The 144,179-nt window shown below is 41.7% G+C and overlaps 5 protein-coding genes across 9 annotated transcripts in view; 1 reads left to right on the top strand and 4 right to left on the bottom strand.

Annotated features, from left to right (window-relative positions):
• The window catches only part of lrrc41 (leucine rich repeat containing 41), an 11,888-nt gene extending 10,204 nt beyond the window's left edge, over window positions 1-1,684 (bottom strand). Inside the window, exons 1-4 of the mRNA XM_085773501.1 lie at window positions 1,421-1,684; window positions 732-818; window positions 565-623; window positions 1-476 (exon numbers count right to left, since the gene is read on the bottom strand). The exon at window positions 1-476 is cut by the window's left edge and continues 314 nt beyond it. Of these exons, the coding sequence (XP_085629627.1) occupies window positions 1-476; window positions 565-623; window positions 732-818; window positions 1,421-1,517 (719 nt within the window). The 5' untranslated portion in view covers window positions 1,518-1,684. The remainder of the gene's footprint in view (window positions 477-564; window positions 624-731; window positions 819-1,420) is intronic.
• A 1,448-nt stretch (window positions 1,685-3,132) lies between these two features.
• On the bottom strand, window positions 3,133-12,578 carry rad54l (RAD54 like). Its single transcript, XM_085773502.1, has 18 exons — window positions 12,296-12,578; window positions 12,115-12,201; window positions 11,527-11,637; window positions 11,380-11,440; window positions 11,147-11,282; window positions 10,641-10,710; window positions 10,161-10,449; window positions 9,088-9,212; window positions 8,859-9,009; window positions 8,642-8,768; window positions 8,460-8,534; window positions 7,607-7,737; window positions 7,279-7,389; window positions 6,088-6,211; window positions 5,913-5,991; window positions 5,654-5,833; window positions 5,371-5,534; window positions 3,133-3,459 (listed from the first exon to the last, which is right to left on the bottom strand). Exons 1-18 carry the CDS (start codon window positions 12,296-12,298, stop codon window positions 3,258-3,260), a joined length of 2,226 nt encoding a protein of 741 aa, XP_085629628.1. The 5' UTR covers window positions 12,299-12,578; the 3' UTR covers window positions 3,133-3,257.
• A 7,764-nt stretch (window positions 12,579-20,342) lies between these two features.
• artn (artemin) lies at window positions 20,343-48,025 on the bottom strand. The gene is made up of 4 exons (XM_085775383.1): window positions 47,871-48,025; window positions 36,164-36,225; window positions 31,405-31,561; window positions 20,343-21,330 (listed from the first exon to the last, which is right to left on the bottom strand). The coding sequence occupies exons 1-4, from the start codon at window positions 47,947-47,949 to the stop codon at window positions 20,921-20,923; spliced, it is 708 nt and encodes a 235-aa protein (XP_085631509.1). The 5' UTR covers window positions 47,950-48,025; the 3' UTR covers window positions 20,343-20,920.
• A 21,384-nt stretch (window positions 48,026-69,409) lies between these two features.
• Window positions 69,410-105,426, bottom strand: st3gal3a (ST3 beta-galactoside alpha-2,3-sialyltransferase 3a). 3 transcript variants are annotated; one of them, XM_085773500.1, is made up of 11 exons: window positions 104,999-105,017; window positions 104,006-104,156; window positions 100,091-100,133; window positions 99,882-99,974; window positions 91,914-92,008; window positions 89,993-90,056; window positions 87,037-87,132; window positions 86,340-86,526; window positions 77,965-78,111; window positions 76,562-76,708; window positions 69,410-69,726 (listed from the first exon to the last, which is right to left on the bottom strand). In XM_085773500.1, the coding sequence occupies exons 2-11, from the start codon at window positions 104,118-104,120 to the stop codon at window positions 69,622-69,624; spliced, it is 1,092 nt and encodes a 363-aa protein (XP_085629626.1). In that variant the 5' UTR covers window positions 104,121-104,156; window positions 104,999-105,017; the 3' UTR covers window positions 69,410-69,621. The 3 variants fall into 3 exon arrangements, with proteins under 3 accessions (XP_085629626.1, XP_085629625.1, XP_085629624.1); XM_085773499.1 differs by lacking the exon at window positions 104,999-105,017 and adding an exon at window positions 105,201-105,426 and having other exon boundaries at window positions 69,411-69,726; XM_085773498.1 differs by lacking the exon at window positions 104,999-105,017 and adding an exon at window positions 105,234-105,424 and having other exon boundaries at window positions 69,411-69,726.
• Window positions 105,427-107,481: 2,055 nt separating this feature from the next.
• Window positions 107,482-132,640, top strand: kdm4aa (lysine (K)-specific demethylase 4A, genome duplicate a). 3 transcript variants are annotated; one of them, XM_085773506.1, is made up of 22 exons: window positions 107,482-107,613; window positions 109,620-109,781; window positions 110,636-110,811; window positions 110,991-111,105; window positions 112,680-112,873; window positions 113,823-113,872; window positions 114,988-115,091; window positions 115,241-115,378; window positions 116,016-116,236; window positions 116,938-117,095; window positions 117,991-118,391; window positions 119,446-119,542; window positions 119,632-119,816; window positions 122,304-122,508; window positions 124,114-124,190; window positions 124,345-124,400; window positions 125,746-125,854; window positions 126,323-126,511; window positions 126,669-126,839; window positions 128,403-128,522; window positions 130,196-130,288; window positions 132,017-132,640. In XM_085773506.1, the coding sequence occupies exons 2-22, from the start codon at window positions 109,644-109,646 to the stop codon at window positions 132,155-132,157; spliced, it is 3,138 nt and encodes a 1,045-aa protein (XP_085629632.1). In that variant the 5' UTR covers window positions 107,482-107,613; window positions 109,620-109,643; the 3' UTR covers window positions 132,158-132,640. The 3 variants fall into 3 exon arrangements, with proteins under 3 accessions (XP_085629632.1, XP_085629630.1, XP_085629631.1); XM_085773504.1 differs by having other exon boundaries at window positions 119,443-119,542; XM_085773505.1 differs by having other exon boundaries at window positions 107,495-107,609; window positions 119,443-119,542; window positions 132,017-132,514.
• The last annotated feature ends 11,539 nt before the right edge of the window (window positions 132,641-144,179 follow it).

The raw sequence follows: 144,179 nt of genomic DNA, 5'->3' as shown, positions 1-144,179 counted from the left end.
GCTGAAGCAGCATGTGGAATGGAGGTTTCATTTTGGACTTGCATGAGGCTCTTCAACTCTGGATGAATATACTGAGAACCCCTTCCATGTAGGAACCAGGCCAGGTTGATAGGACAGTGCGCAGGTAGAATGATTTCTTTGGCCACCCCATGGTCTACCAGGCGATGGAAAACATAGAGTGCAAGTTGTGAACTGCTCTCTGATAGGTCAAAGGTCCGCGATACAATAATATTTCTGATTCGCGTCTCTAGGTGGTTAAGAACAGGCCGCTGCTCAGCAGTTAAACTTTGAAGTCGCAGACTTGGACTAAGTACAAGCTGTTTGATGCATCTCGCAGCAGCCCAGATGAAGGATGGTGTGTTTAAATTTTTGGCATTTCGACACACAAAGTGATTTCTGAAGCCGTAAAATACAAGTGTAAACAGATTTCTCATAACTTCATGTTTGGCCTCTTCTTCTGTGGGGAAGTCTGCTGCCTGAAATGAAACGGAGGAGATGTATCATATACAGGTTCTGCATGTTACTGTGTATGGGATTCTCCATTAAATCAGGGACTCCACCTACAACGTGTCGTCCACGCAGGTCCTGTAGGACTGCAGCCCATCCATAATGAGTTGATAGCCCTGAGACATGCCAAAGAAAAAACACATTCATTTGAAACACAGTTAAATTTGTCTGCTGCAATCTCTATGACACAACAACCATGTTTGCATCTTCACTACAGTTCTTACCTCTCTGATTCAGCTCAGGTTGGATTTCATCCAATTGACAGACCGTTAGATGAGGAAGAAGCTCCTTAATGAGAGGCACTGGAATCTCTAAGTTGTGACAGAGAGGTTTGGACATTTCATCAAGAGTAAACTTCCTCCACATCTGTGTCACTGTCTTTGGTTCGGCTCAACAAAACAGTTACTGGGTTTTTTTTTACTTAAACGCATACAGTCACATTGGAAGCATTCTCTTTTCTTTGATTGGACAGATCAAATCATGGCATAATTCGTTAAACATGTCCTGTAGTCTCTCTTTTGAGTGGAGCAGGATGCAACAATGGGCCAGTAACGACTGGCAAAACATGAATGGGTGCTACAACACTGAAATCAAATCTTTTAAAAGTACAGCATTGGAATTGACTGTGACCTAATCCATGTTAGAGATCAGGCTCTTATAGTAAACAGACCACAACTGGACGATCAGCTTTGACTGTCTATACGTTACATTTACAATAAGAGATAATGACGCTCCTGATAGTAACATAAACAAACACTTGCTAGGTTCATTTTAGGCAGGTCTCCGCTTGACGTTAGCTCCATGTTAGCCCCTGTTATAGGTTGAAACTTAACTTAAGCTAAGTAACTCCTGTGTTAGCTCTCCAACTGAAGTTACCAGTAACAAAAGCGTTGAATATGAAATAGTCTCATACCTAGAATAGCTTTAATGCCCAAAGCAGCAAAATGTTCCCTGACAGCGTGGAAACACAGCTCCTTCAGACACGTCTCCTTGTTGGCTGCTTCTCGCATGGTTCACCATCAGTGTGTTTATCGTTCAGTAACGATGCTGGGACAGACAGACCACCTGACCCGCCTCAGGTAGACTCCTCTGCTGCTCTAGTCCTCTAGTCTCTCCCGTTTCCTCACGTTGGACGCCGGTTGTCAAGCTGAGATATGGCTCGTTACTGCCGCCAACCGGTACGTCGTTGTTGTTGACGACCGTTGACGTGCTGCTGCCATGGCTGCTGCATGGATGTATTATATGTGCTGCTGCTGCTGCTTCTTCTCCTCTGGGTTAATGGCGGCCTACACACCAACGTAAAAGTTGCAGACTGCCCCCTACAGGGTGTTGACGAAGACACTAATGGACTCCACGCTATCTTGACATTTAGAGGTGTTTTTTTTTCTCTTTTTTTTTCAATTTATAAATCCTCTTCCTTTTTGTATCACTGCTCCGTTACGTGTCAATTTAAAATCCCTAATAAAAAACTGTATTTGTTTTTTGTCTTGACATGAATCCCCCAAATTTTATACTGAATGCTCATCTGTGTCATTATCCTCTTTGAAAGTTTACTTAAAATATCTCCTTTATAATATTGCATCTTTGTAATGTTAAATTAACACAAATTCATGTGATAAGTAATTTGATGATCCCATATTAATATTCTACATACATACATAATATTAACATACATGTATAATGCATACAATCAGTGAGTTTGCCTCTATGCAGCAAAAGCGTGTGAGCAGCAAAGCTTCTATTCTATTGCATAGAGCTCAGTCCACTCTACAATGATCTCTGACTATTCGGGCTCTGCCACATCCAGCAGCAAAATCCAGGATTGGGTCAGCTATGTTAAAGTGCTCCACTGAGCTGTGATAACGTAACCACTGAGGCATCGTGAACAGCACCAGGACTTTCAAAATGAGATAGCTATGAAATTCATTCATCTAGATTTTACACTTTTGATTTCATCAGATGTCTGATCAGTTTGTGGCAAATCAGTAAAAGCCCATATTTTAACTGAATGAATGACCTTTTCCTCGTTTAAACCCGGCCACAGTAATAAAAGCTGTTGTTCCTATCACTTCACTGTAACATCATCATTAACTGACAGTGAATTTTTAATGTACCATAGATGGAGGTAAGATGTCTAATGTTTTTGGCTTAAAATGAAACAGTTTATTTTTGTAAAATGACTGATCTATGAGCCAGACTAAGACTTGGCCAACACTACAGACCAGACTGAGGTGTTTCTTTGAGATCAGTCAGAGGAGTTCATGGGGCAGGCAACACATTGCATTACTTTCAATGAAACACCAAGGCACCTGGGAATTTCATTTTTATTTAGACACTGGCAAATTGTAAATGGCCAAGTTTGCATTTGATTTAAAATATATATACCCCAGCATTGGGGTTCCTGTTAAAATCTGGATTTTACATGTCTATCCCGTTTATAACATCCTGCAGCATTTAGTTGTGACATGTCCATTTTACCCCCACATTCCACCTCATGACACTTCACAACTGGCAGATCTATTATCAACAATGTGAATGTTAACATGTTAACATGTTTTCCTCAGTCCTATGGCTGCAGTTGTTTTTGTGAAGTCACTGATTATATGATACACAGGAGACCAGTCATTCTCCTTTAATCCCTCTGCTTTAATAAAAAAAGACATACAGACAAACAGAAAAACTCAGTAATAAATAAATATCAGTATGTACAGGTGGTATTGCAGTATAGACAGTCTGTGGTGATTCTCCTGCTATACCACTCCCCGCTGGTCCTCATGAGAGCGCTGGTGGAATACGAAGGAGACGGCAGCATCCCAGGAGGCCTTTAACACTTGGTCCCTCAGGCCTTTCTTGTTGAAGCAGTGGTTCCACTGAGAGAGGTTGCTGGTGCAGTCGCTGTCGTCCGCAGGAGGTCGGACCTCTGTGCCGTTCACGCAGCGGTGACAGCGAAACCTGTCGAGAGGAGGAGAGGCTGCTTCAACACATTTGGTGGTAAAAGTAAACCCATAAAAATGCACATGCATCAACAAGGTCTGCACACGAAAAGTATGTGTGGACCCTGAACACACAAATTTATGACCAGCAGATGTGTGATTTTCTACAGAAAGCTACAGACGATATGAGATGTAAGAGACTAGTTTAAACAGGCCTCATGCAAGAACATTTGTGTTCTTATCCTCCATGTCATGCAACATGTAGGCACATGACCAAACCAAACCAGCAACCTCACTGGCATTAGATAGATCGATTCCAGTTCCAGACGTTAAAGGGATACTTATAATAATTCACCCATTTTCTACTACAACAAGGCTAAAAACAGATCAAATTACTTTTTTCCAAACAACTTTTATATGTCGCGGCTTCTGGACACTTGGGTCAGTACGGACGAGCAGTATGGAGGTATTTGGATGTTTCATAGTGTGTGTTTTGGACGATTCAAAAGTGAACTCTATCCATGGCCATTACAGTATATGATAATCCACTCCCCTGGAACTCCAAAAGCGTTTTGATGACTCCGAAAGTTCTCCAAACCCTTCCTTGGCATGACGGTGAGTAGAAAATTGGTGAATTATCATTTTTGGGTGAAGTTTCCCTTTAACAAATAGACTAAATTAGTTGAATTCACGTGTTCAAGGTTAACTTTCTCCTCCGGGGAGGGTTAACAATGGATGAGTGGATTGAGCAGTGACTTTCTCCTGAAAAAAAAAAGGCGAGGAAAGACGACCTGCAGGGCTAACGTCCGGAGAGGTGGGACTATTTTTTGCTTTTTACAGTGGGGCTATTTTATTAGATAATATGTATTTGATTGAATAAAAACTACATGAAATCGATTGTGTATTCCTCTTTGATAATGCCAACATTGGTGACCGATCCATACATCCTGTCGGGATTTATTTCTCCATAACAACCTCCGGACTCTACATTATCGCTTACATATTACTGTACTTGAGAGTCCATGCATTCTTCACCATATTATGCATCTGGCTCCTGAGTGTGCATTCTAATAGGAAGAGTTATTTAAAGGGACAGTATGGGACTTTATTGGCTTTTTATTGACAAAAATCAAATATCGCTTTCATAAATACGTATTTCACTGAAGTGGAATCGCGCCCGCATACAAACGAGCGCTTTCTCGTACCTTAGAATGAGATGTTACAAGTCGTTACAAACATACAGGGGGGGGGTTCACCGAACCTTCTCTGCCATGTTGAATCGCCATGTTTTACGTTCAGTGTCACCGTGGCCGTCAGTAACCACAAACTCGGGCCGCCGGAGCTTCTCGGCTCGGGGAGAAAGTTTTCCAGACAGCGCCTGTTAAAACTGTCACCACCGTGTAGCTAGTGTGAGGAAGGACGGAGGCACTGGTGTTGCCTTCAGGTGCAGTCAGACACCTGAATGACGCCGTGAGTGACGCGGTCGGCAAACCGACTGGATGTTATTTTACTCGACGAGAGAAAGCCGGTAAAACGTGGGTCAGGTAAACAATACGACATCGCCATGACAACATATTGTCACGCCTGTATTGTTTTGCCTCGTGCTGGCGGACCGTTTGTTTACATAGAGGCTTGTTTATCCTGATACATGCAGCGTGTCTTGTTTTTCTGACTTCTGCCCGAGTTTACGTAAACGCAACAGCAAGAATATGTGCCGACATGCAACCGCACCGCTAGATGGGGGTAAATGTCACATATTGTCCCTTTAAGTTTTTCTTCATCATCATCCTCCTTTCTGTGCATGCAATGTGTGATTTAAAAAAAACATTTCCCTCAATAATGTATGAGTTGAAAATGTCCATGTATGGAACAAATAAAAGGAAATGAGGAGTTATTAAGTAGTAGAGTAGTCTGAGTAGTTTGCTTTTACTTGTCGTGCGTGTCGCTGGTGGTCTCCTCGTTGAGGGTGAAGAGTTCTCGGAGTTCACCCAGAGAGAAGTGACGCTCCACGTCCTGCTCCTCGTCCACAACACAGCTGCTCAGGGCTTTCTTATGCGCCTGCCTCTGAAGGATCTTCTCCTCGATCGTCCCCGTCTGTGGACACAAACACACGAGTCAGGAACAGAAACACCGCAGCCTGTTGCCCTGACGTACCTCAATGTAACAATTTTATCAGCAGCTAAAAACAAAATCATATCTGTTACTGAACTGACCGAGAGCAGTCTGTAGATGTAGCAAGTCTTCTTCTGGCCGTCTCTCCACACCCGAGCCATCGCCTGCTCGTCATTGGCTGGGTTCCAGTCGGGATCAAACATCACCAAGCGATTGGCACCGATCAGATTCAAGCCACACCCACCGGCCTTGCTGCTCAGCATGAAGATGAACTCGGGGTTCTGAGAAATGGATTCAGATGCTGGTCAACTGCTTTTCAATGTCATTCTTCATGCGATTTTAAAAGAGTGTTGAACTCACAGATGGACTATTGAATCTCTCCACAATCTTGGCCCTTTTCTTGATGGACATTGTGCCATCCAGTCGAACATACAGGTATCTGTGACAGACCCAGAAAATGGTTGTTATTTTAAATGACAAATAAAATCACAGACACAATTAAATGTTGTTGGGGTTTTTTTGTGCTAAAAATCACCTCCTGGATCTGCACAGCTTTTCAAAGAGGTCTAGTGTTTGAGTGTAGTTGGAGACAAGCACCACTTTGTCGCTTGTCGTTGTCCTCGTCATCGCCAGGATGTAATCAAGAACCAGCATCTTCCCTGGTACAAAGGGAATATTTATTTCAATTAAAATTACATACTTTGTTGTGTTTATGTTGGAGAGATGGAAGGAGCGGAAAACCCTTTTGTTCATGCAATTTAGCTTAAATCTATAATCTGGTACAGTGCATCAAATGACAACATAAATGTTTTATTTTATTTATTTAGTTTTTTTTCAGTTTTTTTTTCATTTCTTACTGTTAAAGGGGAATTGCCATTTTTTACAATCTGGAACTTATTTCTAGCATAAAGTATGATCATTTACTCACCCAGATAACTTGGGTGTCATTACAAGTCATCCAGGTCAGAGGTTAGTAGGTCAACCTGATCGGATGTTGTTAACAGATAACCCCGGACTCAGAGGGAAATAGCACTAGCGTATCAACAAAATATTGGTGAATGAACGAGTTTCGCTGCAGATAATGTGTTATTTAGAGGCCGCATTCCGCTGCCCCGTGTACTCGCATTATACGGATAAACGCGGATCTCGGCTGGATCTAATTCCATCGGAACGACTCGTAATGACACCAAAGTTATCTGGGTGAGTAAATGATCGTATTTTATGCTAGAAATGAGGTCCAGATTGTAAAAAACGGCAATTCCCCTTCAAGTGTTTTGTCTTGTATGTAAAGAACATTGAGTATATAAATAAAGATTTTGCCTTGCCTTATTATGGATTCCTTGCTCAGTAACTATGGTAACTGAACTAGCCTGTGCCAGAGCAGGTTAACTGTCAAGCTTCAGTAAACTGTCTTTTTGTGCTCGTATCACTTTTGTCACATCTGTGTCCAGAAACAAGGGTCTAGTGGCAATACTTAATTAGACTGTGAGTACTTTGTCCTGGTCTGATAGCCACAGTGAGAGAGAGGATGACATGCAGGAAGTACCATGGGTCAGACCCACACCTGAGCCACTGTGGCTATGAATAGACTGTGATGAGCATACCGCACAGAGCTGGAGCTGTGGCTGGTTGTTCTGTCCCTCTGACACAGACACAACACCAAGACTTCAAAGAAACAGAGGGTGGGGAGTCAGACTGCACTGAGCTGTGCTGCTCATGTTCTTACCAGAGAGCTGAGGCTCCACAGCTTTAGTCGAGTAGCCAGGTGGGAACAGATCCAATGCCCCCTCGAAGCCCTCCTCACCCTCCACACACTTGTCATGAATGAGTGCCGGGTCTAGGACACAAAGCAGGTCAGTATTTCTACCAAGCAGCAGATGACTGAATAAACATTGCATGCTATACTGTATGACTGAGGCAAAAAACTACTTAGACATAATCAGTTTCCCTTTTAATTTTAATTTAAATTTAAACCTTAGTTTAATACAATTTTGTCAGTTTATTACACTCATATTCACAGACTTCAACTGCATGTATTTGGTCAAAGCACTTACGATTGCACAGTTTCTTCAGTGACGTGATGGAGGACAGGGAGGAGACGCTCATTTTGCCCTCCTGTAGTGTTTTCACGGGCTTGGCCTGCCTCAGGAAGAGTTTATAGAGCTCTGTCTGCAGAGGGGTCAGCCTGCAGGGAAACACACACAGTCGCTATGTCTCTACATGTTTAAAGGGATAGTTCAACATTTTGGCAAATTGGCCCATTCACCACGCTATGAGATAATAACGGAACGTTACGAGACAGAGTTGTTTTTGAGGTGAATTCATGCAAAACCTCTGATGCGTGTTCCCGTTTGATGCGCGTTCCCGTCGGAGGCAGTTTTTCGTCAATCAGTCTCTGCATTTGCCTCGAAACCAACTCTGTCTCATAACATTCCGTTATCTCATAGCGTGGTGAATGTGCAGGTCACAACTTGTCCACCAGAGCGTTTTGGAGTTGTTGGATTGTGTATTTGATGAGTTTGATGAGGGAAACCAAGAAATCCCATCAGCCTCCGTAGCGTAGCTCTGAGCAGCTCGCGGCTCTGCTCCGCCGTTCTAAAAATAGCTTGCACCGACAATTAAAGGTAACGAACCTACTGCTATGATTATAGGGATTATGGCAATGGGCCAATCTACCAAAATGTTGAACTATCCCTTTAAGTGAAACCTTTATTCAGATCGTCAATATTTGTCTCCAGACAGGTATTAACAACTACTGAAAAAAACATTTTTCTTCAAAAATATATTTTGTTCTAAAACTGTATTCTATGTATGACACAAGACAAAAAGACATAACCTCTCTACGGCTCATGTTTTATCCAAAACTTAAATTTGTTTAAAAAAACAACAACAAGAGGACCAACTTACCTGCAACACACAACTTGCTCTATTTTCACAGGAAGATACTTCGACAAGATATCAGAGGTTCTCCTTATCAAACACCTGTAGAGACAGAGCAGGGTCGGTGTTAGAGAGGCACCTCCAGCAGCTTTCCTGCTTCAACACCGGATGAAAAGTGAAAATGCTCTGGATGTGTTCTTTGGGATCACCTGTTGACGATGCTGATCAGCTCCTTCAGCTTTTCCTCTCCACTCTGTCTGTCTTTATCGCTGGCATCTGCATCTCGACCCTTGAGGATGGGAAGCTCAAATCTCTTTTTGAACTCCTGGGCCGTACCTGCCATCAATGGGACGACACAAATAAATAAACAGAGGACAAACAGCAGTTTGTAGTCAAATATCCCATTTCGTATGCGGCAGTTCTCACCAAGGATCCCAGCATTTACAAAGTGGACCAGGCTGAAGTACTCGAGCAGGTCGTTCTGGATGGGAGTGCCTGATATCAGCACCCTCCTCTGGGCGCTCATGGTGTTGAGGGCCTGGTACGTCTGGTTGTCGGAGTTCTTCAGTCGGTGACCCTGCACACAGCTGTCAGTGTTACGCCGCAAAGACAACAGTCAGTGAGAGTTCTCACATGTGAGGAATGAGACAAATACCTCATCACAGATGACAAGTCCAACTTTCCCTTTGTGCAGCACTCCAGCGTGGAGTCGGAATGTCTCATAGGAAATGATCAGGATCGGGGTCGGGGCTCTCAAACCGCGCTGAGAGATGAAGTTCACTAGAGATCACAGAAAACATACCGATCAATAAATGGACAATATCTCTCTTTCATTTCAACCCATGTATCTTGATAAAAAAATGAACTTTTCTTACATTAAGGTGTTATAACTAACTATAAAAAATCTTAGATTAGTTAGAACAAGAAAACATTTCACTCCTGACTGAGACACAGTAAGGTTATAACGAAAGATAATTGATTGACTAATATGTTAGGAATGTCATGATCATAGATTTTCTTGGTACGATTATTGTCAGAGAAATAATCACGGCATCAAGATTATCACGATTATTATGCATTAATGAATTTCACAACACTATGAATGTGTAAAATCAAATAATAATAATCAAAAAGAGTCAAAATATATTACATTACTAATGATATGCACCAAATATTTTAAGTATTAATTAATACAGGATCAGTTATTAATCCCCGAGGGGAAGTGTGTGAAATATTCAAGTCATTAATTGTCATCAATACCATGTTTAAGCTTTTTATCATTCCTTTTTATAACAAATGATATGTTAGGTCAATGCGGACTAGTATCTGTGTATTTACCTTTACTTTGGCGCTCATCTGCTGATATGGTTCTGACATCATCTTTTTTGGAAAGTGACGGTATTTAGGAATTGTTACGATTAATTAATTGTGACATAATACCGCAATTAATTGTATCGTGACTGTATGTGTCTGCTGTTTGGCTCTGAGCAGGTAATTACTAGTTATACTGTTTTGAGTGTTTCATTTTTAATTTTACAAAGGCTTCAGCTGTAGTTAGGCCTACTTATTTGTCATGCAATGCTTGCACATAGACAGCATCATCATCTCCAACGACGGGCTTATTCTGTACTTTCATTCTGCATTATTATGCCACTGCAACAAACTTGGAGGTTCTGGATGAGAGTGCAAAGTAAGGACTGGTGGGAGAGAGTCATTTGAGTAAAGCACCTAGCTGTCTGTCGATGTCATCCTTTGACCCTCCATCGATGGCCACTGGTGTAACACGTCCTCCCAACCACTTTCCCACTTCATTGTACCAGTTGCGGACTAAACTGGAAGGTGAAACCACTATGGCCTTGTCTATCTCAGGCTTAGCGTCGGGGCTTTGGCGTAGCAGGGTCCACATCAGGGCGATGCACTGCAAAGTCTTCCCCAGGCCCATCTCGTCAGCCATGATGCAGCCGTACGATCCCGGGATGCGTCTGCCCGTCACACACTCCCACAGGAACTTGACACCCTGGAGAAATTAACAACATCCACTTTTATTTTCGTTGTACACTTCCTAATTTTTTCTAGAACTTTCAACTGATTCATATGGCTCTCTTCACATCTCATGGTCCAAGACAATGGGATGTGAGTGGATCTCTTTGTTTAGTTACCTGTTTAATTATTATTAATGAAAGATCAGTAATGGTAGAAGATCTGTACCTCTCTCTGATGGGGTCTGAGCACTTTTCCTAAAACTGGATCGACAACAACGTGGACTGGCAGTTTTTCTCTGGAGAGGAGAAAGAGAGGTTCTGTCAAACCTTTTTATTGTTTTTTATAATGGACAAATAACACAGTCTGTGGCATTCTGAAGTTAAAAAAAGAATGTAAATATAATCCCTGCAGCAAACACACTATCTGCCTTTCTTCAAATGTTAATGCTCTGTTACTTTTTATTTTGTTTACTTAAAATATGAAGAAAGACTGAATATCTGTTTCCAAAGTCATTACACACATATTCCTGTGCAATACATAATAATATTCTTCATTTTGGAGTGTCACTCAGTCAAAGCAGTAAATGTTAAACTACAAAATTCCTAAAAAAGCCCTCGGTTGTGTAGCTGGGATTAACGCCTAGTGATGTCATAGAAAAGAAGGACACACCACACCCTTTGAAACCTTGATACTGGCAAAGTAAAAAGGTCTTTCCATGTGTTTGAACCTACTTGTCAGCTTTGATTAGGTCGTGAGCGCTCAAAGTTGGGGGCTCAAACAGAACCAAAGCATCTTCTGCAAAGGGATCATGAAGTGCTTTCCTTACTCCTGCACGCTTCAGACCAAGCGCCCTGATTCCCAGCGAGCCTGTGGGGGAATCACCAAGATAACAGTTGAAGTACTCCTTCCCAATTTTAACATAGTTGACATTAAAGAGGAACCACAATGATAAGAAAAGTGTTACCTGTGTAATTTGGAATAGGTATTTTAAATGGCCTGGAGAGGATACTTCGAATAAATGCCTCCTGTAAGAAAAGAGTTTGAACATGTGAGCCCGGTCGTGGCATCACACACATGTTATGTGAACTGGAGCGTCCTCAGCGATGCTTACATGTTGGTCCCCGTCCATACAGGTCGGCCGGTTGTTGAGCTGTGTCAGAGGCTTTCTGTAGGGAGAGATGTGGCTTTCTCTCACTTCTTTATCACTTCTTTTTCTCTTCTCCTGTAAAAAAAGAAAAGGCCTCACACATCACACTTTTCATTCTCGCTGATCGCTCTCCAAACAGATGGCCTGGAGAAATTAGTAGAAAGATATTTAGGTCTTTGTTTATGCATAAACAATCCATCTAGCCTTTACCCAGAAAGTGTAAACATGTTGCCATGGCTACACTGAGTCAAACAGTGACCTGCAATTTGCTTCTTTCTTCTTCTTTTTTTTGAGCTGATGTGTTGTTTACAAAATGAAGTAAATTTGAAATGGTGAAAATGAGGTGTTAAGTTACCATAACATTGGTTTAACTAATCAACTAAACCAATCCTCTTCTCTGGTTTGTCAGCAGATTAATGGAGGTTTATTTGTGTCATCATGACTGTGTGTTGAGGTTTGACTGGAGCACGATTCTGACATTTCTCTGGTATGAGTTACAGGTGATTGGCGAGGTTGGTAGTTGTTGATATGTTGAATGGTAACGTTACTCACACTCCTGTATGTCCACTCTTCATCGTCGTCGCAGGACGTCCCTGTTTCTTTTCGTTTAGCAACCTGACTGGGAGCGAGACTCCTCCTCTGGAATTGAATACGAAGACTATTAGCTCCTTTTTGTTTTGTTTTTTGTTTGTTTTACAGCACCAGAGAATCGATAACCACTTATCTTCCTCACCATTTTCTTGATTTCTTCTGTTGACACCACTCGTCGCCTCTTCTTCCGTGCGGCTCGCGCTCACCGCTGGTTGCCTCGAAACGGTCCACGACGTCACTTCACAGCAGAGACGTTCATGTCTGTGAGTGTCCAGCAAAGGTCTTTACAGTTTACTAAAGTTAGTTAGAGTCGTGGAAGATGTAATAACATAACTGTGGTGGTTCTCCTAGGAAGTACCACGGCAGGCATTAAAGTTCGCGCTAAATGTTACACAAACACAGCACTACGGCAAGCCTGAAAGGTCAAACAGACTGTAGCGCGATTGCTGCAGAGTGGCGCCTGCTGGAGTGGACTGGGATAGGATGTCAAATGAGGTATTGGGCTTACTATGGATTGGAAGGTCTTAGATTTTCCCTTACACTAATTATTATTCAGAGGATGAGGTAACAGTTTGTCCACCATATGTATTTCTAAGGACAGAAATTAAGTAATTCGATTTCAAAGTAAAACCAAAGTACGGTAGCCTAAATGGCAATTTCTCTCCAAGAAAGATCTATCTCCTGTGAATCATTTACTTTAAATGTGAAACTGCTTCACGCCTTTTGGCAGTTTGAATCACTGGTTGATTTCCTGAACCACTGATACTGGAGGAATCCAAACCAGGAGGAGCCGACAGTAATGGTCTCATCATCACTCAGTGCCATATTTTGTTATTGCTGACACCAAGAGGCAGAGGTCACACGCTATGGTTTCATTCACACAGTGGACTCCTGACAAAAACTTTGTACAATCTTTTATTACTAATAACGTACAAAACAGTGGTCAGAAGGCATTTCGGAATAGTACATCATCAAAAATTCTCGATATATCTGAGACAATATGAGGTGAAGACTATCAACACTTATTACATGAGCTTAATTACAATTTTAGAAGTCATCGGCTACAAACTGCTCAGTGGCTCACAGAAGAATAGAATATGATACTGGATTAGGTCATACAGTAGAGATGAGAGTCCTGGAGGAACCAGTGGTCCTGAGTCAGAGAGTGCCCTGCAGGGTGTTGGTTCATTGCAGCTGGGGCTCCAGACACAGGCACTCGTCACTTGGTGCTTCCTGCCTGGACACTGAGTGGGACAGGCCAAGTCACAATTAAATCCAGTCCTTCATACCAAGCAGCTAGGTACCTCTACTTATCGCCACTTTTATGAAGCCGTGCTCATTAGGATTATATGATATAATATGTAGGCTAGTCATAATAAGATGCTCATATACACGCACTCACACTGTTTTGTAAATGATTTGTCAGCCCATACACAACTTGATTTAGGCCTATAAACTGGTGGCATTCATGGTAAATTAAACGCACAACATCTCCTACAAATGATGTTTCCATGTAGCTAAACTGCCAAATAACACGTGTTATACTACACATTATTACAGGTGGATAGTGTTTGCCAAATACTTATGATTATGATTATATACTTATGTTTTATTGATTCACATTTTTTTGGAAAATTCAAGAGTTAACTAATCATTTACTAACAAAGCATCTGTTTTCCTTCAAAATATCTGATCTTACCCACAATATCAATTTATTGTGACTCTCTTAAAGGAATAGTTCACCAAAAAATGAAATTCAGTCATTTGTGACTCACCCCGGGAGGTCTGGACTATATCCCTTCAGGACACTTGGATTGCAGTGGACGAGCAGTGTGGAGGAATATGGTTTTTGTGTAGTTTTATGGACGTTTTTGTGTCGGGCGCTATTTTTCTCATAAAGTTTTCGATGGACTACGAACCGACCTCACAGGTCTCCAGATGCACTTTGAGGAATAAAAAACTACTCCGGAGTATTCATCAGCATGAGGGTGAGTCACTAATGACTGCATTTCATTTTTTGGTGAACTATTCCTTTAATGTTTGGACTTTTTGTTTATTTCCCATTTTTTGTTTGTATAAAGGCTCATGTGTCTGTGCAGCAGGTATTTATGACCCATACATTTTGTTGTTAAGCAGCATCCAGTAAATGAATGTAGTATAAAAAAGACCGTGGTGGATGGGTGAATGTGACAAATGTTCGATTCCCATGCAAAAGTAGCAGTTTATGAAGTTTCCATTAACCTTGAACATTTAACTATCAAGGTCTGGTACACCACATGTATCCTCTTACTTGTGTGTATTAGTCTTTTTGTCTTAGTCAGTTTGTACTTTTTGCTCTTGTGTCTGTTTGCTCTTCTTCTCATGCTGCCTGTCACGTCCCCCTGTGCTTGCATCAGTTCCTCTGATTGGGATCTTCAGCATTTTGTCTGATAAGCTTGGACAGTATCATGATAAAAGCTCATTTCACTGCACCTTGCAGCCTTCATGTGCGTCTGTGTTTTGATCCAGCTAACCTGAAACCTGATTTACTAAAATATGTACTATACATTTGAATATAGCTGTCTGTCTGATGGTCAAGCAGTGTAAGACTTAGGCCTACCACTCAACAAAGCATCAGCCTTATTAGCAAAACAAACTGATGGATAGGCCATGAGCCACACTGTTTATCCTCTTCCTGCTTGATATGTGCATGGCAACTGAGTGTAACAAATATTCATGAAACAGGCCCGCTCTCTATGACTTTATTCTTTTTTTTTTACCTTGGGAAAATTTGGAAAATAAAACTGTATTGTATGTGATTCTGTCAGAGCTCTCTCTCCCAGAATCTCTTCTGAGAGCGCTTCCCTACCTAAAACCTGAACATTTAATCTCCTTCCACATGTAGCACTTCATTTCTACTACAGTTCCCACTGCACTGAAGCTACTGATTTGCATCTGCCAAATGAGTAAATGTAAATGTAATATAAACATGCTCAAATCAGGTTTAATGCAAATAAAGAATAAATAAAAACAATTTAAACAATAAATTGTCATTTACTGTACATTAAGGCAACAGGATGCATAGCATCTAACAGAGAAGGTAAATGATGACTGGAACAGAAGGCCTCAGACATTTACACAAGCCTCAGTCAAAGAAAACATCAACACTGCTTTACAATTGTATCACCAGTTTACTGCTTCAGTAAATCTTTATGAAGGGGTTTCAAACATCCTTTACTTCAGGTCCTAAAAAACACTATTTTAAGAAATATTCTGGTGTATTTATCTGCTGTCAGATGAGTTTTTAGTAACAATTTAATCTCTAACTCAGGTTCTCATTTGATATCTTCTCTGTCCTTGATCATCATGATGAGTGTCTCAGTTCTCTTATTCACTTTCTATCATCTGTGATAACTATAGGACAGCGACTTCAACATTGTATCACAGATAGGGGGCAGAAATTAATTGAACAAAACATATGGATTTCTCTGATGAATGTTTGAGTTAAAGAGAAATTTCACAGACTGTGACTTGAACCATCTATTCACAAAATAAACCGTGTTGAGCTCAGGGGACACATGCAGAGACGCCGCATTTACTGAAGCAATATTATTATTCTGAAATCACATCACATTATCTACACCTACACACTCAGAGGTAACACCAGCAGGCTGACAGGTGATCCAGCTCTCATTTCTCTAAACCCTTTTCTTCTCTCACATCTTCTTCCACCTCTTCTCCTCTTACATCCAAAGCACTGGTGAAAACCAGAAGCACCCTTTCAGTGTGTGTTTCTCCCATCTGGGTCTTCGTCTAGCTCTGCCAAGGTGATGACATTCACCTTAGTAAATCCAGAGCAAGCTAGAAATTAATGCATAGGCTACAATATTGTTGTGACAAGAGTTTGTATACATTTGTGGATTATTACCAAAACTCAACATTAAAAAATAAAATATGAATGTAGCCAAAGCAAGTTCTTTTAATTTTGAAGACTGATAAATCTGATTCAGGACTATTCCGGCAGATGATTTTACTGTAATTCTCCATTCTAAAGTTTTCCACTATTTAGGATCCAATCTGAGGCTGAGCTCTGTAAACACACAAGTCAGATACATGTGCAGTGGGATGGGACAATAAACAAATAACAAATATCTGTAAAAAAAAAAAAGTAAAAATGTCACTATGTGTAGAAGTGGTCCATCATCTTGAGACAATGTATGCACAATTAAACTACTACACAGACTCTGTACACTTGTAATAGGCTAACTTCAGAAAATGTACACAATAGATAACAATCTGCATACATAAGAAAAATGTACAGCACATATTCACATTTGCACAATGTAATGCCTGAATGATATTTGTGGTTGGTTATTATAGGTTTAGTGAAAATCATGTATTTAATGGTCACGTTTTGGTGTGAGCATTTCAACTGTCAAGATAAATACCCACAAACATGAGTGTGTGCATTGAAAACCACAGTAGGCTAATGTCCCACTGCAAAGACCTGGCAACACACCTGGTAGGTAGAAGGGATAACGTCCGGTTTTTTTTTTCACCTGAAATATTATTATAAATATAGCCGACTGTACTTTAATCTGCATCATAAAAACATTAAAGCATTGTAATATTATACAACAGTTATATTATCAGTTTATTTACCTTAACTGTACAGCACGGTTTACTACTGTAGACAACCATGACATGACTGCTGTGTTAATGCTCATGTCATACTGAAAAATAAAAATGGTGGCATTGGGCATAACTGAAGGTACATGAGGTTTACCTGAATTATTAAGTACTTTCTTTCTAGCAGTTCTCTTTTAGAATTTACATATACATATATACATACCACCACTATTTTGTTTTGCATTTCCCAATGATGCTGTGTGAGTGGTGATTTTTCACAGGATAAATTCTTTGCAACCCAGTTCAGGTCTGGGATCTGGTCTGGATCAGATGTGACTGAATGACATGACATTTGCTTTACAACAGTGATATACAACACTAGATTGCATTAAACTGATGTTCCACATGTGTTGTACAAAGTGGTGAAAAGCTGAATGTTTGGCTCACTGCTGTGTTTGTGATGGCTGAGCAGAGATGTAAACAAGCTGGGCGGAAACTTCTACTCCAGGACTACTGTGGCATTTACAGTTAGCACAGGTTGGCCAGAGACAGTATGTTGGTCTGATCTGCTGAATTGAAAGGCTACAGGGGTCATCGAAAGCATCATACATCGTTATTATACATTATCTACGTATGAGTGTGTGTGTGTGTGTGTGTGAGAGAGAGAGAGAGAGAGAGAGAGAGAGAGTGCATGTGAGAAACCGGTAACAGTTGCTTCAATAAGAAGTCCGACCAGACATCGTGTTACTGAGTTGAGCTGCCCTGTATCACATGGTGAAAGCATATCTTGGTCTTATAAAGACCATTGTATTTACAAAACAACAAAACAACAAAAAATGTATACTGTGCCATAGAAGTTCTTATTAGCATCTCTCCACATTTGGTCGTAAAACTGGTGAAACTGACTTTTTGGTTGTTTTCCTGCTGTTTTGACAGAATTTTTAAAAGAGGCTTTGCAGTTGATTCAGAGAAGTGTTGGCTCAGGTATGGAGGTTCAGGTAATAACTCACTTTTGGCAAATAAAGGATAGTGTTATCAACAGTCCAGCGCTGCTTGTTTCAGTACCAGACTGCACATTTTACACAAGTTATATAACTAATGTTGAGCTATGTAGAAACCCAAAATGATAACGACCAATAATGTAATAACTGACACTGACGTAATAATTTTGGACATTTTAAATATAATAAAGCCAATAATGTAATAACTTGCAGATAAAATATTACATTATTGGCCTAGTATTAAAAAAAAGTTTGACATTGTAATAACTGGAGCCGATAATGTAATAATATATGTATCACTATATGTTTTTTTTTTCAGGGTAGAAGATGTCACAGTTTTGCGAGACATTTAAAGTTCTGCATTGTGTGCCTACACTGAGAAGCAGTGCTCACTTTCTCAAATAATTGCAAACGGAGTAAGTAAGCATAGTAGGCTATCAACAACCTTGTTGTAACACATTGACATCTACCCTGAAAAAAAAAGGGATATGTATATTATTACATTATCGGGACCAGTTATTACATTTTCAAAGGGGCTTTCAATTCTTGGCAAATAACAAAATAGCCAGCCAATAATGTAATAATTCATTGGCAAAAAAAGTTTATTACATTATTGGTTCAAACATTTTATTACGTTATTGGCTTTATTACGTTTAAAATGGACAGAATTATTATGTTATTGGGAGTTATTACATTATTCAACTATGGTCACATAAGCAAACGCCAGACTGACTATGAACAGTTTCATCATGGTGAGAAAACATCATGACCACACCATGGATGTAGCAGGCTGTAGTCAGCGTATCATTAATGAACACAGGTAGGCCTAGTTTGTGTTTTTATGAGTTGTTGATTTGATTTGTGTTGAGTGAGTGAAGCTGCAGTGAAGCCAAGCTAAGCTAACAGACAAGGCTCTGAAAAACTGTAAATTCATAACAGATAACTACTGGACACTTGAAAGCACCCAGCAACTCCTGAGGTGGAATGTTTCTTTGATACATCAGTTGCCATGACAACTTTGATGATTTCCCTTTGGTTTTATAAGAGCTGTGAATAATCTGTTTCCTCACTTGACAGAAAATGCATTGAACAGCACTCCACCTATGACAAGTATCCCGTAACAACCAAGCAAGAAAATACACTTATTCAAATAATACTGTGGTGTGGAAGAATGGAGACGGATGAATTAAACAGATCTATCAGCTTGTTTCAATTACACTGTATTTCATGCTGTGACTGAATTGTGCAAACAGCAGTTCAAATAGATTTGTCATTATGATAACACAATACTGTATAATAAAAGGTTACCAATATCAATAATATTTTGAAGTTAAGGTGTTTCTGGCTAGAGTTTAAGAAACACAATGAAAAAAGTAATTCATACCCATGAATTTGTACTATCAAATTTAATGTGTAAAGTAATTTGTTTCATCAACTTAACATTTTGAGAAGAATAGTCTGACTGCCTGGAAAACCTGTCTTATTATATATTTTATACCTGTTCTATTTTGATCTTGGACCAAGATAAATGGGAAACCTTGAATTTTGGCTTGTAGGCTTAAAGTGAAATTCCGGCGTAAGTGTAAACCATGGTCAAACACACCGTAACACCGAGTTAGACCCCCCCTCGAGAGATCAATTTGCCCGACCGCTACATTCACGAGATCCACCAACTTCAGCAAATACCGCAATATCGCCACACACGGCGCTCTCCGGATCCACTGTCTGACCGCAACCAAAACGCCACCATTTGCCCAAAATAATGCTCAGAACTGCACCAAATGTCATCAATAGTACACACAGGGTCCCAGCACGTAGTACGAGTTGTCAAACATCTGCTAGCTTTGCCTGTTTTCTTTAGCAAGGAGACCAGATACAACTCACCTACTTCTCCTCCTGGAGCCGCTCGTTGGTGAGGAAGCCCTGACGAGTCGATCACCGAGTGCACCGGAGTTCCGCAGCTCTTAAAAATGCTCATTTGCGCCTATATCGTGGCCAGCACTCGATAATAATAGTTATAAAGTGATATGCAAGATAAAAAAAAAAAAACTCTGATTGTATTTCCATGAGGTAATTGTTGATTGAGCTGCGGAACTCCGGTGCACTCGGTGATCGACTCGTCAGGGCTTCCTCACCAACGAGCGGCTCCAGGAGGAGAAGTAGGTGAGTTGTATCTGGTCTCCTTGCTAAAGAAAACAGGCAAAGCTAGCAGATGTTTGACAACTCGTACTACGTGCTGGGACCCTGTGTGTACTATTGATGACATTTGGTGCAGTTCTGAGCATTATTTTGGGCAAATGGTGGCGTTTTGGTTGCGGTCAGACAGTGGATCCGGAGAGCGCCGTGTGTGGCGATATTGCGGTATTTGCTGAAGTTGGTGGATCTCGTGAATGTAGCGGTCGGGCAAATTGATCTCTCGAGGGGGGGTCTAACTCGGTGTTACGGTGTGTTTGACCATGGTTTACACTTACGCCGGAATTTCACTTTAAGCTAGTCTGTAGGTTAATCACAGGTTGATGAATAAAATTGTTTCCATTCTGTTGTTTCCTTATATTAGCTCAAATTAATAAGCAGGGAAAATGTTATCCTTCATACCTGCTGAATTTCTGCAGTTAGCCTCTTTTAGCACTAGCTTCCAGTTGAGGACTAGCCAACCAGTCAGCTAAAAAGCAGATGAGAAAACTGGTAAGGGTAAGTTATCAGTTTAGCGTAGTGAATGTGATCAGTTACTTTGAGCATCATCAAGGGTTGATGATCCAACATGGCTTCCAGGTGGGTGCTACATCACCTTGAAGCCTCCAACGGGCTGAATGAAGGACACAAAATATCATAGGCCTGCACTATAAACTGGAACATCACTTAAAGTTTCCTCCTCTGTTCTTATTGCTGGTGGCATCTAAACCAACATTCCACTGCCCCAGGCTAGAGGGAGGCAAACATCCAGATACCCTGCTGGTTCCATCAGCCTCTGAAGGTATCTGGTCCTTCATCAATACCAGCCACGCTTGTAGTGGAGGGAAGGCCCTTGCCACCACACTGTGGATCCTACCTCAGACCATATGAGCCGGGGTAAAGTCACCCAAAGTGAACACCAGGCTTCATTGTATCTTGTAGTCTTCTCTGGGTGTGTAACTGCAGATAGACACTCCTTTATCAAGTCAACCTACACAGCTACAGTTGGCGGCTGAAAGCGACCTAATTGTCTGCCAGGTAGTCTGGGCGTCCATGAAGGACACAGTCTCATAGCGGGTTGGCCGACAGCAGGGGTGACTGCTGACCTTTTTACCAGAGATGCTCCCATTGTCCATCAGGCTCTTGAGGGCCAGGTCGTAGTTCTTGCGGGCACTGTGACACGTGCCAACACAGTACTTGAAGAGCACTATCTCGTCAGAGTCGTAGCCAAGACCAAGGTCCCGCACCCGCATCTCCTTCTTCTCCAAATGGCAGTCGCGGCTGCTCTTGGTCTTCTTGCGGTTCCTCCTTGAGGATCTTGATGAATTTGGGTCACGAGGGGAGCGCCTCCATCTACCCTGTTGGACTACCTCATCCTGCATCGATGACCACTCTTCTGCAATGAAACAAACGCACATGGGACACCAGTGGATTAATTACCAAATTCATGCAGATATTTTTTAAACGTTTCTCAGTTTTCATGTCAAATTCAGATTGTTGCCCTTACCTTGTTTCTGTTATTTATAGGGTTGTCCAAAACTTAACTTGTTGTAATCTACATTGCAGCTGCTGCAATAGGGTCTATCTAATGTAGTCTAAGTCAAGCACATTTTTATTTATACTGCCACAACAGAGATAAGGCGACACAGCACTGATCACTGATAATGCAGTAATATCTCATAGCAGAGCCAGTGGATGGCCCCATCTAAAGTGTGGCCCCCTACCCCACATAGGGCCGTGTACTTTTCTGAGTGGAATATGTCTGTGAAGGTTCTCAGTCATCCAGGTGACGTTGAAGGCAACTGGACTTCTTTAGGTTCTTGAAGATGTTTGGCCTCTTATCCAAAAGGCGTCTTCAGTTCTAAAGACCAGCGTGGTAAACTCAGGTATTTAGCCCTGGGTGGGGACAGACACCTTGGAGGTGGTCCTAAGAGTCGTTTTCTCACAGGTCAGCATTCCTCACTGCACTGGGCTGCATACACAACATTGCTTAGTTTGTGTCTGGGTGTTTTGTTTTTGGGATGGACCAGTCTTTGTCTTAAGATAAAGAGTTAAGGTAAATGACTCAGATGATGGCTAGCCAATGACTCTTAGGACAATCTCCAAGGTGTCTGTCCCCACCCAGAGTTTCCCACACTGGTCTTTAGAACTGAAGAAACCTTTTGGATAAGAGGCCAAATGTATACAAGGACCTAAAGAAGTCCAAGAAGTCCTCAAGAACCTTAAGAAGTCCAGTTGCCTTCAACTTCAGCACTTAAAGGGATACTTCACCCAAAATAGATAATTATCTCGGTGTGTGGCGGATAGTGCTCACTTTTGAATCGTCCAAAACACACACAATGAAACATCCAAATACCTCTATACTGCTCGTCCGTACTGACCCAAGTGTCCTGAAGCTGCAACATGACATTTGATCTCTGTTTTTAGCCTTGTTGTAGCGGTAGCTCCCAGTGGCTCTGTTGATGTTTCTGCGCATGCGTGAGATTTGCTGCAAGATGTTCATTCGTCATTGTAAACCGTTGAATGTATGACGTAAACACAGAAGAACATTTCGCAGCAAATCTTGTGCATGTGCACAAACATCAACATAGCCTCTGGGAGCTACTGCTACAACAAGGCTTAAAACAGAGATCAAATTATTTTTTTCCGAATAACCTTTTCATGTTGTGGCTTCAGGACTGACTGAGCACTATCCACTGCCATTATCCACTGCCACTCAGATGATGGCTGGTCAATGACTCTTAGGACAATCTCCAAGGTGTCTGTCCCCACCCAGGGTTAAATACCTGAGTTTCCCACACTGGTCTTTAGAACTGAAGAAGCCTTTTGGATGAGAGGCCAAACGTCTTCAAGAACCTTAAGAAGTCCAGTTGCATTCAACTTCAGCACTTAATGACTTGAATGGAACTACTTCCTTCCTGCTGCAGCTCCACTTACCACCATACTTAAACTGGTTGTACTGACCCTGTATGTACAGCTCATTGCACTGCTGTAGCTGAGGGGAAATCAAACACATTATGTGACTGACTTGAATACAATGCCTCACCCAAGACTATTATGTCTCTGCATATGCACCATGTCTTCACTGCTTCCCCCAGTGCAGCCATGCAGACAGCTGAGCCACCTCACCACTAAAGACATGCAAGAGTGGCTGGCTTCCTGTTGTACTGACTTCCTGTAATCTATTTATTCAGGTTATGTTAAATATGCTGCTCAATAATGCAGTTCCAGAGACTACATACTGACATGCAAGATACACATTGTTTATAACCACCACACGTTTGCAGTCCTGAAGAGAGACACCCAAAGTCCTTTTAAATCTTTAATCTTCAGTTTGTCCTGCCGTTAGATGTAAACTGTAAGATAAAGTCTTTGTAATCAGATTCAAGTTAAACAAATAGCATCAGTTGTGTATGCAGTGTATCAAAGATTCCATTAGATGGCAACAAATGACCACAACAGCCTCTGCAGAACCCACTAATGTCACCCTAACACAATCTGAGTTTTTAGCAGTTTGACACAAAAATTGTCAGAAATCTGAAAAAATCGAAATCGAAAACATCCATTTGTACTGAATTTTTCTTCTTTAGGCTACACACAAACAATTACTTCAGAGGCTGTGTGTATATGCAGTAGTATGTGTCTCAGCAGGAGCTCTGTTGTGCTAGTGTCCATGAGAATGTGACACCAGCTTGACCAGGCTCTCCTTGCTCCTCTCCTCTCTGATGACCTGCCCCTGCACCCTCCCTTTCCTCATCTTGCCGCTCTCCAGCTTCTCTTTCCTTCCTCACCTGCACTTCTGGTCCTTTCAGTAACACAGTTGAGACAGGCAACTTGCAACCTGCATTTGGTTTACTCCAGTCTGTATAGGGCGTTTGTACATAAAAAGCCAAAAGAATCTTCTCAACATGTGGGATGTAGTAAATGACAATGTTGTAAATGTTGAGTATGGACTGTCACGAAACATTTTTAATGCTTGTATGAAGTTCTCTTTGACAGTTCTTGTTCTCCTCTTTATTACAGGCACACACTCCCTCTGTGTGGGTTTTGATCTGGAAAAGTGGGAACTGAGAGAGTGAGAAAAGCGGAGTGCCAAATCCAGTTTATATAAATTTAGAAACGGTAACTGAAGATGGAGGCGGAAAAATTGATTCAGAAAAGAAAAAATGCTGGATAAACTGTCTACAGCCATTTGATATTACGATGATTGTGATGTTATGCTAACTCAATAGTAAACGATAGAAAATTAGCCCAGAGGACTCTGAGACCTGCTCGCAGTCAGTCAAATGCTGCAGGAAATACAACCTGAATGAACTTTTAAAAGCATATTTTGATCATAGGAAGAATTGCCAGCCTTTGCGGGATTGTGTGTCCTCCTGGTGATCCATGTGACCTGTGTTGCAACAACAATCCCAGATATGGTCTACTAAAACAAACTGGTCCCAGGGGAGGGAGCAGTAGACTGAGCCATGCAACTAATGAATGAATGACCAGGGAAACTGGGGATCGATCCAGGAGTCTGATCTGGGAACAGGAATTTGCAGTGAGCATCCAGTGGCAGGCTTTTGACCTGTGGATCCTGGCTGGACAAAGCTGGAAAAGATTATTGTGATGCAAGATGAGTGGCAGGTGAGGATGGAGACCGGTGCATACCATTCCTTGGTATCCTAGGCAGCACAGCACTGGATCTGAGACCAAACTGCTGCAGAAAGGCTGGACTGGACTGACTCCTTAACTGGACTTTCTATCCAGAAAACAACTAGCCTACATTTCAGTTGTTCTGCCCAAACAGTAGCAGCACAAGATGTAGAGTGGCATATTTGACTTACTCTTTACCACAAATGATTCACAATAAACAACATGTAATTTACAACCCGCAAGAAATGTGTTTTATGAGGGAAAAAAAGGAAACCAGAGGCCCGACCGGTTGAGCACTCTAGTTTGGGAGAGTGACCACACTACAGGTTTCACCCCAAATAGAATCCCGACCAGTCATCGTGTGTTGTCGTCACAACCAATCATGTCAATCATGGCTACAGAGGCACTGTGTGTGATGCTCGCCGTCGCTCGTCGTAGGATATGTCATACTGGGCGAAAAATGTGGAGAAAATTCTGACATGCCAGACTTTGTGTCATGGTCGTGAAGTATGCCAGACGCGAGATTGCAGAACTGATTATGTCACACTACATGAGGTAAAGAAACTCGTTCATCTTCTGCTTTAATAGGTAATAGGTAAAATATGATCCAGCTCAGCAATATTAGACCAGACCATGGATGTAGCAGGTTGTAGTTAAAATCCGGTAACACTTTACAATAAAAGTCCCTTAATTAACATTAGTTAGTACATTATTAAGCGTTAAACTAATGTGTTAATTAAAGCAGAAGTAAGCGATCCGGTCGTTTTGGCTAACTTCCTGTCAGATGGAGTTAGCAGTCCCCGCCCTCGTCCCTACGTCACCACATTCACGCGCATCCCTTGGCTGCACACACAGAGAGGACCGCCCCTTTATGCCGTTCTCTCTCCTCATTGGATAAAGGTTGTAGGATACAAGGAAAGTTTTCTTCTCGGCTTACAGCAGAGCAGAGTGACTGACAGACCCGTGTTTCGGACCAAACACTCTAAGTGATTGCTGTCGGAAGATATAACTATTTAAAAATCGTGTTTTTCGTGCGTTTCACATGTTCCTGTGGCATTTTTCTTGTGTTAGAAGACATAGCAGCAGAAAAGGAAGTGCAAAATTGCATTTCTGAGTTTTTCTGCCTTCAAATTGCTATGAACCAATGGCAGATGCAAACTGGCAGTTTCAGGGAGACTGGAATTAACGTGTCACAACCCCAGGGGAGGGCACTAGTGCTACAAGCTCCCGCCCCGCTCTGCATCTGGCTCAGAGGTGAAAGGCTTGGCAGCTCGGTGTAGCTGTCTAGGCATAACAGGTATATCTCACCTGGTAGAGCAGCTTGCACCGTGAGCAAGGACTAGATTCCAGTCTGGGATCAAATCCCAGTGTGGAATTTTACACTAAGTGCGCTGAATCTGTAATTGTACAATGTCCAGCTGTCAGCAAGCGGCGGGGGAGGGGGTGCGAGGGGTTGGCTGGGCGGGTGCAGAGCAGCGCAGTCTCCGCCCACCCTCCAGAGGTGCATTGCTAATGAGCTGCTGGATTTAAAATAACCAAAAAGGGTCGCGGGGGGGGGACTTATATTAACACAAATACTGTATTCCACTTACTTCTGCTTTAAAAAAGGAATCAATTCTCAGGCCAAGAATCCAAATCAAACCCTCTGAATCATGTTCCTGTATTACTAAAAGAGATCAGACACCCAGCAGGGAGAGCTGGAGAGGAAGAGAGAGAAGTCATCAGGGTTTGAACTAACCACTATAACAGACTTTACATATCACAGATGGAGCTTGACATAAAAAGCTGCCTCTAAGAGTTGTAGCACATAAACATTAAACTATTGTGGGTTCCGGACAAAGGCTGTTCTCTGTATGAGAGACTGACTAAGAAAAGTAGTTCCTCTTGAAGGTGGCTGCCAACTTGTGGCTTTTATGGATATTTTTTGTTCCAACATCGCGGTTTTAATTCTCTCTCTCTCATTTTTACAGTAAATACAGCTGAGAGCACAGCTCAGTCTTCATCTATGTTTTTTTTTTTTTGTCAGATGAAGTTGAGGTAATAAAATCAGGATTTGGCCATATGTGGTCCTGATATGTATTATCTTTTAAATCAGATCCATCTTTCTTCATTTTCACACATGGTTAGTTAAAGAATATCATATTTCATGTTTACTGACAAATCAGTTCTATGTACCGAATACAGAGTGTGTGAATTAAAGAATAATTAAAAGTTGCTTCCAGGAACTGTGTGAAAAGCTTTGAGGTGAAGGTGGCCTCCCAGTGGGCAGATAAGACACTGTAATCTCAGGCCCAGATGTTTGCTGTGGCCTTTACAGACTGGAAGGTGAGACGCTTCTCACACTTCACTTTATGGCTCCGGATTAAGATGGAGTTTTATGAATAAGCATGTGTGTGTGTGTGTGTGATGAAATTGAAAGCAGATATGGATGTTGAGGCTGGGAGTGAAATTCCTCTGGTTATCAGCTGAATGGTGCCAAATGTGCTGCCACTGTGTGGCATCATTATCAGCAGGGGAGGGAGGACCGCTGGCCCAGCTCCAGCAGCCGGAGCCGCTCTCTCAGCTGCCAGGAACATTTTAAACACGAGTTACCCACTCAGCTGTGCAGACCTGGCTCACGTCTTCAAAAAGAGTTTTTACTTTCTGACCTGGAGATGACTCTGCCCTGCGCTGTCTCTAAATGCCTCGGCACAGTGTTTCCTCATGGGACGGTTACTACAGTACCACTGTAGACTGCAGCAGAGGTGCATGTCAGTTCATGCCTCCACGTTGCCTCGATGACAGGAAGAAAACTAGTGATCATGTGAGAAAAACCATCAGAAAAATGCAAAGAAATATTCCCCAGGCAAAAAGCACAGACTCTGCTGGGCTGCATCAGCCAAGTTAAAACACGCCACATAAGTCACATTATTTCATGTAATTATACAACTATTCCATATTACAACTGAACAGTGCAATGTTTAGCCAGTCATGTGTGACTGTACTGAACACTGTTGTGACTGCAGTGTGATGTCTCATTATAATATTTATGATCACAAACAGAAACACCAACAATGGGCTCTTTGCACAGCTCCATTACTTCCTGAACTTAATGCTGCTCCTTTGTTTCCTGTCTTATATTATTGGACAAACTGATTAATCCAGGTGTGTCTGAGTAGTCACAATGATCAGACACACCTGGATTAATCAGTTGGTCCAATAATGTAAGACAGGAAATAAACGAGCTGGCTTATTTCAGGAAGTAGTGGAGCTGTGCAAAGAGCCCATTGACCAGTGATCTTCTATAAAACAAAAACTTTCTATCATTTGACCTACTCAAAACTATATTTCAGGTAAATTTAGTTATGTGTAAACATCATGCTTCCTTTTGCCAGGAGTAACTTGTCATCATTTGTTTTTTCTTTGCTCATTTGTGTGATACAGGTGTTTTTATTTTTTATTTTGTGGAACATCCCATCCTTGTGTCCCTCATGTTTGTACTGTTTGTGTTTTATTGGGATTATCCAGGTCTCTGGAGTTTCCTGGCTCCGCCCTGATAAACTGCACCTGTGTCTCGTCACCCCCCCTCCCCAGAGCGTTCAGTCTGAGGGTTGCCAGGTCTGCGGTTTCCCGCGGAATTGGTGTTGGAGTTGCCATGGGTAAAAAATATTATGTCTGCGGGTTGGGCTTGGACAGACCTATTGCAGATGATATGTTGACACCCAAATCCTGTCAAACTGAGATAGCCTCCAGCTCCCCCGTGACCCTATTGAGAATAAGCGGTCCAGGAGTTGAATGAATGATATTTTATGAATTACATGAGGCCTTTTTAGGACCTACTGTATAGGTGAAAGAACTGTTTCGAGAAAATTGCCTTCAATGTTTATGCTGGCATACAAAGCAATGCTGTTTGACTTTAAAAGCGTCAAATGGATTTTTATGGGCATATTTTGAGTTCTGGTACTGGGCTGGTTTTTGGGTCGTTTTATACCTGGATGGGCTGGTTCTAGGCTGGGTTTGGCTGCTCTCACCTCACAGACCTGGCAACCCTGAGTCTGAGGTTGTGTCTAAAATCACTCACTCACCCATTCACTCTTGTCACTCACTTTACAAGGAGTTCATTGTAGAAACAATGAATAATGCGTAGTGAGCTCAACACACAACTCAGCTTGTTTTCCCTTTCCCTTGTCAGTCTTTCAGCACAAGCTCAGTGTATAATGATATATATTTTTTCGTTAGTGACCACTGGTTTTACACCAAGTTTTGTTTCATGTTTCTAGGCGATGTGAAAACCTGAGGCTACTCATGGCTCAGAAATGCCAGGGTAGGTGTTTTTTACAGAAACATTTTTAGCTTGGAATGTTGTCTGCAGTGGCATGTACTGCTTTCTGTAAATATAACTCCCCTCAGTTTAAATCCAGATAGAGCTGCTGCCTGTCTGCTTCTGCCCCACGTTTCAGGCCTTTATGGGTGGAAACTGAGGAGGGGATGTTCCCTCCTTTCTTGAGGACTGTGCATGAGAAAGGGATGTACAACTTGACGACAATAACTCAGAGGGATGAAACCTCCATGAACAGGACTCTGATGGTGTTGTTTCTGATGGGCTGCAACATCATGATCATAATTATGAACACATCCAAGTCCAAAACTTCACCTGTCCTCATCTGTCTCCATTGTCACTATTAGAATGAATAGTGAGGTACATGCATACACAGGTTACTCACTAGTATGCATGCAGCAGATGTAGATAATGAAATGCAGCTTTTCCATATATTAACAAGAGAAACATTATTGTTTCATTGTTGTTTTAACTTTTTTGTAAATAAAAAAAAAAATAAAAAAAAATAAAAAGAGAAGAACTCTCAGAAATTCAAATTTTTCAGAGAAGAGACTGATTGGGTTACCCACTAAACTGACTGCTAGAGTAAACACATGTAATCCAAAGCCCTTTGTCTTATCTCTGAGATGAACAGGACCATGATGCATGACAGAAATCTGTACACTGGATTGATTATTTTTACCCACATGGGGCCCTTCCTCCATTGACCAAGGCCATACTCTGTGTTGAAAACTACCAGGCTGAATTCCATGGGCTATATTAGTCATCCAGGACTGACATGCTGCTATTTTATGGCCTTCACCTCGGATTTATGAAGATTTGTTTTCGGTGTTCCGGAAGCACAGAAACTGTCTGAGTAATGTTACAATTGAAAGATGAAAATGAAGAGTGTGCTTGCCAAGCTTATAAAAGCCCCAACAGTGTGTGTGTGCGTGTGTGTGTGCCTGCAGGCAGTCGGTGTAACATGACCCAACCGAGCCTCCGCAGAAGTGGATGAAAGTATTTGATCACTTCATATTGGCCTGTTTCTCCACTTACTGGATAACACTACATTCCTACGTTTCCCTCACTCACTTTCAAAGGTGTAGATCCCGTGTCTCACATTCTGATCATATACATTAACAGTTTGAAGCAGTGACAGACAAGGTTTATACGATCTCTGCCAACAAACATCAGGGGCTCTATTTTTAGAACACACCGGCACACTGGTATTTTCCTGTGTCACACTCAGGCTTTTTCCCCAACTGCAGCACTTTGCTGTCTTGATGAGCTGCTGCGCTCTACAGAGTTGATGACATGAATCGATGCACTGCCTCTTCAGCCACTACAGCACACCACATCTTGTACTTTGTGTGTACTAATTGGTGCGGTGCATGAGGTTAAATTCACCTATTGCCATAATCCCTATAGTCATAGGAGTAGGTTCATTACCTTTAATTGTCGGTGCAAGCTGTTTTTAGAACGGCGGAGCAGAGACGCGAGCTGTTCAGCTAACACAACAGAGGTGCACGGTACTTTCGCTTTTCCCTCATCAAACTCATCAAATACACAATCTAACAACTCCAAAATGCTCTTTACTTCATGTGTCGTAATGTTACATAATTATATGTTATTATCTCATAGTGTGGTGAATGTGCAGGTCACAGCTTGTCCACCAGAGTGTTTTGGAGTTGTTTGATTGTGTATTTAATGAGGGAAAAGCGAAAGTAATGTGCGCCTCGCGTCTCTGCCCCGCTGATCCAAAAACAGCTTGCACCGACAATTAAAGGTAATGAACCTTTAATTAGAAAAAGGACTATAATGATTATGGCAATTATGGCAAATGTTGAACTATCGCTTTAAATCAAACACTGTGCTCAGTGGAAATTACCATCACATTGGCCTTCATTTATCAAACTTGCATAGGACCTGGTGTAGATTCTGGTGTAAATATCAGCATGCGCCTAGTGTCACGTGTGATTTACGAAAAGTGTGTACATTGCCGATTTCGATAAAATTGGTGTGGTGTTGATAAATCTGTCGGCTGAAAAAGTTATATATTCCTGCTTTAGAGGCCTCGTCCTGCCCACTTTACCACATAGAGACATGAAAGACGGCCAAGAAGAGGGACTTTACTCTCTCCTGACTCCTGTATGTTATATGCTGGTACAAATGTGCGTACACCTGGTCAGACCTGGCGTGAGTTTTCTGCGTACCCTATGCTCACGTTCATTGATAAATGCAGATCCTTGCGGGAGATTTGTCATAAACCCTTCATAAGCCTGATTTTGGGTGAACTGTCCCTTTAACATCGTCTGGGTAAATTTTTGTGTGCTCCAGGATGTGACAGAACATGTAACTGAAATGCACCTGGTAACTATCTATTCACCAACAATAATCTTGACACGATGGTTTCTCATTGAGCTGAAGTGAATGTGAGGGGCTCTGCTGAGATATCAAGTCCACAACAATGGAAGGGACAGACAAACATCATGCCATCACAAATAATATGAAACGAGACAGTGAGTCACTCACCAAAGGCATCAGGCCAGGTTGTGTGGACACCGCTGTCCTGCTCCAGGTCCTCTGCAGGAGACCAGGACGGCTGCTGCAGGACGTGCTTTTTACCGTCCTCCTCAGAAAACACGTCTTCCACCAGTGTGAGCAACGACGCCACGACCCACAGCATCACCTGACAACAACAAGGAACACACAGTCAGTATGTTTTGCCTCAATGTCGGCTGTGGACAGCTTTTGGGTCCAGTTAGCAGACATGCTGTACTGTCTGTGTCATAGTGTATGCCACTACTGTTTAACAAGCCCTCTTTTCTACTGCACAACCTCACAATGCTCATGAATAAATCTTTGTAGGAAAAGACAAAGACATACATAAACAAATAATCATGTACATAAAATATTGCACGCACACCTCTCGAGAAATGTCTCTGGCTACATTTCAGTTAACTTTAAAATGTGAGCAGACAGCTGCTGAACATATTGTGTTATGGTGTGGGTTGAGCTGGGGCAGGATGGAGGAAAACACCTGGCTGTGGTTTCTGCACTGTTAGCAATTAATCCAAACTATGACATCTCTTACAAAAGAAAGCAACAACAACAAAAAAGAACACATGTGAAGACAGAAAATCCACTCTGCCACAGGGTACGGTCTTAGAATTGAGGATAGGGGGGGAAAAAATAAAAATAGAGTCAAATAAAGTCATAATAACAAACTAAAGTTATTATATTTCATGAAAAAAAATCCTAAGTATGTAGTCATTACAATCTAGTCAAACATTTGGATAGAGAAATAAAAAGTGACCAATGAACGAATGAATGTCAGCTGGAGTCTAACAATAGGATAGACTCAGTATCATGACGGGCAGAAGGTTACAAGGATGCAGAGCCACACAGAGATCAGGATTAGTCTCAGTTGGTTAATTCAAAGCAAAGGGTCAAACCAGGCAGGAAGAGGAACAGAGTCACTGGGCGAAACACAAGGAGCTCACTAGAAACAGGATGCAGCAGACTCAAACCCAACACCTGCAGTTTGGACGAGGTCCATGTAGTACACGCTCCAGCAGTGGAGCCCCCTCTTTTAACACAACATGCTGCCTAAAACTTTTGTCATACTATGACTTTTGTTCTTGAAATGTTATGATTATGCTCTCAAATGTGCAACATTATTCCTGGAATGGACACAAGTTTTTCCTCAGTGTGGCCCCGATACTATGTTGTAAGTTTCCCCCATGTATTTTAATGCTATTTCTGTCTTGTCTGTGCTCTGTCTGTCAGGCTCCACAAACTGAAGTGACTTATGGGGCTTTTTTTTCTACTTCTTTTTTTATTGTTTATTTTTAGCGCACAATTAAAAGTAACTGCACCAGAGTTACTTAGCTGACAGCTAATTTACATCTGTCGTCCCTGGACAGGTAGACAAAAGAAACAACAACCGTCAAAACAACAAATACAATACATACAACTCCATCAGCGTGATAGTTTGCAGTTTGCACCGGTAACGAACCTACTGCTATGACTATGGCGATTATGGCAATGGGTCAATTTGTCAAAATGTTGAACTATCCCTTTAAGGGGAGGGGGCACCAGATTATAAATCATTTTCATATTTAATTTCCATATGATTGTGAACTGCTGCTGTATGAATGAATGATACAGTAATAAATAAATGGACTGGACTGTGGCTGTCTTCAACATTGGTGCAGGGCTGGTGTAGGAATTAAATAGGGTTGAGAAGAATGAGACAATAAAAGCATAATCATCCCTATCAGGCTCATATGAGTTGGCTGAAATAATAGATTTATTTTTGGAGGCTGGTGCTGGGATTGTTGCAACTGTTATATCTTCCAGTGATTAACACATAGAGTCATTCCTCTGGCTGTTGAGTGCAAAACCCTCCCTGTCAAATGCTGCTTTCATCAGAGAGGACAGACGACAGAACAGGTACAAACCTACTGCTCCTTATTGCAGATGTAGGCCTCTACCGTCCAAGAGATCACATTAAGCTTCCTGTTCCTCACTCCATTCACAAGTGAGTTGAGTAAAACTATCTGGGTCAGTTTCGTGCAGGGAAAGAGGAGCCTTCTGCTCACTGAGCAAAGTTGTAATGCAGTGAATAACTTCAAAACGTGACAGTAAGGAAAATAGAATAAAGGATACAGTACTGACACACTCACTAAGCACCAGGATACAATAAGCGTTGCAAGATGTAACGTAACAGTTCAAGTGGTGACTGACATAACAGACCTCTCACCTAACCAAATTGTTCATTTGTGGGTAACATTTTGTGTGTTTGCTTGGTGAACATTTCCAGAGTGATCAATTTAGAGGTATTGTGCAGACAACAGGTGCAAACTAGGGGTTTGTGTGTTTTAATGGAGACTTTGGACAGAGAGCTGGATGGACGCAAGTGTAAACTTAGTAGAGGAACCATATTGACAAAAACATAGTGTTTAAATAAAGAGATGCTTCTTGAGCAGCAGATTCAGCTCACTGTGATGAGCATAACATTTGTCTTCAACCCTCTTTAGTTCATCTAGAAGCTCCAAAATGACATGACTGATAGATGATATGTTTGATTTTTTTCCCCCCAGTCTTTTAAAGAATGCTGACACTCCTCTCTAAACATTCTCCTTCACTGTCTCCTTCGCTTTGCAACAGCAGCCAGTGGTCAACCCTCGGATGATTACAGTAGCACCTTCCATTAAAACAAACTAAATACAGATGCAATCACAGGCTTAATAAATCACATTGAATGTGTTAAATCAAGCTACAGTATTTGCATTTTCTCCTCCCAGTATTTTGCACATCAGGACAGAAACGCACCATGTTGCAAAGATATTAAATGATATGAACAGCGTGTTATTTTGTACATCTGAAAGATGTAATCCAATTGCAAACTTGTAGATGATCTTAATTTGTGGTCCATCAGGACTGCAGCCTTTATATTGTATTTACTCCACTGACATGCAGCGCTCCTTCCACTGTGGAAACTGAAAGCTGCCCTGGGTAAGCTGATCCGTCCTCGTCCTAGCGGATCTTTGACGTGGACGTTGTGTCTGGGTTCTCTGTGTCTGGCTCGGAGCCTGTGGACGCCCTCTGTCCGCGGCCTTACCTACGGCCAACACCTGCACCTCTTTAATTACTTAATTGACACATGACACCTGTCCGCCATGCAGGTAAGGTTAATATTTTAACATCACTTATGAAATGAGTTTCTCTGCAGTGTCTGGGAGGAACCTAAGGCCCGGGATCAAATGGGCAGTGTAGTGGAAACTGGCTGGGGGTGAAATGTATACACCAACAGTCTGCCAACAAATCCCACTGGCCTACTTCTACGTCTCATTCTCAGACAATCTTTCATTTATCAGTGCAGGGTCAGTCGGCCTCAGGTGAGGAGCGCGTTGGTTCCTTTACAGAGGAGGAGGAGCAGTGTTTTAGCATCGCAGCATATCCTTTGTTTCACGTGTCCACACAAGATGTGCATTTGGGAAGTCAACACAAAATGACTAGTCGGAGATGAATGGGAGAAAATAGCATAAAGAGGTGTTTCATTAAAACATGAGAAGATGCTCTGCTCAGTGTCTGTTCTGACACATGTGAGAGACAAATGTGGCTGGAGTGCTTCCTCTCATAGATTCACTGCTTCTCTATTGTTTTATTGAAATGTTGCATAGTTTTGAATGTAAATACAGACCATAAATAAACCAACTTCCTGTTGACAGCATTAAGTCCACGCTGTGTCAATCCAACAGTCCTATCCCACAGTGATGTGCAGTGTTTTGCAAAAGTATTCATATCCCTTGAACCTTTCCACATTTTGTCACATTACAACCACAAACTTAAAGGTCCAGTGTGTAATAATTGTTAAGGTTCATTGGCGAAATCTGAATATACTACCCATGAATATATTTGTGTATAATGTGTACAACCTGTTAGAGGCAGAAAAAGACTTGAGACTGGGATGGAGGTTCACCTTCCAGCAGGACAACCACCCTAAATAATAAAGTAAAGTTCTATTCTAAACACAGACAGAGCTACAATGGACTGGTTTACATCAAAGCATGTCCATGTGTTAGAACGACCCAGTCAAAGTCCAGACCTAAATCCTGTTGAGAATCTGTGGCAGGACCTGCTGTTCACAGACACTCTCCATCCAATTTGACTCAACTGGAGCTATTCTGCAAAGAACGGGCAGAACTGCAATTTGTAGATGTGCAAAGCTGCTAGAGACAAACCCCAAAAGACCTGCAGCCAAGGTGATTCAACAAAGTATTGACTCAGGGGGCTGAACACATAATGCACGCGACAATTTTCTGATTTTTTTTTTTTTTTTTTTAAATCTTCAACACCATGCATCATTTTCCTTTCACTTCACAATGATGCGCTACTTTGTGTTGGTCTATCACATAAAATCCAAATAAAATACATTTAAGTTTGTGATTGTAATGTGACAAAATGTGGAAAAGTTCAGGGGGCATGAAGACTGTTGCAAGGCGCTGTTTAAGTACCCAAGGCAGGGTTAGAACCTTTCAGAGCTTTCTCCCACCCCCCTTTGAAAGGTGTATGGTTTAGTCCATGGTCAGGTAATTAGTAATATATAATGATCAGCCTTCTGATAGATGGAGCAGCTGTCGTTTCAGAGGTTGGGGTGATGCATAGATGTGAGCACATCAAGCGAAAGACATGTATTCATGTTCCAGTCGGGTGATGTTAAGTTATGGACCAAGAGCCTCCATCAACATCTACACACTCCTCTGCTGTTACGTCACACACTCACCTTCCAGTTCCTCAGGTGATGCTGGGTAGCTGACGCCTGCTGCCTCCACCAGGTGTTTCCATCTGAAAGGAAGACAATGATAACACTGATGAAGAGCAGCACCGGCCCATGCACTGTTTTATACATGAGGGGAAATTCAGAAAAGGTTCAGAAAGGTTCATAAGAACTGCAGAGCTTCAGCCTGGGGTTGATCTGTCTCTGCTCTCTCCTGTGTCACTGGCTGTTTTTATACGAACAAACCTGGAGACCCTGGTTTCCCTGTTCTTTTATGATCAAAACTGTCAAAACTGTAAGAATGGGCTACACAAATAAAATTGCCTTGCCTTACTACACACTGTATTTTCTGTAAACTAAGGAAATACAAAGGAAAACCACATAAAATAGATGTGACAGCAACAAGGCCATAGGCTGGTTGGTTGATGAACCCATCAGCTGATTAGAGGGAGTGTGTGATGATCTGCTCCTCTCTGTTTCTCAGCTGTTTGGACTTTGTTGGGATTTTCTTGTTTGTAACTTTGTTTGTTTCTTGTTTTACTCTGAAATGACTTCTCCTGTGTGTCTCGTGGGTTTCTCGTCCTCGTCTCCTCTCCCTCTTTCGTAATTGCCCCCCACCCTAATGTATTCCACCTGTCTTCTATTACCTTTGCCTCCCTTGTGTGTATTTACTCTGTGCGCCCCCCTGTTGTGTTTCTCAGATGTTTGTTTTGTTGGTTTCCTTGGTTCCAGTTTGGTTCCCCCCGGTGTTCTCCTGTGCTTTTTGTTGGGTTGTTGGGTTTTGTTTTGTTGTATTGGGGTTCAGTGGCTTGTTGTATTCCACCACAAAACAAAGCTGAATGTGAATGAATGTGAAGCAGTCAACTCAGCTGCAGGGGTGGGTCTTCCATGGTGGCGCGGGGGGCACCGCCCCCCCGAAACCCTGTGTGCTCCCCCAATAGTCATTGATTTGTGGTAATATCAACCACTGTGAAAAGCTCTGAACCACTCCTATGTTCACTCTAAAAAGCTATGAGCACTAACTCCTGACTGAGGCTCTTAATCAACTCTGTACAGCAAACATTCCAGTGTTCTGTGTAGTAAATAATGAAAATGATGTAAGATTGTTATTGTTCTCAATTTCACCATTCATGTCATGCTTGTTCTGGTTATTCTGTATACATTTACTGTTACACAAAACACTGAGATGTTTATTGTACAGAGTTGAGCTAACTACTGGGTAAGAGTATTGCTGTTCATTGTGAGCCCCCCCCCCCCCGATTCACTGTTACCTCCTCTGCCCCCCACCAGAAAATACTCTGGACCCGCCCCTGCTCAGCTGGTGGACCTTCAACTGCACGTGTTTAGATGATCTGTCTCAGTTTCTGCACCTCACTTGTGGTGGTGATGATGATGATGATGATGATGATGATGATGATGATGATGATGATGATGATGATGATGATGAGTCTTCTCAGTTCCGGTCAACATTTGACATATCGGCACACTCAGGACCAGAGGACAGTAGGTTGGCTCTTGTGAAAGTGTCTGATGACATCAGATTAATCCAAAAGACACTGGACGTTTTAGAAACTGTTGAGATGTCCGTTGGCTCATCCATCCAACATGACTTCACCCGCACCAAACGTTCGCCTTGGTCCTCCTTTGCTCTTGTCATAATCACCATGTCCACTAGAGGGCTTTGTCTCTTGGATGCAGACTTTTTGTTCTGAGGCCTCTGCTGAAAACACCGACCACCTGGTGTTGCTGAGGATAAATAAAATAGCTACCGTTTGTGCTGGCTTTAAACCAGACTGAGAAGTGAGGCATTCAGTCTCATCAGCTGGAGGAGGAGAGATGTTTGACCAGGTGACGACTGTTCTGTAGACATGCCTCTACCTCCACTCTAAAACAACTACTCTGTTATTACAGGTGATGGCTCTTCTATACTTCTATACCCATCATCCGTTTCCATAATTTTTCTGTATTATGTTTTATTTCTTTTAACATGTCCGAAATAAACTTAAACTAACTAACTAACTAATCATTGCATCTTTAACAGTTAGACATGACAGACAGTTGTTTTTAATTCATCTATATTCATCTATGGGCCCTTAATGGAAAATTACACACTGGTCCATCAGTCAGGTCCCCATGTAGGCACTAAATTTGGGAATCAGCTTCTAGCTTTTGTGCTACACAAACATGGAACACTTTACAACACACTTAAACTTAACAGACTCGTACCCATAGGCCAATCTAAAACCATGATTATAAATGATTATGCTCCTGTATGAACCTGTTTGTTCTGTGTCCTGTTGTTTGAATGTCTGTAATCTGTATTATCTTTTTGTGTAGCCTACTCTTGTTTTGCTGTATTTTCCTGTTCTCTCAGCCACAGAGAGAACTCCCACTGTGATTTCCTGACATTAAATAAAGGTCAAAATTAATTTGAGCGTTGAAAAACTTGAAAAATCTAATTCATCTGTCTCCCTTCTGGAATTCCAAATAAAAGCAGATAAAGAGAGAGAGAGAGCATGCAAGAAAAAGAGAGAGAGAGATTATAATGAAGATAAAACCATTTAGTTAATGTGTAAAGGCATAATCATATAGCTACTCTATCAGATGCTTGCATCTTGATTGCATTTGTGCATCATGAATTATTTGCACATTGATGGGATGTTTTTTTTTTACCATGCAAATTCATCCTGTGATGGAGTCAGAGGGAGCAATTACATCAGAAACCAGCTCTTGTACAAACATCACTTTACGATGCCTCCACAGCAGAGACAGCCTGAAGCCAGAGGCACATCATCTCTCCTATTCTCCTGAACAGGATACCTCAGTAACGCCTTGATGGAACTTCAGATTTGGCCGAATGTCGACTTGGACTCGAGGATGAACTGATTAGATTCTGGGGCTCAAAGGTCAAAAGTCACAGAGACTTCACAAAATACCTTTTAGCCATAACTCAAACCACTGGTGTGGTGTCTCTAAATAGCTGTTCCCTTCTAATTCTGTGTTCAAGGCCTTTTCTTAAAGGAATAGTTAAACATTTTGGTAAATTGGCCCGTTGCAATAATCCTTATAGTTTTAGGAGTAGGTTTATTACCTTTAATTGTCGGTGCAAGCTATTTTTAGAACGGTGGAGCAGAGCAGCGAGCTGCTAAGAGCTACGCTACGGAGGCTAATGGGTTTTCTTGGTTTCACTCATCAAACTCATCAAATACACAATCCAACAACTCCAAAACGCTCTCGTGGACAAGTTGTGACCTGCCCATTCACTGCCCCCAACGGGAACGTGCATCCGTGCATCAGCAGTTTTGCACGAATTTACCTCGAAAACAATTCCGTCTCATAACTTTCTGTTATTATCTCGTAGCGTGGTGAATGTGCAGGTCACAACTTGTCCACCAGAGCGTTTTGGAGTTGTTGGATTGTGTATTTGATGAGTTTGATGAGGGAAACCAAGAAATTCCATGAGCCTATAGCGTAGTTCTGAGCAGCTCTCGGCTCTGCTCCGCCGTTCTAAAAATAGGTTGCACCAACAATTAAAGGTAACGAACCTACTCCTAAAACTATAGGGATTATGGCAATGGACCAATTTGCCAAAATGTTGAACGATCCCTTTAAGACCAGACCTGTCATTGGAGTATGGATGCATTTGCATCCTTCTGTGCATTATTTATTCACATATGCATGGAAGTGTTATTGTTTCTAATAAGGCCCATGTGTCTGTTCTGTGTGAATTCATTCAAGGAGTTTTCCTCTCATGTGAGTGCTTTGACTGCATCATCTCTGTTATAATGTGTGTATGCCAGACATGCAGCTGGGGTGGAGAAATGCAAAATTCTTACATACATCCATAATGTACATTATAATTCTTTTCATTTGACTCTGTGCTTGAATCTCAGAACACCTCTAATGATGTAGTTTTATCTGTACTTGAGTAAACCTTCTTTTCAGTAACAAGAGTGATCAGCTGTTGCTGTAGAGACCGTAGAGGGGTCTATGGCTGTATGCAGCTCTTGTATTAAAAGTAAAGATCATACAGGTTTTAAAGTGCAGGATCTATGGAAAAAGGGATGAGTGAGATTAAAGTCTTCTTAATTAATGAACTTTTAGTGGACCTAAAACAGGTCTAATAAAAATGAACAAGGCATGCAACATCCTTGAAAGGATCGGGTACCCAGTCCAAAATATTTAATATAGTTTATAATCCGTTTTACAGCATGATAAAATAGCACAGATGCTTTCAGGTTCACCCTGTTCCTCATAATAAAACAAAATTACAACCAAGGGAGATCCAAGTTAAGAAAGAAATGCTGATTTCCGTACTGTAAGTGGAAGTGGAACCTTCAAACATGACTGAGACAGAGATAAACTCTACAAATCACTCACAGCTCTACCAGGATGTACAACAGTTTACACTGGGATTTTAATTGCTCTTTTCTTTTCTTTCTTCATGTTTCCTAAAATAGTCCAGCCTCTGTGTGCTTCCTTCGCTGAAGCAGGCGTAGATGGAGAGTAAGGTACAAGGGGAGGCGTGGATCCCATTACACAACACTGACTGTGTGTGTAATTGATAGCAGGCAATGACACACTAATGTCAAGCGTGCAAGCCTGCAACTACTACAGTTCAGAATAGACCAGACTGAGCAGACACATGACAGGGGTGACATCTTCTCCTGTACGACAGATTATCACACTGAGCTGTCCATTCACATGTGGGTGGAAACTTACAAATATGTCTGAAAGGCCCGAGTCAAGCGTTTAGGAGACATACCAGATGGCTGTAATGATAATAATGATTATTATTGGAGCATTTACAGCCACTCAATGACACCTTATGACACACCAATGTCCTAAGACATAGCCTATGTAAAGAAGCACAGACATCACTACCTGCTCTCTACTGGAGCTGGCAGAGGCCGAAACAAGCTGATGCAGTGCAGCTCCTACACAAACTTCCACTGGGCAGATAGATCCTCCTGATCCTGGTTCAGACAACTGACTGTGTGATGGTTTAACTTGTTACCTAACACATACGTATCTGTGACCCAAAGCGTTTATTATGCTTCATTTTCTGCAGATATTTTGCATTTGTCACAAGTTGCAGTGAACTGGGATGAATACGCCAACACTGAAGCTGTAAGGTTTTTTTTATTTTTAATCTGTGTTACTGCCCCATTTTTAATCCTTATTTTAGACCTTGCTACTTTTATCTCATCCATGCTTTAACAGGTTGTGCAATACGTTGTGTATTCTATGTATGATGCGTTTGTGTGGTCCTCTGTCTGGTGCTGCTGGTAACAATGTAATTTCCTGCAAAGGATTAATGAAGTATCTTGAACTTAACTTAAAGCAGAAGTAAGTGATATATTTGTGTTAATATAAGTCTTAAATAGTTATATCTTCCGACAGCAATCACTTACATAGAGTGTTTGGACCGAAACACGGGTCTGTCAGTCACTCTGCTCTGCTCTGAGCCGAGGAGAAAACATTTATCGTATCCTACAGTTTTTATCCAATGAGGAGAGAGAACGGCATGCAGGGCTGTGTGTGCAGCCAAGGGACGCCGTGAATGTGGCGACGTAGGGACGAGGACTGTTATGGTGCGTTCAAGGAAACTCGTATTTTTCCGACCGTGAAGTGGTACCAGTTCGATCTGGTACGAGTTCACCGGTCGGAAGTTACGAGTGGCCGTTATAGTGACTTTCACCGGTAAAACAGGTCGGAAAAACACGAGTGGGTTGCCTGGAACGCTACAAAGTCGTAAGTTGTGACTTGAAGCTGTAATTTACGATTTCAAAAGCCTGCCTGGAACGCAGCATTAGCGAAAACGACCGGACCACTTACTTCTGCTTTAATTTAACAGTGGACTGGACTGGATGTATAATCTCCTGTCATAAAGAACACTCATGTCACATCACACATGTCACATCAGGGATATCTCGGGTGTAAATCACTGCCCCTTTCACTAACAACTAGTAATGGCCACATTCCAAGGAAAGCTCCAGCACCCTGATATTCTCTGTGCTTACTCACTGTCACGTACAGTGGCCCTGAGACCTCCACACACTGCAACTTCAGAAAACAAATACAGATACACAAATACACAGAGTTAGTGTTAGTAATTCTACCTGAGCTTCCTATGGCCACTCTATCCTGTTCACATGAGCCATATAAAATGAAAACCAAGATGCTCCACAGCTGCCAGGCTCGTGCAAAAAAAAATACCCTCCTGGTCTTGTCTTTTTTCAGTTTTAGTTCAGCAGAATCATTACATACAAAAATCAGAAAGCCAAAGGCCAACATTTAAGTCATCTATCCGCTGGTTAAATGAACTTCTGTTGCAATTAAACTATCTACTATTACATCCATCCCTCCATTTTGCCGCTCATCCAGGGCTGGATCACCACGGCGGCAGGTCAAAGCAGATAGAGATCACCCCAGCAACATGTTCCAGCTCCTCCTGGGGGATCCTGAGGAGTTCCCAGACCAGATGAGATCTGTAATCTCTCCGGCATGTACTGGCTTTTCTCTGAGGCCTCTTACTAGAACCCTCACTGGGAGGTGAGCAGGAAGCATCCCGACCAGATACCACCGCTCCTCATAGGGCTGCTTCCATCCATGGCCTCAACAACTACGAAGCTGTAATAATGAGCCTTCTCCTCACTACCAGAGTAAATGCTATTCATTTCATATTGTCTATTTCAGTGGTTCTCAAACTTTTTTATATCAAGGACCCCTAAATTGACACAAATTAGACCACAGACCCCCATTGGACAAATTTTTGAAGCAAACACAAATGTTAGTTCTGAGATTGAAGAATGTTACTTTTTTAGTCAATGTACATTGAAATTAGTGTGAATTTTTGGAAATATTGTAGATACATTTCAGGGGGGAAAAAAGGGGGTAATATTTAAAAAACAAAAACAAAAACAAAGTAAAACATTTTCTAGAAAAAAGTAGTCAAATTTATCAAAAAGTTTTTTTTTAATTCCAGAAAAAGTGGTACAATTTCAAGAAAAAGTTGGGGACCCCCTTGAACCCTCTTAAGGACCCCTGGGGGTCCCCGGACCCTACTTTGAGAACCATTGGTCTAGTTAATCTTGATGACAATTCAACCCTGCAACACGTTTCCCTACACATACACACACATTCACACACGATACCTGGAGGATCTTGATTGGGGATCAAATCACCCCTTCCTATCGGTGGACATCCTGTTTTAGCTGGTGAGCTTCAGCACCTGCGGAGACTCAGCTAAATTGCAGTAAATAATTAGCTGGGCGATGAGTGGACGCCGTCTCAGAGCACTTTTTATTTTAATGAGGATGATCAATCATTCAGGACTGAACCGAGAGAGGAAGCTCAGTTTTTCTTTTCTATTTGACCAAGGAGAGACTTGACTCTTTTTTTCCTGTCCGCTGTTGCTGTTGCTGTTTCTAACCTGATATCTACTGTGACTGCTCACTGATAGTAGACCATCATCTGAGTTAGCTTAACCGTTATATCACTGACACATCACAGTGAAAGACCTCAATTTCAAACAGTTAAAGGGGAACTATGCAAGTCCGGTCTCTTCTCCTCTGTTTTGCTAACCCTCCTCCCGGCCATGTGCATTTGCAAAAGCGGTTTTACCTGAAAAAAAATACACAGTTCTATTGGTCGCTATAATATAATTTTTTCCAGCCCCTCAAAGTGCAGGAAAAACGCTGTTTTTATTTGGACCTAACCAAGTGTTGATCGGCGGGCGCTAACCCTGGGCGGAGGGATACGTGAGTTGGTTAGGTCCAAATAAAAACTGCGTTTTTCCTGCACTTTGAAGGGCTGGAAAAAATTATATTATAGCGAACAATGGAACTGTGTTGTTTTTTTTTTCAGGTAAAACCTCTTTTAGGCCGCAAAAATAGGCCGTTTCTTTGGGTCTGGTCACAACACTGTACGTTGTAAATCTCTGGGCAGGGCTATGGGCTGACGTTGCTAATGGGAGGAGTGCAGAGAGTCTTCTACTGCAATTAAAGTACTTAGGGGCTATTTGTAGATCATACAACCCCACTTTTAAAAAAATGCTACTATCCCTTTAACAAAGTTGGAGAGAAATCAATCCATGGAGCAGTAGATAACATTATTTATCATATACAATGTTACGACCTGTATATTTGTGTAGTCTTATCTGTCATAAATGAGATTATGAGTTACGTGGGGCATTTGTGTCGCGGTGCCGCAGAGACTTGAGCTGGGACACCGGGTCGGAGGCTCTGATCTTACGGTGATCTTAAGGTTGGTTTTCAGCCAAGAGACTACGCTAGGTGGAAGACAGAGAGTCTTTATTTTAACCATCACAATTAAGCCTGGTTTATGCTTTTGCATCGCAGTGACAGCGTAGCTACGGCGCCGAGGCGGCCCCTACGCCGTAGCCTGACGCGCACCTCCAAAAAATCCTGACTACGTGTCGCGTCGATGCGTCGCGACGTGAACCGCAAGGACTGTGATTGGTTCGCTCAGAACGTCAGTGTGGTAAATTCACCCATTCAGCCTCGGCTGGTCGGACTGACCACCTCTGCAAATGTCTTCTTCGTCGCCTGCACTTCAACATTTGCAATAAAAGCGTTTGTTTTTCAGTTGCCATTGTTTACTGTGACCGGAAGCAACGTGTTCCTTGACGCAGAGCTTCGAATGCTCAACGATGGCGTCGGGTCTACGCCATAGGTACACCATCAACACGATGCAGAAGCATAAACTAGGCTTTACTCTAAAGCTGTTTAATTAAGGTAAAAATGTAGCATAGTTAAGGTGGTAATCTTGCATACTGTAGTTCCTCTTTAAAATACATTATTTATAGATTTTTTTTCTCGAAATTCATGCTGTTTTGCAATTTCTTTTTCAGTTTCCTTGTACCAGTGGCCCCTGGGCCCCCCTGGCAAATTAACATTTCTACAAAATCTATTTTCTCTGAAAGTTTAGTTGAATAAAACATCATCTGATACACAAGGACAACACTGTGCAGAGTGATGCAACAATAAGGTTTGACTATCTTTGTTTTGTTCATGAACGGAGCCATGCGAAGAGTTGTTATTGTTGTACAGTTGTTAGTTGAGTATATTGGTGAGAGTGTGTGTTGGACTCAGTGTCCAATCAGATTGTCCAATGATCGTCCGTACACTGAGAGCCAAGTTACCTCCAGTGGCAGAAAAGTGTCCTGCATGACTGCTCCACTGCCGCTGGTGTGTGTTTGTGTCAGGCACGCACACAGATACATCTCAGGTGGTGCTCAGGCGTGTGCCTCTTACAGGTGCACTTTTTGTGATTTTCTTATAAAAACTAAAAACTGTCTAAAAACTGTCCATAATAATCATAATATCCTGTCTGAGCTGTGAGACTGCATGACCCTCTCTGCCCCTCCCTCCTCAGCCGCCCTGCTCACAGCCAGCACAGAACGTAGTCGTACACACACTGGGTCATTGCCTGTTCACGTGAAAAATGTAGAAATAGTGAATTTTTAAATTTACTTTATCTGAGGGATGGGTTTGTTTTTTTTGCTTGAGCACCTGTTCTTTAAAAGGTCGAAGTACAGCCTTGGTTTGTCTAGCTTGTGTGTTAATGTGTGTTACATTTAAATGATACTTGCAGCGTAAAGCATTTATATCACTGGAAAAGTGTGAGTGTCCATCTGTGAGACTGGACATTGTAGAGCCGTGAGGTCACTCAGTAATTTGCTGGTTGTTGCGTAGATGAGGAGGTCTTTGAGAAATTTTGTGAAACAACGGATGAGTGATTCTTCAGATGTTAAAGGGACAACGAGGAGTTTTGGAAAAGCGAAGCGTTTTCACACTACATTTATGAGCCTCTGCGCGCACCGTAAAATTCTTTGACCGGCGCAAGACGGACTCATGTTTTCATTCATCAAGAATTAAAGTCAGAGGTTCAAAGAGGTTCACATACTGTCGTAGTTACGACCATAAATGGCGATTCAGCTGGGTTATTCTCATGACTCGCCACGAAACCGAAAGTAAGGAAACACCGGTCGACTCGACCAGCATTTCCGCCACCACTAATAATAACAAAATAACGATAGAGACAAAACGATATATTGATCGAAAATGGGCCCATTAACAAGTGTGGGTAGCGGAGATTCATCCACATTAACGTGAGACTTTTTTATAACCGAATAGAAACTCCTCGTTGTCCCTTTAATCAGTACATTTAAATTGAACTTGCATTAATTAAACACATTAACCTCTCTGCCTCAGCTGAATTGTTTGCATTGAAAACTCTTCTTCATCCACATACAGATTTCCAGTCATGTGACTGATGGCTGAGACACTGATTTACCAAACCACCCCATCGATATTCCAGTTCACCCAGCCAGCTTATCCTGAGAGCACTTACGGTTGACTGCCCAAACAGTTTGTGCCATTAAAGTAATGTGTTAAAAACTGCATTTAATCTTCAAGACAAAAGCTGAGACAAGAAGCCTCCACACACAGTATCCCTTGGTGTAACCTCCTCCTCAGGTAACTGTTTGCTCAGTGTCTCCTGCCTGCAGCTGCACTCAGGCTGGACTGATGACTGGACCAAGACATATGAAGTCTATTAAACCAAATCAATCAACCACAGAATGAAAAAAGTTCCTATTAGGCCTCTCAGTGTGGAGCCTTCGTCTTCAGAATCAATAGTATAAAAACGCAGAAACAACAGCTTGAATTATTTATTGATATCAAATTGTATTAATGGTCTGTCAGTCATCCTGTCCAAAAAAAGCACAAGCATCAGAAGTCTAACTCCTCATGTTCTTGGCAAATAAGATGTGATTCTGCCTCTGTATGTTAAACAGTCCCAAGTCACTCATCTAACAAATCATGGTGCATGATGTCCCAAAGTGACTGTACACTGTCACTGCTCAGTGCAGGGGTTTGTATTTGCTCTCTAACAGAGAAGCAGAGAGGATGATGAGCCCCAGAGCAGCCGTCACAGAGTAACACACACACACACACACACACACACACACACACACACACACACACACACACACACATACTGCTGGTGTGGGACGTTCAAGAGGAGAGTCAAAACAGCAACTGACTTTCCCTAAATGTAGAAATGCAATTTTTTATAATTAGCCTAAATATTTCCACATTGTTATAATAAATACTTTTCATGGCCATATTCTAACTTTAAGTTTGGTTTGTGATGGATGATGTTGCTCAGTAACTCATCTGTCTGTGGCAGCGAAGTAGTTCCTCAGGGTAAAAGTGATTATCTCACCAGGGTCTTGTTTTATATGGGACCTGGGTCCTCATGGTCTGGGTATCAAAGCCACTCTTTTCTGTCCACTTCTGAGTTAAAAAAAACAAACAAAACAACAACTATACCATACAGCCATCTAACACGCAGGAACAAGAATGTATCAAATGAGATGAGAAGATGCTGTGAATGTAGTGCTGATCATTCCCTGCTCTCCTCTGTAACCTCCAGTAGCCTGCTCACTGTACCTACGGGGTGTGTTGGAGTTCTCAAGTCATTTCCAGTTATGAGGAAACGTCAGACGCTATACGACTAAACATCAGCTAATTGTCTACATGTGAGGACATGTCGAGTGAAGGCTCAGCAGCAGCACAGGGACGCGTTGTGCTCCTCATCATCCTCGGAGGCTCCGGGAACTTCACAAACTCCGGCTCAACTCTGACTCTGACTGGCTGTCATCGTACGGTCTCTCTCCTCTTACCTTTGCCTGGTTGTCTCGTCCCTCCGGTCATGGACGTGAGCGTGAGAAGCAAAGCGCCGGCGTCGCGCTGCCCTAACATTCCACGGACACTTGGCCGATCTCTGCGTCGCTTCCTCGGTTATATCCCGTGGCATAGTGGCGCAGTCCCGGTTCCTCCGCCGGCGCTCCTCATGGTCACAGCCGAGAGCCGCGGTCAGGACACAGTCAGGCAGCACCGAGCGCAGCGCAGCGGATCCTGCGGGACTGAGCTGAGCTGAGCTGACCGACACACACAGGAGCTGCTGATCCACACACACGCACACACACACACGCGCGCACGCACACCGACCTGGAGCTGCCGAGCGTCCTGCTGCAAGACAGGTGTGGACCGACCGAGAGCTTCACTTCCAGATGTGCGTGTGTGTGTGTGTGTGTGTGTGTGTGTGTGTGTGTGTGTGTGTGTGTGTGTGTGTGTGTGGTGTCATATTCCCTCCTCCACCACATGATCGTTTACTGTGGCTGTTTACATAACTTCATAATGGGATAAATACAATACACAGGACCAAATGCTAAGAGGCAGAACACTCCTGTAACTTCCTGCAGCACAGCAGGATGTTTTCTACAGAGCAGCACTTTATAGCCAGCTTTGATCCCCGCAGGGAAAACATTTAACTGTAACAGCATATTGTAGGCTATACCTAACCTGGATGAGGCGTTTTGTCCTGTATTGGACAGTGAGAGAGAGAGAGAGAGCTACAGCAGAGGTGCCTGTGGATGTACTATATGCTGCCCTACAAAGGCAAAGTGCAGTATCTGCATTTTTTCTTTCTTTTTTTTTTGACCAATCAAAAGTGTGGCATATTCTCTTCAGTCTGGTAGAATTTTATATTGGTACTGCTAGAATTTCCAGAGTTATTAGGCTTTTTATTTTGCTGTCCATCCAAAAAAGCACTGTGAAACCAAGGCAAAGTGCAGCATCTGCCCCAAAACCAAGGCAAAAGTGCAGTATCTGCCATAAAACTGTCGGTCAAAATACAAAATACATTTAATTCAGTCCACCTTTATCTAACCAATTATAGACTTGGTAGTTATTCATAATTTGATGCTTAAACCTGACAATGAAAAACACATTTTTACAGATACTGCACTTTGCCTTTGTAGGCATCTAGAGATACTGGGTTCAGACTGCTCTGTAAGGTTGGTCCATTTATCTCATAGTTGAGTCTGATGTTAGTCAGAATGTTTCACGGAAATAAAGACTGATTCGTTTCGTGACAACACACCTTCCCCTCAGGCTAATTCAATGTCACAGGTGCCATCAATTGTTACAATTGATGTGATGTCACCTGTGTTGCCCAGAAACACGCCGCAACAACTCACAGGAGAAAGGCTCTTGATGTGTGGTTTGCTGACATTGTCATGGAGAGAGCAGAGAGTAATGAGTGGTTTTTCTTTTTCTTGTTTCTCTCTCTGAGTAAAACCTCCTAAAGACAAACATGTCGTGTTGAGATAAACAGGGCTTAAGATAGTCAAGAAGTACAGCACTTTGAGCAGCAGGTGAATTAAAACTCAGTCTATTTGAAGTCTGACTCTTTGTTATGAATGAGACTCAAAGTGTGTGTTTGTGAACCCAGAGCCAGACAAGGTCCTCTACAATTATTGCCACATCTACTTAGTAATGCTCTGATAGTGCAGGACCTGCCTTACCTGTCTATCTCAAAACGGCAACAGATTGGCAACTGGTTGGCCTACTGTAAGTGGCCACAGGAGTTATGACTTTGATCTGTTGGGAGGAAAGGATGAAAAAAGTCTCTATTGTAGTCAAAGTGGGGGACTCTGTGACCTCTGTGCAGACAACTCACCTTGGTTTCACAAGCACAACTGGTGAGATGAGAAAACTGATGTGTCCAATGGTGATTATTACAGTGCATGATTCTGACCTAGTGCAAGGGCAAATGTGTTTCTTTCACATAGACTTGGTTTAAACGAGTTTCACTCAGGGGGCATTTGGTCTGCAGCGTTGTAGTTTGAGTACTTTGTGACCAACACATGTTCATTTTGAATGTAATTTTTCAACTATGATTTAGAAATCAAGAAACAAAAAAAATGGAAACCAACCTATTCTCTTTTTATTTTGACAGCCTGACAACGACCAGCCACTTCTAAGTGGCAACAGCGGCTCCCATTGGAAAATAATATCTGCTGGCAGAGGCATGAGATGAAGCTCAGTTGTGAGTCTGCTGTGGTCAGTGAGTGTTTGGAAGAGCAGCAGCTTGTTGTTGTGACAGAGGCTGTGCTCTGTCTCCTCTGACTTCCTCTCTGACTGATCATGTTACAGTAACTACAGCTCAGTCCGTGTTTACCTGACTCTTTCTCTATTCTTATATGTGCCCATGTACTTTGATTATTTTTTCTTGGCTGAAAATAAAGTCAATATTAATTTCAATAACTGAGAGAACTATGTTTTCCTTCTGGTTGATCGGTGAACTAAGAACTCTAATCAGGTCATTGATCAAACCCATTTCTATATCTTGTGGGGGCGTTTAAGAGAGAGCTCATATGGTTTGAACATAAGTGCTAATTCAATGTGAAAACAATGCTGGGAAAATGTTATTACACCCCATACCATGAGTTCATTAAACGGTTTAGCCCCCAAAGCTAGGTCAGCACTGTGACTGGACGAACAGCCGTCCAAACAGTGCTGGGAAAAAAAGGAAAGAAAAACTACCTTCAAGATTTTTCATTACCAGTGAACTAGGTTAAAATCAGGCACAAGATAATATCTGATGAATATGTTTACCTCTGAAGTTGTGGCAGTGTTCTTTGAAATGATAAAGCAGTTCTGACACAGAGCATACAGGTTTTAGGAACACATTTCCCACATCAAGCGCTGGTGTGCAACCCTCGATCCTGTGGAACTTATCAAGATTGGCTGGGACTCAAGTCAAACTTCACTCCAGCCTTTTAAACCCCCTCTCCTGATTGTTGCTCTGCAGTCAGGAGAACCCCATCCACCCCCCCTCCCTCCTCCCCCCTACGCAGCATCTCAAGCAGCCCCCTGAGCCAAAAACACAAAATGAAAGCCCTGTGAAGGCTGCAGCTCCTTCTATGGGCAGCGATGGCTGGCTGATCACTGCTGAAGCCTGACCCTGCCACCCTCGCCGGCCCGGGTCCCCTCTCAGCTTGAAAAGCCGCCTGATGGGTCGGAGCGAGGAGGATGGTGGCGGGGGAGGCCTGACAGGGGCAGCGGGGCAGGAGACAGCGGCTCAAAGGGGCACTGAGGAGTGACCTGGGACGCGTCTTTCTGGCCAAACATGTATTCAAGACAACCCTGCTCAGTCAGCTATCCACAGGAAGGATCACCTGCCACTGCTAAGTGAGCCAAGGATAAAACCTGCCAACTACCTACAGTATGCAAAAATACTGGAGACCTCAGAATTCCTGAACTTCTACCGCAGTGGACTCACCCTCTGCTTTTATATTTATAATGTCTTTTTATGAGGAAGGGGATATGAAATAACCGAGGCCTTAAAAAGTTTAAATGGATAGTTCAACTTTTTGGCAAATTGGCCCATTGCCATAATCCCTATAGTTTTAGGAGTAGGTTTGTTACTTTAAATAGTCAGTATAAGCTGTTTTTAGAACGGCGGAGCAGAGCCGCGAGCTGCTCAGAGCTACGCTATTGAGGCTATTGGAATTTCTTGGTTTCCTTCATCAAACTCATCAAATACACAATCCAACTCCAAAACGCTCTGGTGGACAAGTTGTGACCTGCACATTCACCACGCTATGAGATAATAACAGAACGTTACGAGACAGAGTTGTTTTCGAGGTAAATTAATTAAAAACCTCTGATGCGCGTTCCTGTCGGGGGCAGTTTTTTGGTAAGCAGTCTCAAAAACAACTCTGTCTCGTAACGTTCTGTTATTATCTCATAGCGTGGTGAATGTGCAGGTCACAACTTGTCCACCAGAGCGTTTTGGAGTTGTTGGATTGTGTATTTGATGAGTTTGATGAGGGAAACCAAGAAATCCCATTAACCTCCATAGCGTAGCTCTGAGCCGCTCACGGCTCTGCTCCGCCGTTCTGAAAATAGCTTGTGCCGACAATTAAAGGTAACCAACCTACTCCTAAGACTATTTTCCAATTTGCCAAAAATGTTGAACTATCCCTTTAAGGACAGTAGATTGAATTTGACCCGTTTGTACATGTGTATAGACTTTGACACCTACGTATCATCAGTGGATTTAAAGACCAGTCTCATCATCAGTGGGTGTCCAGACTCTTGAGACCTTTGTGGTTGAGAGAGACTGAACCCTAACCCTTAGTGTCTGTCTCTGTTTGATGACCATTACTGTTTATTGCTGGTAAAAATAATTTAAAAAAAATTAATTCTTCATGTCTTGATAGGACATATTGTTATTTCTTGTTCCTCACCATAGGACAACAGTTTTTGCCTCCACAGCAGCTACTCATTGACTTTCAGAGGTCTTAGCTCACAGGAGTGTCTCTCGCTGAAGACTTAAACCAGTCAACAAACGAGGGAAGGACACTGAGGTTACACTGAACTTATTAAAGAGGATTTCAATTTTAAGACATTCTAGTTTTAGTCCCCCCCCCCCCCCCCAAAAGGGTTCAGTTTTGGAAATCACCTGTAGTCCCACTTTCAACACCTGGACCATGACACCACTGTTTTTCACTGTATTGTTCCTTCTAAGACCAAGTGCTTGAAACTTTATCTGAACCCTGGTTAAATGAAGTTCATCGTGCAATCAGACAGGAATGTAGAGCTGAGTGCCAAAGGACTACAGATAAGCTTTAAGTGTCCTCTGACATTTTGAAGCAGTGTGTGATGTACAACTGTGGCATTTTTTAAAATATCATCTCTTTTCAAAGACACAGAAAAATGTTTGCAAGTGTTTGCAATATTGGCAATTTGGCAATCAGAGCAGGTGTACTGCTGTGTCCAGCTAAAGATACTTTCAGTTCATCAATCACACATTTCTTGGATATCAGGGGGCAACCATTTTATTAGCCAACTGATATCCAATAGTAACCAAAAATCATTACATTTTAGAGCCACATCAAATTAACTTTTTTTTTCCACCACCCAAACTCTGATGCCAGCTCTGGAGCAGTCTTTTGTCTTTTGTCCTTGCAACAGCTGAGAGCACAGCTAGCTGGCCAAGCTATTGCAGCTGCAGTTCACACTCAGTTTGACTTAAGCAGGTGTGAGGACAATAGTGACTTTGCTTGAAAAGAGTGATCTACATGTTGTAATGTAACATTTACCTGAGCTGACACCCATCGTCTACTTGACTGGGCTGCACAACTACCCTATGCTATTTATTCATTTATTTAAATAAAAGTCTGGTCCCTCAATATGTGTATATGTGTTATCCTATTATCCTATTATCCATACCACTACATGTAGTCATGAGACGACCCATGGATTTTTTTAAAACTCCATTTTCAAGATGAGTGTTGTTCTCACACTGCTTTTGTGAAATAATTAGCTAATTAGCTTTTATAATAACAGTTCAAGGGTAACAGCTTATGATCTAGCAATGTCAGTGTGCCAATATATACTGTATATATATTAAAAAAAAAACTGTCTGTGGTGTTTCAACACTTGGGGCACAATCACATTACTGAATATGAATAGTGCATTGCTAAAAAAAAACAAAAAACAAAAAACTACAACATGCTCCACACAAACCAACTGTTGATAACACAAATGTTATTTAAAAAAGATTGGAGAATGGTTGAAATATCCTACATGACCATAAATAATCCATCTTTCAACATTAGCCCTGGGCTCCAGTGTTAGACAGAGGCAGTCAGCCTCAGTCCTTAGCCCCCAGCAGGGAGTCTCATTCCCAGACTCAGCTACTGAAAAAATCAGGAGCTGCACTGCACCGAGGTGGATGTGCTGCTGTGCTGTGTCACCTCTAATACCATTTGGTGTTTATTCAGAAGTGTTTATGGCCCACCAGGTAACAAATCATCACAGTTCTTCTTGTTTCTGATGATGATGATGCTTCTGGTAAAGTAAACAATAACAGAACATTTAGCTACTTTACTATATTTGCAAATGCTGACTCACATTTCTGTATCCTGACTTGTCACATCAGAGGCCAATGTGACCTGAAGTCTGTATGGCACCAGAAAGATCCTGCTGGTGCAGTTCATAAGTCACCTCTAAATGTCTGGCTTTATTTATGCTTCATTCACAAAAAAAACAGTTGAACTTCTTTTCACGAGAGAAAACATCATAAAAGATGAGAGTTTTTGTAGATTGAACAGAATTACTTCTGATTTTGAGTGATTCTGTTTTCAGCAATCAAACAATTAGTATCACTGAGACATTATTATATATATAATGTACACTGTATACTATATTTATACAGCAGGTGCATTATTTAGGATAAACCCCTGGAGATGAACCATGTTGTTTTCAATGGGATCCAAGCATGCAACACAAACATAACAGTTTAGACAGTAAAAATACTTTGTACAACAGTGATCACAACCACTAGGTGGCCATACAGAGACCATGAACAAAAACATGCTCAGCAAAACTTAATATAACATAATGCATATAGCCCATAATAGTCACATCATCTGAGACAGGATGGGAGCACTCAGATAACATACAGTAGAGGCTCTTCTTTTAGCGCAGGCACACACACACTCTCTCACACACACTCAGTGTGGAAAAGTGAGTCACTAGCTGCCGTGATGACTGGTAAAACACACCTGTCCTGTCCCTGTCTCTGTCTCATCCTCAGTCTGCTGCTCCTGTGAAAGTGTCTCAGCCTTCAGTGATTGCGTGTTTTAAAAACTTAAAAATTCTGAAGTCTGTCTCTGGTTTTAACAACACAGCGCTGGAGGTGACAGGTGTGGTTACAGTGTCTGTGGCTACAGCTGTGGTGAGCCAATAAATACCCATGTCTACCGTTGGGCCATATCAACCAGCAGTTAATGCTAATTGAACTCTTTTCCATTTCCAGTGTTGGTGGGTTTCAATGAGAAAGGGGCTTCATTTTGAGTGGGAGCCATTTCGGAGAATGATACATTGAGCAGTGACACTACAACTACAGCATCTTTGTAGGTGGAACACAAATCTACATACATTGTTGTGGGCTATATTATGAATACGATTAGTTTTCATTAGTTCTGGTTCTAAAATGAGCTTAAAAGTTGTTATATCAGTGTCAACCCATTATCTTCTAAGTCAGTGGTTCTCAAACTTTTTTTACATCAAGGACCCCTAAACTGACACAAATTAGACCACGGTCGCCCCATTGGACAAAATTTAAAAACAAACACCAGAAATACACAAATATTTATTCTGAGACTGAATAACCTTGCTTTTTTAGTCAATGTACGATCAAATTACTGTGAATGGCATTAATTCTTTGAAAAATTTCTGGAATAAAAATGTGATATTTTTTTGGGGAAAAAAATGTGGCAACATTTTGAGAAAAAGTTGGAGACCCCCTTGAACTCGCCCAAGGGCCCCTGGGGGTCCCCGGACCCCACTTTGAGAACCACTGTTCTAAATGATCCTGTGCCTTGTCTCTGGTCAATGATGGTATGATATCTTATCAGTCATTTAATATCTCCATGATGACTGAGAAATCTTAAACAAGCTGGAAAGTGGAATTTAACCTTCTTCTTGTGTTCAGGTCAACCCGACCTGTTTTTAGGTTTTAAATGCATAAAAGTACCACATACATTTGTTTATTGCATCAAGGTTTTTTGACTTTGTCAGGAACCTCTATTTAAACAAAATAAAACCTTCTTTTTTTCCACAAAATTCTGAAATGATCTGGTTAAAATTATGACATTTGTGGTGTGAGGGTCAGTTTTCACCCGGTTGGTATAACGATAAGAACAACAATTAGAGTTAAAACTTCAATCATAAGTGCAAAACCTTTTCATGGATAAGGAAGTCTAACAACATAACCAACAGATGAGAAACAAATGGGTTGATAAATAATTGTTTTTATTGTGTTTTACAGCTGATTTAAGACTTGGGTCAAAACTGACCCTGACACAAGAGATGGTAGCAGAAAGCTGACACAAGAGGAAGGTTAAGTTGTCAGATCAAGATGTCAATCAGGATTATTAGAGTCCAGCTGAGAGGTGGAGGCAGAAAACCACATGGAGGTAGTGCTGTACAGTGACAGTGAGGGAGAGACATGCAGCCGTCACTATTAACATGAACAAACTGGATCTGTCTGAAGCATCTCAGTGTGGCTCCTTTAATAATGTCTCTAGTCTCTGATAAATGCAGAGCTAATATCCAGAAGGACGAGTGTCGTCGCTGTCTGAGGTCATGAGGAGATCACTGATGGACTGCTGGAAAATCTTCAAATCATTCCTCTGCAAATGAATAAGCACACAACCCGTCTGCAGCTACTTTTTCCTCGGGCCTTGGAAATAAAAGGGAGGCTGACAACAGCTGGAGTAGTCTGAACCCAGCACAGAGCACTACATCATCATCAATCCTCCACACTTCACACAGGACATAACTAACATTTCCTTTGCCAACAGACTGATGTTTTAACCCTTCAGAAAGAAATTGATGGCTGAAATAATTTTATTTCAATACTAATTTAAACCCAATTTAGCCCTGTCAGTATGATGTATTTTCAGCTGTATGGTTATCAGCTGCACAAACAGCGTGTCAGTGCAGGATGAATAATTTGGAGGAAATGGAGTCTCGGGAGATGTTGTACAAACGACAGGCTGACCTCCCATCAGTTGTCATTTTGTGTAGTTTTTGCTTGTAAGCTGCTACTTGCATGTGACTCCAGAACCAGAAGCAAAAACATATGCCTGAGATTTATACAGTGGAGTCGATGAGTGATGGAGCGGAGTAAAGCTAGCTGCCAAACCTCTTATGCATCTTCAGTCACGGCCAATTACAACTGGCAGCTGATGTGAGAACAGCAGGCACAGACAGGGAGAGGAACATTACCTTGCAATCAGCAGCCGCCCCGAGGTCGGGGCCCGTCGCTGCCCTCAGAGGGACTCTCTCTGTCTCCTGCCACCAAGAGAGCTACAGTCAAGGACCTGATACCTTAACGTTGCTTTGTTCCAGCTGACCTTTGACCTCCAGCTCCACTGGCTCCCTGGGGTCCAGAGAGTTAAGGTTTGACACGGGGTCACTGTTGTCCTGGGTGGTCACACAACAGTGTCTTTCTGGTGGCACCATGAGCCTGCGGTCAAGACGTCTGCCCCGCAGCTTCACTCTACTGAGCCGAGGTCAGGGAAACAACCTCCATCCACTTTAACACTCATGAAACCAAACACACAGCAGAGCAATCACATTCACTGAGACAACCATCGATATTGTGATGGGCAATAATGTTTTTTTTAACTGAATTGAATTGAATTCTGTTAATTAGATTAGAACAGCAAAAAGCCACAGTATTTAAATACAGAATTTAAAGGTCCAGTGTATAAAATGTAGTAACGCTGCATTATACATTTTCATCTAATAACACCGTATTTTGTAATAATATGCTACATTTTGTAATAAAATTCTTGAATGCAATATGTAATAAACTTTGACACATTATTTGTAATAAGTTGTTACATATTTGTTAAGCATATGTAATAATATGAGAGAGGCAAAGCCATGTCAAATAGATCACGCAGTGACGTCACACAAGAACAGGTGTGTTGTTGTGAGCATGTGCAGAATAAACAGTAAGTGAGTTTCCAGACCAAACAGACGATGGCTGTCTGTCTTTTTTCTCCCATGAATATTAGCCTCTAGGGTGATAACCACTTTGGTGACTGTGATAACGATAGACTGCTGTAGAAATGTGTAGCGCTACAATATTGCACTGAATTATTACTTTTTCTTTTCATAAAAAAGTGCAACACCCACATTTTGTTATAATTCGGTGCATTATGTAGCCTAACAACTTATTACAAAATGCGGCAACGTTTATTACATAATTTTGTGTTCAAGAATTTTATTACAAAATGTGGCGTTATTACATCATGAGGTGAAAATGTCTTACATTATTACATACAGGTAATGCGCCGTTATTACATATTGTGGCACTACAAGCGTTCAGATTCTAGTTTGCAGCGCTCACTCGCTCATTCACACTCACCCTGTTCAGGCCGCCGTACAAACATGGCAACACTCTCTAAAGCAAGACCCTATCAAAAAGAGTAATTATAAGGCTACGACAACCAAACAAATTTTATTTTATAGTGATTATACACTTCTACAAATGGGGAGTATATTCAGATTTTGCCAATAAACCTTGACAATTATTACACACTGGACCTTTAACTGAACAGCTGGCAGCATACTGAGGTGCTGCAACACTAACTGTATTTTAACATGGGCCAGTGGTCACAGGTTCAGCTGTTGTTTCAACTCTCCAACACGGCTGATGAACTTGTCGAGCTAAACTTAGCCTGTGCCCAGGTGCTGACAGTAAATTCAGGTACTTGTAGATATCAGCAGCAGTGTCCAGATTGGTCCAGCAATGTGGCATCACATTAGCACTACTACATCAGATCAAGCACTCACAGTTAGTACATCATGATGCACATAAAAAAATAAAGACGTCATTACAGCTTAATATAAAAAAAAAAGATGTAGAGAAGATGAAAGAAAGTAAAAGACAAACAATAAACAGAGTGAAAACCACATAGTGGTCAGATTAGACAATAATACATGGTTATATGACATAGTGTGGCCCCAGTGCTTCTTTTAAATAGCCTATAACCACATACTGTACACATAGGTCACACACCACATTGTTTTGACATGTGGACAGACATTACTTGGATGTCTGAACTGTTACTGTGCATAGCTTTTTTTAAATTAAATTAAATGATTTTAAATTAAATTTTCAGTTAAAAAGTCCTCTTTATTTGGAGGGGTTGATGTGGCCCCACCAGCGTTAAGATCAAACCTTCAGCAGTGGTGATAAGGATACGCTCTGTTCCTCAGTTGCACTAAAGAATGTGAATGTTAAAACTCACAATAGCAGTATGAGCTTTTATTTTCTTGTAAATAAAGCCAGCTACAGCTCTATTAACATGAGTTCTCCCACACTGGTCCAGCTTGAGGGATTTGTACACAAACTTAGATCTTGCACATGGATTTTTTTGGCAGTAAGACAGAAATGAAGAGTCTCTCTCCAGGATCAGCCGGTGCTGCTGACTGAAGCCCAAATCTACACAGGTTTACATCCTTGTTTGGTCTTGAGAGGCCTTCCATAATGCATTGTTGTTGTATCTGTCATTAACAACACAAATTAAGCTACATGTATGGATGGACTACAGTTTTTCAAAAGTTCGTGTTTCTTGGAATATGAAGCCGTGGTGTTTCATAGATACAGGCAGTAACTTATACCAGTACTAGGAGTTCAAACATATAGAAAACATCTGCTCTCACATCTGCAAACTGCCCCCTGTCAACTGCATCTACGTATGTATCTGTGAGAACGGAGCAAACCAGAAAGACAAAGAGAGAGAGAAAGGGAGAGTTAACAATAAATCTGCTTTAGTAGTGTGTTTCTTGTCTATTAAAGTTATAGAAATGCAGAAAGCAGATACAGAGCTAGAGGCTATTTCTAAAAGCTTCAGAACAAACACGGAGACATGGCGCGGAACATGTCGTGACCCCGGGTTTCAGAGGGGGGCGGGGGGTTGAGTCGCTGCCAAGACTGTGGAGGAGCTGAGCCATTTGAAGAGATGGAGCTGACCAGAGGAGAGAAGATCAAACCACTGCGTAGAAGCAGACTATGATAAGCAGTTTTAACCATGTGATAGGTACAGTAGGCCTACTCTCAATGAGCCCTGACTGGAAGGGATGGTTGGAACAGCATCACTTTCACCAACAAGGGATAACATTAAAGTTATGTGATCAATATCATGTGTACCCACTCACTCCCTGACCTTGCATGTGAATTTGCATGGCTGTATGAAGAAGTGTGTAGGTTTTACAGCCTCAAAGCTTTTTTAAGGTACAAAACTAATATAATGTTTTGGACCAAGTCCAAATTTAGATTAGAACTGATACATGTGAAGTTTGAATCAGGTAACTTGTAAAAGACTGAAGAGCAGGTTCTTAGGTAAAATATGAGTCATTTCATCAATTTTCATTTCAAACCACTATGCTGGTACAGCTAGTCAAACATGAGTGGAGATGGTTGTAACACATTTTACCTTTGTTGTTTTATTAAAGGGATACTTCTCCCAAAATTGATAATTCACCAACCGCCATGCCAAGGAAGGGTTGGGAGAACTTTCGGAGTCATCAAAACACTTTCGGAGTTCCAGTGGGGTCCGACTGACAACGCATTTTCACATAATGGCGGTGGATAGAGTTCACTTTTGATCCAAATACCTCCATACTGCTCGTCCGTACTGACCCAAGTGTCCTGAAGCCGCCACATGAAAAAGTTGTTTAGAGAAAATTAATTTGATCTCTGTTTTTAGCCTTTTAGCCTGGACTAGCAGTATGGAGGTATCTGGATGTTTCATAGTGTGTGTTTTGGATGATTCAAAACTGAGCACTATCCGTAGGCATTATATGAAAATCCATTGCCAGCCGGACACTCCCGCCCCCCGAACCCTTCCTTGGCATGACGGTGAGTAAAAAATTGGTGAATTATCAATTTTGGGTGAAATATCCCTTTACATGTCAACCATCTTTCCTGGAATATTACATGGACTATGAGCTGCTTCTGACCTCCTGCTGAAGGTTTCCATCCATACATGTACAACATTCATTGGTATTATCAGAACAGAAAGCTCTAACTATCAGTGATGAGTTCTTTTTGTTCATAGTGAAGCATAGGAAGATGCGCAATAAACTTACATAGGCTTACAGTGGATGCATATGTTTTCAATTTCACTGTTACAATTGACCCCAGGTTGTGTTACAACCCCGGTAGAGCAGGTTGTAACACCGGCACTCCTTGCATTTGACATGAAATAGTGACTTCTGCGATATGGTTTGAGAAGTTTAAGACATTGCTATTTGTAGTGGACAAATTTGGTGTCAAAATTTGAGAGCCCTACTATGAAGACTCTGCAAGTTATAGGAGCTGAGACAAAAAGTGTTACAACCATCCCCGGTCTCCACTACATTCCAGTAAGTAGCAACAGTTCCTCTGCTGTTTGTGTCACTGTGACAAATGAATTCCTCTGAGATGAATTTGATGGCAGCTCAGAGAGAGACATGGATTCCATCTGCAGGAGCCCCCACATGCACCACTGCAGGTCTGAGCAAGGGACTGGGCTGTAGCTTTACTCAGTGCAGATGCTCTGTCAGTGGGAATAAGGGACAATGCAACCTGAGCCTGCGCAGCCACACTCGGCTGCAGAGCGGAGCCTGAGCCCGCCTCCAGCTCCAGGATTAATTAAAACAAAATAATGGTCTGGACCGGGACGATCGGCCCGGGGGAGGGGGAGAGAGGGAGGGGGGTCAGGTTCCACACATGAAAACCTGCTCTGTAACGGGAGCCGAGCTGGCCATGGTGGCTGAAACGTGGACGCCGTCTCTCCTCTGCGTCCTCACCGAGCTCGTGTTGTCATCCCGGGGGCCACCTACGTAGTAGTGAGGGGCTTCTGTTTGTGTGCATTCACCCAGTGACCCCCCCCACCCCAGCCACCCAGCCCCTGGCCCCCAGCAACACGGTGAGAGAACACGTCCAGGTCAAGGATCCTCTTTTAATAGTGGCCACCTGCTTCCTCTGTCCATAGCCAAGCTGTGTGTGACCTCTTGTTTCTAAATCTGTTGTCTGTTGACTGCAGCCCGCAGCCAGCATGGAGGCTGGAACAACACTGTGTAGTGATGTCACAGCATGTCTCACCTATGACAGCTTTTGTTTACTGTTCATAATAAAAGCAGCTCATTGTTCGTCCCGGAGACACTACTGAAGCTGAACAGTTTTATATTTTCATTAGTACAGTGGATTGAATGTGATGTGATGTGAAATGATTTGAATTCCTTTCACCTTCATGTGGATTCTTAAAATTCTTTGTGCTCTTTTATGGATCCAACTCCACTCACCCACCGGAGGTCCAGCAGCAGCAGCAGCAGCAGCACACAGACCAGAACCATGTGTGCTGGATGCATTAACCGCTAATAGACAGGTTTATATGCAGATGTGGACAGTCACTCAACATGCATTGCACTTGCAGACTTCTGCTTTTAGCTGACTGTTTAGTATATTTCAAATCTCTTTTAAAAACTCACTTTTCTACATTTTCTAAACTCTCCCAGTAATAGAGAAAAGAGCAGGAATCTGAAGAAAAGCAGCATGTTAATGAGCGATCTAAGGTTAAAATAAATCCAAATGAGCATGATTGATTGTTCATTCTAACAATGAAATGTAATGTATTTTTAAATAAGATAAACTATGTAAAAATATGAACAATTCCAGTTTATGCTGTTGTGTTACTTTCGTCCCCACTGTACAGGAAAGTAAGAAAGTGCAGCTTCTCTTCAAAGTCAAATTACACCGATGTCGTTTCACATTTTTACAAAATAACACCTGGTATTGATTGAGAACACATGTGAGTGAGTGATCACAACAACAAAAACATTCTCTCTGTAACGCTATCTTGATGTTTATTTGAAAAATGTCACTTTCGACCCAGCTCTCCCCTACCATGATCCACAATTATTTTATCTGTACAGCACGCATGTCAAAAAGGTGCTATATGGATAAAGTTTATCATTATCTTCATCATTATCATTTTTACTCTGCAACACCTTGAGACAGATATAAAGTAGTACTCTTACTTTAAGCAGCTGTTAGTCAGTGGAAAGTTTTTTTTCTCCAAATCTATTTTGATAAATTAGCTATACACTGTGTTCATCACAGGGGAACAACCAGGACCACTCCTCTCCGTATCAATACTTTTGCCAGTAACAAAGGATTGCTTTCATTTTACAGGTTTACTTTGAAGTATATATTTTTGGGGCTTTTACCTTTAATTGATAGTGTAGTAGTAGAGAGAGACAGGAAATGGGGAGGCAGAGAGAGTGGGAAAGGGACGCTCAAGTCAGGATTCAATACGGGGCCAGCTGCGGTGAGGAGGAGCCTCTGCACATGGGGCGCCTGCTCTACCAACTGAGCTAAACAACGTCCCTTAAAGGTTTACTTTGACTGAAGATTCAAGATTTTTATTGTCAAATCAACCACATGTAGGCTACCAGACATACAGATGAATCGAAAAAGCCGTTTCTCACTGTCCCACAGTGACAGAATAAAATACAATACAGAAGACAGGACATTACCTAACGCTAAAGTAAAAAAAACCCCCCAAAAAACAAAGTGCACAACAGAGACATTAACTGTTTCAGGTAAGAACATAAAAATTCAAATACAATTAAAAAAAACTCTATCACTGCCACACACAAAAAGACAACAACACCAATGACAATAGCTCCAAGCTTTGTATTCTACAGGTTGGATAAGTCAGGTAGTGCTGTGGAACAATGTGTTAACCCCAAACGTACCTTTGAAGACTGTATTATCCTCTAAGTGTCAACCAGCTCAGCTCAGAACCTGGTCTTTGTCTGGACCGCCTGGAGTCAGATCCTGGTTTCATACCTGCAAAACCATCAAAATCACCAAAGACACAGACTGAGCTGTGTTCAGCTGTATTTATTAATAAACACTCAGTTAAGAGAGACAGACCGTCTTTTTTTTTAGGCTTTTCCTCAACTTCACCATCTTCACCAACAGACTGTTTCAGGGGCAGATCTCCAAGTTGGTTATAGCCTTATAGCCGTTGACTGTGGTCTGTAAGGGAACTGGGACATTTACAGTACTGTACTGTAGGTCCCTCAGAGTCTGTGCCTCTAATAACGACATCATATCCTGACTCCTACAGACCAGTTCCCCCTGTCAGTGCACATTTACTAACATGAGAATAAAACTGTTTTTCTTCAAGCAGAGCTGCTGTGTGAGGGGGGGAGAGGGGGGGCATGGTGCCTGTAGCGAGAACAGCTCAATCATTAAAGCTGCATGTTGGATCAAGTTTCAACACATGTAATGAAAATACATCATGTTGTGGGAGTTGTTCCCCCTCTGTGACATCATGTCAATATCAGCTTCAAAGCTGCGGTGTATCTCCAAAATCATTTTTGAATTAACAGCCACCTCCCGCTGGGCAGACTTACCTTCAGATCATGCTGGGTTCTGTTTTGTATAGTGCAACACGTGGGTCAAGAGTGAAGTGTGCAGAACACAGAGGGTCTGATCACTCATACCAGTAACTAATAACATTGTTTTTCTGTAGAAATCATGTAGTCTGTTTAGTAGGGATCTTTACTAATTCCAATCTTAAAACAGATTATACCAAGTAACTTACAAAAATCATTTTGACAATTGCAAAGAAATGTACTGTATAGCAATAAAGTGGAAATCTGACACCCCCCTTCCAATTAAAATGTGACTTGGTGAAATCAATAGCTGTGTGCCCCTGTAGAGAAAATAACTTATTAGATGCAGAAAAGAAGTAAGACCTTTTACAAAAATATGGCAACCATTTTTAATGTATATGGAAAATCTGCCGGCACAGGTAGACTAATCTCTAATCTATCTTTGATTATTGTATAATTTACTTTATTCATGTATTACTGTCATTATTATTATTCATTTTTCTATTCATCTTTTTAATTAATTTATTTTTCCACTTTCTATTGTTCTGTCACTGTGAGTTCATTTCATTTTTACTTTGCCACCTTATGGACATTGAATTTTCCCCTGATTTGATGATGTTGTGTCAGTTTGTTACTGTAACTTTGTTCTTGAAAAAAAAAGCAAAATTATTAAATATTCAAAAAAGAAGAAGAAAAGAAATCATGTAGTCTAAAGAATTGATTAGTATTGTCAGGTTTACTGGGATATGTTGATAATATATGATAGCATGATATTAAAGGAAACATCATTATTTATCTCAGGAGCATCTCCTTGCTTTAATATATGAAATCTTCATTTCAGACAGATTTAGAATAACAAAATAAACTCCAATTTGTCAGAATGATCTGTTATCAGCTTAAGAAACAGGACAGTAAACTGCCTGTGTTAATATCTGGCTTCTGGGGAAACAGAATTGTATTTAACAGACTGTCAGAACGGAGTCAGTTGAAACAGTCAGACCTGGCGTCTGTACCAGAGGTAATCTGAACTCTTTGATCATAGCTTGGTTCTGTGTTTTCTCTCATAATGAATGTTCTTTGTACCGAAGTAAGAAGCTCTTCCAGCTTTTCTTCTGTCACTCTGAAATGAAAATATCCACAGCAACTGGTTTCACTTAGCTTGTTTGTCCTCACTAAGTGGGAAGTGCTCGGAGTGTAAAACAGCCCTGACCTGTAATTGACTCAGCACACAATGCCTCACCACAGCGTCATCTCAAACCGCACTTACTTGTAAAACTGCTGCCTTATAGAAACCAGCTCCTGAGCTGGTGACCTGTGACCGTAGGTGTTCATGCTAAAAATGTTTCCATCCCAAGTTATTTGGTCAAATTTTTCATTTCTTCTAGACAGAACAAAGTGTAACTTTCTTCAGAGTAGTGAAGATATCATGGATTTTTCTGTCAGCCTGCCTTCACTGGTACAGTCACAAAATGTTATCACACTGTGTCATTCTGACCTGACCTTTGACCTTCCTCCTGCAGGACTCACATCTCAAACTGTCAAATAAACCTTTATAACCAACCATCATACAGACTCACTTCCTGCTTCAACATTGAGCTTCTTCAGATTCTTTTTCTTCCGAGATTCAGGGGCGGGTCTTCCATGGTGGCACAGGGGGCACCTGCCCCCCCCACCTGCAATCTGATTGGCCACCCTGTGTGCCCCCCCAATGGTCATTGACTTGTGGTAATGTCAATCAGTCAGTACGTTTACATGCAGAGATTAATCGAGCTTTTGGTGTTTGTGTGTGGCAGCGTTACAGCGCCACACATGCTCCACGCAGGCCTGGCATATGTACTACAGCATTTTTCGGTGGATCTGTGTATGCAGATATTTCTTGAAACTATGCCGTGTTTACGGAGATTTTTTTCAAAACAAACAAGGAAAAGATCGTTTTGACTGAAGCTCCATTTTCGTGTGGACAAGGCACTGAACTTCAGTTTTGCTGAATTTTTTTAACTACAAAATGTCCCTTTAAAGGATTGTTTGCATTTCAATAGTATTTCCCTTTTTTTCCCCCCCTTTCCGTTTTCTTTTTTTCTGCTGCTCCATCAAAACATAACTGGTATCTCATTAATAAATGGTGATGTGTTTAACACTTTACAACAAAAGGTCCAAATACCTGTTGAAAGTGACTCCTTCATAAGATTAATGTATAGTAAGCATTAACTTTGGCATCTATCAAGCTTTTATAAATCTTTATAGGGGGAGTTGTACTGTAAAGTGTCTCCTCTATTTCTGAAAAACACCAGACTGTGGTTTTAGCACACCACAAACAATTCTTGTTCCAACACAACTTGTAAAAAAACCCCCCAGAGATATGAAAAGTACAGCATCTTAATATATTTATTTTTTCAATGCGTATCTCTGAACAACCAACAATAAATATATGAATACTTTGGCTTGAGCATCTGACCAGCATCCAGTCTATAAACACATGACATGAGGTGAGAACAACCTATGCAGGCCAGAGTGTGTAAAGCAACACAAATACACACACGCATACACACACACACACATACATACTTTACAATACATTTTGGTACCTAAGGTGATATAGACTCTACAGCTCAGTCACTGTCTCTGAGAGTAACACGAATCATGACTGGAGGCCTGAGATTGGAGCCTTTGGCAGGGCCGGGTGGAGCGACTGATGGAGCAGCGGCTCTGCTGTCCCTCAGAGGGCCAGAGTGAGGGAGCAGAGCCTGTTTGGGGGTGGGGGGGAGCAAAGAGCCTGCCTGACCCCACCCACATGAATACAAAGTCAGTCACTCAGTGTACCTAAACCTGGACTGTGTTCTTCAAGTTTGTTTCACTCATGTAATCCAGGCTATCATGCTATCATGCTGGGTTTTAGCTTCAGGGTGGAGTTCTTTCACTTGAACAAAAGTGACGTTCTTGAGGTTGACTGTTAAAATACATCAATGTCCTCATATTAAGATTGCAAAATAGAACTTGCCAGTATTCTGAACCTTGTGTTTACTTGCTTACAGTGTCCTTCTTCCCTTTCATTGCTACATGACTCAGGGCATTAGCAGGAACATCTTAATCACTGTGATCCCGTTCATTTCTTTGGTTCTCTGAACACTGTTCATGGTTTTGGCTGAGAGTGGAAAAGCTCATGTCAATCATTAGGCTCATCAGGTCTGCTGACCCGGGCCTGCCCCATCCTGGCTATAGGAGTTTGATTGGATACAATTACATTAGCAAAGAGTCAAAACTACAATCTGCTCTCGTGTGATTGGCTGAGCACTGATGGGATGATTGTACAAGACAGGACAGTAGCTGCACAGTGAATGTCAAGCTGAAAGATGTTTGTAATGAAACTTGATAGAATTTCTCATGAGGAAGATTAAATTAGGACTAAAAGTCTTTCCACTGGCCTTGATCCTCTTCCATAGATCACACACTTAAAGGGATAGTTCAACATTTTGGTAAATTGGCCCATTGCCATATTGTTTTAGCAGTAAGTTCGTTACCTTTAATTGTCGGTGCAAGCTATTTTTAGAACGGCAGAGCAGAGCCGCGAGCTGCTCAGAGCTACGCTACGGAGGATAATGGAATTTCTTGGTTTCCCTCATCAAAATCTTCAAATACACAATCCAACAACTCCAAAACGCTCTGGTGGACAAGTTGTGACCTGCACATTCACCACACTATATATAATAATAATATAATAACACAACGTTAACGAGGCAGAGTTGTTTTAGAGGTAAATGCAGAGACTGCTTGGTGAAAAACTGCACCCGACAGGAAGTTGTTGGATTGTGTAATTGATGAGTTTAATGAGGGAAACCAAGAAATCCCTTTAGCCTCCTTAGCGTAGCTCTGAGGAGCTCGCGGCTCTGCTCCATCGTTCTAAAAATAGCTTGCACTGACAATTAAAGGTCGCAAACCTACTCCTAAAACTATAGGGATTATGGCAATGGGCCAATTTGCCAAAATGTTGAACTATCCCTTTAAGTGAAACGTTCTCATCAGCATGTCAAAGAGCTTTTTGTGTCCCCACTCTATTTTACCATGATAGATATTAAACTGTTTAAAGTGATAATTAAATCGTTACCTACAACAACAGATCTTACGATGTCCTACATGAAAGCAATATTTTTTACATTGATGACCATAATAAGTTTACAGTTAAATCATTCATATCTAAAGGTGAGTGATAGTATTGTTTGATGGGATGAGAAGAAAGACTGATTATTTACGTGACCCTAAAGTCTAATCAAAGATATGTGAGTCCTCCTGGACTAACACACAGCACACTGTGGACAGAGGCTGTGTGAACTTACATCTGTGTGGACATTGACAACAGTGCCAGTCAACAGTATTGTCCCAAATACAGGCCATGATCCATTCAAAAGTTAACCACTGAATGTAACTGGTTCTAGTTGTAGCATAGTTTTTGTTTTACAGAAGATTGAAAGCTTGTGGCTATACTGAGTTTTAACAACATCAAGGTCTATTTTCCATCTTTTCTAAAAAAAAAAAAAAGAAAAAAACCTCTCTCCTGCTTCACAGTGGAGAAGAAACAAAAAGAAAAACTAGCTTTTTTTTGTTACTGCTTGTATGTAAAGGCCGTGTCTGCTACGGATGAAATGCGTCATTAAATGATAATTTCAAGTCAATTACCATTTACAAAACATTTCACGCATCAGAGATGTGACCTGCTCCGGGTGTATTGGAATCGAGCGCACATGCAACGTGGACGCTGGTGGAAAGTCTGGAGGGAGCTGAGGATGCTGCTGCCTCACGAGAACACACTGAATCTGACTCTTGTGCATCTGTGGCGCGAGATAGAAGCTGCTGCTGCTGGTGCTGCCGCGATGAGCTGGTATCCCCAACCTCTCTAGCTTCATATCCACTCTTGACCCCCTCAACAGAACAAGCTGAGTTGGCTGCCACACGGCTCTGATCGGAGGGTTCACCCCCCCCCTCCCCTCCCTGCTGTCGGAGATGGGTGAAGGACGGCTGACGTGTGTCATGTAGCGTACACCCTGTTTGACGAAGACACTGGAAGAGATAAATGAGCGACTGTAGGTTGGATGAAGATTACATTCACATGTGTAAGCAGAAGGACACTTGTAGAGGTATTCTTGGCAGAGGATCGATGTCCAAACCCAACATCTTCCTCCTCTCTTCTCTTCTGGCGGGAGAGCAGTCCGGCCCCGGGTTTGCTGGTTTGAATCCCAACATCAGACTGAGACACACCCCTGAGCCAGGGTACCAATTTCATGTTTATGTAGACTAAACCTGCGACTAGGACGAGCTAAATACTGTGATACGATGCAGAGGCCGACCGCAACGTGTCGAAGTGCAACACTGGGGGGGCGGTGCGGTGCATCCTGGGTAATCATCAGCCTCACATGCTCACAGTCTCTCTGCAGGGACCACGGTGTGACGCTGCCGCTCTCCGGCCGCCACCCTGGTCTACAGAGCCTTGAGTGTCCCTCTTCAGGTGCTGAAGCGGGGAGGAGGAGGAGGGGGAGGGGGAAGGGTGGGGACGGGGAGGGGAGTTGAGGACAGCGCTGCAGGACCAGGAGACACCAAGCTGAGCGCAGACCATCAGCATCCTTCACCACAGATCCCGTTGGTCAGGTCCTGGATCACCCCGGCCCTCACCAGCTTCATGAGGAACTCCTTCTCTTTAGATATGTTGTGAGTCCAGGACTGTAGAGGGGACAGAGACACAGAGGAGGGGGTGGTGGGTGGAGAGATTTGTTTATTGGTCTTTATTTTTAAAAATCTCATTTCATTGTAGATTTCTTGCATTTTCTACAACCTGAGAATAAAACTAGAAACAGCACCTCATGGTTGTTTCCTCCACCAACCATAAGGTATGTTCACAACCTCCTGAGTTACTGCCTTTATAAACAGTGGTATTTTATCATTGTAATCAGCAACAGCCAGAGCTGAAGGCTTCATGTTTTCTGCTTGTCTGTCACAGTATGTCAGTAATCACAGTAAACATTGACTTGGCCTCAGAGCTTCTGAATGATGAATAAACATGGTTGCCCTTGAGATCTTCACCTATTTGACTCACATATTTCTACTTTTTCAATTTTAGTTTATTCCAATGGGAATTTGTCAAATGTAAACATATTTTGGAAGATATGAGTGTTTTTTTGTTTTAATAATCCATGTGGAAATGATGGTGTTGGCCATCTCCATCAATGTCTCATGCATAACATAACTTCTCTGCATCATAGTTCAAAAGTTACGTAGATTTTACATTTTCATTTTTTATTTTAAGAAATCCAGGGTGGCAACAAAATATAGCCAAGTTCAGGGATCATCAACATGTTTGGTAGACATCTTGAAGTTTGTAAATGTTTTTGTGTTTGAGTTTTTATGTAGCATAGATGATTTAATCAATCTGTATCTCGATCAGTTCCTCATCCCAAGACAAAAAGAAAATGGGTTGTCTCTGCAGGATGTATAGTTCAGGAAGAGCTACTGTATATAGATATTTCATTTTTCACCGCCAGAAAAGATGGTAAAAAAAAAAACAAAACAAACATACATTGGACCATAATCTGCGTGGGGATCATCAAAATTCATCGAGTAGACACTTTGAAGCTCCAGTTGGTAAGTTGATGAAAGTGAAAGTAAACTCCGCGATTTGGTCGGAAATTTAAAGACAATACACCATCAGGTCCCTTTGTGAACCTCTGCCAAGCGCCCCACACACAGGCACACACACGTGCAGGCGCACGCACACAAAGTAGCCATAAACGCACCCACAGAAGATGTACCGTATCCATAGCAACTTCAAAACGATCTCACCTCTCACCATGAAAAACTCTCTTCTTGTGTGTGTCTGCATGTGTGGAGGGAGGGAGGGAGGGAGGGGGGTTGACAGAGGTGAATAGAGGGACCTGAAGGTGTATTATCTTGAAATTTCGACCAAGTTGTGGACTTTACTTTCACTTTCGTCAGCTTACTATGACGTGTGCGAGCTGCGATTGGCTGCTCCTCCTGCTCCCTCTACCTGACTGGTGGAGAATCGTCGGTCGCGGTGGATTTTGGCAAACACGATTTCAGGCTGTAGGTGGAGCCTGAGGAGTTGGATTTTGTCCTAAATTACTAATTTAATGTCCGACTATCAGAATATAGTGACAGTTCCAGCAAATATGACTGAATAATTGTTACCAACTGAAGCTTTAAGGATTACAAAAAGCTAGGTTAGAAAAAACCTCCTCCTACTAGACTATTTGATTGAACAGGTTAAAAGTCAATGGCAGGGATTAGAATAAAAGGTCTGATTGCAGGTAGACTCGTCTTGCTCATGAGGGCTGACAATGGAGAACTATCAGTGAGTGAGGAAAAACTCGACTTAAGGCTCTGATCGTGTTAGTCACTACAATAATACTGTAGCAATCAGCACAGAGCAGATGTTCAATGAGTCAATTCATGTTTGCTTAGGCTGTGATGTGAACACATTGTCTGGATGGTGACACCTGATCACACAACTCTGTATTTACACCTGGTATCAATACTGAAACAGAACACTCCCAGTCCCCTCACATTGTGATTGTATCTCAGTACTGGAGGTTAGGATCACAGGACAGCTGAAGCATCTGGAAGCTACTTTTCACTGACTGGGCTTATGTTACCTCCACTGGAAGAAGGTAATCAGAACCAGTGGAGAAACTTTCTAACACTGGCTTGATCAAATGTCCACATCTGATTATTTCAGTCTTGTCAATGTTCTAATACTCACTCGGCTATAAAATAATTAAGTGACATCACCTGATATTTGTTAAAGGGATATGGCAACATTTTTTTTTCGTGTCTTGCCTCACTCCCGAGTCCATGACAAGCAGATAGACACCATCCTTTCGACTGTGCATGCAGTAACAAGGGAGAGCCCGTATCGCCCGTAATTAGCTTAGCTCAAACGCTGGAAGTGTATCAGTAGTGTTAACCTTCCTCCACCTAAAGTCATCAGAGAAACTCTTCAGCAACTCTAAATGGAAACCGGCGGGCCGATCTTCGTCTCAGAGCTGACAAAACTCTCCGCTAAGGCATCTTGAGCGGTCAAATGCCGGTAATGGGACGAGATGGGTCAAAACGGAGGGTTCAAGCAAAGACGGTTTATTTTGGTTCAAGCTAGCTACATCGAGGGTAGGTTAGCTTCCTATTTCAAAGTAAAAGCACAAATTCTATCGTCATGGTTTTCTGTATGTAAAGGGCAACGGCTGTTTTATTTTGTGAAAGTAACTGGAAGTGCGTTGGTCACAACGGCTAGCTTGAGTAGCACCGAATTCGTCCGAACAAAATTGTAAACAGCTGGTATTTAGACAAATTATCGACACACTGCTGATCTAAACGGCTACTTTCTCGCCTAAAAATGTTTGAAATGTTGATAAAGTGATATATTTACAGAGTTTAGAGCTAAAATGAAATCAGCTTCTGACTGCTGATTTCGGCTCGTAGGAGGCAGGCTAACACTACCTATGCACTTCCAGCGTTTGAGCTAAGCTAATTACGGGTGATACGGGCTCTATCTCCCTTGTTACTGCACGCACAGTCGAAAGGATGGTGTCTATCTGCTTGTCATGGACTCAGGAGTGAGGCAAGACATGAAAAAAAATGTTGGCGTGTCCCTTTAAGTTCTGTTGTTCTGTCCACAGGATTCCCCAGACCTTTGAGTAATATGAGTGAGCTCTAAGCGTCACTGCAACCCTCAAGCACTTGTCTCATTACACCAGTCCTCATTGGTGAACATGTCCATCCACCTAGCATAAATAATGCGTGAAGAAGACCAGCACCATTCAAAATGTGCAACCTCTTCTCACCTGCCTGAGCAAGAAGGGCCGTCTGCTGAGACGTCTCGCTCACTCGTATTACTCAGAGAGACAGGGTTACCTTTATAACCTACACTCTCTGTTCATTATATTGCGTTCAATGTCTCATTATGGGATGTTATTTTATTTTAAAGGTACAGTGTGTAACTTATTTGGCTTTTTATTAGCAAAAATTAAATATTGCTTTCATAAACATGTATTTCCCGAAGTCTAATCACAATCACATACAAATGAAAGCTTTCCCGTAGCTTAGAATGAGTTGTTTACAAATGCGATACAGTAGGTGGCGGTGCACCCAACCGAGGCCGCCATGTTGCATCACCTTCCTGCGAAATATGACTGAAGCGAGAGTGGAAGTCTGCACGTGTGTTAAAAAAACAAACCAAAAAAAAAACCGGTAGTATTAATCGGTCATAGTTATTGTTATCAGTTAACGGTTAGTTTGTGAATGTGTTGGTCCTCGGAGGCCACTGTCATTTTGCCGACGGGAGGGGTAAGCGCGAGCGAGGGAGTGAGCCCTGCAATCTAGAATCTGAATGCTGGATGTCACAGCGGGATGGCAGTCTTTCTGGACCTGGAGTGTGCACACATGCATTGTCCAGTGTCAGTCAGATTAAGGCGTATACATATAGAAGATAATCAATTTCCAATTGCATTATCTGGGAGTTTTAGACAGACTATCACATGTGCATGCACAATAGTTGTCCTGTTATAGATGGATTAGAGCCGTAATTTGATTTTTTTTCAAGTGTCATGTAAACGTACGGAGTGTCTTTGGTTCAGCTCAACAAAACACCAGTTACTGGGAGACTGTACACCTCATGAACCTGTTGACTTAAACACATACAGTCACATTGAAAGCATTCTCTTTTCTTTGGTCAGAGAGATCAAATGGCATAAATCATTAAAGCCCCAGTATGTAACTTATTTGGCTTTTTAGCATAAATACGTATTACACTGAAGTCGAATCACAGCCGCATACAAATGATACAATACAAATGCTTTCTCGTACTGTGTAGTTTGAGGAAGGACGGAGGCACTGATGTTGCATTCAGGTGCAGTCAGGCAGACAACTGGACGTCATTTTATTCCAAGAGAGAAAGATGGTAAAACGTGGGTCAGGTAAACAATATGACATCACCATGACAACATATTGTCGTGCCTGTATTGTTTTGCCTCGTGCTGACAGACCACTTGTTTTACATAGACGCTTGTTTATCCTGTTACATGCAGCGTCTGTTGCCTGTCTGACGTCTGCCCGATTTCACGTGAACGCAACATCAAGAATACGTTCTGATATGCAACCGAATTGCTAGATGGGGGTAATTCCTACATATTATACCTTTAAACATATCCCGTAGTCTCTCTTTTGAGTGGAACAGGATGCAACAATGGGCCAGAGGAGCCTGTTACATCTCTGTTTACCAGCTTGACAAACACTAAGATCCCTCCAGTTACGCTCTGAAATGAGGCGATCCGCAACGTAGAGCTAGACTCCAGATTTTGACGTCTTCAGGTAGAAAGCACGTTAATAACCAGGCATCAATTCTTCTGTTGTTTGGCAAACTTAACTATTTGACTTCAGCTTCAGCTAGTTGTTGCTCATAAGGTTTTAGTTCAAACTGTTGTTAGGCTATTGGAGAACACTCCCCATCCCACCAAAAAGACCACCCCATATGGGTAAATGTGTTCTTAAAGAACCCATTTCTCACCTGTCCCGGTTCTAAATGGTAGAGGGCATGGACGAGCAGCTCTGTACCTCTGAACAGTAGCACAAGGCCAAACAGTAGGTGAAAATAACATGCAGCGGATTGCATGTCAGTCTCAACAACCTTGTCTAAGGGTGATTTATGAGCAGGCTGGAGACTGTCAAGTGGAGAGAATGGCAACTTGGACATTGTATATAGTGCGCTCTGACTGTCCCGCTCTCACAAACCAGTGCCCAGCAACGTTCCCTACACTTGAGATTTCATACACATCCCAGGCCACTACTCAACTCGCTGCATAAATCCTTTCTAGAGGCATTTTAAATTAGAGAAAGGTCACAGTAAACTGTCTCTGTACTGCATAAACCTGGAAAAACTAACGAAAAGGAAGTTGGTCAGAATGCTAACAAATGTGGACGTTGTGAATATTGTGTGGGAGTATCGTATGAAGGGGATGAATCATCGACCTGAACTGTAAATTCACAGCTCAAACGTGTAATGATGTACAGAGCTGTTCTACGACTTCCTCACAGATCTAGCAACAAAGAAGCCGATCAAAGTTTCTGTCCAATGACCACAAGATTTTTAATTTTAGCGGCTACGCATTTCTTCATTCATGTTCTCCTTATATGTAAACTATGATAATGCAACTACTGCACATATTTCAGTTGTCCAGAAAAAGATAAAAATCTCTTTCAGACATACATTTCTGGGTTAAGTGTCTAGACCTGAAGCCTCTCAGTGGGTGTTGATCAGTGTGTAACATCTGAGAGCAGGTGTGAGAGGCAAGCTGTCAACCAAGAGAACATCACACTGTATCCTACTGACAATGACACAAGATTATTTTCCCCCTTTTTAAAGTCTGCATTACATTACCCATCAACCACTGGTGATTTGTCTGTCCCTTTACAAAAAGACAAGGTCTGAACTTAGTATGCCTATGCACACCAAGTCCGTTTTTTTTCCCGTCTGAAATCGCAGCACATTTAAAAATGAATTTTACCTCATGTTTCGTCACGTTTATAGACTGACTCTACTTTTGACGGTCATTAAAGTTTTCGGAACAGGTTCTATCGATCAGTGTTATTCACATCCTTTAAATGTATAATGTGTAGGAATTGCCCCCATCTAGCGGTGAGGTTGCATATCGGAACGTATTTTTGATGTTGCGTTCACGTGAAATCAGGCAGATGTCAGACAACAGTCAAAAATCCACCCTTCATACGTTTTGTATTCCACTGAGAAAAGGTGAGCTACGTAACATAACTTGCTGTTAGCATCAATCTCCACTGCATGTTATGTTACTATACTATACTGATTTGGTGTCCATTGACTATGTAACCTTTACCGAGCAGGAGCAACAGCATCCTCTTTTGCCACATGTGGTAACTACAGAACTTTGTGTTGGGCTCAGAGTCTGATTATGGACGGAGAGGAAAGCAGATGTCACCTCCTAGCCTGAGCCACAGCCTTTCTCTCCCTTCTTTTTCAACTTGTTATTTCACCAAGGTTTATTCTCCTCTTCCTTAGACCTCTGTCAATTTGTTTTCTGGGCCTGCTGCCCTTCCGCAGATCTTTGTCTGTGTAATACTAAATACTCTAGTAAATGGTGGTGCTGCATCCATTTCCCATTTTTGTATGGTGCTTCCTTAAGACACACCCATTTGTTGATCAACACAGTCATATCTAGTGAGGAAAATAAGTATTTGATCCCTTACTGATTTTTGAAAAATCAAACAATCATATAAATGAATTTATAATCTGTATTTCTGGATGTTTTGTTGATATTCTGTTTCTCTGTGAAAATAAAAATTATAGACCGCCATTTCTTTGTGGGGGAGCAAACTTACAAAAGATGCAGGGGATGCATGTAAAACATATGCATTGTGTTTTAAGAGAATTGAACTAAATGCTTAAAATGAAATAGAATTAAATAAGACTCCTCCAGAAAACACCTGTGGCATCTCAACAAATAAGGTCTTCAGTTACCTCTTTGATGGCTGACATCCTGATCTTCTCATAGTAGTGCAAGGGGGCGTGGGGCGTGCTCATGTTGTACCCAAATCCAGCCACAGCCACTTCATCACAGTTATGAAGGGCCATCGTTATAGCAACTGCCCCCAGGGTTGGGATATTCTGAAACGGAGGCATAAAAGAGTGATGATACAGGTCACCCAGTTATGATCTCAATCCCACAACACATACAGTATGTAGTGTCCCTTTAACATGTGTACTACAAGTATACATGTTAAAGGGACAACGAGGAGTTTGTATTTGGTTATAATTAAGTCTCACATTAATGTGGATGAATCTATGCTACCCACACTTGTTAATGGTTCTATTTTCGATCAATAGCTATATCGTTTTGTCTCTGTCGTTATTTTGTTATTTTAATTAATGGTGGAAATGCTGGGCGAGCTGACCAGCGTGTCTTTACTTTCGGTTTTGCGGTGAGTCATGAGAATAACCCAGCGAAAACGCTTCACTTTTCCAAAACTCCTCGTTGTCACTTTAAAGGGATAGTTCAACATTTTAGCAAATTGGCCCATTGCCATAATCCCTATAGTCATAGCAGTAGGTTCATTCCCTTTAATTGTCGGTGCAAGCTTTTTTTTAGATCGGCGGGGCAGAGACGTGAGCTGCTCAGAGCTACGCTACAGAGGCTAATGGGATTTCTTGGTTTCTCTCATCAAACTCATCAAATACACAATCCAACAACACCAAAACGCTTTCGTGGACAAGTTGTGACCTGCACGAGACAGAGTTGATTTCGAGGCAAATGCAGAGACTGCTTGCTGAAAAACTGACCCCGACGGGAACGCGCATCAGCAGTTTTGCATGAATTTACCTCGAAAACAACTCCGTAATGTTCCGTTATTATCTCATAGCGTGGTGAATGTGCAGGTCACAACTTGTCCACCAGAGCATTTTGGAGTTGTTGGATTGTGTATTTGATGAGTTTGGTGAGGAAAACCAATAAATCCTATTAGCCTCCGTAGTGTAGCTCTGAGCAGCTCACGGCTCTGCTCCGCCGTTCTAAAAATAGCTTGCACCAGCAATTAAAGGTAACAAACCTACTGCTATGACTATAGGGATTATGGCAATGGGCCAATTTGCCAAAATGTTGAATTATCACTGTAATGTCCAGAGGAGGAGCCTCTTACACTCTGGTCATTGTGTTGACATTTTACAGACATGCAATCTGAGGCATTGGATAATTACACAGTTTGCTCTCAGGCTCTTGAGTAGGTGCTTCATAAAGCAAACAGACAGACAGGAGAGCTCCAGTCCTGACCATTAACTCAGTGCTGTGTGTGGACAGCTCACTGCCCCTGGTCCTCCTCTTATGACTGGACAGAAAGTGAGTGCGAGGGAAAAAGCAGGTCTCTCACCCCTCTGCCCATCTGTCCGTTGTTGTAAGGTAAGCCTATCAGCTTGAAGGAGGCCTCCTGGATGTAGTAGGGGTTCAGGATGCGCATGTCGCTGGGCTCCCTAGGAACCTGCCTGGCCACCGACTTCCAGAAGCCGTCAGTGCTGCGCTGAAAGACAGAGAGTGGGGGATTAAACCTCTTTTGGTTCACTATCACCGCTCTCAGCAGCAGGCAGCTGTGTTCAGTGATAAAGCTCTGATGAACTGACAGCCTGCTGCTCTCCGGCACTCAGCAACTTCACTCACTGCTCAGCATTTTAAGCATTTTGCATTTAGAAGCTGGCGAGTCAGCCACTGGCAGCGGTCGACCCTGTGCTGCCAGCCAAACCAGATAATAGGATAAAATGCATGTGTTCATATAATTTCACAAACTTCTAAAAATATAGCGGCCAAGACAATCACTTTTTTTTCATGTTTGTACAACAACTCTGAAATAAATATACTTCTAAACAAATCTGTGCTGCGTTCATCTACACTACATTATTGTGTTAGTTTAAAGTTTAAAATCTTTCATTTACAAAATGATGCAGAACCCTATTGCAGGACTTCGTAGCCCCTTTCACAGAAATAACAGCCTTGAGTCTTCTTGGTGAAGCTCTGGACATGTGGATTTGGGCTGTTTGTCTCATTCCAGCTGACATGTCCGGTCAAACTCCGTCAGACTGGACGTGTAGTATCAGTGAACTGCATCTTCAGGTCTCTCCACAGATTTCATACTCTGTGCAGCTCAAGGACGGTCAGGGACTTGTCCTGAAGCCACAATGCTGTCTTGATTATTCGGTCATGGTTGTGCTGTAAAGTGACCCATCGCATCAGTCACAGGTCTGAGATAAACTTGGGACAGAATCAGAATCAGAATCAGAAAAGTTTGATTGCCAAGAGCAGGAAAGGTCACTCTACAGCACAAGGAACTTGACGTGGTGTCAGGTGCAAACACAAAAAGGACAAAAAATTTTAAAAAGTAGTGAAATAAAAATGAAAATAATATAAAAATATTCTAGAATGCATATTATACTATATACAATTAAGGATTTATATACAATAGAATAGAATAAAAATAGATACTGTATATATACAGAATACAGAAAAAAACTAGAAAAATACAGAAAAGGATAATACATTGAGTGTATACAGTGTTTCCCCCTCATTCATTCAGTAGCTGGACATCACTGCTGTGTCACCTTCAGGCTACTTAAGATTTTACTAGTGGATGACAACATCTGATGTTATCTTGGAATTGTTTAGAGTCATTTATGAGTGCATACAATCTTCATTCATCAGACCAGGAGCAGCATAACATTAAATATTTCTAATTATCTAACTTCAAGGTTTTTATTAAAGCATCACATCTCTCAATGGCTCTCAACAGTCTTCTGAAGTCACTGTATATGCTGAAGTCACTGTATATGCTTTGTCAGCAATGTAAGTGCTGAATATTTACTATCCGCAGTGACGCTGTAAATATTGATCACTTCTTAACATCGTCAGAGCTGGGATGGTATGCAGAGTGGACGGGAGTGGAAAATATGATGGTGCTTCAGCAGCCCAGTGAAAACAACACTCTGAGACCTGGAAGTGTTCAGCAACATTAAAACACTGATGAAAGACAAGAGGAGCAAACAAAGCCAGTCGTGGTAAAGAAGCCCCTGTATCAGTATACCCGGGGCTATTACACTAATTACCAGTAGTCTGCCCTGTCCTGATGGCTCTTTATGAACACTTAATGGGATGTCTGCCTCTGAGGGGTTTTTTTTAGGTATGTAAGAGTAAGGCATAGCAGAGTTACGCTGTAAGACAGTAACCTGCTCACTGACAGATCATTGGTAATCCTGTCTGACTGAGGCCGTTCTGCTCCTCTATGGAGCTGGAAAGACAACACCTCTCCTCTGCTGCAGCACTGCCCTAGTAGATGGGGTTAAAGGACAAGCAATTCTCAATTTCCTGTCAAAACTCTATCAACTAATAGGTTTACATACATACATTTACTCCAGGTAAATCCATATTTATATATTAGTAAATTACAGATGCTATACAGGTAGCTCCCAGCTTCATCCATTTATACAGTGGCAAGAAAAAGTATATTGGAATTTCCTAGTTTCTGCATTAATTGGTGATTTAATGTGATCCAATCTACATCTAAGTCACAAGTATAAACAAACACAATGTGCTTAGCCTAATACACACAAACATTTATAATATTTCATGTCTATATTGAACATATCCATTAAACATTCACAGTGCTGGTGGAAAAAGTAAGTGAGGCCTTAGATTTAATAACTGGTTGAACCTCAACCAAACATTTCCTGTAGCTGCAGATCAGAACTGAATAACACTCAGGATGAATTCTGGACCATTGGTCCTGACAGAACAGCTTCAGCTCAGCCATGTTATTATAGGATGTCTGGTGTGGACGGCTCTCTGGAGGTCATTCCACAGCATCCCTATTGGGTTCAGGTCTGGGCTCTGACTGGGCCACTCCCTAAGGTGGATTTTCTTTTTTTGAAGCTACTCTAGATGATCTAGATAGTAGATTTACTTCAGTGTTTAGGGTTGTTGTCCTGCTGCACCACACAACTTCTACTGAGTTTCAGCTGGTGGACAGCCAGCCACCATGACATTATCCTGTAGGAAGCCTGGATAAACTCTGGAAGTCATTTTGTCCTCGATGATGGCAAACAGTCCAGGCCCTGAGGCAGCAAAGCAGCCCCAAACCATGATGCTCCCTCCACCGTACTTCACCTATGAGATAATGGTTACATGCTGCTATGCAGCACCATTTTTACACCATACTTACAAAAAATACTAAATAAATAAATAAATGAATAAATAAAAATACAAAAACTTAAATCTTAGTTTTATCAGTCCACAAAACGTTTTCCTATTAGTGTTGTGGAGTGGCAAACTTCAGGCCTGCAATGGAAAGCAAAGCAATTAATGCAGAAAACTAGGAAATTCCAAAGGGTTCACACACTTTTTCTTGCCTCTGTAGCTCCTTTCCACTGCAGTTATTTAATTAAAATCTATTTTCCAGTGGCAAGAGCTCCTAATACTGTGCTTTAGTCAGCAATGGAAATGGTTTCAGCATTCACACCTGAGACTCTGCAGTAGACACAGGGTATTTATCAGCTCTGCTCTGATCGGCACTGATGTAAACACAACACTCAGGTGACTTTGCTGATACTATACTGTATATATATATTTAATGGTGAGTGGGTTTGTCTGTTCCCACAGTGTGAGCCTTGGAAGGCTTCAGAGTGAAATACTGCTCTGCATTCTGCTTCATTAAAGCACTGTGCTGCTTTGATTAAGTGGCATTGAATTACTGTCCTCCTATGTAAAGTGGCCTGCAGTCACAGGTGAGTGGATCAGACAGTGGTGATGCAGTCCACTCTGTAGGTGCATTATGTAGGAGTACAGTAGTCCAGCAGTTGATAAAATGCAGAGTCAAAGAAAGAGCAGTTTAACATGTGGATGTAATGGAAAGGTTTCTACATGAAGTGCACATTTAAAGGGACAGTATGTAGCTTATTTGGCTTTTTATTAGCAAAAATCAAATATTGCTTTCATAAATACATATTTACCGAAGTCTAATCACAACCGCATACAAATGAAAGCTGTCTCGTAGCTTAGAGCACCAGACACTGACATTTCCGCAGTGGCTCCACAGGAGACTGTTGACACCATGGACTTTAAACACAACTCTGTCTTGTCACATTCAGATATATTTGAAGGACACGGCTATTGTGGTGTTGTGTCAGGGCCGGGACAGAAACAAGAGGAGCACAGGGATCTGCTCAAATGTGTCCTCACTGCGTCTCCAGTGAAGGCCATTGTCAACATTTCTCAGTAGCTACTCTGCCCCTTGTTTTATGTTAGCACCATTAGTCTTGACAAAGAGTGACTTGGCCATTCACAACAAAGTGAGAAAGTGAGTGTGTGTGTGTGTGTGTGTGTGTGTCTCCTTGTAACTGATGTGTTGTCTGCATGCTCTGCTCCGGGGGAAGGAACCTGAGCTGTCCTACAGCGTTGGTGTAAATGAAGCAGGTCTGAACAGCTCCAGTCCCACACCATGACTGTTTATTCAACCTAACTGTGAGGTAGTGTCAGAGCACACCTGTGCTTCCTCTACACACCACCAACAAAGACATGGACCACAGAGTGTGGAGGAGGGGAGCTTCTGTAAGAGTTCAGTACATGTGAGTAGTAACAATATTATTATTAGACTTGCAGGGTAAAAATAGCAGTCAGAGTGGTAACAGTGTGATGATGGGGGCCGTGGGCATGGCATCAAGAGCTAAATGAGGCTGCTTCTCAGTCGACTAATAAATCCACGACAGAGTGAGGAGGTGAGGCTGCTACAGCTGCTGCAGGCTGTTTGTACTTGCACCTGTCAGCTGAGGTAAAATATGATGGAGGCCAGGGACCACCCTGGTGACACCCACCTTCTCCTAACAGGCCACACCCAGCCCTGGATTCCTGCTCTACTCTAACAGAATGACAGCTACTTTATGCACATGTTCAGGTGGATTCATTCAGGTATTGATGAAGAACACAACAAACACAGATGCACATGAAATAAATGTGGCTTCATAGTCAAAAGTAACTTCACATCTATAACAAATTAAAAGATGTGAAGCTTAGAAAATGACATTGCTGATATTAACATTACACAATAAGATTATAACAAATACAGTTAGGGATGCACCTCTGGGTTTTTCAGTTTTTATGCTGATTTATGTATCAGCTGATACCCAATACTGACCCAATACCACTGTTTAATTAATAAACTGTACACTTTGCCATGTGGAAGAGAGTGAAGAACTTAAATGCTTTCCTAACTTTGTCAGACATTGTTGCTCTGTTTGTTGACATGTGATGTAGCACGCCTCAGAAACATAGAATTGAAGTGAATAGATCAGCATCATAAATCAGCACCATTATCTGATACCCGATCTAGCTATTTATCAAAAAAAATTAGTCAATAGTAAATAGTCACATCTTAAAGGGATAGTTCAACATTTTGGCAAATTGGCCCATTGCCATAATCCCTATAGTCATAGTAGTAGGTTCGATACCTTTACTTGTCGGTGCAAGCAATTTTTAGAATTGCGGAGCAGAGCCGTGAGCTGCTCAGAGCTACACTACGGAGGCTAATGGGATTTCTTGGTTTCCCTCATCAAACTCATCAAATACACAATCCAACAACTCCAAAATGCTCTGGTGGACAAGTTGTGACCTGCACATTCACCACGCTATGAGATAATAACAGAACGTTACCAGACAGAGTTGTTTTCGAGGTAAATTCATGCAAAACCGCTGATGCACATTCCCGTCTCTGCATTTGCCGCGAAAACGACTCCGTCTCATAACGTTCCGTTATTATTACAGACATGTCTGTGACATGCTTTGGTCAAAATACCCCAAGGATCAAACATCACAGCTCTTTTCATCCTCTCAAAACAGTCCTGTTCAGAACAGCTGGTTTCAGTGCCTGTCCCTTTAAATGTAAATCAGCCACTGCTCACCCCTCCCACAGGTAGGGGTGGTATTATGCAAATTCGAAAATTAATGACATCACTGGAAGACGACTGAGGGAACAGCTCATAAAACCCCATGGATTTCAGGGAGCCATGACATGATATTGTTATTGGGTCAATTCTCACATTTTGGGGGCCGGAACGCAAGACAAACACCCAAATATATGTTAAAGGGGAACTAAACCCCTCAGTTTTGGATGACGTGCTCTAAGCTTGAAATTCAAAAAATGCCTTGATTATGGGCGGGACTCCAGGAGACACTCTCCGATCCCCCCTCCCCCTCCCCCCTGCGCCTCATTCACAGTCCACACCCGCGAAATCACACAAAAGAGAAAAAAAAGTAATAAACACACATCGACACTTCTGCTAGCGCTAACGAGCTACTAACGAGCGACTCAGCACTAGTAGCGTGGACACTACTAGGAGAGGACGCCAGAGCCGTGACACAGCATCTACAGCTGATCCGCCGGCTCGTTAACTCGTTAACGGCTCGTTAGCGCCGGCCGCATTAACGATTCCCGTTCAGGCAGCTGTTAGCAGCCGTTAGCCGCAGCAGAGCAGCTAGAGTGCCTAGCAACCGTTAGCGGCAGGCAGCAGCCGGTGCTGATTGGTCGGGGAGCTGGTGGCTGGTGACGAAAGCTGCCTCCAAAACGTCATCTGCCTCCATCTCAGCCAATAGAAAAATTCGATTGTAATAGCCGTGTTTCAACCCATAGAGGGCAGTCACTCTACATTTTTACTACAAAATACACCAAATTGAAATATTTTGACTAAAATGTCAAAAGTTGGACCAGAATCAACTGACAACACTACCTTATACCCAAATACATTTGTTTTCAGCAGAAAAAAGTGGTTTAGGGGTTTAGTTCCTCTTTAAAGAGCCTTCAAAAAGTGCTATTTCCATAATATGTCCCCTTTAAAACTTGAGTCAATACTTGTACAGCTTTCTTTGCCAAGCAAGAGAGCTCCTGATAGCGTTGAGCTGCAGTGTGACCAGTGCCTAAGAGTTAAATCCAGCTCTGCTGATGGCACAACTTGGAAGGGATACTAATGATGGATTTGAGGTCCCTTTGAGTCAGGGAGGTCCTGCTCAGAGGTCTCCTATGGGCCTGGCATGTGCTCAGCTGTGTTTAACCACGGCTGCCACAGTTAGTCCCTTTAAGATAAGAAGATAATAGGCTTTATTAATCCCCAAGGGGAAATTCATGATACATTTATTCCATCTTCCAGATCCAAAATGATCTTCTCCTTTCCTTGAAGGCACATAATTCAGTGTGTTGAGCTTTGTAAGTGTCCACAAGGTAGGGAGATCACAGTTTGTGCTGGAAATACTTGGTAAGGTCAGGGTCAGTCTGCTCTCTCAGCTCCCACACCCCACGCTCTCTGCAGAAGCTTTTCCCTGGAGAGCCGCCCCCACATTCCCTCGCATTACTCTGTGAAAAGCCTTGATTCCAGTGGTAACATTCTGATTAGATTCACTACTTTCACAATTGTATCCAAAAGGTCACTTGTCATGCTTTGCCGTGCTTGTGCTTCCCATTGTATTATACAATGTGTCAGCTTCACATTTGGGACCACTCTACGAACATGAGACACAAAACCAGACCTGCAGACTCTGTCATGTTCTTGGCCCCACCAGAACAAGTTCCAACACAGTGGTCCATTCCAATTGAATATTTTTCAGATTTGTGATCACCACTCTGAAAATGTCCTCTCCCCTTGGTGTCATGTCCACCTGGTCTCTGAACAGGAACTCTTTTTTGATCTCCCTGCAACTGATGTATCTGGCAAAGACCATTAGTTGGGGAATCCCAACGACAGCAACGGACTCATCCAGCTGCAGTGTTCCAATATTCCTATTGTGGTTCATGACCTTCATTCTGGATGCAATGGAGAGTGGGACAGACTCGCTGATTGTGATTTCATTTGGAAGAAGAATTCAAGTTAAATTTTTAGGCATTTCACCAGCCAATCGTTGACCCAATAAAAATCCTACTAAAATAGCTACGTGGGTTGAGCAGGCGCCCCATATGCAGAGGCTACAGTCCTCGCTGCTCGCCGTTCAAATTCTGAATCTGGTCGCCCTTTGCTGCATGTCCTTCCCCCTCTCTCTGCCTCCCCACTTCCAGTCTCTCTCAACTGTCCTATCAATTAAAGGCAAAAAGCCCAAAAAATATACAAAAAAATCCTTGGCTGACGGGTATTTACAGAAATAAATATTTCGCTCTCTACGTTTTCAAAAATAACATCGTTCACGCCAGATTGTTCCCAAAAAACCCTTTATTTACACAAACCCGCATAAGTACACCGTTACTCCAACTTCTTCTACATCCCAACCCTATAGGTGGAAGTGTAACAAGATGGTCCGTCTTTGTGTAAACGAAAGGCCAAAACTCAATTATGTGGAATAATGGAAATATCACAGTTTTTGCTGTGTAAACGAGGCCTTAATGTAACCATGACACATTTGTGTTCACACAGGATCTCAAATGCATCCTCAGTATGTCTTGGGTTTGTTCACATCTGTATTTAGAGCTGACCACTAGTGATGGGATCACCTGAGACGGATGTTACAGCAGGTCTGAACAGATGTGCACCAAAGCTGAAATTTCACACTTCTAACTCCGCCCCCTCTGGCTGTGAGCGACATGGACATGCATGTTAGATTATCAGAGGATTTGGAGTAAAAAGGCCAATTATTACTATTATGATTATTGTTATTATTGATATTGTTATTAAGGACCTGCCTACAGATCCATTTGCTAGTGCAGTGGCAAAATAAAGAATTGAGCTGCCTTACCAGCCGATGTTTGAAGACCATGTCTCGTAGCCACTTGAGGTCCAGAGCTTTGAAGGCCGAGAGGACAAAGAGAGACTCGGCCTCGTAGCGTTCCGTCTTCTGGATGGCTCCCTCTGGATAGGTGATCCTCATGGTGGTTTTGGAGCCGACATCTTTCTCAAAGCCTTTCACTGGGGCTTCATTTAGCCTAAAACACACAGACACAAGATCAAGCACTCACATAAAGCGCTTTTAAAATAATCAAGACTGTTTGAAAATCTCTAAATGAGGACAGCAGCTGTCAAATAGAAGCCTGAGTGAGAGCGTTGGTGTGAGTCCTAAAGCTCTTTTATCAAAGTTGTTTGTTAAAACCACAATACAGCTTCTTCATGATGCCTCCCTGGCCAGGGGTCTCATTTATAACCACTGCATACGCACAAAATGGGGCTTGAAAGACGTGCATACCACTTCCCACAAAAATGGTGCCATCTATAAAACTCGACGGGACAACATGTGTACCTGCACACCATGTGTACGAACACTCTGGAGATGCAGATGGTGACGTGTTGAATTGAAGCCAGATTGTAGAAATTCAATGTGAGAGCCTTCACATATCTCATCTACACATACAGACATATTTAATAAACTACTGTGCATGCATCATACATTAGTGTAGTTCTTAATCACAGCAGCGTAGCGCTGGTGTGTCATAACATACCTGACCACCACATCAAACTGATCAATCCTGTGGCCCAGAGACTTATTGGCAAGGATTCCTCCATTCCCGATTATGATGCACGTCTTGCAGCTCAGACTGTAACACAGACAAGACACGTCATGATGGAGTGGCGCTACATTCAAGGTCAGTTCTCATAGTCTGGTTAAAACAGTGGAAAGCTGTGGAACGTTTGTAACTCTGGTAATACAGAAAAATGACAAAGAGGAAAATGGTGACTGCCTGGTCATGTGACCCATGTTTATGTATTCATCACACCTGTTAAACCTCTTGGAATTGTACTGAGTGAACCTGAAAAAGCCACTGGAAAGACACGTGGCTTGCCCCCAATAAAATCCACAGTGAGGTCATCTCAGTGTACAGTGGTGAAGATTGATTTTCACTTCAGCTGTTCCTGTGACCAACCTGCACCTCACCCCCTACTCTGACTGTACACAAGGAGTTGGTTCACTGTGGTACTTCATGTGGTCATTCATCCTATATGTTTGGAGCAGAAAGGTACATCTTACTAGGCCTGGGACGATAATCAATAAATCAATTAATCGCACGATAAATGAAAATGAACTCGATAGTTTTTCCGGCCATGTGCATGCGCACGTATTTGTTTTGGTCTCTGGCCTCCAACCAGGCTGGATGACAAGAGGCTTCACTCTGCATCGGTCTCAGCACCTGGGCCGTTTGTTTTGCAGAATGAAAGGAGTGAACCCTCTTTTCAGTCATCCAGGATCTTCGTTTCCCAGAATGCATTTCTCAGCAACCGGCAGCGCAGCGCATGAGCGCTAGCTGTAAAGCTAAGCAGCTAAAAGCTATTTTACCGTAATTCTTGCTGCCGCGCTGTTAACACGTCACTTTTTAAAGTTTTAATATTTTTTCATGCGGGAAAGTCACCGTTCAGATCCCCAGTCTGTGGTCAGTTTATCCACATATCGCCTGTTAGGAGATTTCCTCCGACGTTTTTGGAGCTAATGTGGCAGCAGCGAGCAGGAGGAGCGGGGCTTCCCACAGTCTGCAGCCGTCTGCAGCAGCTCACGGGCCGGTCAACCTCCGTCATTGGGGGAGCAAACGACTAAAACTTATCAGCAGGTTTTTAGAGGTTTATCGCCGGCTGGTTTGATTGATGAAATCTTACACCTGTGGAAGTCATATTAGTTTGTTTGAATGAAAAGTGGAGCTTCAGGTGTATAACGTTATTGGACAGAAGAGCTGCACTGTTTATTATTTTTTGTTTATTTTATTTATTTAGGATAGTAGCTATATAAGTTCTTGTCATTCCAATTACAATGGTTAAAAAAAAAATACTCATGAGAAATAAAAGTTTATCGCATCGTTTATCGACTACTTACATTATTATGAAATATTATTATTATATTAGTGGTTAATTTGTTCTCAAAAAAATGTGTCAATAATATCGTTTATCGTCAGTAATTTGTGGGACAATATATCGTCCAGCAAAATTTATTATCGTCCCAGGCCTACATCTTACCTTTTCTTAATTCTTAACAAAAAAGAAAAACAAAGTTTGTTAAAGGGATATTTCAACATTTTGGCAAATTTGCCTTTTGCCATAATCCCTATTATGGTATATATATAGTCTAAGGAGTAGGTTCATTACCTTTAATTGTTAGTGCAACCTGTTTTTAGATCGGAGACATGAGCTGCTCAGCTAACGCAACAAATGTCTCTATGCTGATACAAAAATGAATCTCAACATGAATCCTGTATTTTTGGAAACTCTTGTCAATCAAACGACAGGACAAAGATAAAAAAAAATCTGTCCAAATTTAGATATCATATCTGTTTAAATCCAACTAATGGATTCACATTCAGTTCCATCTCTTCCTCACTCATTTGTTACTGAGGGCAACCTGCTCAGGTCAGAATTAAAGCTGGACCATCTTATCTGAAATGACTGACAGAAGGCACAATGACCAGTATTCAGGGCCTTGTGTTGTTATTCTGGTTGGCAGTGTAGAATAATTTCAAATATTTCTATTTGACATGTGACACGACATGTGACACTTTTGTCTTCATGGTTTTTGTCAGGTAACTTACTAACTTGTTAATCACTTTCTGTCAAGACAAAAACCCGTAGCACTGATCATTTAGGTGTCAGACTGCAGCGATGTGCTGTCAGTGAACAATGCGTAAAAAAAAAAAAAGCGTAATGCGCAAACTATAATTAACACTTTAGTTCTTTATCGACTGAAGTACTCTGAAATGGTAACAGCAGAAGTCAAGTCAGTGTGCTAGACTTTGGTTAACGTCATGATTACAACGTGTAATGTATACTCGGTACAACATGTGCACTGCTTAATTCTGGGTGGAAAAACAAACACATTCCTAATTGACTTAGCTGACTGATGAAAGAGGGTCAGTGCACCGTTTCTGTGCAACTGATCAGGTCCATATAAAGACAAAAACTCCAGACAATACAGTTACATCAATAACTGATCTGGAGTCCAGACTGTAATGAGCCTCAGGGTAGATAGGCTCAGTTAACACTTACAAAGCCAATCTATGTTTACAATATGCCACATAGCCTTGTAGACTACATTTGTAAAAAGAGCTGCATCATTTATAATGATCATGAAACTTGTTGAAAAAAAAAAATCTTGCTACCTCAACATGTTGTTCCATTCTCTGAGTACTTCGACCACAGGGTGGGAACCATTGCTCTGCTTAAGTACTGCAGTACTAGTCAACGTATTTCAAACCACTGTGCTAGTTTCTGTTTCATGTTTTACCACAACACACAAAGCACACACACACAGACTTGAAAGGTTAAAAACAAAATCTGGTGCCTGTAGGATCTGATTAAAACCATAGAAAAACTAATTTGTTACTGAGATTTCACATTCTTTTCAGATTGTTGAGCTCAGATGAACTACATTATTTTGTAAAGAGACAAGAGTATTTCTGAACTGTAGAAGATACCTACCTGTCAAGCTCCTCTCCAAGGCCGTAGCTCTTAGTAGCTGCGAGAAGAATATCTATGATCTTTTCTGTAGATAAAAAAAAGGAGGAAGAAAGAAGAAGCAACAGGTAAGATGAAGATGAAAAGAAAAAAGAAATCTTTCCTCCTTATTGCACATGGTTATGGCCTCATCTCTGGCACATCCTCACTGTGACCAATGAGGCCAGTCTGAGAGCCACAGGCTGGGTGAGCTCAGTCCTCATCATGTTACAATGTTACACAGCTACTACAGATAGGTACCATTGTGGAGGTCTTTAGACACTTCACTAGCTTTTCTGAGTGATGAGCAATTGGATAATCTGAGGAAAAAGCATTTTTGAAATGAAATTGATAAAACTCTTGTTTCATCAGGTTTGACTAATTACTGTGACTTTGCATTTTTAGTGCAGTGTTAAAGTCACACACACACTTAGCTGGTGTAACTACACAAAGGTCCAGTGTGTAATATTTATCAAGGTTTATTGGCAAAATCTGAATATACCACCAATGAATATATTTGTATAAGTGTATAATCGCTATAAAATAAAATCTGTTCACAGCCTTATAATCCTTCTTTTATATATAGCCTACATAAGGGTTTTGCTTAGAGAGTGTCGCCATCTTGTGCGCCATGTTTGCACGGGATGGAAAATCCAGCCAACCAGAGAGCACGTTTCAAGAGTTTTATAGTTCATAAATAAACAATAGAAATATTCAATAGATAAATAATAGAATCAGAATGCTAAATGTCACTGTTTTCCCCTCATTTTACACACTGGACCTAAAAGCTAAAGCAGATTTCTTTGATGTGACCTGCTCAAGAAGAAGTGGTGAGTCCCAGACTACGGCTTGCTTCACCCTGAAGGGGCACAAGTCATATGCACCGACTGGCCTGCCCTCAGTGTGGCCATGGTTAACACATACTGTAGAGTCCCCACACAAACCTTTACTGTGCACTCACACCAAAAGCTTCATGAGCGTATAAGCAGCCGGTGTAGGTACCAAATGTGTCTGGGTTGCCAGATTTGTCCGGGGCTGCGAATTGCGATGACGTGGCACATCGTGATTGGTCGTGGTGGCGTAATGCATTGCGTTTACATGGATGGATGCCACAGTGGATGTTAGCGAAGTTAGTCACTTCGCCCCACAGAAATATTGGACTCATTTGTCACAAGACACATCTCTTCTGAACAGTTTGACACGAAAATGGAAATTTTCAGACGGACAATTCAGGAGAAAATGAAATGTGTTCAAGACCTGTCTCCGTCTCAACAACACACTCTCGCAAGATTTGGTACAGATCTCCTAGGCAACATCAAACAAACTTTCGTGAATGCCAGCGCTAATTACAGTATTTTAATCATATTTGACGTCACTGTTAGCTGTGTAAATGTTTAATGTTATCATAAGAAAATATAAATAGCTCACTTTCGTATACCTACAACTTTTATAAATCATCACGACCAATCACGATGTGCCAAGTCACGGCCCCGTACAAATCTGGCAGCCCGGACACATTTGGTACCTACACCGGCAGCTGGCAATGAAGGGCGTCTGGCACATCGGCAGCAACGAGCTAACACCCGCTAGCTTGCCGCTAACTGCTGCTAGCGGTGGCGGCTAGCACCCGCTTCCCAGCTCACCACAACGGCCCTCCTGCTCATTATAATGCACATTTGAGCCCGAGAGGAGGGGCCCATTTTGAATGTTTTGTTTACAAACGGCAACATATAAACCTCCAGACTCTACCTTTAACATTTTTTTTTCACTGAAATACAAATACAGAGAATACTGAGACCTCAATAGTGGAATGGAGTTTTCCAGCAAATGCACAGAAAGATCTCAAACGTGGTGCCTCTTACAATGAGATGATCTATATTACAAAAATAAGAGTGTGTAAACATACCTTGTGATTTTACACCGAACGGAGGGGAATAATCGCCTATCTTGGAGAACCGTTTGTAATTTGGATCGAGGAACATTTGCGCCACTTTGGTGAATCTGTCGATATAAAACAAAGCAGGTTACAACAAGGAAGAATGAAGAGGTGGAATTCATCAACACAGTGTTTGTCTGGGACCCACACAGCCCTGATGTTAACAGTGGAGATGTACTGATTAATGGCAGAATGCTCAAGAGGATTTAGAGTATCATGTTTTCAGCTAATCTACAGTCTGTCTGAGTTCAGCTCCAACAAAACAAACCCAAAACAAGTGTGAGACAAAGGACAAAGTGCTGTTTCTCACACTAGAGTTACACTTGAAAGCAAATGTCTTTACCACATGACATGGACACACGTCCATGACCTCCTCGTCTTGTGCGTGTTTTAAAGGCATATTTTCCGATGTTGACAGACAGTGGTTGTGAATCATCTCTAACAGACGGTTATAACAGCCCAGCTTTTCCATGAATCTGAACAGAAACAGGATTCTCTCGCACTAATCCCTGCTTCACAAGTATGAAAACATTACATCTGAGATGAATCAGCCACAGCTTGGGCTGGTGGAAAACGCAGCCGCAGCAGCTTGTTCTGGTTTTCATGTAGACCAGGGAAAACTGATGTGGCCAAATTAGTCTAGCCCATTCCAAACTGGATTGTTGATTGTTTTTGTTTTTTTTATGGAGCATGTATTATAATAGCATCTTAATGTTACTAGCAAAATCACTCATTGCTCTCTGTATAGTGGACACCAAAATCAGGCGTGATGCACTGTGAAAGTTGAAATTATAGTCCACTGTATACTGCCAACTTGTGGTGCAGCTACAGTAAGGCTAAGTTCAACAAACTACAATGATGCACTTAGAATTTTGCTGAAACTCCCTAGGTCGGTGTTTTTCAACCATGGGTCCGGGACCTCATGTGAGGTCGCCTGGAATTCAAATGGGGTCACCTGAAATGTCTAGTAATTGATTTAAAAAAAAAACTGATTAACCTAACTAATTATTATTCTTTTTAAAATTATAATTAAAAACACCACACACAATCTTAAACAACTGTATTCTATACTGTCACTTTATCGAATATAAATTGAGTTCAAATAAAATGCAGCATATAAAAATATCTGAGCTGGTGCATCTTGATTGACGGGCTCGCCCGAAATTTGTGATGTCAAAATGGGGTCACGAGCCAAAAAAGGTTGGGAGCCACTGCCCTAAGTGGACGAGTGCCAGCCAGTTGTTTGTTACGTAGTGGTGTTCCTACTCTTAGATAACCTTAGATAACCTTTGATTTCAATGTCATGTCATCTAAGGCAGTGTGGAAGGTCTGGGATCAACATTTAGAATTTATTCAGCACTTTCTGAGCGTCTACTCCTCCTCCACTAACACCACAGTGGATTGATAAGAAATGTGTGCTGAAGTCTGCAGACAAATCAAACCTGCGGTTTTGTGTACCCTGCGGGCTTGTTGCTTTAACAGTATTAGAACTGTTATGCTCTATTTAATTAATTTAATCCTCACATCTGTCTCCACTTTGAGGAAATAGGCCTTGATGAATGTGGACATAGCTGAGTTGCTTAAGCACAACTGAACATGTATGTATTGGATGTATGTACATGTGCATTTTCTTGTCGAGATCAGTGGTTGACTAACACTATGTACTATGATGTCACCGAGTGTTCTCAGATTCCCACCTCTAATGCGCGAGTTTCTGACATAAAATATAAAAGCAAAAATATGGCAATAGACGGCACCTTTAAAGAAGGAATGCAACGTGTTTTAGACAGGACCAGCCACATGTTTGAAGACTTTCTACAAATTCAATACAGAAAAATCAACAGCTTATGAAAAACAGTTGTTAATAAAAATTTAATCTTGCCTTAAGTACTGATATAATAATAATTAAAAAAAAGAAATTAATAATAATGTAAGTAAACCAAAACAGGAATTTTCTGTGGAAGATTCGAGATCCTAAGGGAAACTGATTCTCTAACCGAGTCATTCCCGGCAGCTCTGGCAGCTTCCTTCTTTTCATGTTTAATATCACATAATGAACTTAAATGTGCTCTGACTTGGCAACACAGAGCAGCTGCTAATCAGTGAAAGCTGGACAGTCTACAAAATCCCTGAAGGCAAACCCTCCTGAAAACACTTAGGACGGTCGGCGGGTCCTGCCACGAAGCCAGTCGGTTAAATTCCCGTAAATCAAAGAGGAAGAGGAAGGAACTAATTATATTTGATCAATGTTTGAAAAAGTGGCTGCTTAGTATCAGTAATTAAATTGGTAATGCTGTTTGTTACATTTTTTCCCTCAAGAAATACTTCTTAAACTTCTTTTAAAACAAATTTAGTTCAGTGTCATTTCACCTGGGACTTTGACTGAATGCTGCAGCACCATGTACTGATGGACCAGACCCAGTGTTTGCCTGCTGCTCCCATTCAGGTCCTCTGATAGATGATCACCACCGCTTAAATATGACTCACTCATTAATATCAACAGAGTAGACAGACTAGTGAGCATGACAACACCAGGCTGGGTTATCTTGGAAAATGACTGGAGCCATTGATGAGCGATGAAATCCTGAAGTCCTGCTTTACTGTAAAATCCATGGGATTGGCATTTGTCTTACAGAGTTTCCAGTGGATGTTTACCAGTGACGGGAATACCGGCATTATAAAGTAATGGTGTTACTAACGCCACTGCTTTTTTCATTAAGTAATCAAAATAGTTTCTGTTCCCCCGATATAACGCCATTACCGTTACTGACAATAAAATTTGCCGTTACTCAGCGTTGTTACTGTACTTGACTCACTGGAGCGGCTTTCAGCTAAGCAGGCCGCCTCTCAGCGATGGGAGCTTTTAAGTTTTTCTTTGGTGAGGGGGAAGGGAGGGTGAGACGACCGCATGAGAGACCGTCCCACACAACAGTGCAGTGTAGATAAGTGTGCAATGTTAATAATAATGATTTATTCTATTAGTGTCAATTTCATTCATTTAACATATTCAATGTTGACTTTCATTACATACAGTTTAATTTAATAGTTCCATGGAGGGAGTAGTGGTTTAGTGACAACGGCAGTGGTGCACAGTGAGATGTGAACACTGCTGCTGGGGTTTGTGCACCAGCTTGATTTCAAGGTTGCTTGAAATTAAATGACAATCTGATCATGACTCAAGAGTATGTGATACAAGTGAGCCTATAAAATAAAGAGAATGGTCAAGTTGTCTTTGAACGTCTACAGAAATTCAAGGTGTATTGCCGAAAAGTCCTTAGCATCTCAGCTACTAGATTAATTAAATTGTCAATTAGTAAAGATCAATGATAATGCATTTACACAAAAACAAGACAAAGTCAATCTGTCAGACTTTTCTTCCCACAGGCCATCACTCTGATTAACACTTTAGTGTCATTGTCAACAACTATCTGACACCATATCAACCACTTCCTCTACTACAGACTATATCTTAATCTAAAATGCAGAATTCTGTATCATGACATTGCACTCCTTGCACAACCTCATTGTTTATTTGCACTACTGTGTAGCCATTGACCAGTTTTAATCCAATAGTTGTAGTATTGTATTATTGTTCAGTTGTCAAATCCGACTCCGATTTCACTTGCACAGCTTGTGACAGCTAGAACGTTTTCTTCATCCTGCTCCTTCCCATGCATGGAACGTGTGAATTATAATCTATCCTCATATTGTCAATAATGTATAAAATTGAAAATGTCCATGCATGGAAGAAACAAAAATTAAATGAATGCTTGCTTCGCTATGTTTTCATACAGTAGCTTGACCTCTGCCTGCAGCTGCAGCTTCTCACTCTGCTGGATGTTTTCACCGAGGACTCATTTGCTTGACACAAGTCAGTAAATTAACTCATTCAAAACACAGACTACTTTTTTATTATGTATTTAATTTTTTTGCCATCCTGACTCAACCAGAGAGCTCCATCAGTGACTGGCTCCTTCCTCCCTGCAGCTGCCAGACTCCACAACAAGAGCTGTTCTCCACACAAAAGACTGGAATGTGGATATATTTTAAATTTATTTATTTTTCTTTTAAATCACACTATTACAAATACTGTTTCTTTCTTTTCTTTTCTTTTTTTGTTTTACTGTTATTGCTTTTTTCTATTTCATATCTGTGCTATACATTTCTTTGCTGTTGTTTGCTGCTGTAGCCCTGTACATTTCCCCACTGTGGAACGAATATTATTTTATATTTAAAAGATTTATCTTAAAAGAAGTCAGTCACACAACTGTTGGCCACCCTTAATAAAAACTGTGATCATATAAATGCTACATTTGCAATGTAAACAATATGTAAATGTCATTTTGCCCTGCATCCATGTGCGTGTGTGTCGGTACATACTGAAACTGCTGTAAAAAGCAGCTCACACCTGCTAATTTGGATGTAAAAAGTTGTAGTTTTGGGCCAATTCATTCTGACTTTTCAATTTGATTCTGAAAAAAGGTTCATGAAGAAAAGGTGAAGCATAAGGAATCTGGATATTTCTGTTGGCGCTCCAGGACTTTATGAATGACTCGTGCAGCTGCAGCAGAGACAGCACATTAAACGGGTCAAGGTCGCGGCTTTCTCCTGAGGAAATCTCACTTGTGTTATTTTACCAGGTTACAATCTGGACTCTGAACACACTTCATTAAGGATTCTATCCGAAGGCCGCGGTGGGTTGGAGGGTTGCGTGCCTCCGCTGCTCGGAGAATAAGTGGGAAAGTGAATCGGCCCGAGGTTTTCTCACGCACTGGGACGACGACAGAGCAGAAGAGGACCAAAATAGATCGGCGCAACCCACTGGCCCATTCAGACCGTTGCATCTTCGTGGCTCATTTTATAGATGGTGCTAAAAACATAAGCAGGTGCAGGGCTTTCACAGCGTGGTCGTCAATAATGCAGAGGCAGAAATGGGATCTTTCCTCTATCGTGCCACTCTGTGCTCAGAGAGCTTTCCATAACACTGAGTGAGACTGAGAATACTCAGGCCAGCTGTGGGGGAATACAGTAGGTGAATCAGACAGACAGTTCTTTAGATCACCACAGGCTCAGGGTCGGTCTATGGCTGGCACCAGGTAACGTAGACAGCTGCCTCCTACAAGACACAGCTAAACACACCTGGAGGATGAGAGTTCTCTCTTTTTTTTATATTATACATGTACAAATACAAAACATACCCTCTCATGCGTACATACACTGATTAATATTACAATACTCACAAGAATAATGAATGATGTTAAAATTAATAATAACAGTAATAATGACATGACACAAATATCAAGAAAGTAATGAAATGAAAAGAAAAATAAATAGAAATAATAATAATTGGAGGGTGAGAGTTCTCAACTAGTTCCTGACCTGATGCGCTGGTTCAGGCCGGTTTCGGGCCGCAAATACAAATGACTCTTCTTCTTCTTTTTTTTTTCTTAATTAAAAACACATCTTCTTACCAACGAAAACTTTTCGTTGACGACGCTTTATTCTGTGACTAATTTGTAACGAGAACGTAAATTTAACAACAAAAACTAAAACGAAATCTCTGTTCATTATTAACTGACGAATAAAAACGTGACGAAAAAGCTGACGCTGACCGGCCAGACAATCTGGATTTCAACCATCCTCAATGCCTGGATTGTTTTCCTTTTTAACCAATTCATTATCTTAACTCAAATTCAAACTCTCAGTCCGGTCTCTGCCCCCCCACTGAGAAACACCGGAGCATCACGCTGCACTGAGACACAGGCAGTACACTGTTGTCAATGAGGGACGATTAATCAGCGTATTTTCGCCGCCTACGAGAAGTCCCATCTCATACACCAGTTCAAGAGTAGAATATAAAGACATACCACTGTCAACAAAGGGACCAGAGTCAACAATACAGCAACAGGACAGGACAGAGGTGACTGTTCCAACACTTTTTTTATGGGATGGGACAGGTGTAAAAGTCCATCTCTGTGTCACTGTCTACTGAATGAATGAATATAAACACAGCAACTAGACTAGTTTGATATTCTATAAAAAATATATATACAGAAATAACAAAAATTGTGTAGTTGTGGTTTTAAAAATCCATGTGTGTGTCAGTGAGTTAAAGAATGGGATATAGAAGCGTTTTGAGGGCTGATAAGACATCTCTGCATCCAGCAGAGATACTATCACCTGATGAAAACTAGCTCAGCTGTAAAATAACAGCTCTGCTGTGGGTCGCTCTGACAGCGCTCCTGTTAACCCCTTGTGTCCAGTAGAAATCCAGCTTAAGCAAGTTAGCTGAGAGAAACGTGACCAGGCTCTAGAACAGAGGTCAGAGACCCCTGTAAAAGGAAAATGCGACTTGGTGGAAACAGGTTTTGTGAATACTCCAATAAAAAAATAAAAAAATCTCTGAGAAATAACGCTACACTTTAACAATGGAGACACCAGGCAGTTGTTTTTTAGTTTTTAGTGCAGACATTTGATAGCCTACTACTTATTTAAATTGTTTGTTGTTGTTGTTGTTTAGTGGATGCTCTCTCTATCTCTCATGGCGCATTTTCTTCTCCCAATAACCGCAAAACAATAACGAATGGAAACGGGCATAAATGTGCATTTTATTTTTGCACATTTTCACAAAATTTGGTTAAAAAATGTCGATACATTTGGATGGAAACCTGACTCGTGTTATTTTGGGGGCTTTCTGTGCATGTATTTTGAAAGGACAGCTGGAGAGAGACTGAGGGGGGATTGACACGCAAGCAAAGGGGCCGCCGGGTGGAATCGAACCTAGGGTCGGTGTAGCAGGCGTGCTACGACGCTCGCGGCTCAGCGTATTTAATCGGAGATTCAATCGAGCATTTTAGCGATGGTGAGCGGCCTGACGCTGCGTCATTAACGCCACCGCTAACGTGTCCTTTTTTGTTTACGATCTCCTCTCCTTCAGCCTCACGTTCTGGCGATGACGCTGCAACCCAACTACACAGCTGTTACATGATTGGCTGTTTGTCTGTCGCTTGTAGCGTCCAAGGATTGCCCATGTCTTTGAACTGTTGTGACTGTTTCATTCATAAATAATATTTTTTTTTCTGGATGCACTGTAGTCTCTGTTTCAGTATTTTCCTCCCAGTGCAATATGTTTTAATAGGCTAAGTTTCTGAATAGCAGTGTTTTGAAATGGGATCCAGGTCCCTGTTGAGAATAACAGGAAAATATCTTCAAAATATGATTGAATGTGGCCTATAGGCTATGGATAGATTAAAATCCCAGGTATGTTGTTTTTGTATTTTGTGTCATATTTTAACATTGTGTTATTGAAGTGGCACACTCATTGACAAGACAATTTCAAACTGGCACTCCATGTCACAAAGGTTGCAGACCCCTGCTCTAGAAGAACACAGGGTTCCTACACATTTGAAATTTCTAAATTCCCTACGTTGTCCAGACCCTAATTTCCAGACTTCTCGATAAAAAAAATTCAAATAATTTGTGACATTTAAGTAATTAAATGTGTATCATGTAAATAAATTACGCAATTAATCATTTGTTTTAATTATTCTGAATTTGTATGTCATTATGTCACCAAATAATTTCCAGGAGATTGCAGCTAATAGCTCATACAAAATAATTAACCCAAATAACTTCACATAAGACCAAACCCAAAGTATTAAGATAAATATATTTCCATACAATAGTTTCCATTTTCCATACTTTTCCAGACCTGGAAATGTATAAAATCAAATTCCATACTTGTCCATACTTTCCATACTTGCGTAGGAACCCTGAGAACATGAGCACTGCAATGTTAACAGCCTAACACACACAGTGCAATGACTTTGTTGAGTTACATTTCCACACTCGTTGGCGATAAAGATTATCATCTGACATTTGTGTTTGAAGTCTAAGATGTGGGTGTAGAAACACATGGTGTGCTGTGTGTTCTCTTACTTTGGATAAATGGCGGTCATCTTGGCAGCTGCAAAGTCAGGCCTACACGCACCGTCACTGAGATTGCCGTACTTGTAGACCAGCTCCAAAGGCCTGTAGACATGAAGGAGAGGAGTCAGCTCTGATACCGTGTCTAAATAAATAAGGCTCAGTTCCTGGACTCTGACTGGGAAATGGAGCTTGTATGAAACAGTGAAATGTATACTCACAGGCTCCCATCCAGCTTCAACAGGAACCCCTGTTTGTCGTACACTAGAAAAAACAAAAAGTGGAAAGTATGAAGACAAACAAAATGCGTTAAATTAGTTTATTTTATTGCACTAAAGGTATTTGGTAACAAAAAAACATACATTTCTTTACAGACACATTTCTAAGTCCTGTCTCTGAAATCCTTCTGTTCAGTGCCAGTGCAGGAGGCCGGTGTGTTCATGTAATGTGGTGTAATCTGAGGTTGTAAAGGTTGAGTTGCAGGCCAACCACACCCACACCTCAACTTAGGTGTAAATGCCATTTGCTAATATAAAACTGGAGTGGAAGAAGGAGGGGCACATTTTATTTACAGCATTGGTCATTATTATTATTTGTCATGATTTCATTAGTGGCCAGTCTTAAGAGTGTGGGCTTCTATTGAGACTATGACAATCACTTTGGTTATATATAGTTTTTGTTTTTATACATAAACCAGAAGAGCTGAAAGCGTTCTCCCTGACAGCTCAAAGAGGAGTCCAGTTTCCAACAGGTTTCTACTCTACATTTTCTACTGTAATGCAAACTGGCTGACTATGTTTTAATTGGACACCTTGTGAGAGATGAGATAATCAGGAAATGAACCACTCGACATCATCATCATCATCAGATGAAGCCTGCTGCCACGGCCTGACTGGTTTACTGGATGAGAGAACAGAGTCTGAGTAGAGAGACTGGCTCCCTCCTCTGGTAGAGGAAGGGATGTGGATGTACTGCAGCTAGAAGATCTGCTTCCTTTAACAGACAGTCAGTGTCAGTCACTGTCAGTCAGAGCCGGCCCAAGGCATAAGCAAACTAAGCACTTGCTTGGGGCCCCATGACTATTGGGGGCCCCCCAAAAGGCAAGTAACTTTTTAAAATTGTAGTGCGTAACTTTTGTCGACCTTTAGAGAAACACTGCGTTATTACAAAAAACTTAAATTATTGTTGCATTTCAAATTGTTGTTGCACTTTTCTGTTGCAGTAGGCTATATTTAAAACCAAAAATTTTAAAAAGCAGATGATGTGTTTACAGTAAATGCATTGTCTGTTGGTTTATTTTTTTACTTTTAGTCGACCTAGGTGACATTCAGTATCCCAGTAGGCCTACTACATCAATTTGAAGATTAAATGTAAATCAACCCAGTGCCATTTCAGAATAAAAACCATAGATGGGTAAAAGAAAACTGCCAGGATATGATGATTCCTAATGACAGAGTAAAAAATGAAATAGTATTATTGGCAGTAGCCTAATTGGCACCAAAATAAAGGTTTTGCTTAGGACCCCATGGAGGCTTGGGCCGGCCCTGCTGTCAGTTGGTCAGTGTCAGTCGATCAGTGTCAGTCAGTCACTGTCAGTTTGTCAGTGTCGGTCGATCAATGTCACTTGCTCAGTGTCAGTCGGTCAGTCTGTGTCAGTCAGTCAGTGTCAGTCGGTCAGTGTCAGTGTAAATCCAGGGACACACTACACGATGTGTTGAGTTGTTTCTGATTTAAAGCCTTGGAGTTCTCACTAAGCCACTGGCCTCAGCAGACGACTGTATGTTATGATGACTTAAAGACTGAGGATCACACACGTATTCACTGCACCAGACAGACGATGGATCACAGACGACACCATTTGTCAAACCAACTGAACACACCAAACCCTCACGAAAACCCTCGAGTAAACAAACGTGGACGACACCCGGCTGACTGCTGTCTGCTCAGCTGTCTCCTGTGAGAAATGCGGGTATAGGTCAAGTTGTGGAGGAGTCAACATGTTTTGATATTTCTGATATTTCCTGTATCCCACCTCCTCTTGTTCATTGGCTGTTGGGTGTTGTGTTTGTGGCTGGGTCGGTAACCAGTACGCACTACCCGACTGCGTCCAGAATCGGCTCAAAAACTTCAAACACTGCGACTGAAGTCTGGAGGGGTCAGTCCGCCTCACACACCAAATGATTTCTGAGCCAGCTCGCCATGCTGACTGTCCCTAATTAGCACTGATTGGTGCAGACTAGGCCCGACTGTGAATTGTGGGTAAAATTGGGCAAAAGATGGTTTAGTGTGTCCCCAGCTTAAGGAGGTGGAAGTCTAGACAGACTCTCGAGTGCAATGCAGAGCAACAGTGAACACAGCTCAACATGATGTGGCAAAAAGGTTTTTAATGAAACTGAGGAGGCTGGTTCTCAGTTCCAGTTCCAGTTCCAGTTCCAGATTTAATTATTTTTATCTTTCCATCCATCGCACAAAGTCATACTGAAGGCTGAGATGGACGAGATAATGCAATCAAATTTGGAGGGTTGGTACAGAGAAGACCCCCTGCCAGCTGACTCCCAAAAGCAAAACGTTCATACCGCATAACTGGCTGTGTGGATGTATGATCAGGATGCAGTCCTGAGGGTTATGTAATTGTTGATTAAATTGATTGATTAAAATAGACGTGGCCTAAAACAGAAAATCTAAATTCGCCGCTCTTTGCCGTTTACATTTCTAAAAGTAGTAAAGCTGAAATTTGTTCTGGTTATACACTGAATTGTGACAAATGTTTGCCAGGTTGAATTTCATGACTATCAACCTAAAATTGCAGGTTCATTAACGTAAATATGTCAATAAGATATGTTTTAATTCTTGCTATTTTTGGCCTCTAACTCTGGTATATCCTGCATTCAAAAACCTATTGGTATATTCAGTGGAGGCAGGTCATGCCCAATTCTGTCTGGAGTTTTTCTTTTTTCTTTTTGCAAATTCACACTAAATGCAGAATCTTTTTCAAGCCGGCCTCAGCGGCTTCTTCTCCAGACAGATCTGCAAAGTGAAATCAAATCACCGGCACTGTTTTTCGGTCATTTTCGAAATAACACTCTACAGCTCTAGGTCCTCGAGTGCTACCATAGGAAAAGACCCAAGAAAAATATGTGCAGCCAGGACCTAGCTCTCCTCCTGCTAGCTGCGCTACATTGCTGTTAAACAGCAAAGTAATGGGAGCAGAACTTTAAGACCGTGACTTTGGCCTCTATTATGCAAAAAATATCACTACACATGTTTTGCAACATCCACCAGTGCCTTACCACACAATACCGACTGTGCATAAACTCTGTTATTATGAGAGAATAGTGCTACATGTAATATGTGTTTTGTCACGTAGCTCTGTTCATGGTGGCTTCCTTGGTAGACCTCAATGACACTGGTGGAACTATTACGGTAATATGAGAGAATAGTGCTACATGTGGTTTTGTCACATAGCTCTGTTCCTGCTGGCTTCCTTGTAGACCTTACTAGTTGACATCAACATACTAATGCTGTTGGCGCAGAGATCATTTCATGTTGACGTTGCCACGCAACCACATGTAAATATTTATATATTCTGGACCGTCATAATGTATTAATCAATTATTTATATACTATAAAAAAAATCTGTAAAATTAATACTTTTATTCTGCACCCCTCTAGACGTTCTGTGGGTGTATTATTTTTGAAAAATGTATCGTTTTGATGAAAAAGTTGTAGCTATAACCTTTAAATGTAATCCATCAATTCAAATAAATAAAGACATGAAATATTTCAGTCTGTGTGAAATGAATCTATATAATATATGGGTTTCACTATTTGAATTGAACTACTGAAATAAATAGACTTTACCATGATATTCTAATGTATTGAAATGCATCTGTATTTTCCCCAACACCAGAGCTTGGGCAGAAGTCATGCCACATAATAACCTGACTGTGAGCTCAGAGAACAGACAGAGGAGCAGAGCAGAGCGGCTCCTCTGTCACTTCTGTAGAGTGGATAAATCCGGCTACTATTACTGCACTCTATTACTGCCACTGGTCAATGAAATAAGCTGACAAACATAACACTGACTGTACATTACATTACATTTCATTACATTAACTTCTATGTGGAAGACTCACTTGATTTGTGGCCCCAGCCCTGTAAGGTGACTCTCGCCGATGAGTAGTAGAGGATTCCCAGGGCCAGCATGGAGCACAGGCCCAGGAGGAGGTTGCGACTGGGTTTCATTCTCATCTCCAGCTAGCACATGGCACATCCCCACACAGGAGCCTACATGATGGGGAAACAAACTGGTTAAACCTGCACTCAAGACACAGCGTGTTATTGGTTAATACAAGAGCCAACAGACAGTGCAGGTCAGAGGCTCTGCACCACTCAGCAGAGGTATCAAATTCCTCCACAGTGTTATCTTCGTCAGGAGAGGCGTTATTATGTAGACTTCACTTGTCCTGTACCAACGGGAGGTGTTCACAGGTTCCATCAAAACACAAAATGACTTCAGAAAATCAAAATTCTGAAGTAAATTATTTTGTGATGTCTCCTGGAGACATTGTGTTGTCAGCAATTGAAGCATGTGTTGTCAAAATGATGATTTTTACTAAATGTATCATTAGTTTTAATGTGTTTTCTTTCTGACAATGTAGTGGCCACCCAGGCTTCACCCAGGAATTACACTGGACCCCTCCAGACTCTGTGGCTGCCAAATACCGTCATTTGTGCTTTTGTGTCATTCATACTTCAGTCATGGTTATATGGAGTGTAAGTTAACGTGATAATATTGAAGACACATTAGCAACAATGGGGTGACGCGTTATGTTCCATTCGAGTTAATTGAGTGTGTGTGGTGTGGTGTTAACCAGTGCTATCAGGTTAATGAGTTTAACCCTTAAGATAATTGTATCTCCAATAAACTTTACGTTAAATTTTCTGTAGCCTATGTCATGATTTACTTGCCGAAGAAAAATGGAGAGCATACAGTGTAGGGTAAAAAAAAAAAAAAGACCTCAAAAAATTAAAAAACAGTCTGTTAGTGCAGCTAGCAGCTAGCTTATTAACTATGTTTGCCTATGGACATAATGATGATAGGCTATTAGCCGCAATCCGTTAGCTACCTCTGTAACCACCGCAAACCGCTGCATCAGTCTGACGGTGGGAGATGTAACCGTCCCGTCCTTAAACGCACCACATTAACGTGCCAACACATTTATGAGGGAACGTGTCCGAGCGTTTACATAACTAATACGGTAGCTAATAAGCCACCACGACTAGCTGGCCACGCTAGCAGCAGGCAGGGATCCGTTCCCAGACTCTTACCCAGAGAGAGTACCGTTAATTCTCCAGGCTGACCTCAGATCCGTCGGTACTTCCTGCCGACGCACTGGCCACCGAGCTTCTGATATACATTGATCGATATTGAACGTTCCGTGAAAACATCCCAGTGTTAAAAATTATGTCCACATTTTTTTTTAAATCAGCATACAGGCTACTTGAGGGGCAGACCGTGGCCCCCTCCCCTCCGTAAGACTCCGGCCAGCCTGCTGAGACAGACACACAGCCGATACGCCCCGCTGTGTGAGAAAGCGGAACGCCAATATCCATTTAAAGAAATCTGCTCTTAAATGTAGTTCCCATAGTCCTTGTAGCCTGCATTTGTCCAGTAATATGTACCCCACTTCTACCTTATTGTGTCAGTTAATGTCATGAAATAGGGCAGGTTATTTTTGTTAACAAAACATTTTGAACAAATTGTAGATATCATACAGCAAAAAAAAGAAAGAAAAGGAAAAACAGTGCATATCTATACACGACAGCAGGGTAAATGACAGTGTAGTTGTTCCCTGTACTCACCACCGGTCACCACACTGCAATTTAAGAAACCATGCAAAGAAAGTGCTGCAAACTCAGAACACATCTTTAACAATGTGGCCACACCTACACTGTACATAATCACATAATCACTGTTTCCAGCTCTACAGGCAGCCAGACCAGCTGGATATAAGCAAGTGAGAGTGGGGAATGATGCAGGAGTGCAGGAGAGACAAGGAAACATATAAAATTGAACCATTTCATTTTATGATCATATTACCAAATGGGCTTGAGCTGAAAAGTATTTTGAAATCTATTACATCAAAATAAAAAATCTTTGAATATGTGCATCCTGATTGACATTTGTCCAAATGAACCATAGCATGCTCCTTGCAGTATTCACATTTTCCTGCACTATTATCTGCTGATTTTGTGTTCTTCTGTTCAGTCCAGTGTCCAAATCTGATTCTTTGTTGTTTCAGCTCTTCTGTTCCTTCCTGCATCTTACATCACCCACTTTTCTTTGCAGCTCGTCACATACCATTGTGCTTTTCTCTCTTCCTCACACTTCAGTAATCTGTCAATTTAGCTAAACTTCTTCTTCTTTTTTTTTTTTTTTACCCGTTTCCACCTCCCCTCCCCTTTCTATTCATAAAAACTGAAATCTCCCCACTCAAAAACTTTATGGAATAAAACATCCTTGGATGTTTGATGAACTTAAACTGTCAATGGAAGATATAGGCTTTATATAGCCTACTGGCCAATCGAAACAGTTGTACACAAGGGGGCAATATTTATAAACACTATCAACTAACAAACAAAACAGTACAGAACAAATAGCTACTGTAGTCGGCCTACTGTTAGTCTGTAGCTTGAAATAAAGACCATGATTCTGCAAAGAAGAAAAACACCAAAACTCAGAAATCCAAATTCAAATCATGATGTGGTAGAAATTTATTCCATCTTAAATGACACCTCCTCCAAGACTTCTGCTTTCTGACACTCATCCTTTCCTCAGTCCTGACCTCTGACCAAACGCCCCCCACCCCCCAGCACTGACACAAAATAGAGAACAACTGGAATAACTTCAGATAAATTTACATGAATAATGCTGAATATAAAAAATCTAAATGTGCTGCTTGGTACAAAATTAAGTAAACCAAAGGTTGTTATATAAAACGAGAACCAGCATGGACCGGACATGCAGTGTATGGGTGTCAAGTATAAGAAAAAACAGACAGTGCACAAAGTGTCTGAACATGGAAATTAACATTTACTACATGAGACGTACTGTCCCCATAACAATATAATAATTACATGATTTACACTGTGGAAAGGTAGGAGATAATAGGCTACATCTAATTAGCCTATGTTTTATTAGGGAAGTAGGCTACAGATGTCACAGTCTGAAAAATAATTTGTCATTTGCACAGTTTTGTCTTCCTTTGCACAGTTTTATACATTATGCATATTTAGTTTGGTAGTTGTCTATTTTCAATTCTATTCTATTTTAGCATTTTATTCATAGTCTCATAAGGATGTATGTAATATTGCTTCTTATTATCTTCAGCTGAAGGAGCGGAGCGCATAAGTTCCTGAAAATACAGAAGTACCAAATTCGCACCTTCACTTCCTGACAGAGAAGGGCAACCCTGGGGCGATTGAGTTTATCAGCTGATCTTTCTGCATCTTTAACACATATGAGGCATAGGGGGGCTGAAAGCCGGGCTCTGTCATTGGGCAGGGGTGCCACGGAAGCCCCTCCTCTCTCTGAAGTCATGTAAACAAACACACACTGAGCATGCGTCACTAAAATAATGGAGGACTGTCTTTCCTGCCCGGACTGATGATGTCTGTATTTCTACTCTACTACCTGTGATCGGAGAAAACAAACGAACAACTCGTCCACATTTCAGCGTGTGTAAGTTCGTGCCTGTCGCTTCACAGTGAGTGCGGTTGTCGGACAGAGGGAGTAACTTTAGGTCGGCGCACAAGAGCCCGACGGCCAGCAGCAACAAGCCTTGTTTGCTAGTCGGTTAGCCGAGAGCGGAGGAAGCTGTCAGATCTCAGGCTCCGTTACACACTTAACGGCCGCTTCTGCTTTCAGTAAACCGTTACCCGGTGTGACAGGGGGACTCCCGGTGTCTTCTAGTGCTGGCCGGTGGCCGTTCAGTCGTGAATGTGACGGTGGTTTGGTTTTTGTTGAGTGCACTTTTAGTTCCTCAGACGTAAGACATGCTATCTTGCAGTTAGCATTTTAGCTAGCGAACTGGCCAAATATTTTTCCAGGAGCAGTGTTGTCAGTGGGCCACGGTGCGTGATGGGCGTGGGCTGTAGCCAATCACAGGCCGAGACTGACTGGACCAGGACCTACAAGTCCTCACGGCTCAGCCTGTCGTCTATAAGTTGAGCATCTTATCCGACGATTAACTCTTCATCACATAACTAATGTGCAGGTTTATTAGCTAATTCCTTAGTAGCTCGTTAGCATCGGTAGATATGTGACAATTCACAAGTATTTTATGTTTTTATACATTTATAAGCACACACAAGAGGGGGCAGCACTAGTTTACAGTACTGTACTAGTATCTGTACAGTATAGAGTATTTTTTTCAATCCTATGACTGTTAATACTTACATTTAAAAGACAAATATTGTATTTATGCCACTATATTTCTATGAGTGCTCTACGGAGCTTTTATTTTGAAAATGTGATAGACTACACAGTGTTTATGACAGGTGAAAAAAAATCACATCACAGCAACTCTTCCACTGTCAGCCATATTTAAACCTGTCAGTGTCCTAATGATACTCCACTCATTAAAGATGAGAGGCAAGGTCTTCCTCCACAGACTGTGATCTGATCTGAATTCAGTATTTGAAACATTTAGCAAAAAAGGAATATTCAGTTGTTGTTTTTTATATTTGCTGTTTTTAGCATGACAAAAAGGAGATCACAGTGACCACTTTTGTTAACTCACATTTGTGTTTTATGGTAGTTTTAACTGACTTTGAATCATTCCTACAGCTTCTACAAAGTATTTCAAAATCATGTAACTTAAAGTGAATGAAAAATATGACTGAACAACTTGTATTGAATTCATATGTGACCAGGAGGATCTGTACTCTGACTCAAGTAACTGTCCTCCTCTGAATATATACACCAACCGGCCATGAGAATATGACCACTGACAGATATTTTGAATTACAGTGATGATCTCATTACAGTGCTGCCTGTTTGTGGGTGTTATGTGTTAGAAGCTAAATGAATGGGGGCAGGTGTAAGGATGTGAGTGAGTTTGACTTAAAGCTCATTTGCCATGACTGGATGACAGTGTTAGAGAATCTGTAAACCTGCAGGTAGTGTTGTGTGTTCCTGGTTTGCAGAGTGGCCTAAGGAAGCCCAAGCAGTAAACCAGAAACAGGGTCATGAGCATTTGGGCATCCTCGGACACTATGCGCTATGGGATGCCAAACTGGCAGAGGCAATGCATTATAATGCTTTGGGTAATGTTCTCCTGGGAATTCTTGGCGCTGCAGACCAAGTAGACTTCTTAATGGAAACTGTATTATTCCCTAACAGCGCTTGCCTCTTTGATGTGCCCTGCCACTGGAAAAATAGTTGAAGGTGTTGACTTGGCCTCCAAATTCTCCAGATCTCTGTGGGATGTAATGGAATGGATAAAAAGGTCTGATCCGTGAAGACTCCACCTCACAACTTAAAATATTCACTGGTCATGTCCTGGTGCCACAGCACACCTTCAGAGGTCTTGTGGAGTCCATGCTGCAACAGATAAGAGCTGTTTTGGCATCAAAAGGAGGACATATCGTCTCTATGTATTTATATTTCTATACATTTATAACAGACACTTGTTCTGGAGACAGTAACCCTGACGTTGTCATTATTATTTCCTTGTTTTCCACCAGTCAAGGTAACAACCCTGAGACACGATGACCACAGACACCCCGGCCCAAAGCGTAGCCACCAGGATAATGACGTTCACCCCGTCCAAAGAGGAGTTCAAGGACTTCAGCCGGTACATTGCCTATATGGAGTCACAAGGGGCGCACAAAGCTGGGATGGCAAAGGTAAGCAGGGTGTGGTGAACAGCAGGAAGGCTGCTACTGCTCTCAGGACTATCATCTCTGCCTGCTAGTCTAGCATCTTTGCTGCAGTTGGTGGTGTTTAGAAAAACTATGATAGTCTTACGTTCTGCTTTTGAAATGCATCTCTTTTGCTAAGTTTTTTTCTGTTTTTTTAATTTCTTTTTTGAAACGCTATTCCGATTTTAGTGGGCAGCGATTTAGACAGATGGAAGCGAAAGGCAGGGACTTGTTTAGCCCCCATGAGATGGTCCTTTGGGAGTGGTTCCTGCTATGGAGACATGCACCAATGGCCCCGGCCCTGTAAAATTAAATTATGGAAACACCCCTAATGAAGTAGACTCTGCTGTCTTTCTAGCTCTAAGTTGTGGCAGACTATATTCTGATCAACAGATCCATGTGTGGAGCTCTCACTCCTCCTCCCAGAAGCCTTTCTGAAGCTTTCTCTAAGTTATTCGTGAAGTCCAAGCACCAGGCAGAGATATCACATTGGCAGAGGCATTGAAGGGATTAGTCAAATGGGGCACTAACAGATTGAATGAATCATCCCATGTCACTCAGACCTTTTGATTAGCCCAGTTCTTAACCCATTGTTCTAGGCCGCCCCTTGATGTGACCAGTGCACAGCCCTTCTGTAAATGTTGACCTCTGGCAGAACGGTACCACCTTGTTGTCATGGTCTGTCTCCACTGTGCAGTGATTCAAACTCATCACTGAAAGAGTTGTATCCTTTAGCAACAGGTGTCTAAAATAATCTAAAATCAAACTGGGACTACTTATTAAAGGGTGCCTGATGTTGTGATGTAATTCCTTCAGTCATCTGTTTCTGTGTCTTGCAGGTGGTTCCTCCTAAAGGCTGGAAGCCAAGACGGACGTACGATGACATCGATGACCTTGTGATTCCCGCTCCCATTCAGCAGGTGGTCACCGGCCAATCAGGGCTGTTCACACAGTACAACATCCAGAAGAAACCAATGACTGTCCATGAGTTCCGCAAGACCTCCAACCTGGATAAGTCAGTGGACATAGTCGAATTACTGTTGACTGCTTAATATTTGATTGATAGTAGTTTTTCACTTGGTTATTATAGGATTATAGCACAAACACCCTGGTGCAGTGTGCGATTTTGATTTTCTGAGACTGTTACTTTCAGATGATTTTCACTGACTGTCTCCAAACCCTTTCTCCCTGTAGGTTCTGTAATCCCCGATATGCGGATTTTGATGAGCTGGAGAGGAAATTTTGGAAGAATCTGACCTTCAACCCACCGCTTTATGGGGCTGATGTCAGTGGAACGCTGTACGATCCAGTGAGTAACAATAAATTACATAACGCCATCAGCTGGAGCTTAAATCTCTTCACTGCACTAGGACAACAGACACACACCCAACCATCTGCAGTAAGGTCAGGGGAAGGTGCTGCATGTTGCATTTTTATGTCTTGTGCTGGTGGCAGTCAGAGCTGGCAATTTTTACCTATAGACCATGCATGGGCAAACTAAGGCCCGCGGGCCATATGCGGCCCATTGGGCTCTTTAATCAAATATTGGTACAAAATTGTCCAAATTATAGCAAAGATGGCAAAATTTGAAGCACTGACAAAAAAACTGTGACCAACAACACTGCTCCCACTGAAACTGAATGTAATTTGAATGCAAGGTTTCTTTTAGTTTGAGGTAATGGCTTTTACATGTTATTTATATTAGTTCACACAACCACTCTCCATCCATCTGATACTGGCCTGGCCTGTCTGCTGCTGAAGTGGTAACAAGTATGAGGGCAGTTGTAGTGAGCTAGCTTGATGCTAACTTCGGCTAGCGGTAGCGGTTAGCATCTGCCGCCAGTACAACCTCCAGTCAGTGGAAAAAGAATCCAAGTTTGAAAGCAGCAGCTGTTGCTCCACAGAAAGCTTTCATCATTACACTGTACAGTAGGTCCTCCCTCTCCTCACGCTTCTAAAGTAAACACTTATCTGTGGCCTCCATGTTTGTTATTCCCAACTTCTCCTTGTTTACTTTACGTGTGACGCCTTGTTGTTCTCCTGAACATGTGGGTCTCATCAGGGCCTTGACCAGTTTGCACTGGAGTCAAGTAGTGACCAAATTTTAAAAGATAATGTGAACAGCTACATTAAAAAAAAAAATCAGATCTAGAAATCAATATGAATTGAGCACTGAGGCTTGCATGACATCTCTGTAACACTGTTCTTCATGGAACCTCTACAGATCTGTTCTACTTAGAGATGAACTGATGAGATTTTGATGGTTGCTTCACCAACATCTCAGTAAATTTAGCCAAATTTGGTAAAAACATTAACTTGGACTCAAGGAGGGACTGATTAGATACTTAGGGGTCAAAGGTCAAGGTAACTGTGACCTCATGAAACACTTTTTAGTCATTACTCAAGACTTCTCATCACAATAATATATATTTTTATTTTCTTTTACCAGATAAAAACTTGTTGAGATCGAAAAACCCTTTTACCAGAGCGACCTAACTATACACATCTAATTACTCAAATGTCACAAATTATTTGAATTTTTTTACCAAGAAGACTGGAAATTAGGGTCTAGGAAAAGTATGGAATTTTGACATTTCAAATGTGTAGGAACCCTGTTAACACGATAATCACATCCAGAAATGAAACACAAGCACAATGATAAACTGATAAATAGTGACAGGGTGTAAGTGTTAACCACAGGTCTGATATATAGTTTTGGCACAGCACATTGCTGTTTTGCAATGCTACTGTGTGAATGCAGGATGGTGTCATCTTGTCAGAACAAACAAAAAAGTCTTGTCATAGCCTGAAACTAACGAAGAGGTTTTCTAGCTGCATCATTTCCCCTGTTTGACGTCCAGCTGCTGAATCTCTCCTCTGCAGGATGTGACTGAGTGGAACATCGGCCGTCTCAACACCATTCTGGACACGGTGGAGAACGAGAGTGGCATCAAAATCAAAGGGGTCAACACGCCGTACCTGTACTTTGGGATGTGGAAGAGTGCGTTTGCGTGGCACACCGAGGACATGGATCTGTACAGCATCAACTACCTGCACTTTGGAGAGCCCAAGTCCTGGTATGCTTCCTGACACACTCACGCTGAGCCGCACACACAGATGTATTGATATATTACACACACTCATGTTCAGCCTTGCACCCAAATCTGATTTATTATCAAGGAACTCACCACTACAGACATTACACAGTCTTATGCTCTGACTCTTAAATAGTTTACGGTAACTTTGTTCTCATAAAAAGTGAATTAAAAGGAAGAATTGGAGCTGAAGTTCATCTACTCTGAGGGGACCAGAGATTATTAAAATCATATATTAAAGGAGACGTATTCTGCCCCTTTTCCACAAATTAAAATAGTTCCCAGGTGTCTTAAAGACATGTCTGTGCTTTGGTCAAAATACCCCAAAGATCAAACATCACAGCTCTTTTCATCCTCTCTAAACAGCCCTGTTCAGAACAGCTGGTTTCAGTGCCTGTCCCTTTAAATGCAAATGAACCACTGCTTGCCCCACCCCTTCTACTGGTACCAGGTAGGGGTGGGGTTGTGCAAATTCAGAAGCTAGTTACATCACTGGAAGACAATTGAGGGAACAGCTCCTAAAACCACAGGGATTTCAACCTAGGGTGCCTGAACATTACAGATTTGTTTTGTCAGTTTTCACATTTTGGGAGCCGGAAGGCAAGACAAACACCCAGATATATGTTAAAAAGCCTTAAAAAAGTGATATTTCCCTAATATGTCCTCTTTAAATGAACACTGAATGAGTAAGATAACTTTGCTTAGAGAGGGAAAAATGATGATATTAGCTCTGGTTGCAGATACACTGAACATTACTTGATGATAAACAAAGGTGAATCATTTATCTACCTGTATCATCAACTGAAAATGAGTTTGATGGAGGTTCCATCGTTAACATATTACACCTTTGTTCTGCCTGGTCCAAAGTAAAAGATACTTCACCAGAACACCACCATCATTGGACTTAAGTTTATACTGTTGTTGTCTTCAGGTATGTCGTCCCACCAGAGCACGGGAGAAGACTGGAGCGCCTCGCCAAGGGTACGTCATGTTTTAATTGGCTTGAACAGGTTCTGTAGTTCTTGTTTTCAATCCCCCATGAAAATTGAGATTTCACACTGTTGCCTTAACCATCTCATGATCAGTGGTGTTAAAGGGGAACTATGCAAGTCCGGTCACTTTTCTGCTGTTTTGCTAACGCTCCTCTCGGCTATGTGCATTTGTTTTCATTGAAGCTTGCGAGAAAGCAATCAGTAGAGCGGTGGATAACGTTATTTAGCATTATACATGTTACGATGTGTATATTTGTCTAGGTTTATCTGTCATAAATAAGAGATGACGGGTTACAGGGCGCGTTTGTGTCACGGTGCCCATACAAACAATCACTCTGAAGCTCTTTAATTAAGGTAAAAATTAAGCAGAGTTAAGGTAAAAATCCGGCATAGTTCCTCTTTAAAGAAACAGCCAAAACAACTCTCAAAAAGTTTCTACACTGTATAGACAGTAGGTCAGTACAGGATGGGTATCATTACCATCCTTACGAACAGGTTCCTTTTAAATCTTGAGAATATAATTTGTTGGCCAGGGTGTCTCTGTGGTAACACAACACAACACTTATGGTGCCAGCAATGCACAAAACTGTGGTAACACATCTGTGCTCCTGCGATTTGAATATTGCGGTTTTGATTATATTGCGATTAACTGTGCAACTCTGGGTACTACAACTTTTATCAAAGCTATCTATTGATGTAGAACATTAACAGTAAATGTGATGATAATTCAACATTGTGTATGTCTAAACGTTTTTCAGTTTTTCCACTGCTAAGAGCGGAGAGTGTTGGAGATTATCAAACCTTTGTTCTTAAAAAATCAAGCCTGTTCAATATTGTGGTTTCAGTCCCCATGCCTAAGATTCAGATTCAGATTTCAGATTTATTTATTTTTGTAAAAATGGGAACAGTACATATTGATGGACATTGACATGTAAATATGTGGGATTGTAGCCAAGCTGCTAATTTCCATCCCCAGTCCCATTGGCAGCAACAGAAAGTATATGTAATTTTTTAAATCATTTTAATGAACAGACTTGAACCCAGGCAGAGAGCGTTGTACAGTAAGAGCGTGTTTGATGTGTTGATGTCTTCCTGTGTTTCCAGGTTTCTTTCCAGGGAATGCTCAGGGCTGTGAGGCCTTCCTGCGCCACAAGATGACTTTAATCTCACCCTCAATCTTGAAGAAATACGGCATTCCATTTGAAAAGGTGACCCTTTATTTACACTTCTCTTCATGTGGAGAGAAAAAAAGACAACCTGAACAATTAGTGGATGATAATGATGAGATAAATAAACAGAAAGTTGAAGGTGAAGTGGTGCCAGCCTGTGTTATTCTGTGTGGTGTGTGTTTGTTCAGGTGACTCAGGAGGCGGGGCAGTTCATTGTGACGTTCCCATTTGGCTATCACGCTGGCTTCAACCACGGCTTCAACTGTGCCGAGTCCACCAACTTTGCCACCCAGCGATGGATTGATTACGGCAAGCAGGCGACACTGGTACGGTGATGTAGTGATACGTGTTCATATGAGACCTGTGTGTATAGTTTGTTTGTCTTTGTTCACATTACTGCGTTTGATGCTATAGTGACATTTTGAACACCTGCAGTATTTGTGACATGTTCCAACCTGTGGTAACATGTTTCTCACATGTTGCAACATGTGAACAAATGTGAAACATGGTTGTAGTAAACACATGTGACAAACAGGGAAACTGATGTTCAGTGGCATTCAAAAGTTTGGGCACCCCCGGTCAAAATTTCTGTTAACGTGAACAGTTCAGCAAGTGGAAGATGAAATGATCTCCAAAAGGCATAAAGTTACAGACGACACATTCCCTTTACATTTTAAACAATATGTATATATAGGACCCTCGGCAAAGGTTAGAGCCCCCTGCATAGTTAGTATATAGCCCCCCCTTTAGAAACACAGCAATCACAGCGTGTAAATAGTAAATATTTTGTCTGATACCTTGGTCAAAGTTATCTTAGAGCTCAAGTCTCCTGGGTTTCCCATTCTTTTGCAGGCTGCTGCTCTGAAAACAACCAGTCTGTTTTCAGAGCGTTGCTTTGCACTGTCCTGTGTGCTGCAGGTCACACATCCCACACTGACACCTTGATTTCTGTTTTCCTCCCAGTGTTCGTGCCGTCAGGACATGGTGAAAATCTCAATGGATGTGTTTGTGCGCAAGTTCCAGCCCAGCCGTTACAAGCTGTGGAAGGCGGGGAAAGACAACACTCCAATCGACCACGCCAAACCCACGCCGGAGGCTGCGGAGTTTCTGAAGGACGACAAGACTGAGCCCCAGAAAGAAGCTGAGTCTGAGAAAGCCACCGCTCCTGTGCAGGAAGACAAGAGGTCTGAGTTTACCATCAATACATCTCCACAACATTCAGAGGTTATTCTGATGTGGGTGTGAACTGTGAGCTGTCTTATTAATGATCAATAACCACTTACAAAATGTAAATGTACATTTTTCAAATGGAATATGTTTGCAGCACATTTTGTATAATTAGTATTTCAATCATAGATTTTAATCACAGAGAAAGCAAGTGCATCTCTAATAAACTGCCATTGACAGGCAGCCTATGAAATGCACCATTACCCTGATTAAAATCACAGTTTACCCCAGTTTGAGAACTGATGGAGACTTTTGTCTCGTTTATTATATTGAAAATTCATGAATAAAATAAGAAAACTATAACTCAACAACATAGAGAACAGAAGTCTGATTGTCATTAGACATTTAAATATGGAAAAGTTACAGATTTTTTTCCCCATGTCTTTTTATTGGGCATTCATAATACACACAAATTGATTATAAAACACACAGAACAGATACATGAAATAATGGGACCAATCAAAATAAATAAAGAATAATAAATAAACAGAACTAGGACATAACAGGTTAACCAAGAAAACCAAAATCCAGTCCCCCATTGAAAAGTTACAGAATATAACTTGAACAAACTCTCATGTGATGATTGATCCAGAGGAGTTTTGTTTTGTTAGTGTCATTTGAATCCTGACCGTCTTAACCCTTGTCTCCCCTGCATCAGTCCAAAACGTCAGCCTGGGACGAAGCGTCAGATCGAAGCTGTCGAAGATGTCAAACCTGATCTGAAGGAGGTGAAGGAGACGGAGGTGGTGGAGCCAAAGAGGGCCAAGCTGACGCGCAAAGAGTCCCCGACGAAAGCCTCTGTCAGGGCAGAGAAAGGTACTGCACAGTTAGAAGACCTCTTTGTGTCAGTGCTGCTATTTACAGCTTGGATAGAAACTGAAAAGTAGAAACTAAGAAAGGTATAGCTGAAGTTGAAGTCTAGCAGTAAAATGTCAGTAGGTCATTGTTGTGGTAAAATGCAAGGCAATAGTGCCAAATATAATCACACAGCTATAAAACTATATAACTATAAAACTTGTCTCTGCTCCAGATGGTGGTTGTGCATGGTAGACATGAACATACTAAAGATGCTTGTTGCTGGTCGGTCTCTACTTTAGGACTGTAACTCACTGGTGACCTGTGGCCTCTGGCTGCTTTTACAGTTTTTAATGATAGTAACATGCAAAATAATTAGTAGAAAGTATTTACTTAATTTTTCCAATAGAGAGTCTGGATCGATGCATGAAAACTGTAGATTTTTTGATGTTTTGAGATACTCTGGTTAGAGGAGGTCGTTTGAAGTAAATACTGCTCGGTGAAAAACTGTCCCTGAAGGCAACGGGCATCAGCGGTTTTGCATGAATTTACCTTAAAAACAACTCTGTCTCGTAACGTTCCGTTATTATCTCATAGTGTGGTGAATGTGCAGGTCACAACTTGTCTACCAGAGCGTTTTGGAGTTGTTGGATTGTGTATTTGATGAGTTTGATGAGGAAAACCAAGAAATCCCATTAGCCTCGGTAGCGTAGCTCTGAGCAGCTCGCGGCTCTGCTCCGCCGTTCTAAAAATACCTTGCACCGACAATTAAAGGTAACAAACCTACTGCTATGACTATAGCGATTATGGCAATGGGCCAATTTGCCAAAATGTTAAACTATCCCTTTAAGTGGTATATTTGACCTGTTTATGGACGACCTACATTAGAAGTTGTGATGATGTGTTCCTCTTTCAGACAAACCTACAGTCAAACTTGAGCCTAAGAAGGAGAAAGAAACCCGGCCACAGTCCAAGTCCCAGACCAAAGCCAGCGCTAAGAAAACGTCCAACAGACGGAGTCCGTCGAAGAAGGAGAAGGGCGGCGAGCCGGCGGCAGACGCCTGTCCCCCCGAGCCCCCGGAGAACCAGGTGGTGGCGCCGTGCTCCGAGGAAGCCGGCGGCACGGCGGAGCCCGAGATCGGCAGCAGCCCGGCGCACAAACTGTTCCAGAGGACGCTGAGCCCCGCCGACGTCCTGCACGTCCACAGCTACGCCAAAGGAGACTACGGAGAGGGAGAGACCCCGCCCAAGGAGGAGAAGAAGAGCGAGAGCAGTGACAACGAGACGGAGAAGACCAGCAGGCCTGTTGGCAAAGCGGTGAGTGGATCATGCAACCGGTACACGTGTTGTTCCTCACACGTTAGCTGCTGTCTCTGCATCTCAGCATGACACTATTTATTTATTTTCAAGTATATTTTTTCAACTTTTTGCCTTTAAGTTATAGTATAGTAGAGAGAGACAGGAAATGGGGAGTCAGAGAGAAGAGGAATGACATGTAGCAAAGGGGCATCGGGGGATTCGAACTGGGGCCGGCTGCAGCGAGGACTGTAGTCTCTGTGTAGCAACCCACAACATAATAACGGCCAGTAATAATAATAATAATAATAATACATTTTATTTGGAGGCGCCTTTCAAGGCACTCAAGGTCACCTTACAAAGCAGAGAAAAATAACAATAGCAACAAGAAGAAAATACTAATAATTTTGACAATTTTCAATGCAAAAAAAACAATAACGTTATAACTTGCCAATAATGTAATAAAATGCTTGAGTCAATAAAATAATAACTTTTTTGCCAATAACATAATACGTTATTAGGTTATATTACATATAGATACATATATTATTACATTATCGGCTCCAGGTATTACAATGTCAAAAGTTTTTTATTAATGCTAGTCCAATAATGCAAAAACGTTATTACGTTACTGACAAGTAGGTGCTGTCATAACCAGTCTGGGGCTGATTCAGAGTCTTGGCTGAGCTGAGGAGATGGTCTGAGTTTATTGTTGTGACAGAAAAACATAGAGAAGGATGTGACCTGTCAGATATTGGCTCCAAAGAATGAGAATGATTCATAATCGGATAAAAATAGAAACTTCAAATCAACTATGTTCATGGGAGACCCATGCCAAGAATCAGTCGTCTGACGTCACACAACAATCTGCACGCGTGCAATCATCAATTAAAACGCATTTAAATGCCAAAATACATTGAAATGTTCTCTTTTATATTGTTTCTATGCCCTTTGTAATGTTTTTATGTCTTATGTGAAGCACTTTGAATGCAAAGTTCAAAGGATCAGTTACGTGCAGCATAAATGCTCAACAACCAGCATGTTGATGCTAACAGTAAGTGTTCTCCTCCAGCAGGTGGCAGTAGAGCTGTGTGAGGCTGGGGAGCTGGAGAGCGACCTGGGGCAGCTGCCAGGGCATCACCCACTCATCAAGGACGGCATGAGCGATGACGGTCAGTCACGTCAGCAGAGCTGCACCATGAGCTCTCTGATATATTGTCCCGTCGTTGTTCACTCACCTGAATGTTGTGTTGCTGTGCAGAGGCTCCGGAAGAGGCCCCCCCGGTGGAGGAGGGGGGTCTGGAGGGGGAGGGCTGGGCTAAACCACTGGCTCACCTGTGGCAGAGCCGACCGCCCAACCTGAAGAAGGAGAGGGAGTACAACCAGCGCATGGGCTGCAAACCTCCGTACTGCTCCATCTGCACGCTGTTCCACACGTACCAGCAGGTGACCTGTCCCACACCGGAGCTACACTCACAAAGGCTTTTCATTTCATTATATTTTTTGCATTTAAGGACAGTGTGCGCTTACTTTAATCATTTAGAAATGAAAAGATTTGTGCACCAGATTCATGAGGAACCTACTTAAAGGACAATTCCAGGCGAATTCAACTCAGGGGTGTATTTTCATATCATTTTAGGTCTAAAAGAATGAATCTGAAGATTTTCAGTTTAATCGCTCCTGTTTTGCGGTAGCTGCGTCTGTCCCTGCATCGCCACGGCAGCAATGAATGGGAGTGGATGTAAGTTCCGCTGTTTAGGCTGTTTCCAGCCCTCAAAGCCGCAATTTTTTTCCACAGACAGCGTCAGATGGCTACTCAAACATGCACCGAGAAGTTTATTTACTTCAAGCAAGCCGACATGTTTGTAAAACTAGATCTAATTCAAAGTCTCCCGGAGTCTCGCGCGAGACCCAGTTGCCGTGCGCGGTGTGTTCACATGCAGTGGGAAAAGCTACCGTTTGTGTCATAAACACAGGAATATCAACTCTTTACTTGCTTCAAGTAAAAAAAACTTCTCGGCGCATCTTTGAGTAGCCATCTGACGCTGTATGTGGAAAAAAATGTACACTTCAAGCAAGTAAAGAGTTGATATTCCTGTGTTTATGACACAAGCGGTAGCTCCTACTGCGCCTGAATACACCAGCACTGCAACTTCGGGCTCGCGCGACACTCCGGGAGACTTTGAATTAGATCGACTTTTACAAACATGTCGGCTTGCTTGAAGTAAATAAACTTCTCGGTGCATGTTTGAGTAGCCATCTGATGCTGTCTGTGGAAAAAAATTGCGGCTTTGAGGGCTGGAAACAGCCTAAACAGCGGAACTTACATCCACTCCCATTCATTGCTGCCGTGGCGATGCGCGGACAGACGCAGCTACCGCAAAACAGGAGCGATTAAACTGAAAATCTTCAGATTCATTCTTTTAGACCTAAAATGATATGAAAATACACCCCCGTGTTGAATTCGCCTGGAATTGTCCTTTAACATCCGTAGTCTTCACATAAAAAATAAAATCAGTGATATCCCATATTGAAATTTTTAATAATAATAATAATAATAATACATTTTATTTGTAACACACTTTATATTTACCAAAAAATTTCAAAGTGCTACAACAGCAACCAAAAAAGAAAAATAGGTTTAAACAAGAGTTAAAAACAGTTATCTTGAGTGAGCAATTACAGATTAAAAGATTTTTGTCGATATCTGATATGCCGATGCTGTCCAACACTTCATTTCCAATTCCCATCACAACCACTACAAATATATGCAGGCTTTTTTCTCCAAAACTAATTTTAGGTCATATCACATATTGTCTGTTGGGAATTAACACATTATGCCTACTTTTACTGTGATGCCCCACTGGATGCATTCCACAAATCAGGTCAGGGTTAATTTTATTGTCCAATTGGGGAAATTTGTCTTGGGCGTCATGCTACCTTATTGCTTCACAGTGCAGAAGAGATTAAAAAAAGTACAATCACATAAAAACACAGACATTGATGACTAAAACAGGACTAAAAACAGGAGATACGTTACAATGACAACACAGGGAAAACATTAGACAATTTAAAGTGCCAGAAAAAGCGCCAAGTTGTGTTCATTGCACGTTGCTCTATTGCACTAGTTTTTTGCATTCTTCAACAGCTTGATAGAAGCTGGAACGCGAATGTATTCTTGCAACATGCTATATCATATATACAGTATTTTATAAAAAGTACTTCTAATACATGCAAATTATAGCAGCAGGTTTAGCCTAATAAAAAACATCAATATTGGGTAACCCTTTAATTTACAGGCCGCTAATTACGTGCTAATGCCAAGAAATAGCCGAGAAATACCAAGTAATTGCATCGTATTGTCTAGAAATTGTGTAGAAATAACGGTCAAGTGCAAGGACTTGGTGGAGGAAAATTCTGGCCTTTCCCAAAAAATTCAAAGCATGAAAAGCATATGTAACCTTCTGCCTTTATGAAAAACATGACATTACTATGTAATTGACCGTTATTTCTAGGCTATTTCTAGACATTATCACGTAATTAGCGGCCTGTGAATTAAAGGGTTACCCAAAATTGAACTGAATAATAGTATGTAATAATAATAATAGTAGTATTAAAACAGAACATAGATTATATAAAGTGCTTGTATAAAGTAGTGCCATCCGAATAACAGCTATATAATATTGAGATGCATTAGATTTTGCATCAGACACTATACACATAGATGTCAGCAGAGATTCTAGAGGACGGAGTCAAACCAAAGTATAATCTGGAAGTCAGTGAATCAAAGTTTAACTTGATGACAGAGCAAAAACAACAGCATGGAGAAAAGTTTCAGTTGTAAGAAAAGTTCATATTTAGAATAAGATATTGTTTATTACACAGTATTAAAGGCTTTGTGTGTGTGTGTATGTGTGTTGTGCCTGCTGTCAGACTGAGTGTGCCAACAGCGGGGACAGTCCCGTCATGGTGTCCGGTGGGCGGATGAGGACCAAACCTGTGATCCCTGAGATGTGCTTCACCATCACCACAGAGGAAGACTCTGAGTGTGAGCAGCAGCTGGTGACGCCTCATCTGGAGGAAGATGGAACCAGCCTCCTCATCACCTGCTCCCACTGCAGCGTCCGCGTACATACCAGTCAGTACACACACTCCTCTATGGAAAATTACTGTTGCAAACAAGAACAGCAGCCGGCAGAAATAATCATGGAAAAGTTAATTTATTATTATATTATTTATTATAGTTCAATTCAAATAGTGAAACTCATATATTATATAGATTCATTATTACATATTTTATGTCTTTATTATGATTTGCATCTAATGAAGACCCAAAATTCTGTAAATTAAAGTTTACTATTGTAACCTAATGATGTCAGACTCTAATCAGCTCATTAACTCCAAACACCTGCAAAGGTTCAGTAGCTCCACTATCCTTTATTCAGATGCACCTGTACTGATCGCCGGTTCAACTCCTAACTGAGACGATCTTTAGCACATGTCTTTCCTCCAGTCTGTCTCCCTGCTTACCGGTCTCTCTACACTAGTGTTTTTCAACCTTGGGGTCAGGACCCCACGTAGGGAGGGGTCAGCTGGAATTCAAATGGGGTCGCCTGAAAGTGATTAAAAAAAAAGTACTGATAAAAATATTTTTTAAAATAATTATTATTCTTTATAAATTTATAATTAAATACACCACACACAATCTTAAACAACTATATTCTATCCTTTCACTTTCTCGAATATAAATCGACTTAATCGAGTTCAAATAAAATGCAGCATATAAAAATATCTTTGCTGGTAGCCAGAAATTAATGATGTCAAAATGGGGTCGCAAGTCAAAAAATGCTGGGAACCACTGCTCAAGACTGTCCTATCAAATAATAGCAAAAAAAACACCCCAAAAATATCTAAAAAAAAAAAAAAAACCAACATGTACATGCTGTAAAATGTGTGTGTGCTGGTATACCTTAGCACGACAGTGTTTTCTGCTGACAGACTGTAGTCAGTCACAGTTGGCATCCACAGAGGGGGGGGTGATAAATAAATCAGATGACGGCATCATTGTGCCTCTGTTTACACTAAGGGAAGCCAGCAGCTGTCTGCCTCACACCAACTATGATCATAGCTGGTTTACAATGTCATTGACATTAAAATTGCAGGAGGTAACAGCTGATTCACACAGTCACACCACCACACCCACCAACTGCTCGTTCCAAAGTCTCCATCCTTCACAAATCATGTCTCCATCCACTTCGATCGAATTATCTCAAGATCGATAAAAATATGAATGTGAATAATGCCGGCTCAAGTGCATTGCCATCTGAGACCTTTAAATCGAATAAAAAGCCGTGCGTAATGACGTCATGTGCTGTTTTGCTATCATATTGTTTTCTTGTAATTTAACATCAGTCCTTCATAGGCCCAGTGTGACCAGCTGCTGGAGTCATAGGCACGCGATTATATTATTATAGGCTATAGGCTGGTGCTTATAATGCAACATGTCTTTCCATCAGCATTTGTCGCAGTAACTTTGTATCGATCAAGAAAAAGTCCAATGAGATCGACCGTGTTAACTTTTTATCGATATTCATGACATTTAATCAAATTTTACTGTTTCCATAAGGCATTTTTAATTCGATATTTCTTAATGCGAATAAAAATGTGTGGATGGAAACATGGTTCCTGTCTCTCTGTCACCAGTGCACCAGCACCAGTCAACGTTTGTGTCATTATATTACAGGTTGTTATGGTGTGGATCCGGCTGCGGTGACGAAGGACTGGAAATGTGCCCGCTGCAAGGCCAACGCCATGACTGAGGTGAGTCAACGGTCCACGTGGGACATGCTGCCTCTGCTCACGGCTCCAGCTGCTGCAGTCGTAGCCGTTAGTTTTGATAGAGGCAGCAAATGAAAGTATTGAAAGAGGACTTGTGGATAGTTTGCTGATTGATGACGTGTCCTTTTTTTTGCAGAACTGCTGTTTGTGCTCACTGAGAGGAGGAGCCTTGCAGAAAGCCAACAACAGCAAGTAAGTGGGTGAAGGAACTGGAAAATACGTACAGTACATACTTATAATGTTACAGAACACGTGCATGTGAACCTCTGATGAATCATAGTCAGTGATTCAGATCAAACTGGTTTAAGTTTATTTCCTTGAGTTGTTTCAGTTCTGAGTCAGAAAACTAGAGCAGCCAAAATGCAACTGATTATTATATATGAATGAACAGAATATGGGCTGTATACGCTCCGGCACGTTTCTATTTTAGTCAATGTGTGTGCTTCCACCGGCTGCGGCGCGGCTCCGGTCTTCTGGAGCCCTCTGCAACACACAGAGCTTCTATTTTTGCCAGACAGCACATCAAGTCAGCACAGAGCAGATCGTACGGGACAGGATATCGTGTATAAAACACAAAACAAAACACTCGTTTAATTTTCAAAATAAAATACATCGTGTTTACCGCACTACACCTTGAAAATGTTGTGATGGGCTGAGGCCTGAAGTCAACAGCTCAGAGGTTTTCAGACACCATTGACTGATTGTAAAATCACTAAATAGGCAGATCAACAGGTCAGCACCGAGTTCTTTTCCTACTACTCCTCTGGATTAAATGAACAGTTTTTGGTTTTGTGGTTCTACATCCCACTTTTTTGCACAATTATGCGCGAGTTCACGAGATTTGGTGGATCCTCGTGAGACCCGCTGTCCGGCAGAGCCGCATCAGCGCGCATCACAAACACATTCAGTGGGTGTTGACGGATGGCGGACCACGGAGCGTACATGGCACGCGTTACGCAACAGATCCACATCGAGTGGAATCCCGTCGTAAGGGAAGCAGGCGGAAGAACAGTCAGCTAATCACACTGATTTGAGGTGTAGTGCAATATTCTAGCTCGTAGTAAACCCAACCCGGGCTCCTGTTCTCCTTTAAATGCTACTGAATCTGTAAACCTGGACTCCCTGGTGGCTGTAGACCTGAACTCACTCTGCCTTTCTGCTTCCTGTCTGTTGCCACAATGTACTGACCCAAACATAGTTCAGTGAGGGGTTGGAGCTCTCCCGTAGTCTCTCCTTCATTTATCTTTGCAGCTCATTTCTGAGCACAGCCCAGCACCAGTAGTCCTTTACCTCCTGAATAATAACTTAACGTCAAAGTAAATGATGTGGAAAATTGAATGGTGTCCTTCTCGGCCCATGTTACACGTCTGGTGCAGACGACTGCAGGGGAGTGAATGTCAAGTCACTGTGGCTGCTGTTTTAACAATGCACAGGACAGAATACGTACCACAAGTGTGTTTTCTTTGTGTTTGTCTGTCGTTTCACTATTTACCAGCATAAAATTGTGTGTATTTGTGTGTGTGTGCGTGTGTTGCAGGTGGGTACATGTGCTCTGTGCAGTGGCCGTGCTGGAGGCGCGTTTTGTCAACATCACTGAAAGAAGTCCTGTGGATTTAAGTGGAATTCCTCTGCAGAGATTTAAACTGGTAAGTCATCAAACATCAGGTAGAAGCAGGTGAATTATCAGTGGAAAAGGAGCTTCACGTGTCTACATGTATATTCTGTTGTTTTTATAATAATTATTACTAATGATTTAATTGTTTTAGAATTAGTTATTTGTGAGATTAGTCAAATCTGGGATGATTGTCTCTGACTCAGCCTTAGTTGGCTCAGGATATCGACGTGTGATCATGAATTGATGGAATTAGTGTTGTATATTCTACTAAATGAATTAAGACAGAAAATAAACATGGAGAAAGCAGCAACAGAAATGGAAAAAGTCCTGCATCAGAGCCAAAATGAGGACAGACTGGAAAGTGAGGGATTAAACTAGAATGTCAGTAGTGTCAAGTCTTGAAAAAGATGATTATTAATGATGAAGTGTCGGACTTGGGTGTCTTTAGTGAGTTCATATGCAGTATACTGAGCCCTGGCTCCTCTGGTTGAATCAACAGAAATGCTACTACTGTAAGAAGAGGATGAAGAAGGCCTCTGGCTGCTGCGTGCAGTGCTCTCATGGCCGCTGTCCCACTGCCTACCACCCCACCTGTGCCCAGGCAGCAGGAGTCCTCATGCAGCCTGACGAGTGGCCCTTCGTGGTCCACGTCACCTGCTGTCGACACAAAGGCCCCACTCAGATCGAGGTCAGGATTCCATCGCATAATGTTCACTTTTTACCTCTTTCTCTCCCTGTCCAGTTCTCTAACATGACGATGCCTCAGATGTCAGAGAACACTGAGCCAAGGTGAGTGCGTTGGTGGTAGAAATGTGACTCCCTGCCTCTCCTGTCTCCTGTGACAGCGCAACAAAGCAGCCATGCACGAGCTGACGGTGGGGCAGAAGGTGATCTGCAAGCACAAGAACGGCCGCTACTACCAGTGTGACGTGGTACAGCTGTCTAAAGAAACCTTCTACGAGGTCAACTTCGACGACGGCTCCTTCAGCGACAATCTCTTCCCTGAAGACATCGTGGTAGGTGTCGCTGGTTTCTCTCTGTCCACACTTGAAGATTAATCTGCATTCTTTCAATATCACTATTTCCCTTGCATCATTGTACCAATATTTATGTATTTATTTGATATTTTAGATGTATGTATGTATGTGTTAGGGCCTGGTGATTAATCGAATTTTAATTATGATTTTGATTATGGATCCATACGATCATAAAACATATGTAATCAAAGAAAAACTGCGATTCCGCCCCCGAAGCAGCAACACACTCAGTCATTCAATGCCCGACGTTTAAAAATCAGCACGAGTTTAGATTGCAGAGGGAGAGCAGCGCTGTTTGGTTGACCACCACTCAGGCCGAATGAATGGGTGATAAAAAAAAGAGAAGAAACTCTGCTCGTTTCATGTACCTATATATAAATATAATATTATACTTTTTTTTAAATGTTTTTCTTCCTTATTCCTCTATTTGCACTAATGTGATACAGTACCTGCTGCTGTGGCACAATCATTTCTCAACTATCTCTTCCCTTATCTTAAAGCAGAAGTAAGTGATATATTTGTGTTAATATAAGTCTTAAATAGTTATATCTTCCGACAGCAATCACTTACATAGAGTGTTTGGTCTGAAACACGGGTCTGTCAGTCACTCTGCTCTGCTCTGAGCCGAGGAGAAAACATTTATCGTATCCTACAGTTTTTATCCAATAAGGAGAGAGAACGGCATGCAGGGCTGTGTGTGCAGCCAAGGAACGCCGTGAATGTGGCAACGTAGGGACGAGGACTGTTATGGTGCGTTCAAGGAAACTCGTATTTTTCCGACCGTGAAGTCGTACCAGTTCGATCTGGTACGAGTTCACGGGTCGGAAGTTACGAGTGGCCGTTATAGTGACTTTCACCAGTAAAACAGGTCGGAAAAACACGAGTGGGTTGCCTGAAACGCTACAAAGTCGTAAGTTGTGACTTGAAGCTGTAATTTACGATTTCAAAAGCCTGCCTGGAACGCAGCATTAGCGAAAACGACCGGACCACTTACTTCTGCTTTAAGCTTAGTTCAGCCGAGCTGCTGGTTTCCTGTCCAACAACAGAACAGATGCAGTTTCTTTTTTTTAATGCTTAAATTTTTATTAGTTTTTATGACAAAAATAACAACAGGACAGTACAAATAATAATGCCAATAAGCCAAAGAATGAATCATCTTAAAAGACATCTAACCTAACATTGTCTCTTGTAAACTAACTACTTCATTATTATACTCGGAACATTCTGACTTATTTCCTGAAATTTGGATTTTTTTTTTTTTTTTTGCTTTAGCCTTCAGCCTCTGTGTGTTTGTGCTGACTGTCATTTGAATACCACGGTGCAGTACAACAACATCTTGTGCACACATGAACTCCTGTCAACAAACACATGTCCATGTTTACATAAACCAATAACCCCTCAAAGAGCTCACTTAGCTTTTGTTCAGACAAATAAATGGTGTTTTCTGTTGAACTGAAGGAGGCCGGGTCACTGCTCCTCCATTACCTCCTTTGCCTTTGTTCAGTGTTCTGAGAACATGATGTTGTGTGTTTTCCCTGTCAGAGCCGAGACTGTGCCCAGCTTGGACCCCCACCCCAGGGTGAAGTGGTGCAGGTGCGATGGACGGACGGCCTGGTGTACGGGGCCAAATTTGTGGCAGCTCATATCATCCAGATGTACCTGGTAAGAACTTACTCCATGTGTAGTTTGAGCCACATAATTAGATTTACTCTGACAGCACACAGCTCCATGCTCTCTGACTTAATATTCACTCCCAATAATATTCACTGATGTTAAACAGCTATTGAGTAAAGCACTTGTCTACTTTTAAGTGTGTTAGTATTAAAAGCTCTCTGAATTTTGTTTTTAATTTCATAGATTGACAATAAACATCTATTCTGTTGCATTCTATTATGTTCTTTTCTGTTCTATTGTAAGAATAAGAATAAGAATGACTTAATTAATGTGTTCTGTTCTGTTCTACTCTATCCTGTTTTATTTCTAGTGTAACTCCCAGTGTAGAACTCTGCTAATCCACTGAAGCGATAGTTTGAAAAAAGAAATGGATGATAGAGGCTCCTACACGCATACATAGTTAAATATGATTCAGGATAAGGTGTAATGTAACCATAGGGAGGTAACTAGACATCTGTGTGGCTGATGATGATGGCTTTCGTTTATTACCAGGCTCTCATATTAGAATATTGGGTTTTGGATTTGTTTTCCATAAAGATTGTTATATAACACGTGGCCTTGTTAAACAATTACAATACCAGATTTTAAATCATTGATTCTATTTTAACCTACAGGATTACAGTCTGATTGGCCATTTCAGAGCCTGGTCAGATGATTGGCTAGCAGACCCTGTGTGTTTTTGAGCCCTCTGTCTCAGTCTGCACTCTTTCAGCAGAGTTCTGATGAGAAAAGAAAATATGAATTGAAACAACCAGTTTTACAGAGAGATCCAGTGATCAGCTTAATCAATTAGTTAATTTCTCTTAAAGATCATATAATGAGTCTGAAGAGGTGACTTGGAACATTGCGTTTGTGTGGTGTGAGCAGGGCCGGCTCTACGCAGGGGCAAGAGGGGGCAGCGCCCCCTCAAATAAATGTCTTGCCCCCTCAAATCCAAATTTTAGAAGTTGAGAAAGCACATTTTAATATACTCAAAAAATGTTTATATTACAAGTTGACAAAATTATCTGCAGTAGCACAAAAATCCGCCGAAAAAGGGACAGTGTTCTTTTCTAAAATGTTCGGTTCTTTTTCCTTTTATTTTTAGTATTCATAAGACTACCTTTCAGTTTTGTAAATCTTGACCATAGTAGACCCCCCCTCCCCCCCCTCCTCTTCTCAGAGTACACCAGAATGCTTCACTCACATTTTAAAATCACAAAAATGTTCTGGGGGGGATGCCCCCAGACCCCCCTACAGGGGTTTAGCTACTCACCTTATTCACCCCCTCTGGGTTTGCAATGCATCTTCAGGTATATGCACCCCTAACCACCCATATAATGTGGCTCTTTGCATTACAACAGTAACAAATTTGGGCTCTAAGACCCTGATTGGCCACCCTGGCCCTGAGTTGGACAGGTCTGAAGGTAGAGGCCTGACAAAGTGCAATCCACTTCTCCAGGTTGGGGTTGGACACATAGTCAACAACCCAATTCAATTAAGTTACTATGAGCACAGAGGAAAAAAAGTGCTGGAGCATGATGTGTTCACATGATGCCCCCTTCACATTTCTGACTGCCCCCTCATATATGCCTGCCTAGAACCGGCCCTGGGTGTGAGGGTGTGTACAGCCCAGCTCGCATATGTTCTGACTGGATGCCGTTCTCCTTCTCTGGCTGCAGGTGGAGTTTGAGGACGGGTCACAGCTGACGGCCAAGAGAGACGACGTCTACTCTCTGGACGAGGAACTTCCCAAGAGGGTCAAATCCAGACTGGCAAGTGCAACCAGACCACACACATGTTTACAGATGAAATGTCGAGGGTCTAGTCCTGTGGGCTCAGTGCTGTGGGCTTTTAAAAAACGATTACTTATAGTTACTAGTTAGAAACTGAATTACTACATTATAAAAGTAAACTAATAAACTATAAAAGTAACTAATTACTATGAAAATCCTTAGTCGAGGACACCTCAAATCGTAACTGTAAAGTAACTATTGTGTTACTGCTTTTATAAAATCCTCTAATATGTCAAATAACTTTGACTCGCCCCCTTAACCTGACTTTTTTACAACTAGCTGATGGACTAAAAAAAAAGTGTAGTGTATATGACATACACTTTTAAAGGTGTATTATTTTGTGATGAGACTTTTTGAGTCAAGTAAGGACTCGTTACTAGGGGTGACCCCGAATAGTCGACTGTTCAACGATTCGATTCAGAGAGGTCTGATTCAACTATCAACCTCGTCGCCGAATGAAAAAAAGATCGTACCATTCTGAATATAGGGGTGCTCCCTGCTGCTGAACATCTGATTTTACAGAGAATTTCTTTGTTTTCTAATGATATAGCCCATTTTGATACAAACATCACAGTGGGTGCTCGAGCACTGGTGCACCCGATGAACTTCGAGCCTAAAGCTTAATTTAAAGGGCACGTTCTCTGTCTATTGATTGCGCAGCACCTATATACAGTACACACACTACACACACAAACAGCTCTATCCATGGTGCTGTGACACTCGACCACAACGATGGGACCATGTACACACTCATTATAGCACAGCACAGGCTCATACTCATCACCGCTGCACCGTCCCCAAAAGAGAGACGGTGATGTTGTGCAAGTGAGCCTAAATCTGGAAAAGGTTATTGTTATCTTATGCCAATGGAAGAATTTAATTTGTTTATTTGGATGTTTAAGCTCTTTCCTCCGCCCCATAGGGGACATGGGGGAAAAATTGATGGGTGAAAAAAAAGGACGAACTTTTGCGAGATCTCGCAAAACCTTTGCACGAAACCTTTGCGAGATCTCAAGAAACTTTTGCGAGATCCTGCAAAACAAACTTTAGCAAGATCTTGCTAAACCTTTTGATCCCGAGAAACTTTTTCAAGATCTCGCAAAACTTTTGCAAGATCTCGCAAAACTTTGAAGATTCCCAATATGTCAGTTTATCCAGATGACGCCTTTTTGTAAACTTGCTCCAACGTTTCCGGAGACGTGAAGAGCCACCTGTGGATCCACCAGAAGCAGTGGGTCAAACTCCGCCGTCATCCTGGGGGTCAAGGCGTTATTTGGATAAACTGACATATTGCGGATCTTCAGAGTTTTGCGAGATCTTGCAAAAGTTTCTTGGGATCTCACAAAAGTTTTGCAAGATCTTGCAAAAGTTCAGCCTTTTTTCTTTTTTTTTCACCCATCAAATTTTTTCCCATGTCCCCTCGGGGGCTCCGTAGAAAATAACGCAAACGAGATCATGACTCAATGACAGAAAAAACAACATGATTTGACCATTAGTCGACTAAAGACAAAAGCTGACGAATCAGATTCGACAATGAAAATCGTTAGTCGAGGACAATAAAATAAAATAGCAGGGTTAGTAACGCCATATAACGTCATTATTCCCATCACTGGTGGAGAATGAAGTGGGAGTGAGGTTTTGTGAAAGCAGGGACGGACGTACAGAGATGTGTCAGTGTTGTCACGCCCCTTGTGTTTGTCTCCGCAGTCCAAGGCGTCAGACATGAGGTTTGACGGGATCTTCGAAGAGAAGGAGATCATCCGGGAGTCAAAGAGACAGAGGGTGATCAACTCGCGGTACAGGGGCGACTACATAGAGCCGGTGATATACAGAGCCATCATGGAGTAGCCCCCCCTCCCCCAGCTCCCTGTCAGCTCAGCCACACCACCAGCAGCAGCACTGACTGACCCGACTGTGCTCACTGTACCTTAACTTAGCAGCAGCTAGCCACTGAGAGAGCATAGCTCCAGATGACTTCCTTCAAGACCTGCTTCGGACTGTTCTCTCTTTTTTTTCTACTTGTCGTTCATCCTCTTTGTTTAAAGGATATTTGCTTTGTTTGTTTGACTGTGATAAAGGAAACCGCAGTATTTTCTATTTGAGTTGTTCCATAGGACTCCACACAGTTCTGGCAGTATGTAACAGTAAGGAAGCAATATAAATAATTCAATAAAGTAGCGTTTTCAGTGCAAGGCACCAATAAAATAAGAAAGGAGGCAGGTGTTCTCTTAACTAAACACTTGAGTGGCTACCTGAGCTTGAAGGGTGACGTTGGTATCTTTTTTTTTTTTGTCCTGCTGCCGTCAGTGCCTAAACTACACAATCCAACAGGTCCCAGGAACCAGACTAAATTTTAAACCCTCTAATGGCTGAGTTGATTTTATTCATTCTATTAAATGAATAACTGTAACTTTACTTTGTATTGTGGCCAAATGCCAGGAGCAGTCTGTAGAGCAGGGTTCCAGAGTGTAGGAATATTTTCATCTCCGTCTGCGTCTGTCAAACACACTCATTGAACACAGATCTACTGTAAGTCGTACATTGTCAAGCCTTTTATTGAAGTCAGACCATCAGTTAATGAAGCCACCACAGTAAGTCAGACACCGAACCTCCCATCACACTCTCAACCTCTGTGTAAATCTGTTCCATACTCTCACATGGACCATCTTTGAATTAGTAGTGACAGCCATGTCTGGCTCATCAAACACATCACATTCAAAATGAAACAGACCCATGTCAAAGTCCTGTCTGCATCCTGACAGGAGACCTACTGTAGGCCACACCCATTCATGACCTCATCAGCTTCATTTACTGGTTCAAAATCTCAACGCACATTATGGAGTCATGTGTTTTGTAATAATTTGTAATAGAAAGAGCAGCATCATAGACGCAGTTCAACTCTTCACAGGCAGAAATCAGACAACTGAGTGTTATCACCTCATCCAGAGGTCGGTGTGGCTCAGCAGGATGTTTGTTAAGAACCACACAGGCAGCCAGTACAGTCAAATACTAGAAAGACCATAATTACAAATCATCATCATCTTTTCTTTCTTTTTGTCACTAGACAAAAAACTAAATAGATTTGTTTTTACATTTTTAACAGTAAACGGACACCTGTAAATACTGGCTAGTTTGAAATTTTCCAATTTTAATTTTTTTTTTTCAATACATTTTGAAACTTTTTTTGCAGATTTGTTCATGGAACATAAAAAAAAAATCAAATGTTTTCTAAACACAAGATACTGTGCATGACACCACCCATTGTAATGAACAACCTAGAGCAGGATTGGTTGAGTAACAGCAGAGTATCAACAGACACATATTAAGGTTTCAACACTGCAAACTTTGCCCAGAAAAAAGGTTTAAAATGTTTTCAGCAGTGATCAGCTGTTACTGCTTCTCCACATGACGTGGTTGTAACAAATGGATTTGAATGTTATAGCACATGGGTCAAGTGTTTTTTTTAACAGGGAGCAATGCCATGAGGTCCAGTGACTCTGCCTCCTCTTTCCTGCATTCCTTTCTATTTGAATGAATATGGCTTTTACACACTGACGGGTTTTTACCAGCCTGTTTATCAAGGTGCTTTAAGGCAGTAACATGAGTCGGCAGTGACACGGCGGAGGTCGAGGTTGAGGATGGAAGTTCTATTTTTTCTACAGTACAGACAAAATTTTAGAAAAACCCATTCAGATTTTTAATGCTCTTTGTCTACTCGGTCGTTTCCTCGCTCTTCTACTGAAACGTGTACATTGCACTTTTTTTTATTTTATTTAATTTTTTTTTTTCTTTTTAATTTAAGTCCAGTATAGTTGTGCGTTTCCATTGCTAATTTGTTAAAGGTCTGTTTGAGAATGTTAATTGTACATTTACAGTGTGCGCCCCTCCTCATAGATCACATTGCACTTGTTCCTGGGGCCTTCAGACGTCATCCTGTGTCAGCCTGTGAACTCGTTCTACCTGTTGTGAGACTGCAGATGGAGGTTGTTGCCAGTGCAGTGCAGACGCCCTGCTGTCACCGGTGGAGAATGATTTTATTTTATTCATAAAGTTATCAACAGAGATGTACATGGGGAGGGGGGGTTTTGTATTCTATTCTATTTTATTGCATTGTTTTGTACAACATGTTTAATGTGTATTTTCACAGAGACCTGTGAAGTGTAAATGTGGCGTAGTCTATTTTAAGATGTTACCTGTCGACACAGGAGAGGAGCCGAGTCCGTCGCCTTCGTCTCCTCCTGAAGAGAAATAAGTGAACTTCCAGATTATCATTCAAACATTTTGTAAAGTTCCTTTTTTGTTTCAGTAAAGAAATTTGCATCAGAGCTGCCTGTCACTTTATTCCACGTTTCTGTACGTCCTTTATGTGTTTCATGTTACATAAAGACAGTCTCTCTTCTGTGGAGGACCAGGAAATAAGCTTCATAAATGATTATTACAGCCCTACAACCAGAGATGAATTCATAAATGAATTATTTCGATTCAAAAATGCTCATTTACAAATACTTTTATTAATTCACGAATAAATAACCAAATGTGAATAATTGATTGATTATTGGGAATGACTTCTTACAAACAGGAATAAATTTCCCTCAGTTTTCCATTTGTATTTTCCTGGCTGCTTTTCCTTTTACTGTTCCTGCTGTAACACTTTGCTCTCCAGCTCATCTGGAACTCATTAGACCCCGATGAATGTTGTTTAGGCTAGTTATTCTTCCATTTATGCATAAATTCATAGATGCATTTATAAACTTTATTTAATGAATTAAATCATGTTTTCGTAAATCAGTTTTTAAATCCAAAGTACTGTATGTATTTATTATGAATAGCTCATTCATATATATATTTTTTCAATTCCTATTTTTAATACCCATTTAAATAGCAAGGCCGCTTCATTAGTTCATAATTATTATAGCTGTGATGCTCCTAGGCCTCCTCACTGTGCAGGGGTTAGAGGTAAAGTAAAAACATGGACAGCAGGTCAAGATAAACAACACTAACAAGGCCTCAGTATGAGTGACAGTTGTGTGGACAGGAGCAGCTTCAGATTATTTCATAAACTGGTGTGACTTCTGATGTTTCATCTTCACTGAGACTGTTTTATTGTAAAGCAGATAACTGCTTATTTCAGGGAAGTATTTCCAATGTGCTAACAAGGCCAACATTTTACTTCATCACCATATGAATAAGTTCCAAATCATACATGTGCATGATGCATCATACATCGAAGGTAAATGTAGGCTGGATGAGAGGTGAAACGTCTTCCTAGACAAATAACTAAGTCCAGTTGCTTTCGATTTAACCTCCTTTGAAATACTATGACCTGGGCAAATGAAAATATGCACCGGCTTAGGTTACAATGTAAAAAAAAAAAAAATTGCATGCCTTTATGTTAAAAATTTCTTTTACCTAAAGTTTATTTTGCAGGATGTTTTCTTTTTTAATGGTGATGATGTTTCTGAGCTCCAAATGTTGCCTGACCTTATCAGCTATCTGCTCTGTAAAGGTAATATATATATATATATATAATGCTATTAAGTGATGAGTCAGCTTTAATGTAGCTAATCCGTTCTATTAAGTGTAGCTGATTCTGAGAAAAAAGAAATTGAGAAGTATGAATTTCCTGGGAGCTCAACATGGCAGTTAATCTGCCACACACTCACCACCTCCACCACCTGTTGCAGTAGCTGAGGTTTGTCAATACAGTCTTTGGACTGACTATACAACAGACAGCAGCACAGCTGACAGGCAGAGACAGGTGTCTCTGTCTTCAATTGCTGCATTGTTTCATATCTTGTTTCATAACAAACTCTGAACGTAAGTTCAGTAGACATAGCAGTATATATTTTATTACATTAAAATCTTGTATACAGTTTATTTAATAAATAAAAACACATTCTCATCAGTCTCAATCATCTATGTCCAATCATGTTTTGTCCATGTGTCCGATTAAAATGTTTGGTAACCCTTTAATTCACAGGCCACTATGTCAAGAAATAGCCTAGAACTAACGGTCAATTCCATAGTAGGCCTAATGTCATATTTCTCATAAAGGCAAAAGATGCTTTTCATGCTTTGAATTTTTTCGGAAAGGCCAGAATTTTTCTCCACCAAGTTCTTGCAACTGACCGTTATTTCTGGGCAATTTCTACTCAATTGTTATTTCTTGGCTATATTTATCGACATTACTATGAAACTGACCGTTAGTTCTAGGCTATTTCTAGACATTATGACACAATTAGGCTACTTGTTATTTCTTGGCTATTTCTTGACATTATCACATAATTAGCGGCCTGTAAATTAAAGGGTTACCAAATATTGAATTAAATATACTGAATAACATTTTACTTTATAAATACATGGAGGGTTCTCTAAAAATCTCTAAGAATGTGTATAAACATTCGTTCTTCATTCTTCATTCTAAAAGACGAAGTAGGACTTAATTTCCCACAATCCTCTGGTTTTTCTCGTTTTTCTTAAAACAAATATTGTTCATATTAACTCTGTATTTCATGTAATATATTGTTTAAAAATATTCTATGGTCTTTAAAAAAATGATAAAGGTTAACTTTTCCTGTTTTAATAAAATAGAGACTAGAACATTCTCCGGGAGGAAATATCCCACAGTTCACCGGGACAGTGAAGCTGCTGGCTGCGTTTTTTCCTCGGCAGAGAGAAATAAGTCAATGTTTGGAGACTCGGACTAAAAGTTGGCCCAGATATTGCACTACCCAGAGAGACTTTTATCGGTCAGAATACTCTTGTCACGTAGCTCAGTCGAGTGTGTTTACTTTACACGACGGTGAAGTTTTACGAGCCACTACAACGTGGTCTCCGACTCTCCGGCATTAGCTCCGTACATTAGCTTAGCAGTGTTGCTATCAGTTAGCTTCTCGGCAGAGAACCAGACTGCTTCAACACGGACACAAGGACGTCTCCACAGGACATTCGTGTGGGTGTGAGGACGGAGCAGACGGACCGGACGAGCGGACAAGTCGACAGCAGGGAGCTACGAGAGTCGGCGGGGAGCTGTCTGGACATCGCTCTGCGGCCTGGCTGGCTACACCGCCATGTTGTTTCTACACTGACAGGTTGCGTGAGTACTTGACATTGGAACGATACCGAGTGCAGGATACAGGCACGGGACTGTGTTAAAACAGACTGTGACTGTCCTGGTCTCAAAGTTAACTCTTCTTCTCATAACTGGATAAAACTTAATGTGCACCAACGCTTCAAATGGGCCCCAACGGTTAGGAAAATTATCCAAGCGCTTGGGTTAGACTTTTTCTGGTATCATTATCATCTGTGTGAACTGTGAAAAATAGTTTGGTACACTATGGTTGATGTTTCTATGCATTTGGGTTATTGAAATCACATTTGTTTTTATTTATTTAAAAAGTTTGAATACAGTTCAAATATTAAAGGAGTCATCACCCGGAAATCGCATTTTTCCTTGTTAAAACATGTAGGGGAGAGTCGGGTCGAAAGTATCATTTTTTACAGTATCGTCATTTTAAAAGACAATGTTACAGACAGAAACTGTTTTTTGTTGTGATCAACAGCTCATATGCGTGGTCTATCAAAATCAGGTCCTATTTTGTACAAATGTGAAACGACGTTGGTGTGATTTGATCTTGAACGGAAGTTGCGCTTTGTTACTTTCGTCCCTCACGGTAGGGACGAAAGTAACAGGGGATCGGGTCAAAAGTAACATGATGAAATTGATCGGATTATTCTTATTTTTAATTTAAAATGTATGACCATATCACTGCTAATAACATATTAGCAGTGATAATAGCACAGGGTTCCTACGCAAGTATGGAAAGTATGGAAAAGTATGGAATTTGATTTTATACATTTCCAGGTCTGGAAAAGTATGGAAAATGGAAATTATTGTATGGAACTATATTTATCTTAATACTTATCTGGGTTTGGTCTTATCTGAAGTTATCTGGGTTAATTATTTTTGTATGCGCTATTGTACATATAGCTCCAATCTCCTAGAAATTATTTGGTTACGGTACATAATGGCATACACATTCAGAATAATGAAAACAAATGATTAATTGCATGATTTTTTTAATACTATTTTTTAATACTCACTAACTATTTACTCAAATGTCACACATTATTTGCATTTTTTACCTAGAAGTCTGGAAACTCGGGTCTGGAAAAAGTATGGAATTTGGAAATTTCAAATGTGTAGGAACCCTGATAGCAGTGATATAGTCAGGTTTTTACTAGGGCTGTCAGAGTTAACGCGTTAATCGCGATGAGATTAATTTAAAAAATTAACGCGATTAAATTTTTTAATCGCGGTTAATCGCGGCCCATTTTGTCCTCTGTCTGCTGGACTGGAGGACTGGAGTGTGGGACCTCCAGTCCAGTAGGTGGCGGTAAGGCACCTTCAAGTTGGTTGCTACACAAATATACACAGTCTAACATATATCCACAGCTCCATCCATTGATTTTTTGACGGCTTCTGTTGTCAACAAATGCACGTGGCGATGTATTGATTTTTTGACGGCTTCTGTTGTCAACAAATGCACATGGCCAGGCAGAGGCGTAGCAAAGTAAAGGGCAATTTCCACTGGATGCAATTCGTTTCAATTCTGTGTGAGTTTCATGCATCATGTGTTATGATTAGGTACTAGGCCTACTAGGTCTGGTCTAAAAGTTGTTTGTCTAGAGATTATAACACTTTGGAGTGTTGAAAGTCCAAAGCGCCATATATAGGCCTAATATTTTTAATAGAGATTAATCGTGAGTTAACTATGGAAAAAATGCGATTAATCGCGATTAGAAAAATTAATCGTTTGACAGCCCTAGTTTTTACGCATGAATGAACGGGAACGGGAATATAAAGGCGATATCGCCTTTATATTCCCGTTGCCGTTCATTCATGCGTAAAAACCTTCCATGTGGATGCCACTGAAATCACTCCACAACGGTAAGTAGGATAACTTGTTTGAACAAAGCTTGTGATAATCAACATAATTAAATGGTTCACTGGTGGAGCGGTGTAGTTTTCACAGTTGATCACTAGGTGGAGCATCACGGCAGGTAAAGTGGCGTGAGACATAGGTCATGACCTGCAGGTGAGAGGGAGGAGAAACGGTCTCTGACCGTGTGGCAGCATTCTTCTAGCCCACCATGACGATAAAAGGACACACAGCCGAAGAGAACACTGGTTTTCCGGGAGGCATTGACTACTAAGGTGAGTAGAAATGACCAAGAAAATAATATGTGGTATAATATGGTCACCAGCAGTTTAATTGAGCTAATACAAATTAAGCTAATCAGCAACGTGGCACACAGCAGAGTTTTAGCCTACATGGGATATTTCACTATTGAAAACGTCAGACTACATGTAAAGAGAACAGTCAACAGTAACTTTAAAAATGATCTGACAGTGTCATAGTATGAAAATAACATATTTAATCTTTTTTATTCTCTGTCACAGTATTTTCAGTTTTGTCTGTGTGTGTGACAGTGTGAAAGCAATAACACATTTCATCTTTTTTTCCCCCACAGACTGAGGTCACAGGACACAGCCTGTAAACAGCCTGTAAACCAAACCATGAACAGGTAAGGCTACAGTAAATGCTAAAACTTTTTTTTAAACAATGTGCAAGTGTGTGTAAGGATGTAAGTTCCGCTGTTTACATCCCTCAAAGCCGCAATTTTTTTCCACAGACAGCGTCAGATGGCTACTCAAACATGCACCGAGAAGTTTATTTCAAGCAAGCCGACATGTTTGTAAAACTAGATCTAATTCAAAGTCTCCTGGAGTCTCGCGCGAGAGCCAGTTGCTGTGCACGGTGTGTTCAGGTGGAGTGGGAAAGCTCCCGTTTGTGTCATAAACACAGGAATATCAACTCTTTACTTGCTTCAAGTAAAAAAAACTTAGCAAGTAAAGAGTTGATATTCCTGTGTTTATGACACAAGTGGTAGCTCCGACTGCGCCTGAATACACCAGCACTGCAACTTTGGGCTCGCGCGAGACTCCGGGAGACTTTGAATTAAATCTAGTTTTACAAACATGTCGGCTTGCTTGAAGTAAATAAACTTCTCGGTGCATGTTTGAGTAGCCATCTGACGCTGTCTGTGGAAAAAAAATGCGGCTTTGAGGGCTGTAAACAGCCTAAACAGCGGAACTTACATCCACTCCCATTCATTGCTGCCGTGGCGATGCGGGGACAGACGCAACTACCGCAAAACAGGAGCGATTAAACTGAAAATCTTCAGATTCCTTCTTTTAGACCTAAAATGATAGGAAAATACACCCCCGAGTTGAATTCGTCTGGAATTGTCCTTTAAGATAGGACTGCAGCTTCTTCTCCTGGTCTTTGGTGAACACCCTGTTGTGTGGTCTGTACCCTGGGGGAGTAATCTCAAGCTGGCTGCTGACCTCTGCTCGCCTCCCGCAATACCTATTGAGGGTTACATGGCACAAACCATGCTCCCTCGCTGCACTTCTGACACTTGCTCCTCTTGCCACATCTAAAAATGCCCTTTCGTAAATGACTGGGTCAACCCGACCCCTGTCTGTCGTCCTCACTCTTATTCTTGGCATATTCTGTTGGTGAAACATGACATGCACAAAACTGTGAAACTCTGGCCATGTAAAACATAAGGATGTGTTAAGGCACTAATAAACCTGTAAAATGATCATGGCTATGACAAACAAAACAACAAATACAGTCTGTAAACCCAAAAAGATTACCGCTCGAGTGAATTTACTTACCGTGGTGAAAAACAGCTTCTTCCGTATAACTCGGCGGGAGTGTGACGTATCCGTATGTGATTTGGCGGATGGAATAGAGTGCCGAAGCGGAAGCAGGAAGTAACGGCGCCATGGGTCCTTTCGGAGCGAAAAAAATGAATGGTGTTCAATGGACGGAAAATAATTATCTGATCCCCCGGTCGTTATGCCTTGGATTACACAAATGTTGTTTATAGGTTTAAATTATAATTTTCCATGTCAAGAGTTTGACCGTTTATTGTGCCATTCTTCAGTTAAGTTCCGTTGAGAAAACACAATGAGAAAGACTACATGTTGTGTCGCGTATGTGACGTCATGTCATCGCCCTTTTCCCTCCCTTTCTTCTCCATCCACAGATAAGATGCTGGTGTGTTTTGTTCCTGAATGTCCACATTCCAGCAGAAACGGCTGTAAATTATATCGTTTCCCGTCTGATAAAAGGGCTAGGAATCGCTGGCTTCAACTGATCAGGTAAGATAAATGTTGATACAAATTTAGCAACAGATAACATAGCTTCTAATCGGCTAGCAGCTAACTATGGGCGTAAACTCACATTAACTTTATGTTTCAGTACATCCACATCCACACAATTGGAAGAAAAAGTATGAATTGTGTGATTTTTTGCATGATGGTGCAGATGTTTTCTGCATGTTTGACATATTGACAAAATTGTCTTGCTTAAATTGTTTTCATTGGAAACCTTCAAGCTAGTGCTCCTGTTGTCAATCAGATATCTACAGGTCACATGACAAATCAGTGCAGAAAACCACACATTTCCAAAGAGTGGGCATTATTTGATAGTCATACGCTTCAACTGACTGTGTAAGAATAATCTTGCTTCAGAGCAGTGATGAAGGTAGTGAGAAAAGTTTATGGGCAACATGTATTACATGTATTTTCAGCCTTTTAAATGCATTCTTGTAATCTCATATCATTTTTAAAATAAAATAAACAAAACGTTTTGTTGCATTATCAATTATATTTTTTGAAATATAGCTATTATTTCATCAATTCTGCTGGGTTATGTAAATTTATGAGCACAACTGTAACTATTGTCTTGCCCCCAGTGATGAAATCACAACCACAAAGTCACATGATTTCTATCACAAAATAGGATATTCCATAGGGTAGCCATCTTCAGTCACACCACGTTGAAGCTCACGGTGAGGGTGACGTCTTCACTGTCCTGGCACTAGTCTAAAGGGGAAAGGAAAACAAGACACACATAAGCAAGGATCTACAATGGGACTGACAGCACTCACTTGCAGTGATAACACATGGGACGTTTTCCACTGATAAATCAAGAGAAGAAAAACAGTAAACCACTCACACAAGTATACCATAACACTGCCATCGATAGTATCAATGGTAATGTTTTTTTTTTCCCATTTTGTTTTACAGACGTGCAGACAGCGTGCCAAATGAAAATTCTAGGGTGTGTGGCTGCCATTTTCCATATGGCAAAGAAAAGGGCCAATGTCTTTTTAAGTGGTCGAAGACTACCCCTACCCGCCCAACCCAACCATCAAATGAGTCCCCTGACCCTGACCCTGACTACATCGATCACACCGACCACACATACTGCAAGGTGAAAGGGAATGAGATCTACCCAGGACCCAATGGAGGAGCGATGGAGGAGGCAGAGGGCACCGTTTGCCAGGACTCTAGGCTAGTCCGTCAAAACAGAGCCATCTACTCTCCTGAAGGTTGGAGTGATGAAGTCATCAGGATGGAGACTGGCCTTCCAGATAAGGCGATGTTTAGAAAGGTGGTGGGGCTGGTGCAGCGCTTTGAGGGCTCCATCGTCTATGCAGCTGGATGGAAGGTTGAAGGACTGACGATGCAGTCTCAGGTGTTCATGGCGCTCATGAAGGTGATTGGTGTCGCTCCTAACGGGGTGATCACCTTCTGTAGCTCCTTGTTCCCAGGCTCTGTGTCTGACAAGGCCATCACCATCCAGTCAGGTCTGCTTGACCACCTGGAGGCTGGAGACATGGTGATAGCAGACAAGGGATTTTTAATATCTGACATTGTACCAGAAGGTGTGTCTGTGAACATTCCGCCTTTCCTGAATAACGGGAAGTTCAGGGAGAGCGAGGTGCGGGCAACGCGAGAAGTGGCGCGTAACCGCATCCACGTCGAAAGGGCGAATGCGCGCATCAAGGACTTCAAAATCCTTCAGGTCATCCCCTCCCACCTCAGGAGTTCCGCTGACGTGCTGGTGCAGCTGTGCTGCGCACTAGTTCGGCCCTGTCCCAATTCTCCCCCTTAAATCTTCCACTTGGTTTTGAGTGCCCTCAACTGTAAATTCCCCTCGTTGAGGGAAAGTGGCAGAAAATCTTTCCCTAAGGAAATGGGACACCACTAGTGTAGTGAACGTAGCGAACGTGATAACATACATCACATGTTTACAATTCTACCGGTGGCGCGTGCTATTTTCATACAGGAAAAATGCCGGCGGTACCACCTGTTGTGTTACCTGTTGCGTTGGCTGTGTTTCTATATCTACGTCTGACCAATGAACAAAGACGAAATGTGGAGAGAAGAAGACGCATTCGCCGTTTTCTGTGTCTTGTGGACTTGTTTCAGGTATGTTGATTTGTTAAAATATTTTGTTCACCTCAATAATAGTCCCACCTCTCCGGACGTTAGCTCTGCATGTCGTCTTTTCCTCGCCTTTTTTTTCAGGTGAAAGTCACTGCTCAATCCACTCTACCATTGTTAACCCTCTCCGGAGGTGATAAAGGTGATAAAATAAACCGTAAACACGTGAATTCAACAACTTTATTCTATTTGTTAACGTTGTAAAAACACCGGCTTTCTTTCGTTACCGACCGCAAAAGTACGTTGCCATGGATACATGACAACAACTGCCATTCATAATTCATACCAGTCATGTATGTATGTGTGCGTGTGTGTGTGTCGCACGCACGCACGCACGCACGCACGCACACACACACACACACAGCCATAGTGCTACCCCACTATGGCTAGACTAGTTAATTGAAAGCAAAATTTACATTTTGAGTGGGGGGAGGGACAAACAAACACAAAAGCCTGGTCTGAAGGGTATTCCACATAAGTGGTTAAATTATGTCACCAATC

Source organism: Trachurus japonicus, chromosome 4 (assembly GCF_045865225.1).
Source record: "Trachurus japonicus isolate A0001 chromosome 4, Traja_1.0".
NCBI lineage: Eukaryota > Metazoa > Chordata > Actinopteri > Carangiformes > Carangidae > Trachurus > Trachurus japonicus.
The sequence above is the reverse complement of the archived record's forward strand: the minus strand, read 5'-3'. Positions and strand labels throughout refer to the sequence as shown.

Coding starts and splice junctions, on each gene's coding strand:
- rad54l (XM_085773502.1), bottom strand. Junction 9,213..10,160: donor TGACATCGACAGACAGCTAG/GTGCTTTACTCA, acceptor TGTGATCTCTAG/TGAACTTCATCTCTCAGCGC. Junction 8,535..8,641: donor CTGATCAGCATCGTCAACAG/GTGATCCCAAAG, acceptor CTGTCTCTACAG/GTGTTTGATAAGGAGAACCT.
- artn (XM_085775383.1), bottom strand. CDS start 47,949: ATGTTAGGGCAGCGCGACGCCGGCGCTTTGCTTCTCACGCTCACGTCC. Junction 36,226..47,870: donor GACGAGACAACCAGGCAAAG/GTAAGAGGAGAG, acceptor TCTTCCTTTCAG/ATGGAAACACCTGGTGGAGG. Junction 31,562..36,163: donor ATCACCTGAGGAACTGGAAG/GTGAGTGTGTGA, acceptor TGTTGTTGTCAG/GTGATGCTGTGGGTCGTGGC.
- st3gal3a (XM_085773499.1), bottom strand. CDS start 104,120: ATGAGAATGAAACCCAGTCGCAACCTCCTCCTGGGCCTGTGCTCCATG. Junction 78,112..86,339: donor TGGTCTTCAAACATCGGCTG/GTAAGGCAGCTC, acceptor TCTGTCTTTCAG/CGCAGCACTGACGGCTTCTG. Junction 69,727..76,561: donor GGATGTCAGCCATCAAAGAG/GTAACTGAAGAC, acceptor TCCCCTCTACAG/TCCTGGACTCACAACATATC.
- kdm4aa (XM_085773504.1), top strand. CDS start 109,644: ATGACCACAGACACCCCGGCCCAAAGCGTAGCCACCAGGATAATGACG. Junction 111,106..112,679: donor GTGGAACGCTGTACGATCCA/GTGAGTAACAAT, acceptor TCTCCTCTGCAG/GATGTGACTGAGTGGAACAT. Junction 119,543..119,631: donor GGACGGCATGAGCGATGACG/GTCAGTCACGTC, acceptor GTTGCTGTGCAG/AGGCTCCGGAAGAGGCCCCC.